Genomic DNA, 144,179 nt, shown 5'->3' on the forward strand with positions numbered 1-144,179 from the left:
GATTGCACTATTTTTTTTTGTTGAGATTTAGGTCTGTAAAACTGTTATATAACTGTAACAACTAAAGTCGCTGTCAAAGACCAATATCAATATTAAAAGCAATCTGAGATGAATCGAACAAAGTTTCCTCATTAAAGTTACAGGTATCATCTTGAGAAACGACATCAGATCGAACGACTTTGGTGAAACTTCTCGTGTTCTTTTGTAAGAAAATGTAGATATTTCTCTGCAGAGCCGATTTTCGATTAATTCTTGTTTTTAAATAGCCAACACGATTTTGTTTTCTCCATTGTCTCTCATCACTCCCCATGGACTTAGAAATAAATAATAAAAAATAAACAAATTAACATAAAAAATTACACTCGATAATTTGATGTTGACTGTACTCATAGGATTTTATTTTGTGGAAAGAATTGGTGTAAAGTACCACCAGATGTTATTGCAACTAGCAATATATACAATATATATTCATATCAAGAGTATAGTTATTTGTAATCATTTTTATTTTACTTTAAATTATTTCATGTTACCTATTTTAGTTTTATCATAATACAAAAATAACTTTGTCAATAGATTTAACAAAAATTTAAATTAAACATGTGATTTCTTTTTAACTACAGGCTATCCAAAACAAAGATGTAATTAGTTTACCAAAATAAAGAATTAATGTAATCCAAGTTGCGTATAGAATAAACACTATATATTTTACACAGGTAAATATTATGCAATATTTACTAATGTCTAAATAGGTATACTTTCTCTCAGTAATTAGATGATGCAGTTGACAGTATTAATGTAATTAAATCTGTAATGTAAACATATAGTTAAAGCAGCATTTGTTACGTATTACTTAATTTAGTTTACTATGGCGTAAAACGCACTTACGTTAAACGTATTAAAACATATCCCAATTGTAGAAAATCGGTTTAATGGAAAATTATGTAAAATATTAAATAACATATTCAACCCCCCTCTTATTAGATCATAAATAATGGGTCTATGTATTGATCACAAGCTAAAAATGATAAATACACGTGTTCACAAGGTATTTTATTATCTATTTTCGTTAAAATTATGTTTGAAAAAATAAAAGACCACGCCATTAAAATATGTATATGAAAAGAGAGTCCTGGGATCTAATACACTAGGTGTGCGAGTAATATTTTGTCGGTTCTTTTGTTAAGATGTAGGTCCGTTCCGTGACTAGTGGTTCAACGAGAAAACAATCCTGATACATAACAGTTTCGTGTTGCTGAAAAAACCCTTATTTGTATTATCATGTTGCCACTCGGTCTAATGTTAAGGAGCCCAAGGGCACTATAACATAAAATAATAGAAGCTAAATGTTTTCTCGAAACACGTTTCAACAAGTATCTTAATATTGACGCACTATGTGTTATTCTAGTTTAAATGTAACTGGTGATTGACTCCAAAGACTAAATAATTTATTATTTTAATCAAATACCTAACCTTCGTCCATAATAATCTAGCTTATAATTAACTATTATATCAATAACAAACTCGTTCAAATAGCTATTACCCTTATAAGTATTTCAAGTTTTTAATTCTTAGGCCTACCTATTGATATTTTTATTAAAGCTTAATTAAGAAAAAACTACATTTATTTGGAATAACATAGAGTATTTAGTCTAATATGAACTATTGAAAATACATATGTATGATGAATTTAATACTAAAGTAAAAAATCTAAATAGCTAGAGGTGTTAGACACAGTACATAAAAACAGGTGTAAAGATGTGAGCTCAGTCAACCGCGTATGTCCTCAACTCGCTCCTTTTTAGTCATGCTATGCCTAATTGTTTGTTTTTGTTTCGTTCTACTTGTTCAAAGACTACTTTTTAAAAGAGATCATTACTTAGAATGACTAAATCCGTTATAGGAAATGGAATATTATAATGATATTGAGTTTTAGCCTCCAGATCACATTTAAATACTAAATAATGGTGTAAATACCTGCATCTATGTGATCAACGTGTTGCTAAAATGCAACCAGTTTTGACTCACAAAGGAGTCATCGTCGGGCCAGTACAGATGTCTTCTTGCTTCATTTGAAGGTTGTCAATTCGTAATAAATAAATACATTTAACACGCACACGTGCACGAACATAGAAACGAACATTTAAGGTTACAAACGAAAGATAATACTATAGCGGTAATGGGACACGACGTGATCGGGCTGGGGTTATGTCTAGACTGCCCACCACTACATTTTATTTCCAAAACAGTGAAAAGTTGAATTGCGATTGATATATTTTATGGTTATGAATATGAGCATAACTACTATACAATTACGTGACAATTGTACTGTACATAGCAATGCATTTTCTTAGTCCTAACATTAAAACATTTTTATTGATATTATTAACTGATACTATTTATTTTTAATTAAAAGTAGCAAAGAAAGTAAACTTATGCAAATACAAATACCGTAAGGCCCCAACTTAAATGCCTTATACAAGTGAATATATTCTACAAGGTGTTTGGCATGTAACTATACTGTATATAAAAAAAATATATAAAAAGTGGGTTTTATTTTATAAATATCTTTTCATATAATGTATGCAAATACGTTTCATCACATCACCCTGTTATAAAGATAAGCCTATAAAAACAGTTTTAACACAACGAACACATGATGAGTAAACGAAATCTTGTCAAACATACAAATAATTAAATGGAAACCCTTTTCATTATCCGTTACTTTGAAATTGTATTCATCAAAACATTTCTCTCGCTACGATTTCCTAAAAAAATTAAAAATATCATCAAAGTTGTCAGTTAAATTAGTTTAGTAGGAAATCCGTAATGGAATTATATTTAATAAATTTACTAAGAAATTTGTTTTTAACGTTTGGTAAGTAGGATATCATTTATTAAACTTGAATCATAATCTTTATTTACCAATTTCCATTTTGTAAGCGTTGTCATTTCCAAATTTTGTTTATGCTATTAACTTATTCGTGCCCATAATTTTTTAATATAAATTAAAAGCACTAAACATAAGTAGGTAATTAAATACATCAAATAAATGTTTTTTTTTAAACTTTGAATTTCACTGATTCGAAATGATTCAATTATTAATTTTATATTAACACTCTTATAGTTATGAACAGTGCAGCTTTAACTTGCTCTTTTCGAGCTTTCAACGTAAAAATACTATACACAAAAGATGTTCAATTAGTATAATTTAAAATTAGTCAATGTAACCTAATATACATTTTTAAGAGTTTTATTGATTTATATCAATTTTTAAATAGGTAACTTCACAAATAATTTATTACACATAATAGGTATAGCCAACCTTTATTCACTTCTTTAATTTATTATCAAAAAATTTTATATGATAAATATGATTTATTGAGAATTATCAGCAGCACTTTCACAGCATTATTGTCTTAGCTTCGATATGAGTTATGAAGTCCGGTATGACTGTTATAAGGATTGCACTCACATTACCATTTGAATTAATATAAGATTTTGCTATATTTTAAAAGGACTCTGTTTAGGTAAGGTTATATTTTTTAGTTAAATCAAGCCTTAGTTTTTTATTAAAGATTCCTCTTTTATCTGAGAAATTCCACTCAGCACTGATTGAACTGTGCCTTGACCTTGAGAAAATTCTTTAATGAAACTACTGAAATGAAAATTAGGGTTTCCCACACATAGTGTTTTAACTCACAGATATAGTCACTCTTTAAAAACAATTTTTATGTACAAGTTCCATAACAATATATAGCCAACACTTAATGAGATGGATATATAGTTTCACTTCTTCTCTTTCAGGTACATGACTCCGAATCAAACAATTACAGTCTAATAATTGAGAAAAGTTGTTAACGAGATTCCACTTTTAAGGCAATATTACACGGTTTTTAAGAGGTAGGCGGGCCCCTTATAACCTTGCATTTGCCCGTCCACATAGACTACAGATCCGTGCGTGGAACGTATCCAGCAAACCAAGGAGTGAGCCGGTACAGTACAAAGGTGAACTGTACTGATAAAATGTTTGCGGCAGTGACCAGGTTCCAAACCCACGAGATCGCTGCCTTGGGCCCGAAGTCCGTGACGCTACCACTCACCTAAACGCGCGAATGGAGAATAATGAATCACCGAAGCTCCGTTCTCTTTTTATGAACCAATTCGCCCATCTTTGCATGGTTCTATTCAAAAAAGTTATTTTTAATACCCAGATCTCACTTATGAACAGGATATTAGTGAACGATTTGCCGAAATAGTTTTCATGAAATTATCCATGACCAGGAATGCAAATTTGATTTTAAAGAAAAGCTTCGAACTTAATGCAAAATATTTGACGGACATTTATAGACTTTTTAAGTCTATTTACAGTTTATTTTCTAAAATTTAATATAAAATCATATTTTTGGAACCAAGTAGGATCACGAGGTAACATTCCCTATTCATACACCTCGCAATAATGTTACGTGATAATTACTTCCGTTCAGTTCAATATTATAATAAATGTCGATATCACATACCCGAAGCCAATTACTTCTATTTGCTGAACCAAATCCATTTCCTATCGAATTGTTTGGGTTAAATTGTTTAAATATAATCTCATTTGGTTAATAAGTATTTCATGACTGAATATAATATTAAAATCTCCGTTTTAGGTATTATTTTTTTAATTATACACTATTGCTAGTCAGATAAAAATCTAAGAGTATAGATTATTATTTATATTCATCAATCCCACTTGTTATATTATCCACTCATTAATTATAGTTATACCTTGGTAAATAATAATCAGATTTTACAACAATAAAAATTACAAGAAAACAATGTTGAAAAAAAAACATTGCCAAAGACTATTTTAATCTCTTTTAGAAAATAAAAAAATGAAAAAGAGACATGACTGGTACAGTGATAAGGTTCCTAAACCTTTGTTTTAAAGGCATGGGTTTAGGTCTCGCCAATCATAGGTAGGTAGCTTTTAACTTGTAACCATGACGTTACTCGGTGGCTTAAGCCCTAACTCAAACTGTTCGTTGCTTTATCTTGAAATCAAAATATACATAAGAGACGAGCATGACCGAACAAGTATCGAGGTCACGGTTGTGTACCCTGAACTTGCATTTAGATATATACCCTGGACGTTGAATATGTACCCTTTTCATATGTACCTTATATCCTAAAGCCAATGCTATAGTCCTACCAATGTAGTGCAAACAATAGATAATGTAAAAATGTCTTTATAGTTTATGGAAGTGTTTGATGATTGAGTAATAGTCCCATAACAGTAAAATATGAGAGTATGTTCATTTAAATGGTTAATATTTTATACATTGTTCCATTCATGTTTGAAGGATTAATTATTCAGTTTGTATCAATTAAAATATTTTCTTTATTATAAAATAACCCATAAAATTTTTTGATTCTACTAAGAACAGGCCAAGGAAGTATACAAGACATACAAGGTGGCTGCAAAAGTGCTTCTACACAAGTTAATTCAATACGCTCCTTAATGTTACGCCAACTAACTTTAGCTATACCGCGCTTAAATCACTTTATAAACTGATTACCAAGTGATTATCTTACCTCACAAGGTACAATGTAAATCAACCATAAAACAGTGTTCACGTTGTGTAGCATAATATAACATGATGATTTAACTTTGAAACTTGTTCAAAGGTCGTCAAGTGTTGTTTGAAATTTAATTAATTAGCTTCATAAACAATTAGTTGGACAGTTGTATTATACACCTTGTTGGTAGCTGTAATAGCTTAGTATATTGAAATACGGTACTAAACTTTTTTTAGCACTTTCAATTTCACTACCATTTCACTTAACTATTTTGCTTTGACTTTGAAATTTTAATTGTACTTTGATCATTAACCATAAGCTTGATAATAACCATATTATGAATAGTCAGAAGATGCTCAATCAAACCTTTTTTTCATTGAAAATTTTTAGATATCACTTTATACGAATTTTATTGTTGATGGAACTGTTTGAAATAATTGTAGGTTAATGGGTCTTTTAAAAAAGCATTTTTGTTATCATATGAATCTTAGACACGTCTTAGACCTTTTCAACAATAAACATTTGAAAGTCGAAATAGTGTCTTAAACTGTGTTACTGGTAGTATTAATACAAAAAATATTTTTTTACCATATTCATAGTTTTTGTTGTTACATACATCAAAATATTTTTAACTTTGCTTATAAACAGTGGTAGATAAAAATACGTTTGCCAAAAAACTGCAATCCGTTAATATTAAAACAATAGTATGAAAGTAGTACAATAGCTAACAATACTCTATCGGAGTGAATTTACCTTTATCTTTGATTAACGACCCATCCAAGAGAAAGCAGTGAAAGCCTTCTCGATTGCTGATAAATAAACAACTCTTTTGTTACTGCAAGATAAATTGCTAAAGTTTCCTTTTTAAGTTAGAGAGCATTAATTCAATACACTAATGATTTGAACATTTCCACTTTAAGGGAAAATTGGTTTTAAAACTATTCTGATTACTTTTAATTTGTGAGAACAACTGGTTGAGTTTGAAAATTATAATTTATATTTTATATTACTATATCAGAAATTCATAGTTCTAAGATTTTTGTTTAGTACATTTAACTTATACTTATATTTTACCATATTAATACATCCGATAATAATATTGTATTGAAATTTCAGTTGTATGATAATTAATACTTATAAAAAAAATTATACATATTTATTGCAGATTTATTTGTTTTAGGTTTGACCAATTTATTTGTATAGTGTTTGCACTTTATTCTCATTGACTAATCATTGCCTCTAATCGGTTGCTTGGACTTGTTGAGCATAAATATAAAGAACATAGCTATTTTACCCAGATTCTTACACATGTTTTTAGTTCTAGTTTAACTGTGCACAAATATACCTTCAGGAAATGCAATTAGGCACAATGTGTTCAAGTTTATCGACTTAAGAACTTTCCACTTGAGACAAACCTCAACACCTTGGATAATGACATCCCTCATTTGAAGTTTGGATTCAGTTGGCGTTATACATCTAGTCTAATGTATGTCTACATCTATTGTTAGCTCGAGTAACACACTAGTATGGTTGTTTTACAGAATTATGTGTTGAACTTAAGATTTTTCCTTCAGTTTGAATTAAAAAACACAGTTAAACCGTGTTTATTTCCAAGTTTTAATCTCACTTAGTTGCAATTCTAAATACGATAATTTCTGAATACTATGATAAATAAATAATAATTGTGGATGATAATTGATACAACTCATGCATATCGTATTTTAACACATGTTATAATAAACTATAAAACGAAAAACCGTGCACTTTTCTAGACGATGATTTATCCTTGGCCCTAAATCATAAGCTTAATTCCATTCACGTTTTTATTAAGATAATGTATAGTATATCGGCTAGAAAATAAGGTTTGATTGAAGCAGACCTAATATCATGGAATCTAATTAATTGCCAATTTCGCGTTTTAAAAGATAAAATGTGTTATGACTTATCCAACTTCTAGTTAGTTACTGTGGTAGGTTTTATTTTGAACTTTAAGTTAAAATTGAATGTCTTTGTAAAAACAAATAAGCAATTTACAGTTTTTCATAAAATATGCCAAGTGAAGACTAATCCTTAGCTTGATATTAATTTTATTTATTATTATTTGGGAGTTTATGTGAATCAGTTGTGATATAAAATATATAAATGAATACTGAAGCAAAAAACCTATATTGAATGAAAAAAGAAATAACTGTTATAAGAGTATTGTGAAAGTATGATAAAAATGTATAATACAAATAATAAGTAGTTGAAACTATAAAATAATACATGAAATAAAAAGGCCCAACGTAAATTTTTAATTAGGAATTCCATGTTTTAACTACATTATTTTAACGAACTTTTTATAAGAACATGAGGATCAAAATAAGTTGGAAGCCAAAGAGATTACGTTTTGAGTGTCACCACAACGGCTTAGCGATTAAAATTGGACTCTCGTAGGAAATGGAGCTTTATGTGCCGCAAAATGGGCTTATAGGGCTGTTGAATAAAATATACCTTTAATAAAGTTGTTAGTTTGGATTATATCTCCTTCACTAGCATAGTTGTACGAGAATATCCTCCTCAATTTAAAACACACAAAACTAAATAGCTGATATCTCGCTAACGAAGTTTTTTATAGCTAATTTCCCTGTAGGGAAGCAGCTATTGCAGTAGGTGACACGGTAAGACCTAGGCCCGGAGCCGCATCACTTTTTCATTTTGATGTCCCCAGAGACCTAAAACGCTTTTCGTTCAAATTGTTATTTATGTATACTGTATATATGCCCCTAGAGGAGCTATTTAATCAACACTTGTGTCTAAGGAACATGTCGGCCTTAGTCACTAACAAAACTACAAAATCGCGCCACTAATCCTCCACTCATATTTGGGTTAAAGTACCCAAGTATATTGGCGTCCCCGTTTTATATAATTTATATTTGATAATTGATAATCAAATTATCATTAATATTTAAATTTATTTGTATACAAGTAATAAAAAATTATAGATTTGCAGTATAATTGAAGATAATATTTATAAAACAAACAAAACAAACTCAAAATATTTAAATTTCTGTTTTCAACCCTCATAATCAATATTGTCCAAATGGAAAGGTGATCAACCAGCACAAACAATAACGTTTATCTCTACATGTACATTCCGTAGTTCATTAGAGGAAATAATTGCTTCACTTGTTTCATTATACAGTTGTGTATAAATTGGTAAATATTGATATTCTATAACCAGGTGTTAGGCTATCAATAGAGTTTGCTTAAGGCAACTAACGTCCAAACTAGAAATGCCGGAGAAAAGTATTAACCGTAATATATATGGCATTTAAAACTTACTTACTGTATCATAAAAATATGATCGTTTGGTTAATTGCTAAAAATCTAGGATAATTTTATTGTTAAATCTCCGTAAACACAAGTAAAAAAACTGTTTTTAGAATTTCTTGTCTAAAAAATATCAGTTATATTACAATTCGATTGCTGCATTATGAAGTGATATGTTAAGCATAACTGCTTCATATAGAAGGAAGACAGCCGATGTGCTTGTTAAGGACCGCTCTATCGAACACCAATAGGATCGTGTCAGCGATTTAGAAGCATCAGTCGTGAGGGAGGTCCTTAGTTCGCAGAATGAACTTGGAACAAAGTAAACATTTCCTCATTAAAATTCTGTTTAAAACATAAGAAATAATGTTCTCTGGCAATCTAACGATTGTATTTATGCATACTGAATATGTCTATGAATAAAAAATCGTCGCTGAAGTTATGGATCAGAGTTCTTTGTGTAGTTTTGGTTTTGTAAACACGATAGTTTTATGCAAAAATTTAAAAATTATTTAACATAATAACGATTTTAATCGCTAAAGTTTCACACCAGGGCCCAGAGCCACAGGGAAACTGTATATGGAGAATAAAATATTAATTAATGAATTGAAATACTGAGAAAAGTAAACCTTTTATAGTCATTGTAATCAAGGATGATACAGTATTGTATTCATGGCGTATAAGTTAAACCATCCAGTGATTCCTTATTATCTGTCGTATCCATTAAAAGCTTCCATTGAATGGTATTTTATACAAAATTTATGTATGTATGTAGGATTGAGCTCAACAAATCAAGCCAGCCTACGAACTTTTTGTTTACAAATTTACGACTGATTAGACTCTCTGATACGCAAAGCTAATATTAGTTCTCTCGCCATATAACCAGTTTACAAACTGATTAACAAGTGATTATCTCGTTTAGATTGAGATTAGAGAGGTTGTAGTTTGATTTATATACGCAAGCTTTAGACATAATAGCATACTAGACTTTTTATTTTTGCATAATATTTATTATACTTGGTAAATATTACATGCTCTTCACAAACCATGTCTTATTACATTTAAAAAGGAGTGTGGCGCCATCTATTTTTAACATATTTCCATGCTCATCGCAAGTAAAAATCATTATATTTTGTCAATCATTGTCGTAAACCAATTAGTTTATCAAAAACGTGTTTTAAATTTCAATTATTAGTTATGTTATTAGTTTGTACAGTAGTGTAGAATATTCAATTTAATTATTATATAATAAAGTGGATTCTAAAATTTATTGCTATGAAATTAGTCCAAACATAAGGCATTGATTTATTTTTCAACGCAATGACAAGGTATGAAAATGGTAATTTTGCTACGTTTAAACTTGCAAAGTTTGAATATAAGCAGTGTCCATTGTATATATATTTGCAATTTAGAACAAATATCTAGCTAAAACCTGCAACAAATTCAGATTGTTAAGCTTAAACAAATAAATTAATGTGTTCTCAATTAGCTGTAATTACTTATTGTAAACGGGTTTTAAGTTATGTTTTTCGAGGAACAATGCTTTTTAGCAAATTTTATAAGTGTTTAGCCTATCCTGCCAAAAACCCCCCACATAGACTGTTAAGATTATTACGTACTAAATAGAGATTTCTTTTATCGTGTCTTTCTTGTTGAATGAAGTTTGAATGTTAATGTAAATTCTTAATTTTAATTTATATAGCTTTTTTCCTAGTTAAGTTCCTTACCAGTATGACTTACATAATACAGTACATAAAATACTTTCAAAACTGTATATGTATATCATTTGGGCTCAAAGTGACCTCACTTATCTTCCGGCTTCGGCTTTATCTTGATTATTAAACTTGCTCGTGTAAAAACTGAATTTTTCCTTTCCGATGCAATTGTTTCGCTACAATGCACGGTCTCCGATTGATGCGCGATACAAATTCTTGCAAAACATGTATTATTGTAAAATGGCCCTAACCCCAAAATATTCAAATCGGGTTTCCAGGTGATGATTGTAGCTTTGCATTTAGGTAACAAATAAAACCACGATATAATTGTCGGGTTTTAAATTGTGTAAAATGTGTTGTTGACTTTGCAACGGATTAAGACCAACTGTTGTGTTAGCCATCTATTTAATGTGTTATGATAAAACCCAAACTGTGTTCAGTTACGAATACACTGTACAGTTTTTTTTTTCTCAGGATAAAAATTTACTGAATTTTCTAAAATTGATCTACCAACAGATGACATGTCATAAGAATACAAACCAAATTAAATTATCTCTATTGTGCACAGAAAATTTGTATATAGCGTCACAAGGTTTATAAAACAGAAGAATACAAATAAAACTTAACTCTAATAAATACTAAAACTCAACAAAACAATATGCATTAATTTGTTGTCCAGCATCTATAAAACCGTTGATAGATTAAGGAGCTAGTTCTACTAGTAGGCGTTTCACCTATCTCCCAAATGTGTTGGCGTCTTCCTCCACATTAAGGGGTTCAGGCAGCACGTTAAAGAACAACTGCTACTATTGTAAAATGGATGAACTTTTGAGGGGAAATACTGAACTACTCAGATATTATGCTAACATTACAACATGATATAATAATAATGGTAATGCGTGTTGACAAACTACACAATCGCTTTTTGAGACCTACTTATATGTCGGGAAGTTATACTTGGTAAATTGTAAAACTAATTGTGAATGCCTTACTTGTAATTAAGTTTCAGTCTTTTACTTTTCAAACTGCCAACGACACGAATACTGAGTTGTGAAACGTCCTATCTAATTACAACTCCTGACTCATGAATGAGGCCACTTGTTCCAAGCGTTTCTAAGTTAAGGACTCAGTTAGCTTTCAGATAATAACTTTACTGGAAACGTTACTAAATATTTGATCTTTCTTATATATTTTTTTACAGTTTAACACGGTTTAAATAGGAGTTATTGAAGCGGGTGAATGATTTCACTAGAAAGTAGAAGCAATCTTAAATGATTTGAAAATTGGTTCAACTTTATTGTATGTATTTATTAAGTCCTTACTTTATGAATTAGTCTTGGTGTTTCAGTAAGATCTGTGGTAGTTGCATAATTGTATTAGTCTAGTCTGTATGAGTTAAAGCTAAAACAATTGCAGGTCAGTTTTCCTAAGTTTGTATGACGTAAAGGTAAATATGTTTCCCTCTGAGCTTGACCACTCCTGTTTGCATATTTAAATACACAGAAATATTTTAGTCAATGGTATACTTACAAATAATGACCTATATAAATATGTTATTTAAGGAAAGCTCATATACTGTAATTAATCAAACCTGTTGAAGTTCGTTGTTATGTTTTGCAATATTTTTGAAAACTTCTTTAGTAGGTAATTATTTCTATTAATACGTGTTTTTTTTTATACTCTTTTAGGCATCTAAACACAAATGGTACCACGGTTAAATTATATTTGTAACAATCAAAAAAATAACCCAAGCCTGTTTTGAATCAAGGTCATACGGAATAATTTACGTATCTAAATTATTATAAAAATCTTATTACCATAATTTATAAATGACAATATTACTGTACCATGAGTACTTTTATACATATTTGGTGGTATCTATAAACCTTTGTTTTTACCCGTGTTTTTTAATCAGATGAAAAATTAAAACCTAACTTTCTTATACCTAACTTATATTATATTATATATAACTTATATTATTATATTATATTAAACCTAACTTTTATTAATTAATCCGGTTATATTATTTGGTCAAAGGTGAAAAGTTAATTTACGTATTTTCAATTTCATATTTAACTCCCCAAATTCGTATTTACATATCAGTCGTTCGTAAACAAAACATTTGTTTAGTTCTTTATTTTCAGCTCCACCACATTACCAAGCTTAATCACAACAAATCCGTCGATTCAATTATTTAAGCCTAATAACTACTGAAGTATTAAGCTGTTTGATTGTTTATCCGTTTGATTGAGTTTGTTATCCAGTAAGCCTCAATTTCACAGGCTTTGTATCATGCGTGAAGCTAAAATACTCGACCAATTAATATTTTGACTACTGTATTATTTTTACATGAGGTATTTTATACAACTGTTAAGTTTAAGAAAACTAAAAATGTTACTTATAGTTCTTATTTAATGTGGATAAATTGTGTATTATTTCTAAAACATATTTAAATTCCGTTAAAAAAGATTGACTAAAGTTTACTACAAATTATACCGTAAAGGTTGTGAAATTGGGTTGGAAATAATATAGTCTATTCAAATTAAGCTGCCAATAGTGCAATGCTACTGCTTACAGCTTTCTTTATTTTATATCAAACAATATTTGATAAAAGTCTCTAACCATTCGTTAACGTGCAATATTAACATTTTACATTCGTCCTTCACTTATATTTGGGCTAAAATACGCACATAGGTGGCGTCACCATCTCAATTGTCAAAAATAATAACTATCATAATACGGTAATTGAACTTTTGGATGAAGTTAAATGAAAGCAAACCTTATTATTATCCTTTAACAAGATTAAGATTAAGATTATTATCCAATACAAAAACAAAACAATGCAAACCAATATCTTAAAAAACCTTTCAAAACTGTTTGTTCTAAGTTTTTTAAGTAATTTTACGCATGAATTTTCATGTTTTCTTTTACGTTTTATCAAATAAAATACCTATAGATATAGCCTATGATCAAGGGTTTAAGTACACCCACATGACTACGAAATTAAGTAATATATTAAAACAATAAACCAGACAAAGCCTAGTCTGAAGTTGACTTACATAGTTGTTCAAAGTTGGAGAACTCATCCAAGTTTATAAGTTAATATAACTGTTATACGGTGAACCTTATTGCATTCCAAAGCCAAGACACAATCACGGACGCCATTGTAACAGGATAACTGATTTATGTCATTTAGTAGAGTAATTAAGACATAATAACATTTGTTACAGAATATGGTTAAATCTTTTGAAAATTGTGGGACTTAAAATAATGAAACATAAATACTGGATATTATAAAATATATTTAAAATTAATTTTAATTTAAATTTCATCAAAAAAGTCAGACCGTTAATTACTGCGGAATGATTAAGAACGTTAGAATACTTAACACCACCGAATATTATTAATTGCACAGGTAATTAAAAAGAGATTACCGATTTCATGCAACTCTAATCCACGATTAAACCACACCTAATGAGGATTCATCAGTTAGTGTATTTATATTTATATTGCAAATAACTCTAAATTAAAGAAAAACAAACGAGTTTTTAAATGTTATCGAATTTGGGAGATTAAATATTAATTGAAATTTAATAAGAGACATTACAAATCCCTGAACTGCAGTTTTGACCTATATGCAAATGAGTATCATACATATAGACTTTTCCAAATGTAATATTTGGCGTTATTACATATTCACAAGAGTGTAATAATTATGAAATTCCCCAGTAGAAGTAGTCACTGAATGCGTTAGTGTACAGTCATTGATGTTTTTCGTAAACAAAAATGCACAAACTTTATGAATTAAAATTTTTAATTGTTTGCACTGACTTGATCCCAGTGAAATTTTGATCCTACTCATGGACGTGTCAATTTTATTTTTCACATATTGCACAATCGGATGAAAAAACTAAAAAAATTGTCTTGAATTACAGTTTAACTTGTTTGATAAATTATTTTTATACAACTTTAACACAATTTTCTGAAACTGCAGACATTTTTCGTCCTTCGCCAATGTTTAAAGTATTTTTGCTGGTCACGTTGTGAAAATGAGTAAATAAATTACATATTATTTTGGCGGCAAGTATCAAATTATTCTTTTACATAATATAAACGAAAACTACTAAACAGAATATAGGTTTCAACAAAGCTAATGGTGATTTAACTAACCTATATAATTTATATTTTAATCAATGACCGTGTTTGATAGTTGAAGATTAGAGAATGTTGGATTTGTGATGAAGGTTCAGTTTAGTAACAAGCTTGTTAGACAAAGGCTGATGTTGAACCACACCCGCTTAATGTTATACGTTTGTTACTTCAAACTGACTTTGAGAGAAACTGCTATAAACTAATTATGTAACTTTGTGGTTCAATAAATTTTATGTTTATATTATTATTATAGAGGATTGTATTTATGTAGGTCGGTAGGTTATTGATTCTAAAATGGAAACTTTTTTGTAAGTTAATGTTTTAACTATGGTGACTCCTATCCAAATGTATTGAATAAGAATAGGTCTACGTTATTAATATTTTATGATTATATTAGAACTAAACAACCGTAAAAAACTTAAAATTTGTAGGCAAAGTATTCCAAATAGTTAAATTCGTAAATTTGGTCTTTATCATAAAAATGAAATAACAGCTTGAGTATTGTGTAGTAAATCTAAATTTGGGAGACATAATACAGTGACATCTGAAATTACAATAAATTATGTATACTATTAATTATTGACTTTTTTAATGTCAATCAATAAGTGTACATAGATTTATAAATACTGTTGTCATTGATTTTATTCAACGATGCGTGTTGAGCTTTCTTGAAACACTCTCATAACAGCAAATCAATCTTACCATCAATAAGCAATATTATATCTTACCAATCAAAATTGTGGTGCAGCAGCTGGTCTTTTGGCTAGCTAGAGGGTTACACATTCTGTCCAAGGGTCTCAAGTTTCGATTCCCCTAATTTTGTGACCCACCTGTCCACACCGTATATCAAGCTACGAGTTTTGTTGTTTTTCATTTTCTTTTTAATCAAGTTTTACAGCCTACATTGCGATCTAGCCCGGAATAGTTGTTCACATCCTGATTAGTGCTATATTTTTAAGTTAGTTTTATCTAGAGCAAAGTCAGACAGCGGTACTTTTCCTAACCCTTTGCTTTTTTGTACAAACACGGTACACAAAAAGATTTTACTGGTGCAATAGTGATATGTTTACGTTTAAATAGCTTACGATGATGAACTCAGTATAAGAAAACTGTCTTGAGGGTTGTTTCGACATTTATTAACTTTGAAGGTGGAGCCCAAAACACGCAAAACACACAAAATAACACACAAAACACACAAAAGCAAAATGCGTTAAACTACTATTTCTATCTTCTCCAGACCAAGATTAAGGTGACATGACCATACACAAATTATCTAAACATAAACATAAATTATTTTCATATGAAATTTTCTAAATATTTATGGTTTCTTTAATAAGATACTAATGATTTTGATATGGTTGATATTAGTAAATACATTAAATACACGACTAAGTAGTTTGATATAAATCTTATAGTTTACCTACAAACTGCTGCGCTTGAATATAATGTTTTCAAACATATTGAAAGCAAAAGGAAAGTTTTGAGATTATATTTCTTTGGCGTCCTTGTGTTGATGTAAACTATAAGTTCAAAACACACAAAATAACACATAAAACACACAAAAGCAAAATGCGTTAAACTACTATTTCTATCTTCTCCAGACCAAGATTAAGGTGACATGACCATACACAAATTATCTAAACATAAACATAAATTATTTTCATATGAAATTTTCTAAATATTTATGGTTTCTTTAATAAGATACTAATGATTTTGATATGGTTGATATTAGTAAATACATTAAATACACGACTAAGTAGTTTGATATAAATCTTATAGTTTACCTACAAACTGCTGCGCTTGAATATAATGTTTTCAAACATATTGAAAGCAAAAGGAAAGTTTTGAGATTATATTTCTTTGGCGTCCTTGTGTTGATGTAAACAAAGTCTTTACCGGGGCTTTGCTGGAGGTGATATTTATGTTGCCTCCATTAATTTTATATGATTTTATAGTTAAAAAAACAAGTAAAAATAAAATGTTTAAACGTATATCCTGCAAATATTGTCATAAACGTTATTAAAATTATCGATAGATAATTCTTTATTAAAGCCTGATATTATATAACTATTAGCGTTTAAATTGCAATTGAACTCATTTTTCACATGTAAGAGTAGGAAACACAGGTTAAAATGGAGAATATTTTTGTGGTGTTGAGAATAAAAAGTGTTACTAGGTTTAAGAGAGCAGTTTTTTATCCCTTTTAATATCTGGGCACGGAAAGAAGCTTTGTCTTAGCACGTAAACCAGGTGAAAGATGTGTCTCTTACTGATATATAACAAATATATCTGATTCAAAATAAATATATGAAATATACAGCTGCAAATGCTTTATTTTAAAGATCGTATTACAACCTGTCTATTAAAATTACACCAATTATCTTGTGATAGATATAAGAAAAAAACATCCCAGCATCCAAAATGTAATATTATTTTTCACTACATGCAAACAAAATAATAATTAAACTTAACACATTTTTAGTAGGGTAACCGTTTAATGGTTGTCTGGCTACAATTCCTAAATTATTTTTACTTTTAAACGTTAATGGATGCGTTCGTTGAAATTCAATTTAAAACTTTAAAATATAATATTAACCAACTTAACTATTAATGGTGAATACTAAGGCCATTAGAGTCAGAGCAAGACTTACAAGTAACCTTGGCTAGATTTGATGAGCTGTGTGATATGGAAGGAAGCCTCTATATATGTATATATACTATAGACCTTAAGAATATAGTAGGCTAAGTATTGCAATACAAAACGACGATAATAATGGAATCAAAGTATGCATTCTGATTCTCAGAATTATCTATTGCACTACGATATAGAAAGGTTTTGTACAAGGTTGTCGTCATACTTAAATGCAATTCTTGTTATTTGATAATAGTTTTTTTACAAGGTAGTGGTGCAAGTTACCAACTAAATATGTATTGAAGCATTTAAGTTGAATTATTCAGGAATAATTCTTTAAAATACATTAAAAAACAAAATATGTTCTCAGAAACACTATTACTGTTATAACCTAAACACACATTTAATCTGTTAGAGCTATAATTATTTGGGTATTTAATATTTAAGAAAATCATCCTCATAATATTTTGTCCAAGTACTAGTCACAATGTCTTGTTTCGTCTGAATTTCATGTTAAAATTTGTATTGACTACTCGAACCCAAAAAATATTACCTTCAACCGTACTAAACAGTTTAAATATTTTTTTTAGTTAAATGCCAGGTACTAGTGTTCTGTGATTGAAGTGTATGAACCCGTATTTTCTGAGTGTAAATGTTTTAAACATTAGATTTCACCACTCAAAAGATAGATAGATGGACATAGCATGTCTTAAACTGTAATTTTAATAGAAACATCATTATCACATGCAAGTGCAAAAATGTATGAGAAAAGTTTGAATCCATAACAAATAATTTGAAATCTGCTAATATGATAGAAAAAGTACATTTTAGTATTGAAATTAACATTTAATAACAGAGTTGATGAACACTATGTTGCGTATCTAATTAAATATTAATAGCTTTGCCAGGACAACAGATAATACACATGGAAATATTTTATTGGAGTAATAATTCTGATTGAAATTGAATTATCGTTGAATGTTAATAAAAAGTAGTTTTTATTCTATTTGTTCACTTGATTAATAAACTTAGTACAGTTTAATTTGTTTTGTTAATATTTATATCATATTTAACTAAGCACTTTAATGCTTTGTTGAGACATTATTATATTCAAGCTTTGTAAATAGTTCTAAGGTCTAAAATGCAATATTAACAAAGAAGATTTCATCGAAATAAATCGCTCACAGTAATTTTTAATTTGTATTGTAAACGTAACATACGTTCATAACATTTATTAGATAGACATAAGCATACGATGTTTTATCACACACTTTAACTATTGCTAAGAAAGGAGTCTTATACTTTAACAACAATAAGAAAAAGTTTACCTTTAGTTTTGTATCGAATTCTTAGTAATCGTTCCAAGAAATACACCCTCGCTTCGTTATATTGGGTAGAGGAGAGGTCAACCGTATTATTGCCAATAGCTCAGGTCAGCAACATCAATTGTTGACCCTCAGGCTGCAAATTGCTATCAGTAGGTGGGTGTAGAGATATAGGTGACATAGGGTTGTGTAATTGCATGAGACTAACATAGTTTAATGGGCTATTGGACTTGATTATTGTATAGCATTACAATTTTTAGAGTAAAAATGTATATCTTTTTGCATTAAGTAGGTGAAAAGATAGACTTTTCGTTGATGTAAAAAAATTTGATTATTAGAATGCATTGTATCACCTCAAAAATTAAATATTGAATTGTATAATTTCACAATATGTCTGTGGTTGTATTGGTATATCGGTTGGTCATGGTGTTACATTGGTCGGTTGGTCATGGTGTTAAATTGGTCGGTTCATTGATCGGTTCATTGGTCGGTTCATGATCGGTATATTTCTTTTATCACCTCGGTCTAGGAAAAATAAAAATCCCTGATAGCACTATAGTTCAAAACGTATGATTTATTATTGATTGTGTGTCATGTTTAAGTTCAACCGTTTTATGGGTCCAATCATCAAATCTATTCAACTATTTAAACATAACTGAACTAACTAATTTTTATAAAATACAATTTACAATATTTAACACTATAAAAAATTTATCCATTTTTAATTAATAACAGATGCTGATTATGCTTTTTGGGAAAATATAATTAGTTAAGTAAAACTTTGACTTGTAGATATATTGCCAGAGAAGAAACGTGTGATTTTAGAATGGGGAAACCTTCAAGTTCAATTGCCCTTACTCCTACCAAAGGAATGTACATACATTTTCAATAACATAAATTACCTATAGAATAACTAGGATCATCGTTGACGTGAACGAATTAATTGATTCTTCAACCCGTAGTTTAAATATAATATTCTATATAGACTATTCGTTATATTAATGAGTTTTGGATTTTCAAAACTTCTATTCTACCTGAACAAGTAAGGTGTTTGTATAAAACCCAATACCAATATTAAAAGCGATCTGAAATGAATAGAACAAAGTTTCCTCATTAAAGTTACAGGATACATCTTGAGAAACGACATCAGATCGAAAGACTTTGGCAATACTTGTCTTGTTCTTTTGATGAGAAATTTCTGATATTAATCTGAAGACATATTATTTCCTACTGATGCTTGGTGTTATAAAGTACCTGATTAGGTTTGGAGCATTTTGTGTGGGCGAGTTTTGTTTCGGCGTAGTGAAATATCTTTCTTTCACCTGTAGCCAAATATAAACAATTTAAAAAGAGAAAAACAACCACGCTGCAGCATATCTGCAGACCAAGTAAATTTTTGTTTATTCCTTTGTTGCACTGGAATTCTTTTTCAATTTTGATGATTTTTGGCAATCTTAACCGTGTCAAAGCCCAAGAAAAAAATAAAAAATATAGATTATACATGTTTTTTTTAGATTACCACTTCTATATATGCCACTGTGCATCAGTGCGTAGTCTAATATGCATTTAAAATATATAAAAACCTTCCTTGAAACTAAAAACGTACCAAACCGTTAAAGATAGAGAAACTGTTGATGTATTGTAATAAACAGATTAGGCATCTCATCTATGGGAAAAATAGTGAATTGGCTCAAGATTAGCTTGAACCAGCTTGATTGGCGGTTCCTTCTTTGAATATTAAAAAATGGCAAGTAAATCTTGAACATATTGTGAGCTTACTGGGATGTTTACTGAACCTGATAAAGACAAAATTAAATAAATTTAGGAATTCTTAAAACACAACTAATCCCTTTGGATTTAAAGGTTTTTCTTGATATAGTATGTCTTGACGTTAGCAACAATTACGATACGACAAATTGACCAAAAATACAAGGAAAAAAGGTAAGTCATTATGAAATATATTCTTTATTCAACAAATTACGATTCAAATAATACAGTAGGATTTATCGTAACAAAATTTAATATTTTTAAGACAACTTATAATCTATAATCTAATAATTTACTTAAAAGATTTCCTTTGTAAATAGATCAATATAATGTTCTTTGGCATTAAAGAGGATGGTAAAACAACCAGTACAAGCTATGGTTAGGAATGTTTGTATTAATAGTATTGTTAGAAATATTTAAACAAATTACTACGTTGAACATCACAGATAGATGGAACAGTAAGCTGGGAGAATGTGATTGTTAACGACTCCAAGTGGCCGATATGGTTATACCACCAGATATTTACATGTATATGTAACAATGGGAACATATCAAGCATGGGAAATCTCAAAGAAAAAAATATATACATAAGATAGATTCTAAAACATTGATGTTTAAACTCTCCGAGTAGAATTCAGAGAGTCTTTAAGCGCATTAAGCGCATGCTTCATCCATGGATTAATAACTACTTTAATGTAAATTATATGATTTAAAAAAACTTACAAAAATTTAAATTATTTAATAATTTAATAGGTATAATAATTATAGGTATTATCATCAGCCACTTGGAAGCCTTGAGGATAATGTGAATATTCCTAGCTTTAATTAATTAGTACCTACATCGTTATACTATATTTACATAATTGTGGTGACATATACTACATATTTACAAAATATATATCTCCTCGTCTCACATATATCACACAAAACATAAAGCAACACTCACTTCCAACGTGTATATACTTTTCATCGTCAACTTATGTTTTAATTACGATTCACCACCGATTATACAAAAGCGTCAGTAGATATTTTACTTAACAAATAATAGCTACAATTATTTGATAATTGTGTACACTTTGATCTAAACGAAGGCAATATAGAGTCTTTATATTGTTTATATTTACATTTTAGAAACGATTTGATAATGCAGATAACCTACGTAACATTTTAATAATTGTATTTTATGATTTTAAATCAAACTTATAGTAGTTATAGTCATACATAATGGAAATATAAATTCTAGCTGATGGTGAGAATTGTTAAAAGTAGTTAACATTAACGTTCTAAATTTTAAGACACCCTGTAAACATCTTTAAACTATATCAACTTATTTTTTTTATCCAAACGTAGTATCCATATAATTTTATATTGAACAAACAATCATTAACGTCCTAGATAAAATATAAAATTTCCTTTAATAAATAAGTTTGAAACCTTCATTTTGATTAGAGACCGAAAAAAATCAAAAGTATATAATTTTTTAATTGTAGATATTTCTTTCATAATGTAGAATATCGACATTTTAGTATAGATATAAAAACTGTCAAACAATTTATAGGTCGGTTTACAAAAAATCTTTAAAAATTTTTGTTGATTAGTAGCTCATTAAACTCTCCATGGAAAATTTAATGTCCATAGTAACGAATAAATGCATAATTAAGTGTTACCAATTCCGTGGCGTTGTTGTCAGTACTAATGGACGGCTGACGCAATAATGATGGAGAATATGACGGCAATTGGTTGACAGATTACCCTCCAAGATGCACTGGGTTCCTGAAATAAAAATCACAGAATTAAGTATGTCATTATATAAAAATAACGTGTATAAACAAACTATCGTTAAGTATATCCCCAAACAAACACAATTCACAAATAACAAAACAATTAGTAACCCATCAAAATTATTCTTAATTAAGATTCACAATATTTTTTTCAAGGTAATAGCAAACATGTTTCAAATTTAAGCGGTTAAAAGTTCAAATATATACTTTAAACACTATAAGCTACAAAGTTGAAGGATTGGATTCAAGTTTACTTTTAGAATAATCTTATTCAAATCAAATCATCCGTGGTATTATTTGACCAATTTATTGAGGTAATATAACTTTTTAATATTCGTCAATAACAAAGTATACTTTTATTGAAATTCATTCATAATCATTATTCAATTGAACTGCATTATTGAACGTTGTAAAAAAGTGGTTAAATTAGCTTGCACTGTATTAGAAAGATGATTTACACATAAAAAGGCATAATAACTTTGTAAACTAAAATTAATAAATTGTCAAAAATTAATGTATTTTGTTTTAGAGCTCATCAATACGTGTTTTAAAAATAAGTCTCGTAACTATAAATTTGTTTATAAGTTTTTGATTTCAGTAGAACTTTACACATAAAAAAGTAACACAAAAAATTGATTTTTAAGACTTCTGGGAAGATTGGAATACCCAATATGTGACGTGGTTGTAGAATATTATGGTGAAATATAAGCCAAAATGCAATTCAATCATTAATTCATATTCAGCAATTTGTATATGTTTAACTAAACAAAAAATTAAAGAAACATTTTGTGAACCACCTTCACATTGCAAAATTTAAGGAACTACCTTACACCATTGACTACTGAATCAGGGCTTCTAGCCCTGCTACTGAATAGTCAAAGCTTATACTCACCCCATTCTTTAGTGTCCTGAAAGTTACAAAGTCATCAGTAAAGTCGCTGAGGCCCGCAACACTCCGGGTGGCGACTTTCGCTGCATAGGCCGTGTTTTCCAACAAATCCACAACAACGTAGTGCTTTTTCTCATCTGAAACAAAATGTAATTAATCATTACCCTAAACCAGTACTAATCCTCAAATTTTTTAAAAGGAGTTTTAGGTTTAACCAATGAAAGTGAAGTAAGATAGAAGAGTATAGTAGGTAGGTAGGGGTTTCCAAATGCAAAATGTAAAACCACCATCATGCTCAGGGTTCAGCTACTGGTGACGTTTAAAGATTATTAGTCTAATACTATAGAACATTTTAAATTACATATAACATTAAATTCATTCTATGAGGATTAAAGTGAAGGCGCTTTAAATTTTACATTTTCCAAGCCGCATCGGCTTCAAGGATCTAAAATAAACACTTAAAACACACACACACTTGCTTACTTTAGCTACTACATGGTACGGTTTTGACCACGATTTTCCAAAAGAAAAATATTAACGGGAGATCAGAGTAAATAGTTGAACTGTGTCCTTTATTTTCCAACTTAACTATATTAAATGGCTTTATTAATAGGACTGGTGATAAGTAGTTGAAATTTTAATCAATCACAAATGAGAAAGCCTACTCTGTTTTTGTTTGTTTCTATTTACAATGTTATGGAGAATGAATACCCAAAGAATTGTATAATGTGAATCTTATAACATAATATTTTTCTACTGACGTTTCGGGATATCCTGGAAGTCTGGTCGTTCCCAGGAGATTTCCACCCCTGGACGAGTGATGACAAACTGCACCCTGTACCCCACCAAGTCATCAGGGGGTGTATCGCTGGCAACCTTGAGAGTGGCGGTGTGGACAGTGGTCTCCACCAGACGTACTCCTGTGGGAACCCCTGGCTTCTCCCCGGGACTTAGGGTGAACACACGGCTGATCCTGCCAAGGTGGTTGACAGCTTCACACTTGTAGGTCCCGTAGGAGTCGTTGTGTACCTGCATCTGGAATATCAGAAAGTGAGGTGAGTTTCAGTGGTTTTCGGGGGAAGTCGATTTAAGTTTTTATGTAAATGTGAGAATGACTAAGGAAACCAATTAAATCACCTTTAGTTAGTGAGCGTTTCTTTGAATCTCAAGATTCTTAGAGCACATTTTGTGTACTAGAATTATGCTTACTCTAAATCATTTTCTCACTTTCTCTTTAAGGTTTTACTGAATGTGAGCAATGTTAAGCTTGCCCAAGCCAATAATTCCCGTGTTTCAATGGGTGGATTTAAAACCCATTATCAAATTAACTGGGAAGTTCATCCCACCTAAGATTGTGTCCTTACAAAATACAGTTATGGCATGAGTGTGAAAAGTACAGTTGTACTGTGTCGAAAAAAGTTTTAAACATTTTTCAATTCAAACATCAGATTTACCTTGAGTACACTGCGGCCGGGCTCGCGTATCTCAGTAGTGTTGCGAGGCAGATGTTTGTGTGAATGGTTCACTCTACTCCAAGTATAGTTGGCCTCAGGCTCTGCTACAGCCTCACACGTCAGGTTGGTCTCCCCAGTCAAGTAACCGAAGGCCTTGACTTCCCCTCCGGGCTCCTTCCATTCCGGCTTATCTGAATGTATAGAACATTTGTTTTAAAACCAATCCCGAACGGAATAGGGATGCATAAATAACAAACAATGTAACATTTAAACACGGCTTGAAAAAAATCACAACTACTGTATTTTGCAAAAATAACGAAGGACTTTATTGCTCATGTTAATAATTTCACAGCTTTTAATTTGTGTTTCATGCAAAGCTGCTTGTATGAACCACTGTTTGATTGCATACATTTTGGAATTAGGTAATACCAATTCATTATCGGTATTCCTTATAAAACGTATTAGAAGCAAACATAGTGTAGGAGTATGAAAATTTTAGACACACTAAAATCTCTGTTCACTAGGTTTTATTCATTTTTTTTGCTAGATGACAAAACAACTGATTTCATAATTTAAAATTTTATTTTATTTTTCTCAGTACCCAATAGGCTACGTCCTAATTAAAAAGGTAAAAATTATATTCCAAAATCTCCAATTTAATTTCATATGACGCTTGTCAACCAATGTAGCAGCTATAAATGCAACTCTTCTACGACAATACTTGTGGTTTCTTTAGTAAAATTAAGAATTTAATTTAAACCTAAAATACTCAAAACAGTTACAACTTACGTTCGACTTTGAGCGTGATGTCCCAGGTGTATATCGAGCTGGCGCCGCTGCTGATCTGTAGCGCCCTACAGGTGAACAGGCCAGCGTCTTTCTTGGTCGCGTTGATGATCTTCAGCCCTGACGAGTCCGGGACGTACTTCCTGTCTGGAATCTCTGTAAACGGATTATTATTAGCATACGAGTACGTACTATCATAACAGTTTAAGTATAATTAATAACAGTATAAGTCCGCGTAGTTTGTTTTATCAAATACAAATATAAATAGAGCAAAGGTTTAGAAATACTCGAATACGTAAAAAACACGATATAATCTTGTTATTTATAATCATGCATTTTAGTTTTAAAATTTATGGGATGAAAAAGAACTTCCATGCCTGTATTTTAACTTTGTTGAGAGAGATAGAAAAACATTCTTTTATGGTTCACAGATACTTGGAGCATAATTTGTCTAGAAAAATCAAAAGGGATACCTTTAACACCTCCTTCCACGAATTTGTAAGCAAATTCCTTTCATTGCATATAAAAATTAATAGAAATATGTTTCGTTTATTGGTAAAATATAATAGGCCATTAGAAATAATGATATAAAAAAGTAAAAATACTAAATCCAAGTTGTTACCCAAAAACGTAAAAAGAACTCAAAATAGGTTTTGGTAGAATTGGTAAAATATTTTGTGAAAAATGTTATATATTAGAGTAAAAAAAAATAATATGAGTAATATAGATAGACATTTAAACCATTCAAAAACCTAAATTCCTAAACTGTTAACAAAGAAAAATCGCGATATTCCATCAAAGTAATATACGAATTTGGTAAATGACACGTTTGGTTATGAGGATTAAAAGAATACAGAGGACCTTATTATTATTGACTAATCGAATTATAAAATTAAGCCAAAAATTAAATCTATGGAAAATATGTAATTAAAATACCCCCGCCGCAGCAAACCTGCCGACTAAGCGAATTTCCATTTGTCTGAATAGATTTTTAACCCTATTTAAATAACATTTTAGGTTTAATGAGTACCTAGGTTTGCTGCCAAAAGGAAACTAATAAAGTGTATTTTTTTGAAAATATTAATAACTTAGTATAAAATAAATAAATTTGCCAAGTTTGATCAAAATATATCCATAAACAAGCAAACTACAACATTTTACAATATTGTCCATAAGAATAGCATGGGAATTTTAAATTTACAATTTTTTTTAATTTTCTCTATTACCAATAACCGTACAAAAACACTTTAATATACTAAATTATTTGTTTTTTTGAGCCCTTTAAAAAGGTTTGGAGAGAAATTAGAAAATTTTGTGTTTTGAGGGTCAAAAATTAGAAAAACCATTTTTTACACCATAAAACCCCCCGTAAAACCCCGTTCCCATGGTCCGATCATGCTGGTTCGCGAACTCATTCAAGTTTATCCCGCCTTACACCTTTGAACCAAATTTCATCAAAATCGGATAAAAATTACTCAAGTTATCGCGTTCACGGACGTATATATATATATAAATATATATATATATATTTATATATACATATATAAAAATTTGAACGAATGGTGTTTTTGGCCTCTGGGGACATCAAAATGAAAAAGTAAATCGGTCCCGGGCCTAGGTCTTACCGTGCCACCTACGGTAATAGCTACTTCCCTATAGGGAAAATTCGCTAAAAATATCGGAATTCCCTTTCTCAAAGCAAACTAGTATGGTAGTTTAGTTGTTTTTTAATGATTTTTTGTAACTTCTTCACACAGTTTTTTTTTTCTTGTGTCTCTAACGTGGGTACCAAAAAGCTCACGTTAGCATATTTTTATACTCATGATTATAGTGTAATCAATGTATTTGCATTTTACAAATACTATTTCTTCCAATAATTATATTGCTGAACAAAAGTAGATTGTTAACATATGTTTAGTTTAGAGAGATAAATTTACCTTCAACAGATACACCATTCCTCTGCCAAGTGACTACAGGTTTTGGCTCCCCCTCTACTTCACACTTAATAATCTTAGTACCAAACTCCTTTACGTGCTGCACCAAGGGACTGTTCTTTAACCGAGGAACAGCTGTGAAATAAAATGTATACATCAATGCCTAGTTTATATGGAGAAAACATTATAGTCTCAGAAACTATAAATGTTATACAATTATTGTATGACATATGAGTGATGGCTTTAAATTGGTTATTTATAATTTGTCCATGTCTATTGTCGACAGACTTAAATAGTTCTGTGCAAGCAGAAACATTAGACTGGAAATATAAGTTGCTACTTTAAGTTGTTAGGGATTATGTCCTATGAAATAAATTGAGTTACCATCATTTACTCACCATTTATGCCGAAGTTTGTTTGTTTTTGTTTTTTTATGTGATTATAAATATTAAATTTTCTAAGGGGATTATGATAAAGGCTATACCTCTATATCATAACTGAATAGTTTCTATTTATTTTACCAACATATTAAATTAAATTCGTATCACGATCTCAAAGGAAATTACATTTTTATAGTGGCTTGCAGATGTGTATGTCCCATCATTAGTTATAAGAGAGAGGCTAACTTAAAAAAAAAATCTTTAAATTGCAAACATAATAATGTATATCGTTAAAAAGCTTAATTTATGTCATGACGTATATTTCTCTAACATTTACTGCCATCGATAAAAACAAAAATAAGCTAAGGGGTAAAACGAATCAATTCTGACAAAACTCAACACTTTAAAGGATATCCAAATGCCACTTTGTATACTTACTGATGACATTGAGAGTAAAGCTGACTTGATCTTTGTTGGCCTTGCACACGTATAGTCCTTTGTCCGATATTTCTATACGATCGAACATCAGAGAAAGCCCATAAGTTCCGCGGTCCTCTACGTGAATTCTGAAAAAAAAAACATTATGTGATAAAAAATTACACTACCATATAACAAAAGGTCTGTGACGATTTTTACACCGACAAATAATTGTACATTTTTATGTTGGTTAGAAGTGATGGTTTGTTGTATGGTTGTTGAAATGTTAATTTAGTTTATTAGGACATAATGTATTCCGGAACCTGTTGAAATATATTTTCAATATATTTTGAATTGAATTATTTTACTGTAAGTCCCCAATCTCATTAGTTTAATAATATATAACAGGGGTTTTGTCGCTAGAAGTTGCATAAGCTGTTCTTGAGAGTTATCTTTTTCCCTCAAGCATATAATATCCTAAACTGAGAAGTCGGTCCCATTTACAATTATTAAGAATAGTTTGATATATTTAAGAAATTGTGATACCTATGTCGTAAAAACACATTAGAGCGATCATATGGGCCAAAATTGTTTCACGATCCTCCAGAGTATTTACATTTCCCCACAGTAATGAGATGATGATTTTTATTCATGAAATAAAACCTAAAACGTCAAAAGTGTTGTAAAATCAGTAATCATAAGGTTTTATCCTTAATTACTTCATTTACAGTAGCGTAAAGCTCTTACGTTTGACGTTCATTAAATAAATGTCCACACTTACAAACAGGGTCCGTTAAATACAATGTAAAACGATAGTAAATATTTTTTTCAAATTAATTTAATAATCAATATTTGCCATGCAATAGAATGATACTAATGAGCTTTACTGATATTTTTTATATTTAGAACGTTGGGACTTATTTCACTAGGCGTGCCAGTAATATTTTGTTGGGATCTTAGTTAAGATGTAGCTCTGTTTCGTGACTAGTGGTTTAACGAGAAAACAACCCTGATATATAACAGTTTCATGTTGCTTAACACACCTTATATTTACTAACTTATTTGTGCTCTATCTTATGCTAAGAATCCCACAGAGAATATGACATAGCATTATTCCTATAATGCTATTTAATGACATGGTTTCTGCAAAACTTATCCCTCAACTACCTAATTTACGACACAATTTTGTTCTTATATATAAGTTAGAGAGCATTTTAGATTAGCTATTTTAAATTGCCTCATTCATTAAAATAATTTATGTCAATGATTAGTAAACAACTAAGCCTCTATGAGGTGCAAATACTTTACAATTTATTTTACTTTGTTAGATAAAAAATATATTCCTAATGACCGTAACAGAAACTCAGTATTTATATTAAATTGTTTAGGTAAATGTTGATTTTAAAAATATACTTGTTAACTATTAATTCTACATAATGAAGTATATATTCTAAGTACAAATACCGTGCATTTATAGGATTATAAAAAGCTTTTTGGAAAAAGAATTTAAATTTTAAATATTTTACAACCAAGGCTTTCAGTACTGTAATTGCTTTTAAAACTGAATGTGATATGTGAAGGGATTTTGAATGTAAACTGACAATTTTTATAAAGGAGACAAGACAGTTATTTAATGTTTTAATTTTGTGCTTACTATAATAAAATAAACAACATCACATAACCCATGAATACGGTTGAATAACCTGCATCATGCAATATTATTATGGTTGAATAACTCGCCCGAATAATATTCTGAATGCGTTTAAACTCCCCCCAAGGCATAAATAGGTCTGACGCGACACCAAGGCGCCGTTGTTATGAGGCTGTGTTTAGAATGTAATTTCAAACTCAAAATCAATAACGAAATTTTGAATTTTTAGATAGGTTACTTAGTAATAGAACGAATCAATACTTTATAAAATTTTAAATAAAGTGATAAACCATAAAATTAACAAATCAAGAGGGTCTGTTGCATTTTCATTTGTAGAAGTCATTCTTCTTATCTAAAGTAAAATTCGTAGGATATAATTGCAACATAAACTGTTATTGGTGGACAAACAAATCATACCTGTATATTTTTTTTACAAATTCGATCATTATTATAAAGAAAAGATTAATTTATGTTTTACCTTTTTATAATTGTAGATTTAAACCGTTTTGTTTATTTACCTAACATAACTATGAACTAAATATCTCAATTTTATTATTAGGCCATACGAAAAGATAACTATCACTTAAAAATATTTGTTTCGTAAGAGACAATATGAACAGTCGACTTTAAAAAAAATACAGAAGATAAATGATGCAGGATGTTTATAATCAGGGTGGGATATAGATATAAAATTGTGTGAAATATATCACTAAAGCTATGGTTCCACAGGATGCGGAATCTCCGCCATGCGGTGCGTAATTTTCCGCAGCGGAAAATTACGCAGCGAAAAATCAGAGGGGTGGTTCTACAGACTGCGAAAATAACGTTGCGGAGATTCAGTTCTGTCCAAACTAGCGACGAGTATGGATAGAAAGAGGAAAGCCCTTTTGGCTTTGATGTTATATGATGACATTGATGATGATGTTGTCGATCTTTTATCTTTGTTAGTGTCAAGTCGCAGTGACCGAAGTGACATATTTAAGAATCGGGACAGTGAAGGGGCGTATAACATTCTGGTTCGTGATCATTTAGTTGACAACGAAACTAAGTACTTCCGTGTGTCAAAAGACCAATTTTTCTTTTTGGTTGATCTCATCAAAGATGACTTACCCACCAACGCTACTAATCGAGACAAACAACCATTGAATGCCGAGATGAAACTAGCGGTAACACTAAGGTATGTACCAATATTTAAAATTTTTGCTATTTATTTAACGAAACTTAAGGGGTTTCAATCACGATCAGATCCCGTTCAACACTTGATACCCAAACATCTCAGGATAATTGTTCGTCAGGTCTACCATTTTCGACAGTTTATGTTAAATGTATTATAATAATTTATTTAAGCAGTCGGTTTGTTGAAATTCGGTGTTAGATTATAGGTATTACTTTATAATTGGCTCAAATGTTGTATATAGGTAAACGTGACCTAAACAAACTTCTATCTTTGAATGTATTCTGGTGTGATTGTGTGCATACGTCTTCGCTAATTTCTCAGAAATCCACTGACATGCGATTTCCACATCATGTTGAGACACCAACTCGACAAGTTCTTCCTCTTCGGTCGAAGAAAAACGTTCATCCATAACTCTTTTTACAGCACAAGACATAATGAAACTGCAATATTTGATGACTCTTCTCCGCTGGCGGAATCCGCACTGCTACTGCTCTCAGACCAGTATGATTTCTCCGCCATGCGGAACGGAAATTTCGGGATGCGGAATCGCAAGTCAGTGGAACCGCACACATGGGAACTCCATTAAACCAGTGTCGTTTTAATTCCGCAGCGGAAAAAATCGCACCGCACGGCGGAGATTCCGCATCCTGTGGAACCAGGCCTTAAAACCCTATAAACTGTTAGTTTTAAGTAGTGTCTGGGAAGTACAAGGTGAAAAATACGCACATGACATTAGTAAGGTCATTTAATTTGTGCATACCGGTACCCGATAGCTGTCAATATCCAGTGTTTACAATTATCCGTTTATGTTTATGCTGGACCCTGTGTATGGTACTAAGTATATATGCGTGAAAAAAATTATTGTAGTTCATCTGATGTAAGCTATGATATTCTGGCTCTTTTTCACGTGCAAAAATGTAAATTGATTTCCTTAAGTAACCAAAAGCTTAAAAATATCTACAATGTGTTGATTATATAAACTACCTTGTTAGAGACAACCTGAGAAGTAATTACAAAACATCTAAATCGGAACAGCATGATTTACAGTCAAATATTTGTTAGCTCCTTGGGACCTTTATAAACATGTATACCTGCCACTCCCCATTGGCAGCTTCCCTTTTGGCCCCGTCCATTCCCCCTTGTCCGTGGAATTCGTGATGCAAGTCACCACGTACGACTCGTTCTGTGACTTGGTGACAGGTTCAGTTTGCGCTGACATCGGCTTCAACTGGGGTTTCTGGGCGAAAACAGCTCCTGGAACAAGCATTCTGGTCAGATCTATGGTACCTTGGTCATAACTATGTAAGATTGGATCAGTTGAACTATTTGGTAATCACACGGGCACGGTTCGATCCAAAGAAAGATTATGAATTTTTAAAGGTTTGAAACTGGACGCAACTTTACTTGATAATTTAGCTTTAAAGGGTAAATGATAAGGATCCAAATCACAAGAGTCATTAACAAAGCTGATACCTCATGCGTCACATCCATGTGAATGTCATCTCATTTAATTCAACATGTAAGTCAAAATACGAACCCCTTTGTGTCAATGACGTATTTATTTCATCCAATTATAATTTATGTGTGGAAATTATGCCAAAATGAGTTAATGTTATAGATTTGTCTTCATGTACTACATCGTTAAATGCATTGTAAAGCTTCTTTTAAATACATTTATGGTGTGTACACTACATTCAAATTGTATACCTAGTTATCAATTTTAACTTTGTACATTTAATTTTGAACTAGTTACCTTATGCCTTTGTTCTTGCAGGTATGAAGTTATAATCCTCCATAACTCTAATAAATATTAAGTAAATATTCTAGTTCTTGCCACTGGGAAAATACATAAAACTTTGTACAGTAGGCTAATAAGCATTATCGTATTGATCTATCTATTAGATCTATCTGTTGAAAATCACGTGCGGTAAAACACAAGTATTGCTGTATGTTTTGGTTGTACTGAGTAAACTTTTTTTTGCAGAGCATTTGTTTTCCAAGTACCCTTAGAAAATGTATATATTTTGAAAGAGCTGAGTGAATTTTAGTATATTTTATTAATAAATCAATTTTACATAAAAATATTCTTTTAAAAACATATTACTCTAAGATCAGAAAAAATACCAATTTAAATTAATAAATAAGCGCACGGCGAATGAGCCGAAATATTAAAAAGCTAATCAGGTCTCTGCATTAGATAAACGGTTTTTACAGCGCTGTGGTAGGGACTCATCCGCGTGGAAGTCCATGTTAAATGGGGCGGCTAGCAAAGCATCATTAGTTCTGCACATTACCGCTCTGTCGACCGGCGCTAGTGTCACTGACCTTTGCAAATCCAACGGTATTTAGGAATATTTGACCCACATTTAGCTCTAACTTTAATAACTGTTTATAAGGGAGGGGCTGATTGAATTTCAGGATCATCGGTTTCTTCCTAAAATAATAAAATTAAATACAATTAACATGGACTGAAGTTTGCTTGAGAAGAAAATAATAAGACAAAATTGCAAAATGAATTGTTGGACGAAAAATTAAATGTTTATACATACGTGTGGTAAGTTTGGATACTGTTTGTATGATTAAGTATAAACTATACCGGTCTAACTGCTTCCTTAAAATAGCTTTCATATAAGTGAATGATTGAGGTTTTTTCTATTGTTATTTCTGGTAAAACTTCAAAATGTCGTTTTCATTATCAATTTGTTATTACGATATGGGGTTTTCCTATGGAGGTAGAATTTTATTCTTGTGTTTAGATTTTTACACGCCATGTACCTTAAGTCATGTTATCTTATGCCATATGTGTACATTTTAAGGGAACAGTCCAACATTTCGTTTTTATTAAAGAGGGTAGCAGTAAAATACCATTTTCATCATGCATATGGAATTGGAAAGTATTAAAAGTGTGGAAAGGTAAGGAAAAAGTTAAGTGTGAACAAATTCTACCCTAGGAATGTGCGGGTTTCATTAAGGTAAAAATTAAAACAATACTGTTCTAGTTTAAAAGTATTTTTAATATTTGTTAGCTGAAAGATACGTCGGCATAAAGACATCAATAATTATTTAATATGCAGGATATGATTTGCATTTGTGTTTTTGGACAAATGCTATTCAAACAGGAAAATAATACTCAAAATCTAAAGAGGGGTTCTACAAAGTAAATAAACATAAATGTAAAGATGTGTGCTTTGTCAACCGTGTATGTCCAGAGCTTGTTCTTCTCTAGCTATGCTTTGTCTGTTTGCTTGTTTCTGTTCCGTTCTACTTGTTTAAAGAGCACTTTTTAAAAAAATACCATGTCTTAGAAAGAATATATAAATTCTCGGTAAAGGGAATTGCATTATTTTCAATTATATCTGCATTATATAGTCTTCTTTCGGTGGTTAAAATAAAGGAAAATATGTCTAATGACTTATTAGTTTTTTTCAACAATGGACAAGTTAGTTTTATCATTCCTGATCCATTTTCCTGGCTAAAATTATGGTATTACTGTCATACAAACCATAAGGTATCCATAATATAATAAAACATATAATTATATGTGATACGAAAAAAATAAATGTATTATCAATGTGAAATTAAATGTTTCATTAAATAAAAAAAAAACTTAAAAAAACTACAAGAAAAGGTATTTTACTGTACTTGACAATCCATTCTAACTGAAAATTACAAGTTCTTCCATAACATATCACCAGTTTTATGAGTAGTAATTATGATTGAAAAATTCACAGAAAAGTTAACTAAGGAGACGAGATCTTAAAAAGAAATACAAAATCATTCTAAATAGTTTTAAAAGTAAGTCATATTCAAAAAGGTTTATATTATTTACTAGCTGTTGTACCCGTGCCTCGCAACGGAGAAGACACTGGAGTGAAAAAATTAGTATTGAATTATGTTGTATGAAATAGTTACACATTCCCCTTTTCCTCAATAAAGAAGAATTCACACGTAAATAATTTAAATATAGTGTTTTGGTTACAACTATATGTCAATTAATTATATCTGATAAAAGAAGAGTGTTTAACTGATATAAAACAATATACGTATGTTATAGAAACCTTTTAATCAACTACGGCATGAACAAGGAAACAGGCCTCAGTCAAACGTACAAATAATGAAGTAGGACCCTTTTTCATCATCTGTTACTTTGAAGAGAAAATGTAATTAATCGGAAATGTCTTTCTAAGCCATATATCAATCATGCAATATCAATACTGTTTTATTTTTACTTTCTCCCCCTATACCATAGTATATGGAGAAAGTATTGTTTTCGTCAAAATTTTCGAGTTTGAGTTTTGAGTGGATATATTCGTTTTGGGTCCCCCTGGACCCAAAAAAGTGGTTTTCGAAGTGATGTCTGTGTGTGTGTGTGTGTGTCTGTGTGTCTGTGTGTCTGTGTGTCTGTGTGTCTGGATGTGTACAGAGCTAGAGACTACACCTGTGGTCCGATTTCGATGAAATTTGGTATGTAGGTTTTAATCCATGGTATCTCCAGGTGTTTTTTTAATTTTTGAAATTTTGATTTTTAATGGGGATTTTCCCATAAAAACCCATAAAAAACCTGAAAAATCGGATTTTCTCAAAAATGGCCCGAACGATTTTGATAAAAATTTAGTATGTTGTAGCCCTTTAAATTCTGAACAAAATGGTACAAACCCCATTTCTGTAAAAATTACGGTTCAAAAGTTATGGTATATTATGTTATTTTCCCATAAAAACTCCATAAAATAACGAAAAATAGGATTTCAGACAAAAAAAATCCGTTTTTATTTAACATAGTATGTTATGATCCTTACAATTTTGATAGTTTTTCTCATTTCTTAGAAATTTGTATTTTTAATGGGTATTTTCCCATAAAACCCCATAAAATGACGGAAAAAAAGATTTTCCCAAAAATGGCCTGAACGATTTCGATAAAAATTTAGTATGTTATAGTCCTTTATATTCTGAACAAAATGGTACAAATCCCATCTCTGTAAAAATTACGGTTCAAAAGTTATTGTAAATTATGTTATTTCCCCATAAAAACCCCATAAAATAACGGAAAATCGGATTTTCCAAATATTGGCTCGAACGATTTTGATAAAAATTTAGTATGTTATAGTCCTTTAAATTCTGAAGAAAATCTTACAAATCCCATTTCCGTATATTTACTCTCACCGCTTACACAATGATAAAGGTTGTTGACAAACTTATGGGAGAAAGTATGTGTCAGAATGCTGATACCGTTTATTGTAAGTCTATTACTTTATCAGTTGAGAATCTGTTGCTGATCGTGTACTAATCATATTTTTTTATAAAAATAGTTTTACATGTTTTTTTTTAAATTCTTTTAATTTGCCGATTCACTGGCTTCAACTGTATTTCGTATTTTACAAATATTATTTTTTTGTTCATTCTTTTATGTCTGGATTGTTATTTTAAGCAAGTTCATTAGAAAAAAAATCTTCTTTTTTTAAAGTTGTAGCTAGAAATAGTGTCGTTTTCATCCTCCGAGCCACTGGAAAAGCATAAACATAATGATAAGTTCAAAATTGATAACAGAATGTAAAAAATACATTAAATTGTTGTTCGTAGAGTTTCTATCATTTTTTACTTTTGTTTTTTATTATTTATTTTTTTTTTTTTAGATTGGCGGCCTCTTTAATCTTTGCACTTTCCCGTCCACACAGACTACAGATCTGTGCGTGGAACGTGTCCAGCAAAGCAAGAGTTGACCCGGTACAGTACAAAGGTAATCTGTACTGAAAAACACTTTGCGGCAGTGACCAGAGTGACCCACGATATCGCTGCCTTGGGCATGAAATCCGTGACATCATCAACTGAGCCCCCGACTCACCACGTTTGTTTGTTTTCATGATTTTGATTCCCACACTGTTAACTTATTTAATATTATTGTGTTGCTTTTAATAGTGAAGACTCTACAAAGAATGATGTTCTTCTATACACTTCTAATAGATTTGTACCGTAAACCGGGGTGAAGATGAAAACTTTTTCTGGTTTTTCTTGAATAACTTTCTTGTTAAATAAGATATCAATATAATGTATTTGTTGTTTTATAAAGAGACTTATATAATAGGTAATAAACTTAGGTAATATAATAACTTAAGTTTAAAAAATTAAATACAAAAAATCTAACTTAAAAAATAAATTATACCTGTTCATATTCACCCCGGGTTTGGGGTCAAGATGAACACCCTATACATTTTGCATTACTCTCAATGTATTTTTGCTCTAGTGTCCATTTTCACCCCACATCTTAAAAGAGCACAAAAAACTGAACATAATAAAGTTATTTTAAGGTTAAATATTTTTTCATATATATTTTTGGTTTTTTTTAAGTTGTCTATACATGGATTTAGGGAGACATAATTTTCTTACAAAAAACACGGTCGCTTAAAATAACTTTTTTAACTCACCAATTGGGTTATGATTGTTTTAGTATGTGTTTTATGTGGGAAAAAGATGCTGATTCATAAAATAATTTATGTTTATTTCATTTTTTATGATTTCTTATAAAAAAATATAATAAACATTTTCCGAGTTTTGTTCATCTTCGCCCCGGTTTACGGTACTGTTGTTGTAAATAGGTGAACCTACAACTTAGGTAAAGAATAATCTAAATATAGTATTAAGTTATTAGACAACTAAAAGTCTTTGGGGATTTGCGAGATTTGAACCAAGGACTATCCGAGATTTCATCCACACCAGTTTAAACTTTGGTAAGCTCTAGACATTTGAATGCTTAGTTATTATTCGTATACTTTGTTATAAATAATGCAAGTTTAGTTCAACTTTTTATACTTCTTTATAAGTTAGATAAGGATGTTCTATGATTGTCACTTAACATTGTAAAAAAACCATAATATATACAATTAATTGTTAACTTTAGAAAACAATTGATTTGCAATAACACATAACTCGTATAATCAATATTTATCATTCATAAGTTACAATATTTAAACATTTCACATTCACAATAATCATGAGCAATTTATCAACATATAATTTTTTGTAATATTTCCTTAGCATGTTGGATAACAGTGATAGTAGGTTAACAAAAGCTTACTATACAAATGTAATAGCTGATTTTGAAATGTAGTTTTGGAAGTGAACGGGTCAGTAACATTTTCCAGACGATAAAGTTTTTGGAAGTAAATCAAGCCTTCGTTTTTAATTAAAGCTTCCCCTTTCAACTGAAAAATTCCACTCAGCACTGATTGGATTGTGCCTTGTCCTTGAGAAAAAGTCTTCAATGAAGCTACTTAAATGAAAATTACAGTTTTCGATGAATAATGATTAACAATAATTATTCTTCGAAATGAGTGTTATAAATATGCAATCCTTCTTGTAATATAGTCTAGTATAAACATGTTCCGGAAACGATATTCGCTGTAAAATGCTTAGTCGTAGCCTACGTAAAATTTTCATAAAGTTTTTATAAACAATCATCCATCCATAAAAACCTGAAAAACCCCACACATACGATTACTATCACCGAATCAAGTACATACGTTGTGATTAATTATTTCCACTATGAGAGAAGTACCAACACAAAATATTTCATTCTTACACTAAGATCATAATTATGTTTTAAACGTTACGTAGTTGATAAGGAAAGTCTCTAGGTTTTATGACATTACCTGTTTATACAACTCAAAATTAATTGCCTTGCGTAATCATTACTTTCGTTCATTCCAATTATAAGTAAGGTCGATATCACATATCCGTAGCCAATTATTTCCATTTGTTGAATAAAATTCATTTCATGGTTTTAAAGTTGAGTTGTTTATGTAATCACATTAGGATAAAAAGTAATACAGGACATAATACTTTAATAAAATCACTTTTGTGTGTGCACATTTAATATTCTTACACTGAAGCCATTTTAGTAATATTTTTGGTTTATAGAGAGTAGTTTATTCATTTGTATAAAAACTGGCTTTTTCCCAAAAATCCGACATTTTGTTATTTTATTGGGAGTTTATGGGAAATAACAAAAATTACAATAACTTTTAAACAGTTTTTTTACGAAATAAGAACCGTACCATTTTGATAAAAGTTCTAAGGACCATAACATACTAATTATAATCAAAACCGGTCTTTTTCTTAAAATCAATTTTTTTGTTTTTATGGTTTTTTTTTGGGGGGGGGGGGGGGAAATAACATAAGTTACAATAACTTTGGAACCTGTGATATTTTGTTCAGAATTTAAAGGACAATACCATACTATGTTTTCGTTCACGCAGTTTTTGAGAAAATATGATTTTCCGTTATTTTATAGGCTTTCATGGAAAAATCTCTATTACAAAAAATCAATAACAATTTAAAATTGCCTTGAGATATAGTGGTTAAGTACCTAAGCACCAAATTTCATCAAAACCGGACGACAGGTGTGGTCTGTAGCTCTGTACACATCCACACACACACACAGAACGCTCACTTCGAAAACCGCTTTTTTGGGTTCAGGTGGACCCAAAACAGATATTTCCACTCAAGACTTAAACTAAAAAATTTTGACGAAAACAATATTAACGCCATATACTTTGTATATGGGGGAAAAAGTGGGGGGGAGGTTTTAGTGGATACATCCACTAAAAACTCAATCTCAAAAAGTTTGGCGAAAACGATACCAATAATTAGTATAGGGGGAGAAAGTAAAAAAGCATGGCTGTATCAATGACAACTTTCCTTATGTATGAGTTGCTTATATAAAACCAATGCATCAATCAAATTTACGTAAACAAATTTCTGAAACATTGGTTTTATGATTAAGTGCATATTTGAGATAACGCTCATTTTAATATTTAAGTTTTTATACATAATTTCAAGTATGTTCAATGAATAAAATCTATAGTCTGTATAAATCAAAACATTTTAATGTATTTGCATAACATTTTTAAATATTTTAAATCAACTAGGGAATTTTCAAGAACGTATTGATATACAAGATAGCTGCAAACACTTCTACCTAAGTTAATTCAATACACTCAAAATGTTCCTCCAACTAACTTGAGCTACACCGCGCTTAAATCACTTTATAAACTGATTACCAAGTGATTATCTTATCTCACAAGCTACAATGTAAATCAACCGTAAAACAGGATCTCACATTGTGTAGCATAATATTTAACTTGATGATTTAACTTTGAAACTTGTTACATAATTCATAATTTCAACTACTTATTTTAATCGTTTTATAGATAAAATCTTAGGAGATAATACACAATAAATGTTGGTTGATATTAATTAGTTGTCTTAGGTAAAGATTATTGTTGAAGTCACATTTTAATCCTTTTAATTAAATGGTGTGGGTTCACGTTAGGTGCCACAGCTAAAAGTTAGACGGTTTAGATGATTATTTACTGTAACAGGTCACATATTGCTTTGATGCGTTCTAGCATTTAAGAGCTCTATGAGAATTGGTAAATTGAAGGTTTCACGAAACCAACCCACCATTCTCATTGTCTTTGTAAGAACAAAGCAAATGAGAAAATTTATCATTTGACTCATGTTTTAAACTAATAACATCTTAAAATAATCTTGTAAACTACTAAGTACTGGTACTCTTCCAAGTAGACTGTCATAATTGGTTAGGACCTAAGAACAAGATTAGACAAAAATCAGATCTAACACAATTTTGATACCACATTGTTAATTCTTCATCTTGATTATCCCCCCCCCCCAGTGGTGAGGACTTTACCTAGAGATATAAGAAACTTGACCTTGCCAGGATGTGGACTTTGTCATAAAAGAATTAAATACATGAAACTGTGCGGGCCTTTATGGCCTATTTTACATATTGACCATACGCGAATACATATACAATCCCATGTCTGTCTCCAACATATTAAAAAGGGCTTTTTTGAGTAGTGTCGTCAATTCAAGAATCTAAAACTACAAGTTGGTCACCTGTGTGCGTAAAAGCATTTTCCTTCCCATAAAACAATAAAAAAATTGGATGATCAATTCTAAAGGTAATGTTTTACAAACAATCTTTTTGTATAGCTTTCTTTAGGGGAAAAATCTCAAATTATTTCTATTTTCAAAAATTTTCAACCACACTACTCAAACTAATTTGCACATATACGTACGCAAAACAGTAAAATAAGATATTTCAAAGACAAGAGACAGACAGAGAGAGAAAGAGTTGAGACAAGTGGCTCAATGAGATAACCACTGCAATCACAGATGTTTGTGTCGCAAGCTAGATGTGGCCTCTGACAGGTCGCGGTGATTCAACCTATCTTTCTGAATTCCAGTTAAGAGTTGCTTTATACCTGTTCTAAAGTATATGTCATGCGTTTTCTAACTGATCCATAAAGTTATTTATATTATTTAGATCCCAGAATCATCGTAATGATTCCTCTGTTTTAAGAGATAAGAATATTATAATTTTTGTATAAAAAAATAATAAAAATGGTTCAATTTAAACTAATTTAATCATTTGTTCTTGTTTAAAACAGGAAATATTGTTGTCAAAGAGTCAATTAAAAACAGTTTCCCCCCTTAAAACAATGTTTTGTTTATTATTCTTTCAGTCAGTGTTATTTGATTTAGACTTGCCATTATTTATTATTTTGGTAGTTTGTTCGAATGAGTACTTCTCTAATTTGCCGACCAGCTAGAAGTCTGGATTTAAGTATACTCACTATTCAGGAACACTCCCTCTACAGTATACTATCTTCATTCCTTAAGTATACATTCCTTAAGTTTGCAATACTTTTGTTTGGATTGAGATATTTTGGGTTCAACTTGTTTTGTAAAAATATAATCTTCTTTTGCGCTTGGATACTTTGCTAATAATTAATTATATTTGCTACTTAGGGTTGTTTTGTTGGTTCTGTTTTTGATCCGGTGTAATTGACACCACACTTAAAATAGGTGTATTTTAATATGTGTAGCGCTTTATTTTTCTTTCTGACAAAAATGTGTAGTATATTTAATTAATTTCTTAGTAGTAAAAGTACTTCCCCTTTTTTTACGTCTCGAAAGCGGTTCGCGTTTTTCCATGATATCGGATATTTGATTCATGGAAGGTAGCTCAACGATTGTAGAAAGTGCGTCACTTGATTGTTTTTTTTTTACAATGTTTTGAGCAACTTTAGAAGACTGAGATTATGGACTCAAAGTGATACAGTATTTGTTTTACCACCAATATACTTAACATTACAAGATTGAGTAATAAGCAATTAAGCCTTCAACATAGGTCAACATGTGAATTGATCGTAGCGTCAGAATTTGTTTACTGTTTTTTGTATGGTCGCCATTTCAATGTAAAGCACTAAAGTATTAAAAGTGTCTATGGCCAATTTATACGTCATCAATGCAATTCCTTAAAATGGAAAGGTAGAAGAAAGTGGCTATGTTGCAGCAGCGGAAATGTCGCTTTGTTCCACAGGTGATGAATTTATTTTACTATTTACAAAAATACCTGAGCAAAGAGTGGCCAAACAGCTGGTCTTCTCTAATGTTCCAAATTTGAACACCACTTCAAAACTATTAGGTATTATTCCGAAAAAACAATAATGTATCAGCACCGTGATACTAGTAGATTTTGTATTCATGGTTCCATAATTCATTGATTCATGTGGAAATATTCATTTAAAAAATATGTCACCTCGTTACAGTCAAAAAATGAAAAATAAAAATACTATAATGTAAATATTTGCACAGGGTTTAGAATAATATAAGAGAAAACACAGATTTTCAGAATGAATTTACCATTATCTCTGATTTACGATCAGTTTAAGAGATAGTAATGAAAGACTTCTTGATTCCCAATACATAAACAACCCTTTTGTTACTGCAAGATAAATGGGTAAAGTTTCCTTTTCAAGAGAGAAGAAGAAATAATTCAAAGCACTAATAAATTATACCCTTTTTTAAGAGCCCCATTGTGTCTAAAGGTATTGAAGATACTTTAATGGATATAAAAAAAAACTACCACAGTTCAGGTTTGAAACTAACGATAGTTGCCTTATATAGATATTATATAACATTCAAGGTTATTAGGATTTATATTTAGTGCATGTAACCTATATTTTATCCTGACAATAATGGAAAAGTATCATTTCATAGTTCTTCAAAACAGGTTTTTACATAACCTTTTTTTTACTAATATATTTAACAATGGTTCCATCTTTTAGTAAAAAGGTTATTAGATAAAACAGATTCCATAAAGATAAACACAACGAGCGCTGAATATCATATGCCTACATATGATTTTAAAGTTTACTTTGAAATAATACAAATAAAAAAGAATGTAAACAAATTCTTACTGAAGATCCGATCAATACCTTTGAAGACTTCAATGAAAACTGCATCAAAATCTAAAAAAATAAATGATAAACTGTTTAAATTATTACTAAACCTAAGTTTAAAATTAATTTATTGTGCTGTCGATTCAATTTATGTTGTCAAGACAATAAAATATTTATTTATTATCGGTTACATATATTAAGGAAAAGAATAAAACCACTATGAGTACTCTCACACATTATTGGGTTCCACTATGGGTACTCTTACACGTTATTGAGTACAGAAAAGAACAACCATCTAACAAAACTTAAAGTTATACAACATTTAACATATTTATGCTCTTTCTCACGTATTTCTATTTAAAACGTTCCAGTTTAACAATGTTGTGTTTACGGTTTTACGAAGGTTATAGAACGTTGTGGAAGCTATAAGTAAAGGCAATACAATTGTCTCTTTGTCACCAAACTTTCCGATTCTATTTTATAAAGCCCACTTCTATCCTCTCACAAATTCCCCGTGCAATGTTAATTACGACAGTGCCATGGTCAGCCATTCGTCCAAAATGTCACCACATTTTCGGTTTTGCAATACAATAAATTCCAAGCTTTAATTAAAGTGGTGGGTTTGGTTTTTGTGCTGAAACTCGATTTTCGTTAATCGCCCAAAATGATCGTTTTAATTATTCAACGATATAAAGCTTTTAAAGTAATTGATACTCGGCGATTGGTTTAATTAAACATATTCTGTCAATCCACATTGAAAAGTAACGTTGTATTTTACTTACAAATTAAATGCCGACAAGTGTTTTACATTCAATATTTTAAATAACTCAAGATATTGGAAAATTGGGACTTAACAAATAATTCAAATCAAACTTTTTTTATTTAACTAGCAAACTTTCAATTCAATGCATATATATAAATTGGCTATTAGCAACTCTCTGTTTTAACAATGCCAACTGGTTGTAAGTATGATTCTTGATGGAGATATTTGATGGCACCAATGTCGACTTAATGTGGTTATTGACATAACAGATAATGTTGATCCATGTAAATAGGAAGATATTAAAACAAGGAAGGTATTCACAGTTTCGATTGAGTTACGAATATATTTTTTTAGAATTTTCTTGGGAAACGACTATTTTCAGCCTCTCCCAATCTAAGACCTTTTGGCTGTCCCTTCCGTGGATGACCCGATCCCGTTTTGGTTGAATATAAAGGGTTCTACTTATTGTTTGATGTAAAGGGATGTACCTTAAGGAATGGAATTAGGAACAATGTGTTTAAGTTTATTGACTTAGTAACTTTCCACACGAGACAAACCCCAACTCCTTGGATAACAATGTTACTGATCTGAAGTTTGGATACAGTTGGAATTCTACAGTTCGTCTAGTTTATGTCTACTGTCTCTTGATAAAACCTTGAAATTACAAGTGTTAAACAATCCATTTCCCTCACGTTAAAAAGAAATATTTCAGCCGGACGAATAGCTGCTTGTATTTTGAACTATTTTACAATGTACTCCATTAGGCCATTTTACAACCCCACTGTTCCTGAATAAATTAACATTGAATTCCGTAATTTAAGTAGAATTTTGAAGTCAAAAACAGAAACGATAAAAGAAAATTTTATGTATTTCTCTGAAACCCCAAATACTAGGTTAATAATTTATATCTTGATAGTTTTTATATTATTGTTTTATTTCTAGCTGTGCTATATTTTATTTAGATTTTTACATTACTTAAATTAATGTATTTTATTTATTTTTTTACTAAACGAAGCCCAATCGTAATCTTTACTTGCATTTTACCATGCAGTTGGAGGTTTATTGTTCTTTCATTTTAAACAACAAAAGCATATTTGGTTTTATAATACAAAAACATTGGTGACAACGCAGAAAAATAAACTAAAAATATTAATAGAAATTATTATGTAACAATTCCTACTAAATGTAACAACTACAGTACAAAAGTTAGTATGGCAATAAAACAAACATCTATAAAGGACTTGTGGAAATTATTTAAAAATAGTAACTGAATAGTTTTCATGTTTCTTTTCTAAAAAGATCACAAACATATTATTTTTAGCCTTATTTTTCATTTTTTTAGAATGCGAGCAATTAGTTGAAAGCCAGAGGGATTAAGTGTTGAGTGTTTTGAGAACAGCTTAACGATTGAAATTGGACTCTCACAGGAAATGGAGGCTTATCCTCCACGACAAGGGCTTATAAGGTTGTATTTGCTGTAGAACAAATATCTCCTCAATAGAGTTATTATTTCTGTTCATATATCATGCTTAGCTTGATTGTCAATTGAGGATTATATAATGACTTTATTATATTTGTATCGCTTTAGCTATGTATACGATTGTACAAGATTATACAGCAATAAATACAAGAAAAATTTCACTTGTTATTTAACTTTTACGTTATTGAATGGGATTATTTATAAATATACACACTTAAAATTTACAAGTGTAAGTATGGAATTCAAAATTAGTTTATTTGCATATCAGATGGTTTCCATATAAGAAAATAGCTATTACCATTGTCAAGAATAACTGTAAGATTGTTTGAATTCTTGTTTAAATAAGCCGAAATCATTGTCCGACAAAGTTTCGTTCATTAAGTTCTCACTCAACTTCTTCTTGACAACTTCTCACTTGTTCTTCATTAAGTGTCGATGTGCGTTTATATTTTAGAATGATACAACAGTAGCAAAAACTGTTCAATAGGTCTACAGTTTAGTATTAATCAACCTAATTTAACCTTTTACCTAGTTTTGCGAATATTAGCACAAATACAAATCTCTAAATTGAATTGCACAACACCTCTGTCACATGATTTAAAAAATATACTGATTTAAATAATGATAAACGAAAATTTATGTTTACTTTTACTATACCATAAATATAAATTTAATATTTATCTTTTAATGTATGACATAGTAAAATCTTAAGGGTTGACAGCGTTCTGTGAACAGCCAAGTAAGCGTTATTGGAAATCTATGGAGTCTACCTAAGGTGGTTTCCCAGACGTATGTGCTGTGAAGCGTAATTTGCTGGTTTTAAATATCGTAGATTTAAAATAACTTTGGAACTTATTGCTTATACTTCGTTGCAATAGTCTGTAAACTAAGTATTAGTTTTACCAAATCTGTCTTTGATAAACAATGAAAATACCATTTTTAAAACGTACTGTACAACCTTAACATGTATCAATAACTCTATGCTGTTGAAATTCTTTCACAACTTACTGATAATGTTATAAAACAACCATTTCAGATTTTCAGTCAGTTAGTTTCAAGTAAAATATTAATACTAACAGTAAGTCTTGACATTGGTAAGGAATAAATTATTTGGAATGTCTACTACACTATAGGAATAATACAAATGTTTTGCTCCTAGTTCGTACAGTATGAAACAATACGGGTTTAATATTTGTCTACTATTGAGCTATAATAATTAATGTATAAATGTACACTTTCTCATATCTAAATTGTGTAGTTACAAAAAAACCATTAGGCCTACCAAACTGTTGAGGTGAAAACTGCACTTAAAACTGAGTTTAAAATTGTTCAAATTGTTTAAATTCCTTTTAATATGGAATAATATTGATACTAAACAGTATTTTGAAATCAACCGGTATTGTTAGATTTAGCGACGACGCACGATCCTCATTGGCTCCTTCGAAGTCACGTGGGCAATAGCAATGAATATATACCCTATAGGGTATATATTCAATGGCAATAGGCTCCTTCCTAAAATGCAGACTCTCATGGCCCGTACTGTAAGCTACCCATTTTCCTTCAGGGAAGCTATGATTTACTCTTAAAAAACAAAACCACTAAAAATTTACATTTACGTTTTTCATTTAAACTCAATACTGTCCAAATCAAAAATAAGATCAACCAAACAAACAGTATCGTTAGTCTATATAGTATGTAATTTTTTAAGTTTTATTGAGGGAAATAATTGCTCCCACTAGTTCCAATACTGCACTGAATAAATTGGCAAACGTTTATTTTCTGTAACCCTACGTTATCATTAAAGTTTGCTTAACACAATACAAGTTCCATCACACTGTGACAGAAAATACCAATTAAAATGTTATACTATATACTGTACTTTAAATTTTAAAAGTAAAAATAATCTCGTTGTAAATGTGTTTACCAATACTTTTTCTAAAATTAGAAAGTAAAAATATAAAGCTGTTTTTGTAGATAACGTTACTTAACACAACACACACTTCTTTCTAGTTTAATGCGTTAATTGGAAATTAATTATTATCTGAAGATCTGAAGATTATAAGAAATATGCGACAGTGTTAAATAAATGTGCTGTAAAAGAAGTAATTCACTTATGGTATTTGAGATACAAATCTTAATACATCAATATAATCGGTGAGTGATATAAAAAAAGTTTTATCTTCTCTAGGATGTACCTTAGTCACAAACAATTACACCAAAAGCTATTGTGTATATCAATTGGCCTTACCTATTATACTTTAAGAATAAATGTGGAACCTCAAATTGTATGTAATATAAGTTCGTCAAACATGAAAAATAATAGCATTATAGTGTTTCTTTGGTTTTGTATTATTAAGCAGAGGTATTTAATAATCAAACTACCTACAATCGTTTTATCTCCTAATATAGTAAGCAAAATCTATCTATTTTACAAGATACCGGACTACAAATAATATTTTTTTTATCTAAATATCATTAATTTTATAAGTTTTATTTGTGGTACGCATCACACAGAGTGGTATCGTTGGGGTATTTTATCACCGTAAAGGTGTCAGCACTGCGGTGGAATACATTACACTGAGAGGAAATTTGCATATTAGGATAAAGTGTGGAGTTTTTATAGTTCTGATGCATGTGCAGTCCACAGATAAAACACTAGTGGGAAATATTGAAATTACTGAAACAAAATATGTTCCTGATTTTGGGAGGATTATACATAAAAGCATGTGATAGAAGTTATAACTGAACTTTTATGTGATATAAATAAAATTGTTATGGAACTCGTAATTTAGTAAGTTGTTAAAAAACAAATAAGCCTACATAATATTTCTACCATCTTTAAAAATCTTGTTAAACACATTTTTCTCCGCATAAGATATAAATAAGCTTTTGACCATTTTTATGTAGCCGTTTCAGTTCAGTCCTTAGAATTGAAAAGCTTCACAAAACTACGTAAACAATCGTACATAACAGCATAGTTTTACTTAACAACTGCATAGTTACGAAAACGGCTTTATTTGCGGGTTTCTAACTCAGGCTTTAAGGACAGAGGGTTTTCATTATTTCTGCAAGATCCGTATAACCTTCTTGAAATATTGTGTAAGTAACTAACACCAAGCCACACGTAATTGTGGTTATATCCACATCAACAAAAGTTTAAATTTTAGTTTTTATAGCCATTTATGATTCGCCCAGGAACAGCTATATCAATGTTCTTCTTTGCATCTTTTTATGTTTTTTTTTACCATTATATTTTTTCATAAGAAATCTACCTTGGAAAATCTCCATTCTTTATGATTTCGGGGTAATACGTATAACATTATAACCTGCAAATAATTGATATTATTATTATTAAATAAATAATCTCCCAGGTCAGTTCAGATTCAGGTCAGTTTATTATGGATTTGTGTCCACTATAAATATCTCTTTAGTTTTTTTTTTCAATAAAACATCATCACCGTATTGTCAAGGTAACTTTAATAACACACAAATATAGTTGCTTTTGATGGTGATTACTCAAGAGCCATTGGGATTATACACACACACACTCTCTATCACACGCAAAAATACACCGTTGACACTGGTTTATATCAGACACAGTGGGAATAACATTTTGTCTTTCTTGACAAGGACTTATGTGGTGGGATTTAGCGACAAATAACACTGTTCGATATCCTTCATGACAGGTCGATAAGAGCTCTGATTGTCTGTGATGATGTCCAATAGAGTTTGATATCAAAAATGTATCATCTTGTAACATATATCCTGCATTTAGTAAAGTAAGCTTATATACCTGAACTGCATTAGGTGTGTTACATATGTCTAAATAAAAATACATTTAGGTATTTTGCCGCAAGATTTATACTTTTAGTAACTTGTATTTATTTAAAATAAAAACTCAACTTTCTATTTATTTATTTTCAACGAAACATCTAGTTCATTCCTTAGTTTAATATCATAGCTGTTTAGTTAAATTCTGTATGGTAAATTATCTTTTTTTAAACGTAACCTTTTAATAACATAAATTAATGTAATTTTAGTTAAACAAGCCAATTAAAAGTATAAAATTTTTGTTTAATAATTGAAGTAAGTTTGTGTTTTTTTTATTGACTCAATTATTTTTGTATGAACCCTATAATGAAAATACGTATAGTCGGAGAAGATTTTCCAAAGAATTTTACACATTCACATAACTGTTTAAATAAAGTTACTATTTTTTTTACATTTAAGAAACATACGTTTTCATACAGCGTCTAGTTTCATATAGTTTTTAAACACCGAGAATATTTCCCATACTGGTCATGGCAATGTAATCTATAGTCAATATCCAATAATAAAATAATTTAAAGATATAAAATAAATTAATGTTGGACGATGAACGTAAAAACAAACAAAAACCTATTATAGCAAAATATGTCCACTATTTGAACTAATTGAAAAAAAAACTCATACTTTTACTGCCTTATAAAGCCAAGTTAGCCCTATTGGAAATAAAGTATGACCAGCTGAGGTGGTTAGCCACATATATTGTGTGAAACAAGATTTAACAGTATAATCTACCGTTGTTTGTGAGTTTATGAAATAGTGCTCGATTTATCCTTTTAGAATTAAAGTGCCAAAACACAGAACTGTTACTAAATTGACTTTTATAGTATGTAAATAGTTAATAAGTGGATCGTCATGCCTTTCTTAATGATTGGTTTAATATTACTAGTACATTTGATTTTAGGATTCAAAGCAACACATTTACTGACCTCTGCTTCTCACTTGCTGTTAAATTAAAGTGCCAAAACATGTTTACACCAACTCATGCTATAGGCCTATATTTCGTCATATCCTTATTTAATTTGATTAACTTAAGTTACAATTTATGCGAAAAAATACAATTGTAAAATAGTAAAATAAATGGCTTTCTTTTACTTGATGTTAAGAGATGTTACCAATTTAGAGGACTTAAGTAGTACTTTGTCTAGATAATATAATCATCTTTTTAATACAACTCATTGAATATTTATCACAAATTGAAAACACATAAATCCCCCAAAGAAATGCAAACTAATTCAGTATCAGCAGCGAAGAAGTAACAAAAGTAACTATTTCTTAAGTTAGTGCACTCGAATAAGATTGTTAACAAAATTTTAAGAACATCTCATAAGAAATCTATTTGGTACAACAAAATTATTTGTGGTACAGGATTTTATTTTCAATGCAATATAAATATTAAATTTAGATGTTTTATCCCAGAGTTAGAAAGACCTACCGAAAATTCAACGAAATGTGGTAGAAGTAGACAAAGGTAATAAGAAATTCCTAAAAATCCACTAACAATGCCAGCTTAACTCGCTTGACTTCTTTTAAGAAGGTCCATTGTATTCCACTAAGTCAAGTATTATAATTGCAAGAATTGAAAACCAGGCATACTCTCAAAACTTTACAATGACCTGTTTTTATGTAGTAAGTTCATCATAACATGAAATATCCCTAAAATGTACAACTAACACTCAATTATAAAATTAAGGACAAATATATTTTTTTATGGGCTCAAAACTCGTACTTTTTTACATTTTGCATCATTGCAATTATTATTTTACTGTGGCAGCATCACAATGTATCATAGTTTATGCTAAAAGATTACGACGGATTAACAATTCTGAAACTGTTTATGACTAGCAGTTTCTTCAGTAGCCAGGTTTTACAAGTACGATTGTCAAGGACAACTTAACGCGGTTCTAAACATATATATTTTTTGTGATATTAGGGATAGAGACATCAACCAAATGATCTTAAAACTAGTCAGATTATACTGTCATAAGTTTAGGGAATGTAAACAAATTATACAACATCTAGTCGAGCCCTTCTATCCCAAAGTTTTTTAATCCATATAGTTAAATTATAAAACAAAATATAAATGCCTTACTTGTAATTAAGTTTTAGTATTTTAGTTTTGAAACTGCCAACGACACGAATTCAGAGTTGTGAAACATCCTACCTAATTACAACTCCTGACTTATGAATAAGGCCTCTTGTTCCAAGTGTTTCTAAGTTAAGGACTCAGTTAGCTTTCAGATAATAACTTTCACATTAACTGTCACTGAATATTTGCAGTTAGTATACAACATTGTTGGTAAAAATCTGCAAAATAAATGGTAAAATAGTGGTTTCTGACACTGAGAATACGATGTAAGATCTTTTCACGTTTCAGTATAAATAGGGCATTTTAATCATTCAACTTTGTATTAGTTTTGGCATTTCAATAAGAACTATAATGTTGTTTTCTCCGTTTTTCTGATAAAGAGGTGATTGGGTTTCATAGTTACCTACCAAGCTTCAAAACTACTGTTTGTATGTTTTAACACGCAAACAAAATTTTTGACGAAGTTATACCTACTTACAAGTAGCTGCTTGAATGAATATATTCTTTTAAGAAAACACATATTATGACTCAACCCATTGTAATTTATATTGGATTACCAAACTTTTTTTGAGTTTCAATATAAGTTCTTGCATTATTGATACTGTTTTAAATTAGGTTATGTGTTTGAAATAAACGATCACGCAACAAAAGGCAAACTATGAATAATATAAATTGGGTACGTTAGGCCTACTATCGGTATTGAAACCTGGATTTCTGGAATCGAAGTTTAAGACAATTCACGTATCCGACTCATTCCTAAGTGAACAGTATTACCTTTCTTCATAAATTGTAATATTATAGTAGTCCTAACCATAAATATTATAAAAATCTTTGTTTGTATTTATACAGGGTGTTGAAAATGTCTGGAACCAACATTATATCTGGTGAGTGGTTAAAGAAAAACAACTGATATTTTGTGTACGGATATACTATGGTTTTACCTATCTTTTGGTGCCTTATGAAATGTTTTACCACTTATAGGGAACGTCCTGTGGAGGATGCAGTAAAAAGTTTTAATGGAAGCCTATGGTAAATGATACATCATATTAAGGCCATTTTTATCTGAGTAAGGAGCCACAAGTTTCATCTCAAAAGGACCACCCTAGCGAAAATTGCAAATGTTTGAAGTTTTTGAAAATAATTGAAAGCTTAATTGGTATTTCTGTTAAAAATAAGTTCCCTATAAGTGGGTTTTTAAATTTCAAACAGTCGCCATTCTCGCTAGAGTGGTCCTTTTGAGATGAAACTTGTGGCTTCTTACTCAGAAAAAGATGAATTTTAAAATGATGTATCATTTACCATAGGCTTCCATTAAAACTTTTTACTGCATCCTCCACAGGACGTTCCCTATAAGTGGTAAAAAATTTCATAAGGCACCAAAAGATAGATAAAACCATGTACACAAAATATCAGTTGTTTTTCTTTAACCACTCACCAGATATAATTTCGGTTCCATACATTTTTAACACCCTGTATACCTTCGTTTATCTGCTCGTTTTCTTTTCACAAACTGATGAAAACGAATCTCAAACATTTGATTATGAATCCGATTTTAATTATTTGACTGACGGTAAAAAGTAATTTCGTTATTTACAATTTAATATACGATTGAAGGAAGTCCATTCCTGTTTGTATAGCGATAGTTGATTACAATCGCAATGATCACAATCTCTCTTTTAAAAGCAGCGTTTTCAGTTCCACCACATTAACAGTTGTAATCACAATAAAACCGCTGATTTAATTATTTCGATTGAATATTTACTGGAATAATAAGCTGTTTAAAAGTTTATTTATTTCAATGAGTTTGTTATCCACTGAAAACAACTTAAACATCCTAAATCTATTTATTTATTTATATTTAAAGATATTTACATGAGGTAATAGTATATTTATAAGCCGATTCAACATCAAATGTAAAATATTGCTACAAATGTAGCATACTTTATTATTATGTTTTTATTTCAATCTGAACATGTACAGCTCAGACACTTTCCATAGGGATGCTTTCTATACTGTTCATGAAAGGTGTTAAGAGGTACATGTATCTTATTTTTTTTAGGAAATCAAGAAATTTATTTATGGATATACATTTATAGCAGTTTTTACTGTACACCCATATAACTCGTAAATTAAGAAATGAATTAAAGCAATAAACCAAACAAGGCCTACTCCGAAGTTGACTAACATAGTTGTTCAAAGTTGGGGAACTGAAACAAGTTTATAAGTCAATATAACTGTTATACGGTGAACCTTATTGCATTCCAAAGCCAAGACACAATCTTGGAGACCATTGTAACAGGATAACTGATTTATGTCATTTAGTGGAGCAATTATTGTGGTTTTGTTTGTTACTTTTATGTTTAAAGCAATGCAAGCAAGAAAAGGTTATTTCAGAAATTTAATTTATTATATTTGAATTGTTATTCTTTTCGTTGTGTTTCTTTTCAAAATGTAAATGTATGGACCATTTTTATTTTTTTTTAAGTAGAACAACTCAACGATTACTTTTGTTAAGTCCCATTGTTTATATTGATTGACTTTAAACTAATGAAGTATTATTTGCAAAGAAGTAATAATGTATACAAACAAATAAAAAGGTTCATAGCTTTTATATTGAAATTTGAAAGTGTCCTAATTCTAGTTATAGCCTACTTTGGTGAACCATGCCAATATCGATTGGTATGGCTCACAAAAGTAGGGTATAACTAGAATTAAAACACTGTAGAATTATTGTACAAGGATTTTTGTATTTATCATATTTTAGATTTCCAAAAAGGTTTCCGTCCTCTTTGAATTTTTCATGTCTAAGTGGGCTTTATGTTTAGCACGTACATCAAGCAAAGAATGGTGAGCACTGGTTCCATGAACCAGAAGAATGAAAAAAATCTAAGTGTTACTCATAGTTTCTGTCTTAATTGGATGCTGTGGCAACGTAATTCGGAGTTTTTATTTCATTTGTATTTTATAAAAAAAAAAACTTGGATATTAAATAGTACTCAAAAACTTTCAAATTTCATTACATAAGGCCTTTTGTATATCTCAACAAATATGCAATGATTTTCCATTGGTTTTAAAACTATTACTAGTTATATTATTAATACAAATTTGTAATTATTAAAAGCCTATTATTTGGTAAAACTATTTCGTCTCAGAACGTAAGATATATGCTTTTCGGGAACCTTTTGACAGCTATTTAAAGCCAGCAGTGTTACAGTCAGTGTTACTTTTGAAAGCAGTGAGTGCGCTTAGCGACATATGGCGAAATGAGAGTTTATTTGTGTTGACGTCAGACAGTGTCACTTTGTTCACAGACATATTACACTTTTGACAATATGTAGCAGGGTTTATTGAGTAATAATACACTTTTCTTACCTGTGCGATACCTTAAAAATAGTTCAAGAGTATTTTTCTTTAATGCGTATTTTGATTCCGAAAAATATATATTTTTGTGGTATTAAGAGGAGCAATGACTGTTTGTGATCTTATTACAAACAAGATTTAACCTATCACCATAATAACCTTACCATAACATTCAAATTTAAATTATGTTTGATATTTAAGTTGTGTTATTTGCTTATTACACGTTAGTTTTTTTTTATAGAAACTCCAACAGTGAAATCAGTTGATTTATCGAGTGCGAATAGTCATTTTCGCTCGCAAACGCAAGCTGGAATAAACAAAGTGGAAATGATCTATTTTGAAATGTATAACTAAATTTTAAAGTTCTAAAAGACCAATGTATAATAAATTGTTTTATTACATTTTTAACTTTTTTTTATTTTTGAAATTTTAAATTTAGTTATACATTACAATATTCATTGCCAATATCTCCGATATAAGTTAAAATGATCTATTTTGTCTACAGTTTGCAGGAGGGGAAATGTGATATTTTCCATGCAGTAGAAGGATAAAAGTTATATATTGAATGTAAAAACTGTCAGATCAGCTAACTGTAATGGCAAAGGTTCATAATCAATTCAAAGTTGTTTTCTTTGGTTGATTTTAATAACCACAAAAATTTTCTGTGATGGTGAATGTTTATAACAACCATAATAGTACGGAAAGTAACTCATTTTAGTTAAAGAAACGCTGTAAATGGTGATAATTCAGAAAGCTTTTTTATTTGTGATTGATGAATCGATCTTACAGTATTTGTATCATCAGTTGAGCTAGATTTTGGTTTTAATAATTATCTGTTATGACCATCGCTGGTTAAGTCATTTACAACGAATAATGTTTTTTTTAATAAGGGGAGGGGGGGATGATGTAGTAAAGAACTTGCACAAAATAGAATAAATGGAACATAAATAATGTATACTATTAATTTAAATGCAATAACAAATTATATTAATATTATTTACTAATAGGGATTCTTGATACGTCGGATGTTTAACATAATCTGACAGTATACAACAGAATTGTTTATCAATACAACCAAGGTTTCGTGTGGTGTTATGACAACAGGAATGAACAGCTTCATTCTAAGTTAATGGATCTCAGCCCAGCTCTATTATGTCGAAGAAATTGTCAAATATTGCCAAGTAAGTCTGAAAACATAGATTTTCTTTCTTGCAACTTATTTTTAGTATTTATTACAATTCAGACTTAATTATATGTATTTTATTTCGAAAATGTTATCCATTTAATCTTTGTTACACTAGAACATAAGAATTTATTTATTATTCAACGTGTGCTTGTTATTTAAGTTGATATTACTGTACAAATTTTGCAGAAACATCCATTGATAATTCTGTATAGCAATCAAGTGTTGTTGTCTCATAGAAATTTGATCTATTGTATTATTTATTGTCTTAAGTATTGTTTGTAGAGTGTGGAACGACCACAATGCCTAAACGATAACATTATACATACAGCTTTGCGGACAATACAATGTTTTGTTTAGTGTTTTTGGCTTTTCTTTTTTGTATTTTGTAAATAATATATGTAGGGAATGTCAGCAAAATATAAACAGTTGAAAGAGACAATTACAGAAGAAAACAGGTTAAAAATAGGGAAAACAGGAAGTAAAACATAACTACTAACCAGGCAAACTTAAAAGACCTTACAGTTATAAGGTAAAAATAAAAATAAAAACATTATTGAAACCTTATCAGAATTACTCAAAATACAATTATAATACAAAAAAGTGTATAAACGTAACATAATTAGTCAGAATGAATTCGTTTATACAGTATAAATCATAAATAATTTTAATAAAATTTTATTTGAGTTTTACGACATAATGCTTTTACGCAGCGTTGAATTGGATTACAAGTACGAGGAGACTCTGTAGGTAGTTACAGATGTTAAGACGTTAGCTACCGTTGTGTTCAATTACGCTATGTTCTTAGAACCGCAACAAGAGGCTTTTGTCTTTAGTGTTTAGGGCTACGTACGGTGAATAAGAAGCTAGATAACAGCAAGGTCGTGTATTTTTTATAACAGATCTTTCAAAGACATTCAAAGCAAGTTGCAAAATAATTTAATAAAAGTAAAACTATATAATTTTACTTTGTTGCTCACGAGAAGGAAATAGAGCGTCAATTAAAACGATTGAAAGACGAACTATTTACACAACTTTTACTTATTTATAACTATTATTTATTTTTATTTCCGTGTCTCTTGATTTTCAATTAGTATTATACGTGCAAGGTAAAACTATTTGTTTACAACTTTTATTGTGCTGAATAGAGTAATAGATCTTTTAACACTTTAATATGTATGTATATTTATTTATTGATTCCTTTATATAATATATGTATTTTGAAATTTCTAACATCATAGATTTTTGGTACATATTTGTTCTAAACCAAATAAAGCTATCATCATTTAACAAGATTCCTGTTTCTAGTCCTGAACTAGCCTAGTGCGTTCTAGAAACTTGAACAAAATGAATATTCGCAGGTTGTTTCAGACAAAATGCATAATTTATTTAGGATGACATCTCATATTAAATCTAACAATTTTCACGCAGAAACATTTTTATTGCTAGTTCGCCATACGGATAAAAAAAAAACCATTAGAGCCACCAGGACCCTTGATGGTTTTGCCAAATATCAAACAAGCCAAATTCTTAGTTAGGCGAAACAACTTTTGCATCTTTTATTTTATTTCACATTGTTTTTTCTATACAATTGGGTATTTTTATAATAAAACGGAATATACAAGGCTCAGCTGTTTACGAGGTCTTAAAACTAAAACTAAATTACTGGTTGAAAAAGGCTTAGCTCTAATTATAGAATTTACATATGGAAGTGCGGTGAATATAAGTAGATCAGTATGTTCAAATTTTTCAAACATTATTAAATTAAGATAAAACTCATCGTAGGCCAATACTAGTTCTAGCCTGAGAAAACTCTTGACAGGTCAGTGACAAGTTGAATGGCGTTGACCTTGTTAGATTACCATTTGACCTTCACTAATAGTCTTTTGATTCGCCGACAGACGACTGGCGCCTAGGGCAGGACCGTGGGTAAGGATAGGTTAGTGGGTTAGTTTACCTTTGAGATAAACTGTTTTAAGTTGTTAATAATGATATGAATTGAACAGAAGCAGTAAGTTTAAGGAAAGAAAATTCTTTTGGAAGGAGAACGTGATGGTTCAGTACCAACTTTAGGGTAAATCCCACTACTACTAGGTATCCAAATTATCGTAGTTCTATCTATTACGTATAAAAGGTTTAAATGTCTTAAAGCTAATAGTCTATATCAGCCAGTCACCTATAGCATATATGTCTAATTATGTAATTGGTATTAATGTAATCTTTATTTTAAAACAAATATAATTATAACTGATCTCTTATCCTTTTTACAGAGGATAAACTCACAATGTATTTTGATAATATGTAAATATAATATAACCTCCAAAAAATCTTATATTCGTATTTCATCTGCGTTCGGTAATTCCAAAACACATTATTTACTTTTTTTGGATACATACATTTAGTTTTACATTTTTAAACTTATTTTATATCTGTTTACAAATTGGTTGTATGGTATCTTACGTTATTAATATACAAAAAAATGTTCATGACATTGCCTTAATATAGTTTCTAACAAACTATTAACATAACTCTTTAATTTGCTATTGTAATTTTACAAATATATAGGATAATTAGTTAAAAATTAAAACACTCATAAAAGAATGGTACATTTATGTTTTACAAAATTTGTTTGTTACAAATAAAACTCAATTACTTGTTAAAAGACTTATGCTACTTGGTTTTAAAAAATATGTGTTAAAACTATCGTTAATTAATTGCAGATATATTGCTCTCTTTATATGGTCAGGTCGTGTTGGTTGCAAGTGATGCGGGTGGGCTCAGCGAGCGCAGTAGCGTCAATACATACAGAGCTTCACTTGTTTGTCGTCACTTGTGTAGAAGCCGACTATCTGTCAAACTAAACGTTCCGGGAACTTGCTATAGCTGATACGCACCATTCTCTAACATATATAACCATCGAATGTTTCATAGTAAAGATTATTGTCCTATTGATTTAATGCAAAAAGTGTGTTTAAGGTGTAGTTTTTCTTATCTGAGATACCAACAGTTTTTTTTTTATGGGTGGATTTAAAAATTAAATTAGATTTCAAAGCACCAGATCATGTAGGAAGGTTTCAACCTTTTCAACACGTAGCTCCATTAGGTGAACTACTTCCGACTTAATGATTTGAAATTTAGAGACAGATGTAAACACTTATTAGAGCTTTACATTTTTATTTTCTATTTGCAAACCCAAACTGGTTTCTAAAATTGAAAAAAAATATTTGTAATTTGTGAGTTTTGAATATGAGCTTCCAACTCACAGCTTCCAAGACCAGTGTCTATTAGAGGAGCCGTGATATTGAAAGTAATCACAAAGCAGCTGGCTTTGTGATACTTTGAACAACGTGTAGTGTAATCCAATAATATTAAAATAATTTTAAAAGTTGTATTTAGTGGACTAAGGAAAAGGAATTCAAGATTCAAATAATTAAGTTAATAACAGCATTCACCTTTTAGCTATAATGAGGTTTTCAAATACTTTGCCGTAGTTTACTTGCAACTATGAACTAAAAAAAAATTATATTGTAAAATGTGATAAAATTAAAACTTATAAGGTATTTATTGATCTGATATGTCAAACCTAATGAAAATTTTGTCCATCCAAGCGTTCTGTATGGTTTGATTATTTTTTGCGAATCTTCATAGAGGGCAAAGTTTTGCTAAAAGCTACATGCAGCTTTGCGTAACATGTACCAATAAGTGATTGGTGAAATTAGAATTGAAGTCCCAATTAGTTTAATAATAATTATATACGATAAAAAACTCTACCTACATGTATTGTAACGTAATATTTCGTGAATGATAATTTATTAAAAACAGTTAACGTGTCTTCCTATTTATTGACTGTCATCCAGTTCCAAATCTTAAGATGAAAACCTGCAGATCCTAAATCGGAATTGTATCACAGGTAATTTGAACCCATAATAGCCAAAGTAGCAATTCTGGGGATATAAATATTCGTCAATTAATAGTTTTTATTTGTTTACATCGTAAGCAAAGCTTCATTATTATTAGAGCTTGTAAAGAGAGGATAAATAGCTAATTATCCTCAATTAACCACCTACTAAGGGAGTTTGGCGCCGTGGCGCGGCGGGCTCAATTATGTTAGGGGCTAATTTAGTTACACAAGACTGGTGAATGAACCTAATGAGAAACGATCAGACAATAACTTGTGTACCAGGATGTATCCTTTTTTTTATGTAGATGATTTAGTATAGTGACATTAGTTTATAAATATTTAATTAAATTACGTGAATTCTGCTTAAAGTCTTATTACAGAATGTACAGTTTTCGTATTTGTTTTTAAATTGCCAATTAAAGAATGACAGTATCAGTTAATTTGATTTCTATGAAACATTGATATAATATAAGGTTAAGATTCTTTCAGTAACTTATATTTTGACCAATCATGGTTCAAGCTGTTCATTTCATTTTTGATTACTATGCCAGTAAAATTAGTTAGTAAAATTTGCCGTGCCTGGAAATCATTTTAATCATTTTGTTTTATATAGAAGTAAAAGGGTTTGAAGTTTGTCCAATTTTACCAGATGAGCTTCTGACCTGGGACCACAAACACCTTGAAATTTAGGAATATTCTTTTGTTTTTGCTAAAACGTAAAAAAAAAAACAGTCTAGCCTACAGAAAAACACAAGATTAAGGAATTGAAGAGCATAAAATTCCGCATCCATTGAGTATCTGGTGATGAAAATCGAACCAATAATAAGTTATTTATAGTAATTAATTTAAATAATGTTATTTTATAAAGAAATTATTGAACATTACATATGTTGTGAGATTGCGTTTATTTCCTTCATTTGTAATAAAGTGTTCTTATGGCAAGGTAAGGGACATTGTTTAATTAACTTTACACTGGCTGCAATGCATTTATTCCTTCGATGGAATATTCGAAGAAAGCAATGAAAACCCAATTCAACCACGCGGAAGATGAGGCGTACTAAATTAAACCTAGAAGTCACCTAAAAATGGGACAATTCCAAATCCAACAAATGTTGAAGCTGCACCACCAGATCTTCTTTTCACAATCTTATTTACGTGTGTACAAGGGTGTAAAGGTGGTTGCACTTTTAGGAAGAACGGAGTCAAATGTACAAGATTGTAACGGTGTTTCTTGCACCAATCCACCAGAGGAAGACAAACCACATAAGCTATGACACGTGTACAGATGAGGAGGAAGTTAGACCTGCAATTCTGGATTTACCACAAAAGATACAAAAAAATCTGATCAGTTGTTAGTAATTCGTATTAATTACTTTGAAAATAATAATGTACTTGAAATCCGCTTCCTAGAATTAATATAAACTTTAAATATGCAATGCTCAATAATTTCTCAATGAAATAACTTTATTTAAATTACTATAAATCACTTATTATAGGTTCGATTTTAATCACCAGATACTCGATGGATGCAGAATTTTATGCTCTACAATTCCTTCTTGATGTGTTTTCTGTAGGCTGAACGGTTTTTGACGTTTTAGCAAAACCAAAAAATAACCCTAAATTTCAAGGTGTGTGTGGTCCCAGGTCAGAAGCTCTTGGTAAAATGGGACAAACTTCAAATCCTTTTACTTCTATATAAAAAAAAGATAAAAACGGTTTCCAGCTTTCCGTGAATTATTTCCGGGCAAAAACTTATTTTTACTGGCCTATACGTTGTACTGCAGAAATAACTCGGCACAGAAGTAAACTAAATGCAAATTCTATTACAGATTCAAGTAAACTACATTTTTTATTTATCAAGCTATGCAGTGTGCGTTGTTTTGTATGAACTGATACTTTGTTTAGTTCTCCTTCTTTGTGTTTTTATTCAGTTTAGTGGTTGTATGATGTTTTAATTGAAATAATAAAATAAAGGTTTTATTCCACCATAATTACATAACACATACAAATACAATAAAAACTCGGAATTTCGTTACCACTGCATCCAGTTATTTTGACAACGTTCGGTAAAATAAAAAAATAAAATAAATTCTATACATTTTCAGTCCAGTCCACTCAAGAAAAGTGGCTTGTCATTCTCCGTGGCGTTTTGATGACATTTCTTAAATTTAGCAAAATTAACAACATTATAACAATAATTGATGTTCATAATAAAAAAAATTTATCTTATAAAAGCAGTTTATAATTCAATGTTTGAATTCTATGAGTTAAGAACCCTTGAGAATAAATTCATTACATTATTTAGAACCCACATTTTCCCCAGACGATACACATATAGATTATGAAAATATTGTAACTTACTATAATAAAGTTCGAAATATTGTAAAATTTTGGAATAAAATTATGAATATTCGTTACTGAGCGCGTGGGATTTATGTAGGAGTAAAACGCATTATAACCTCAAGGCTTGTGGTAGGAAGGGCGGAACGTTGCCGTGCTTCAGTTTTGAGTGATCATTCATTATTTTACTCCTTCTCTGAGGTTATGGTGGTAATAACACTCTACAACAATTAATTTATCATAAATTCGTTTGAATTAACAAACCAAGTTCAATATTTGGTTACAGTACAATTGTTCTCGCGTAAGGTTACGTTTGTAGGTCAAATACATTTTAGCACTTGAATTATTTAATTAAAATCCATTGAATTGAATTTTTCTTCAAAATTTTATAAAAACCCAATACTAGTTTTATTTTTACAACAATAAAATGCATGGATGTAATGGTTATTTTATTTGGGGAATTTAAGTATAGTGTAACATAGGTAAGCCAGTTATGTTTACCGTATATTCTCAATTGTCCTTAAAATATTAAAACCTCGTTAATATACCCATCCAATAGTTAAAACAAAATCACCAGGGATGTACATTTAACCAAAACAATAGGGGTGGATCAAACTCCATTACCTTTCAATGTAGCTTTTGTAAACTTGTATTCCCAAAAGGGATCAATCTCTACCCAACGTTTCGAAAGTTTAGTGAAAACGTTTGTTTTCTAGTATAGTATCACTTATTGTAAAATTCAAGTTCAGTTAAATGATGTACTCATATTGCTATTTTATGTTACAGTAATTTAATAATGGATTTTATATGTAAAAAAACTTTTGCTAATAAGTTGATTGGTTATTTTTTGGCATTTAGTGTGTGTTTCTGGGAAACTCTTTTTAAACATGTTGTAACGTGTGTTTTTTATGTGTTTTGTATTTTAATCATACTAAGCTGGAATACAGATTTTTTTATGTTTTAATTATATGCATAAGTGAAAGAAAAAGTAATCTTGCAACAAAATATTTGTATTACTTTTTTATTTATTACCTTAAAAAGTGTCTTGTACAAATTTTAGAGCTGTAACTGTTACTACCATGAATCAAATTTTTAAGAAATTAATTACATACTAGTTATAAATAACATTGGATCAGCATCCTTAAGACAAATAAGATCGAGTCAGCTTCCTTAACATAGGCAATCACTTTATGAACTATGTTAATCATTTAACAAAGGCCTACATGCTTTAGAGTATTTACTATCGTTTAGTAAAACTTCACCCTTTTGGGTACTTTCCTGTTAAAGGGAACATTCATTATTATCGATGATTTTTTCTCGATATATCGATTTTAACAAATTGAAACATATCAGCTGACAACTACGATAAATTTGTTCAGTATCAACAAACAACAATGAAATGAAAATGTTATAAAAAAATAACCTAACATAACTAACCAAACTTGCTGTGTAACATTAAAAAATTCCGTGTTTAACTTGCCTATTCTGTTATCAAACGGAATTTTTAATTGGTACAGCAAGTTTGGTTGTTATGTTAGGTAAGCTTAGAACAGTTTCATTTCTTAATCCATATAATAGACTATTTTAGCCTAAACAAGATCAGTTGTCAACTTGTGACAATCGGAAAACAAAAATATCGATATATCGAGAAAAAACATCGATAATAATGAATGTTCCCCTTAACAGGAAAGTACCCACTTTTGTGTTGATAGGAAGTTCTTTCCCAGAATGGTTTAACCCGTCACTATGGTGCTGTAAGTAAGCTTCTTATTATACTGTAAAATCCAGTGCCGAATCAAAATATGTAGGTTGGAATCAGATATAATTTTATTTATTGATCCATAAAGAATTCCATAAAGAAGTCTATGTGGACGGGCAAATGCAAGGTTAAAAGAGGCCGCCAACCTCTTAAAAAAAAAATGTAAATCTAACATTAGAGCAAGTAAGTAGAATCAGTGAGCGACTGCTCATTCAGTTGACAATAAGTGCTGTCACTGAATTAATGAAGAGAGGGGAGTTGACAAAAGATGAACGAGCTGGCAACGTCACAATGGCACATTTTTGATTGTGATGGAATGAAAAGGGCAAAGTATTGTTACAGGCTGTATCTGCTTCATAATCTAGGCATCGTTTTGTGTATTGAGAGTGGATCTTGTGATGTAATGAAGACCACCCTGTACAAAATAAATAGGTCTACAATCTAATTAATCTGCTCTCAATCTTTTCCTCCTAAAGGGTGTCAAAAATGTGATTATTATAACGTTTTTACAAAATGGTCAAAGCTATAATTAACTGTGATTGAGGATATATAATTTTTCAGATAAACTCCACAATATGTTTCATTTAACGATGAGGGCTATAAGATTTTCATGTTTAAATTTTAAATTAAAATATTCTCCTTTGTGAGCAAACCAGTAGACATTTTTAATCCACATAACTTATTCAAGGAATAGGCTGGAAAAAGGGTAGGTATAATTTTTATTACACTTCTAAACTAAGGAATATGATATTTCTCATCAAGAAATGCGTGATTAAAAATCCCAAAACTTTGAGCGTTTTGCTTTAAGCAATAAATATTGTAAATATTTTGCCCAATGCCAAAGTAGTTTTTAGCTTTAAAACTCCTGTTGGTTATTTCAATTGCAGGGTTATAACACAAATAACACAAATCAATGAATAGTAAAATTACATATACAATATCTTGGATCAAGTGGCCTTTAAGACGCTTAAAAGGTTATTATTAAAAGAGAAGAAACCCAAGATATGATATTAGTTTTCTGATTTTGAAAGGTATTGTGCCTTGGTGAAATCTTTGTATGAGCGTATCCTTTAAAGATACCAGCAAGATATTTAGCAAAGATTTATATATATAATTTAATATTAAAATCAGTGCAAATACGTGTTTCATAATTAATTATATATTGAAATTCAATGAAAACAGCAACCAATGGCCTACTAAGGTTCTTCAGTCATAATTACAGATCTAGTAAGTTGCATATTAACCACTCATGGTTGTCGTGAGTAATTTTATTTGTTTTTTCCAAAATATTAAGGCCTATGTTTCAAACTATTAAAAACTTTTAAGTTTAGTTGCTATGAATCATAGTTATAAATGATAAATAAACAATATATTCTAACATACTATTCTGGTGTACATAAAAGTATTTCACATTCCAAGAAAACACCCTCTCTTGACTGACTAACTGATTTGCAAAGCGTTTTATTGGTTGATTAGTACTACGTACCTTCTTTGGGCTAAAATTATAAAACTGCGCAATTTATTAACAATAACTGTGTAAAATGTTGATGTTTTTTTATCAATTAGGAGTCCCATTTTAAATTCGATTCCTTACTTCCAGCTTGAATCTGGCATTAAGAAATGGATCTGTACCAGAAAAATACTCAAATTCCATTACGAGAGTATTTCGAAAAATATTTAAAAAGTTACACAAAAAACATACAGTGGATTCATGTAAATTTTACTATATTCCATTTTTTACTGCGAATGGTTTTGATGTATTACTTTATACAGCCAACTTAAAAATACTATGATAAAATCAAAATCCATAAATTGTTGTTAAAACTAACAAACGAACAAAATTTTGCAAATGGTGGAGATCATAGACAATTTAAAATCTTCCATAATGCACATTAATATATGGAGTTCATTCAGCATTGTTTATATCAATCACGATTTATAAAAAGAAACCCTTAAAAATAACAAACATATACAATTGAACAGTTTTGCTCTGTTAGCTTCTAGGGTTGGAGAACCAATTATTTTGATTTACTGAGCTTTCGAGTAGCCTTTTTTATATTTCCACTGACCTACTGTTTTATCTTAACTACCAGACTATTTGAAAAGGCATCCATAAACTGAGTAAATCGTAGCAGTTAAGCAGAAAATACTATGATTTCAGTATGTAGGTTGGTATAAAACATTCAAGTTTGATCGCCCAACTTATATTTTTCCATATTTAAGTCATAGAGTTTGGGGATAGCCTTTGTAAAGTTACAACTAAAAATTTTTTGAATGATAGGTTTATATTTATTAATAAAAATTAATCACAGTAAAAACTAGTTTTAATATAATTTAGCGTACAGTTTGGTCGTTGAGTTTTACCTATTATGACGATATTTATCTAGTTTTATTTTTCATAAAATAAAATTTAACTTTAAAGTCGGTGTGTATTTTTATTTTAACCCTTATTAAGCAGTTAACACAAGAATTCCCCTGTCTTAAGTCATGGTCCCCACATTTAAAACCATATCATCCAAAAGCTCCTTTTAAATTATATACAGCTAAAACAGATTGTAAGAAACAACTTGTCCACCATGCAGGAAGTAAACCGATAAAGAAAGCTCAATCATATTAGTTATTTAGGGGTTAGCAGATTAAACTATTTTTTGTTATTTAAATTTGTGTATATAAATTTAATACTACAAAGTTTATTTATTGAGATGTATAGTTTGTTTTTAATTTATTATGTTACCTGTGTATCAAGTGAAACCATTTAAATTGTGTGTTAGTTGAAACAATGTAATGAAGTTTGAAGAAGTTTTTAAGTGGTAGATTAAAAAAGGAGAGGCTAGGTACACAGACAGTCTTTCTTTGATTGCGAAAAGTTTCTTGGTTAGATTACATTACTTTGTGGGTGAAATGGTTCGGCTTAACAAAGCTTCGGGGAGTGCAATAATCTGGTTTTATCTTGTTTTATAAAACTTTTAGAAAAATTTAATATTTTTGTATCACACTTTTTACCAAACACAACATATTTCAATCCCAATAAAAAAATTAGCACCTTGAACATTTTAAGTGATAACGGTAAGTACAATAATTAACACTTAATTACCTTAGTTAATTTTTTTTGTGGATGGTGTCACAAAGCACACACATATTTTTAGGTTAAATGCCACTGACAACAAGTACTTTTAGCATAAGGATAAGAACTTTCATCATCAAAGAAAAATTTTTTTTTAATTAAGATGTTTTTTTCATTTAGCTCATCCAGTTGTATCGTTCGACAGGGTACATTTAGAGTCACAATTTTAACTCAAATGTATAACACATGCCTTGTAGCTGGCGTTGTCTACTTATCTACGTCATAAATTAACTAATAACCCATCCAAACTAAGAATGATAAGTTTGGTTACTATCATATTCTAGAAGATAATTCTGTGTAACTTAAATACTGTATTAATGTTTTTGATCATTAAAATTAATAATTTATAAAGCTGTGAGTTTTATGGAAGAAAGTATTGTCTGGATTCAGATTCTTTTCATTTTACAATAAAAACAATAAAATATTTCCAAGCCCTCTTTGTGCTGAGCTGAAGCCGCGTTTTGGAACATCACCAGCTAACAATATCCTTTGTTTACCCAGACCACTAAGGATAAAAATATAGAACATTACGGTTTATAATGACGTAGAAGTAAAATCCTTGGATCATTAGACCAGGTTATTTCTTAATCTTGGAATAAAACACTCTAATATTAGGCCTGATCGTGGTAAAGCTAGAGTATTTATTGATTTAACAAATAAAAAAGTGTTGATATAAAATATTACGTTATACCACCTTCAGGAGAATATTTATACTACATTAACCATTGAATATAAATTTTTAATTAAGATATCCTTGACATTATTGGGTTTGTTATTACTAATTTGGAATATTAATCAAGCATTTTACTGACATGTTTTGAACTAGAATCACATAATGAAATCAACAACATTATTAATGCCTAATTGAAAAGTTATTAATGAATTTCTAAATAAGTAGGTCTAATACGAATACATTATTTGTATTTATTCATAGCAAACTCTATGTGTGCCCTAACTATTAATATTCATAGTTTATATGATTACTATTAACACTTTTACATTACCTGGTATATAATAAGGTAGTTGGCCCTAATCCCTTAATATTGCACGTGTAATGTAGTAGAATTCAATAAATTTACTTACAATATCAAACTAATGCCACAACCTTACCAGTGACTGTTAAACATATTTAGTTTTTTTTTATGGTGTGTTCTAAAAATATCAGAATGTTCACATTTAAAATTGCGTCATTCGTGATAAAAAATTTAGATTAAGGTATATTGTTTTCTTCATTTAAGTTTCATAACTATTTAAATATTATACATTAAGAATAAAAACTTCACCAATATTTTAAGAATTTTTATTTAATTTTAATTTTTATTACTTTTTTATTTAATTATTAATATTATTTCAATATTCCTAAAAAGTATGAGTATATCTGAATTATGAGGCAAGAACCATAACCACTCGGCTACTTAGATAATTATTTTTAAAAAATAAGCTGAGTTTATACGTGATATTTCCTAGATTAAGTAATCATTATCCTGGTTAGGTCATTAGGATAATACGATAGGGTCGTCGATTCAAATCGTCACAACTTCTTTTATGAGATGGATTTACTTTTTTTTGAATTCGACTTTACAAGTTGAAACGAGTTTGTTTTAGAGACTAATTATAAAGAAAACCAATTACTTTGAATTGAAATCTGATTGTTTCTTAGAAAATCCGAAACACGGCTTTGTTCAAAAGTTATTAATGCAATTCAACGTAAAGATTTAAAAGGGATGAGTTATTTTCTTAGTGTTTAATTAATGTATGTACGATGTGTTATGTATATAAAGTTAAGAGGGAACTTATAGAACGAGTGTCGACTTTCTTTATTAAATGTGCTATAAATTTTTTAATCATTTTTACATTGTAGATAATTAACATTTTGCATTTCGTAGCCTAAACAAATATTGGTATAATAATTTTGATTTTAGCGAATTTCACTATAGGGAAGTAGCTATTACCGTAGATGGCACGGTAACACCTAGACCCGGAACTGCTATACTTTTTATTTTGATATCCCTAGAGGCCAAAAACACTATTCGTTCAAATTTGTGTATGTGTATAAATAGATTTATATATATATACATATGTCCGTGAACGCGATAACTTGAGTAATTTTTGTCCGATTTTGATGAAGTTTGGCTTGAAGATATAAGGCGGGATAAACTTCAATTAGTTCAAGAACCAGCATGATCAGACCATGGGAAGGGGTTTTAAGGGGACTTGGTTGGGATGAAAATATATTTTTTTCTAATTTTTGACTGCTAAAACATAAAATTTTCTAACTTCCCTTTAAACCATTTTAAAACAATTAAAATAACAAATAATTTTATATATTTAAGTGTTTTTTTTACGGTTATTGGTTATGGATAAGATTAGAAAAATCTTAAATTTAAAATGCTCATTTTATTCTTATGTAGAATAATCAAACTGATGTACTTTGCTTGCTTATTGATATATTTTAAACAAACATGGTAATTTTTTTTTTATTTTATAGTAAGTTATTAATACTTTACTAAAAAAATAAGTTGATTACCCTCCCTGTGGCAGCAAACCTAGGTACTGTTTGAACCTAATGTGAATTAAATATATAAAAAAATTAAATCCAATCAGGCAAGTAAAAACTGGCTTAGTCTGCAGGTTTGCTGCGGTGTAGATATTTAATTACCATTGATATAGAACATTACTGTTATTACTATTAATATTATAATTATCATTTATAATTTTTATTGTTATTATGAGCATAATTACTATTTTTACTAATTCATTAGACTATATTCAATAAAAAGTAAACTATGAATATCAATTTGCTATAGTTAATGTTTACTGATACAATTTTGAGATTGTTAATTTTACGTAATACTTGTAGTGTTCCTTACATTAGCAATATTATTTTTTCTGGACTAACACTAACCGTGATGTAATTTATTTACTCGCCGTTGAGAGCCAATCCATATTTGAATTTTCTCCGGATATTGGTACAGAAGATGCTTCAGCTACTACAACGTCCGAAATAAAGGAATGAAACACAATAATGACAATTTCGCAGGCTAACGCATTTTAACCATAAACAATAGAAGATATCGCAAAAAGACGAGACAAAAATCAAGAGCCAGAAAATGTTACACAGTAGGACAATGTTGGAAGAAATAAAAGTGCCAACCCCCAGATATGCTACATTTAGCTACACAGGGCCCAGGACACAAAGTATTGCTATCAAACTTAAGAAATATGGAGTATCGAGGCTTCAGGACTCAGGACAACTTGAGTAAAATATTGCATCCACAAATAGAATAATGTAACAAACTCGACGCTTCGGAGATGTACAAAATAAATGGAAATTATTGTGATAGCTTTTACACAGCACAAAGTGTACCCTTTGTTAAACGTTTTAAAAACCATGTCTCTACATGGAGAAACCGCAAACCGGAAAGATCAAATCTTGCACAACACAAGCCTAAATATATCAATGAAACATTGTAAGCCAATCTTTAGAGGGCTTAAAGTGCATACTGTTGTTGGGCAGTGTATATTCTCCCTGTTGTACATATCAGGTCGAAAATTTTGAGCTACTAAAGGCCGGGGGGATTTTCATAGCTATAATACATGCAGCAGAATGACATTACTAGATTCCACCTGAATTGAACACAGTGCCGTTTCCCTGCCTTTTCTTGGACGTTTTACAACACGCTTCCCCCAGAGATCAGCAAGTTTTCGGGGAAAACATTTGCCAGGGTTGTACTGTACAAGATAGGCTTCTTCAAAGAGCTTACTACTCCGTGAAAGAGTATTTTGAGTTTTTATTTTAAATTTTTTTTCAATTTTATTCCTTAAAAGATACAAGTCACAGTTTTTCGTTGTAAATATAATTTTCTATTTTAAAATTGACGCAGTTTATCCAGCAATGCTGGTGAACAGCAGCTTTGGTAATGATAGTAAGGCAATGTATTAGTGAAGGACTATAAAACTTATAAGGTACAAGATGTTCTTGATTCTATAAAACATTAAATAATGTAATAAAAAGAAGAAAATTATAACTCGCCTAGTTCGCCTAGTTTTAAAACATTATCATTCAATGAATTTTCTGACAATCAAATTATCCAATGCGTTTGATGAAAATTTCAAACTTGTGGTTGCACATGTTGCCAAACTGAAACTGTTTTACCGGGAGCCTTGTTCTGAAGTAATAATATATGGTAATACATTTTCCCCGTGTCAAAGTTGGAGTTTTGAACATGTATAGAAATTTGTTATTTCACTGAAAGTTTGAAGCCACCCCAGTTGAATCTGTTGTACATTGGGTTCCTTTGTGTTTCACTCTATTGAAAAGTTTATTTCAAAATTGCTTTTTTCCAATTTAGTTACATTTTTGAGTACGATAATTATTATAATAAAAACTAAAATCGTAATACATATGAACGATAACTGTAATGATTTAAACAAAATACAAAACCCCGGAAAAATAATCCTTGACCAATAAAATATTTATTTGAATATTTTCATAAATCTTTTGCATAATACTACGTAGTAAGTTCTGTAGTAGAAGTTTATTATTCAGCTAAACATAATTAAGTATCATTTAAGTAATCGTTGTAAACACTTTTTAGTAATTTGTCGGATTTATTTGTAAATGAGAAACGCTATGTCAACCTTCTAAATCACAATTTTCCCAAAATATAATTTTTACTAAAATAAACGTTTAATGTATAAGTAAACAGCTCAGATTCTAGGAATATTATACCATTACCGTATGCGTGCACAATAAAGCAAGTTTAAGAAAGAAAATGGCTAATACAATACGTTTTATAGTATTTCGTTTGATTGAGGTTATCCTGAAGTCACATTGCCTAATGGGAGAAACTTTCCCCAATCAGAGAAAATCTTATCCAAACCAGAGTTTTTTTCTTAAAAAACTAAGTTGTATTTTAAGTTGTACCTATTCGTGATTGTTTCGTTATCAGCGTAGAACCATTAAACAGTCAATTATAAAATCGATCATAACAACGTTGTGCTAGCGTTTACAGTGAATACACAAGTTTCTATTTTTTGGGAAATGTATATTTTTTTTTATTTAAGGTTCTATACCGTATCATTTATTACCAAATTGTAAGTGAACTTATACTTTTTTGTACATTTTAAGAAAAGGGCTTTAGTCAGCCACTTTTTCAATGGAAAAATTACGCTCCTCATTTTCTCACGATTAATAGTTTACATGTTTCTAGTTCAACACTTAAAAAAAATCGCAAAAACTTTAGAGATTTAAAAGTGTTTGGTATGAGAAAAGGGGAAATACGTTTCCAATCCGATACTAAAACAAATTGAGTCTCTTTCAGTTAGTATTAGGCTCAACCAATTCTTAATTAATCAATTTCCAAACTTTAATAATAGTCATTATTGTTTCATATTTAATTGAAACCAAGCCAAGATGAATGTAAGGATGTGACGTGATCAAGAGTAGACCAACTTTGTCATAAAATGTGTTCAATAAATATACCTATTTCATTATTGTTAAACTAAATCAAATTCATCTAAACCGCAATTTAAACAGTGATACTCATAAGTAATACCTAATCTACATTTTTGCTATATTTTTTCCGAGAGTTTCGCAAACTTGCCAAAGCTATAGGTAGTAATGTTAAATGATTTTTAAAAAGCAATACGGTAATGATGTATAGAGTAATGTCTAAATGTTTGTATTCATACACTACAGGTTTGATTTCTAACTAAATGCTCTACAACTCTACAGCCAATTGTTTACAAAAGCAGACTGTATCAAAGGCTGTATTCAGTTCAGTGGTTCCACAAGGCAAGTTTATGTGGTTGGACAATACAACTCGGGTATACATTTGAATGTGACAATAGACATCAGAGCATGTACCACCAGGGACGTTTGTAATATGTGTCTCTAACTGCTGCGATTGATTCATTAAGGTCTAACAGTATTGGAGTAAACCACATTATTGGTCTTATATAAAACGTCACCGTTTTCCGAAAATCCTATTAAGTTTAATTGACATTTTAGATATTTGATGTACTTTAAAATGTTTTTTTTTCTACACCTGCTATTTTCTTTTTGTTTTTATTATTTTATTGTTTACAGGATGATAGTTTTTTTTCCACCTCTTAATTCTGTGAACAATTTGTAATGGATATATTTGAATTCTCAAAATGTTTGAATGGATAGAAAAACTCATTGGGAGTTCAAATTATTACAGTTTACTAAGGAACAAGTTATAAGTAGATTTAGGATGTGAGCTATTTATACACACGATGAGGTCCAGATCATATGCCTACAATGTATGACTTACTATACATATACATCTAAGATAATAAACATACAAATTATTAATTTGCAGTCTTTAAAAAGATAATTTCAATCAGACATAAAACGAGGTCTATGGGCAAATACAGTTTATTATGGAATATTACTGTTTTGCTTACATTATGTACTTATATAAACCGGTAAGGCTAGTGGGGTTGTTTTAATTGGATAACAGTTTATATATAATTCGATGCTAGTCGTCTGTAAAGGAGATTCTGAAAAGAGATTCTGAGGACGTGATCCGCACCACAAATGGTTCTATCGGAACCAATTCAATTAAAGGGTTGCAAACGCTCATGACAAATATGCAATGTTTTTGTTACTTCATTATAGACTACCACGCTGAAAGTTAAAGAAAAGCATTAGTATTATTTTATAACTTAGTAAGACTTATTTTACCTAGATAGTTTTTTTAAACTAGCTATTTAAGTTCAGTTCTTATAATTGAAAAGATTCACTTAACAGCATTGATTACTTACATAATTTTTTTTTTACTTAACAACACGAGTAGTAGAACAATGAGGTTCAAGGATCGAGAGAAAAAAGTAAAATTGTAATTCTTTAAACTTCAACTAATAAGATGTTCAGGACAATTTAATTGTTGCTGCTGTATAGATTAATTGCATCACTGTCAGTGACAATGAGAGGTTATAAACGAAAACATTACCTATGTTAGAAAATATTAGTAGTATTGTAGGTAATTAAAAAACTGTCGTAGGTAAAGTAGTGTATGCAACTCACGTAAAAAGTCTTTACGTGATCGTTATGAAATTACTATATTGAAATACTTAAAACGAATTACCTAATTCATTATGATAAACAAAACGTACGAATGAAGCTTTGTTTGGTGTTATATAAATGGTATATTTATTAAGGAAGGATAGGGATATTTTAGAAAGCATAGAGAATTCATATTGTTCTTAAATTTTGTAATATTGAATTCATTAGTGTTAAACCTTGACATGTAATTATAATTTTTGATTTAACGTATTCATTTCAAACAAATTGCAATTATTTGTATAGTTCGTATAAAACTTATCGATTTTTAATCTTTGCTTATTAACAATCATACTAAACAAAATTGCATATAAATACGAGCATGGATATGGTTTATAATAAACTTACAAAACTAACATTGAAAACTAAGTTGGTAAATTAAAGCTTAAGTCCTAAGTATGCTAGGCATTCAGTAAGATATTCAAATGAACAAACTTTATTTACTGCCCAAGCTTTACCACTAGAAGGGACATATTACCATAATTACAACTTCAAACCCTACAACAAGTCTCCTGCACAGATCGTTTCAAACTTTGCCAATCTACTCCTTATTGTGAACGAACTGGGAGTTTGGGGTTGGGACAAAGAATAACTAAACATAATTAAGCATGCAAAATGCAATGTCTTACCCTAGAAATAACTACAAATTATGAACATTAAGATCTAATAAAATGGCAAGTTGTAATAACAATATGCTACAATGTTGAAACAATGCTTATTGGGACTGACTAACAAACTAGTTTAACTGATATTCAAACCAAATAAACCTGGTTTGTTGATAAGTCTAAAGGCTCACGATATAATTCGTATTGCTAGATATCTGGATTATAGAACGATATCATCTTACATTTTAACAGCCAGGCAAATCTTGAGCTTGATGGTATGCTGAAGTAAACCAATCTATTGCAGCGATGTCGTAGATTCACATACTAGTGTCGTCACTAATATTTATCAGTACAGTTTATCAGTACATAGGCCCAAACTTAATATATGGGCAATAGATTCTGCAAAAAGTTGTTTAAGTAAGTAAAAAATATTATTAAACTTAAAATATTAGGCCTGCGAAGCTTGAAGTTTTTAAAACGCGTCGATTAAAAGTCCATTACACATAGAGTTAATATATATTTAAATTACAAAAACAATTATATTTACAATGGGTTTGGATTAACAATGTTTGATATATTTAATAGTTAATTATACAGGGGTTAGTTGATTGTTACATACAAATTAGTATTAATTCGTTAGACATACAATGGAGAGTGAGCTGGAAAGAATAACGCTTCCCTAATTGATGGATCCTGGCCCAAATCGGCCATTCTATACTCCCTGGAGAGCCATGTGTTTTGTACTGACTAAGTCACTACTCAAACTGTCTGTGTATTTGCTGAAATGTCTCTACACTTGTGAGCTATAGTAGTAATAATATTTGGAACGCTTAGCTTAGCTTAAAGCTAAGCTTAAATGTCTTTGTAAAATAATATAACTTATATTGCTTTAACAACAAAAAAAAAAAAGAAAAAGAATTTAGTTCCATTAATTATTTGAGTTTTTTAAATATTTAGCATCAAGAGTAATAATATTCATTTAAAATGTTCATCCAGGATAACTTCAACATAATAAGATTTTGTTCAAGAGAAAGTGCATTTACACATACTTACACAGGCCGTTAGGAGGCTGTACCGAGATTAAGGTAATAAAATAGAATCTTTATTCATACATTTTTGGCCACCATACGTTTAAGAACCAATAACGTTTGCTTTCAATAAAAATTTATCAGTTTTTATCAAAAAAGTTAAATAAAAAAAACTGTAAAATCAGGATACAATAAAAATACATAAAAAACTTGTATTTTGATATTTATACAGATCCTAACAAGTTTTCATCACATGTTCAGTTAATATAAAAAATCGGTTTCTTATTATTCCACACAGAGATTTCATTTTTACATTTTTAACTGGATCGTCTCATTTTGGAGATGTGGTCAGTCTTTAATATTAAGGGAATCATTATATATTCTTGAATGTGAGTGTAAATGTGCAAAAAAAAATTTCATTGTGGAATAATTAGAATATTTTTATAATGTCCTATTGCAGGCTAAAAAGAATAAATAATAAGTAATCGATGCCTTATAAAATGCAGATTTCAAAATATTTCATCAAAGCTTAACACTTTCCGAAACTTCTTAATGGTTTTATGATTTTTGAGTTAGTAAAAAAATAAACTAGCCGCTGTTTTGTATTGTTGTTTCATCCTTCTGTATTCTTCTTTGTTACTAATAGACCTCTCTCAACTAACGTAATCACATCCGTCACTTAACTAGATTGAGTCTAATGTTAGCATGGCGCCACTCTCCCTTTGTATTGGGGTAGGAGCATTTACATCCCTGTTAGTTCTGTCTGAAAAGAAGACACTGATGTGGGACAAAACACAGGGACGGTGGCGTCGTCCTGTAATCCGGTTACTAGGTGGCCATGAATTGTGGATATTTATAGGCATGCAGTGTGGATGCGATGCTCCCCAGTAAGGTTTAACGTCCGCACTAGTGATTACTACGACTATCCGCAGTACTATCCTGATAATTAAACCAATTCGTTAATTACAAGGAGAAAATACTGTACGTTATTTAATGTGGTCCCTTAGTTTCCATTGACTGGATAAGCTATTATTTAATAGCTGTATCCAAGGAATAAGCCTTGGTCACTATCACGACTACAAGATCGTGCCACTCATCCTACACTAATCATTCACTCATATTTGGGTTAATACGTACAGTGGTGTTTCAATCTTAAAAGATTGATATAATTTATACATTGATATACAGTATATGGGGTACAAACATTAATGAATATAAGTGGCTTAGTAGCATATTTTATTCCCAATCACGAATTGAATTGGTTTGGACTCATACGTAGTAGAGGACCCGACAAAAACTATCATAGAATGCGAAAAAATTGAAGAGTATTGAAAAAGGAAAAGAAAGGAATATCGCATACAACTAGCACCTGATTTGTTAGAGTTTAAAATCGAGAGCTTATCAAATGTTTTTGCTAGAGGATAGAACTTGTTCAGCTCACTAAGACTGCGGGCGTACGGCTCATAAGTTAATATCTTTAAGAGTTATAAATGAAGACAACTTAATTTTACAACTTGGGCTTCTAAAAACACACATAAGCCTAAATGAGGCAGATTTGCTGATTAAATGCAACAAATAACATTGATTGTGTGTATAATTATGATATATATGTGTTTACGAACATATTTACGGATGCAATATAAACTCGTAATTGATATTCATTAATGCCATGGTCTGTTGAGGATCTTTTGAGGTAAGCAAGACATTTAAGATGTATCTCAAAAATATAATGTTTAATCTAGTTGTTTATGCATTATTTTAAGGCATATTGAGTACTAGATGGGTTAAATACCCGACAAAAAATAGTTTTCCAAACTACGTAAGAACAAACTTTTTTACAGCAAATGTTATAGCATACATGTGATATACAGTAATACAAAAAACTGTACTTCGTTAAGATGAGTTTACTTCACATCAATCAATTTAACCACAACACTATAATTGATACATTAAACTTTTATACGTTTATTTATGAGTTAATCTCTAAATTTATTTACTATCTCTTACAGTTACATTTACAAACATTTCAATCAATTCATTCTAAATAAACTGTTTTAATGTAATATATGTAAAAACCATCGTAAATATCACGCGGCCCTTTACTGTTAAACGCCTACCATTATATTATAGGTATGTAAGAATTAACAATGCAGTATTGAGGTTTTGGGTTATATCTCGGACATAATTTAACTCAGCCTTATAGCAATCTAACTATTAACAAATTATGAGCATACAGTATTGATTTTACGGAGCAAGTAGCTAATAAACCAAAGTATTACTTCAAACAATTATCTTTGGTCCTATTTATTGGTTTACTTCGTAAGCCTTTGTTGTTAGAGCTTGTAAAGAGAGGATAAATAGCTAATTATCCTCAATTAACCACCTACTAAGGGAGTTTGGCGCCGTGGCGCGGCGGGCTCAATTATGTTAGGGGCTAATTTAGTTACACAAGACTGTTGAATGAACCTAATGAGAAACGATCAGACAATAGCTTGTGTAAGACTACTACCGGGGTTTCTTCTTTTCGGTGCAAGGTGCAAAACTGCATTATTGTATTACAATATAAGTTGTATTATTATTTTTTTTAATACCTATTTCAGCATATTTCTTTACCATGTAAAGTACGCTGAATTTAGTCGTATTATTGCATGCTATGTCTTATATTTATTCCTTCAAAAGAAAAGAAATATAGTAATTAAATAACTAATAAAATTACTAATTAAATTAGTAAATTAGTAATTAAATAACTCCAATAAAAAACTAGGTTACATGGCCTGGATATACAAAACTTTCAGATTTATAATTTAACATTCAGGCCGGATAATACAATTTCAGAATAATCAAATTTGGTGGATTAAAATTCGAGAACGTTATAATAAATTATATTTTACCTACAAAATACTTTAGTAATTTGACCATTTACGTAATGATTTAGTGTTATCAATGGATTTATTTTAAATTTCTAGAGTGTTAAGCCCAGCCTAATGCTCAGAGAAGAAGTAAAATAATGAATGATCACTCAAAACTGAAGCACGGTAACGTTCCGCCCTTCCCACCACAAGACTTGAGATTATAATACATTTTACTCCTACGTAAATCCCACGCAGTTAAGGTACAACGAACAATCGTATTTTCTCTACTAATAGGTTACACTGAATTTCTATAAGGGTCACTACTATTACGTTTTATAGAGTACATTAGAAATTTTGTATACTTATCTATCTGTTATATTTGACTGGACAGATTTTAAATATTGTAATACATTTACTTTAAAGCGTTTACAACTGTTAAATTAAACATGTAAAAAAAATTAAAATTGGACACTCAAACCTGAAGAAATATTGGTAAAATGATTAACATCGTATATAACAGTTATATAAATTTATCTTTGTTTATTAATATTATTAGAAATGATTTTCCGTTTTGGCCCGTGTGTCTTTTAATAAAACTCATCTTTCACTCTTACGTGATATAATAGCATTCTCTATTTTCAGCATTTCGAACCTGTTATTTTCAATAAACAGAGCATTTCTCAAATATCTTTTAAGTCCATATAAAAGTTTATCATTCTATTTAGTATATATTGTGTTATACCTGTTTTGTTCTGGTCATTGTCACATTGTAATATTGTAAGATTTTTGGAGGAGATTTGCCTCTGACAAATTACATTTGTTTTTAGTTTATATAAATTATTTTTTTTACTTTTAACCTAATTTTTACCTATTTTAATGTTTCATTTTTGTGTATGTTTTATAGTGTGATAAACATATTAAGGATGAACTTTTGGAATGTGAATAACAATTTACATTACAATTGGTTAAAAGTAATTTTAAAATAGAAGAATAATTAAAATAATATAAAACTATAAATTAAAATTGTTAATAAATGGAATGTAAAACTTATCCACACGTCCGTTGGGTTTTATAAATAAATTCCATTGTTTTAAAATAAATTTAAGATATGCCTAATATTGTTAAAGCCATTATCCTTTACTGAAAATGCATTTAATGTTACAACACTGCAATGTTTAAACGTATTCGTTTAACCGAAACAATAGAGGTGAATCAAACTCCATTATCTTTCAATGAAGCTTTTCTGAACTTGGATTCCCAAAAGGGATCAATCTGTTCCAAACATTCCAAAAGTTGAATAAAACAATTGTATCTAGTACATACTCGCTTATTCATTTTTATGAGTAGTACTTTTTATAGTTTTAAGATAATAATTTTAAGATATGTTTTTCTCCAACATTGTTAAAATTTATTTTTGTTCATTAATCATGTCTTTATATTTCATAGCTTTGAACTATAAACACTTAATAAAACGTTTAATTTATTAACTTTTGGTTGGTCTTGCGTTGATGATTGCAACGAACAAGTAAAGCTAGTATTGAATATTATTTTAGTAGGAAATAAACATTTGAGTGAAATCTGCGTACTTAAGCGTAGCCATGGACAAAACACCCATTAAACCAAGCACAATACAGTAAGAAGTTTAATTGCAGAATAAAAAATGTAGGTTTATCTTTCTAGATTATCTTGTAAATACACAAAAGAACTACATCTTCATATTGGTAAATGACAATAAATAAACCAAACATTAAATACTTGTCTATCTGGCCAAGTGGCTACAGTTTCCCCTTCAAATCTAAAAGTGACTGATATGATCCCAGGTGAGATTCTGGATTTAAATGGAACTATTATGTTTTATAACTAGAGGTAGAAGCAAGATAAGACATTTAACTAGTAACACTAGTAACACAGTCTTTAGACCGTTTCCTTTTTTAAAATAAAACCATAATTTCTGAAATGAAGAAAACTAATCTCCTCTGAAATCACCTTTCAAGTAGCCTAAAAATAGTTTTGCATTCATTTAAAAAGTTGAAAGATCTTACTTTCAAAGCTGTGCTGTAAACTATTCAAAACTCTAAAAACTCCATTGGATATTTAGCACATGCGAGTATTTGTTAACATATCTGTATTTACAAGAGTTAGAGGTTCATATCAATCGAGAAGATAAAAAAGGTAAATAATTGCAATGAAGCACGGATTTACAAAAAAATTTTTGGAGTAAGTCTCTATGTAGAATCAGTGAGCGACTGCTCATTCAGTCGACAATAACTGATGTCACTGAATTAATGAATGAGAAGAGAGTTGACAAAAGACGAACGAGCACGCAACGTAACAATGGCACATTTTTGATTGTGATGGAATGAAAAGGGCAAAGTATTGTTACAAGGCTGTATCTTCTTCAGAATCTAGGCATCATATTGTATTGAACGTGGAAACGTCTCTGTTTTGGTTTGTTCTTTTACAAAAATAAATATTTCATAAATTCAACCCCTGTTCAATTCTCCTAGCTTAACAACAAAACAATAAAAAAATTTGTCTCTGCTTTAAAACAAATTGGTTGTAGCTAGTACATAAGATAAATTAGATTATTTTATTAATTCAAAACTGAGTCCTGTTTTTACTTTTATCATAAACAGGAATACTTTTGCCATCTACACCTATTATTGGTTAAGATATTTCACTAAAAAACGTATCGTATGCATGTATTATATTTACAGCTATCACACATCATAATTAATGAAGTATAATATTTAACAATTAATTGTGCAATCTATATGAACAATGAGATGTGTCCTGTAGTTGTATAAGTAATTATTATTTCAGTTACACAAAATAAAAATAAAACATTAGATCTCTATTTTAACGTGATACAAAAAAACACCAAATCTGTTCGGTGAACAGCGATTTATTGTAAGAAATATTGAAGGGACTCTTAAAATATGCCAATGTAGTTTTTATCTTGAAATGTATTGTGATTTTAATTTCAATATTATTAATTCTTTCATATTTAGGACAAACGTAAAAAATACAAATTATCTTGGATCTAGGAGCATTTAAAATTGTAGTCGTTTGAAAGGTTTTATGCATAAGAGAGAAGAAAAACTGAAGATTTTGTGGTTTTTCTTATTGTAAAAAAGTGTTGTTTCTTATAAAATATTTATACGAATCGTATCCTTAAAATAAATCTGCTGCCTAATATATTAAAAAAAAAATTATTTAACTTTTTCCCAAATGAGCACAAATACATATTCCGGGAGAATTTATCTGAAGTCAAAATTAGAAAGCAACCAATTATCATACAAAACTCATTAGTGTTAACTTAAATTTATTGTATATTAACTACACACTTAACTCTCGATAATGATTTGATCTTTCGTATCTTTAATTAATATTACTAGATAAAGGACAGACTTTACAAAAATCAGATGCCTTTTGTTTTTTTACAGAAAAAAAACTAAATACTCTACCATTTCATATGTAAAATTATTACATATTAAACATTCTAAGTAAATACCTTCTGATGATAAAATTGGTTCCAAAGCTTGTTAGTAGCTTTTTGTACTAACTTTGAAGTCGTGTATTGCTAAACTTGGCCATTTCTTCACGTTACCTGTAAGAAAATTTAAATAGATGAGTATTCCAAACATATATAAGCAGCAAGAAAGTACGTTTTCCTAAAAAGGTTATTGCAAATACACTAAAAATTAGAAAATATAAACAACAAATTACACTAAATCTCAGTAGGAATTAATGTCCTTTTTATTAAATGCTTCTGACTTGAGAATGAATTAAATAATTAATTACTTTGTACACATTTTCACTGTTAAATTAAAGAAAAAAAGCTCTATAATGGTTGTATATACAGGTTAAGATGAGAAAATATATATAATAATTGTATTTAAAACTAGTACAAAATAAGTTAGAATGTTTATCTTATAACATTGCGCAAACATAGATATTAAGACCGATCATTATTTAAGGGCAGTAAAAGGCAAAAACGAACAAATAGTGGCACAGGAGAACAGTTTAGCTCTGTTGGCTTCTGGGGTTGGAGAACCAATTAATGTGATATACTGAACCATTTTCGACTAGCCTTTGTGATATTTCCACTGACCCACAGTTTTATCTAAGCTGCAAGGCACACTGGAATGTTATTTTACTGTAAAAACAAATCAAACTTAGCAGTAACTATCAGGACGTACTAATATTAGCCTGTAGTAGGGTAATTGAATGTATACCCGATCTCGTTTTCCCATTATTCAAGCAATATTATCTAAGATAATTTCCTTTAAGCGAACTAGAAATTGTTTAATTGCATATACCTATTACTATGTGAAACTAAACGTTGAGTTGTAGCTAAAAATATGTATTTAGTTATTTGTAATTTCAAATATGGTAATAAATTTTTCAATTGTATCTTCACTATTACGCGGTTGGTGTTCAAAATAATGCCTGTTAACTTGACGCTCTACACAATCATAATTATGAATTGCTTAAAACAGAAAACATTTCTTATAATATTTAATTAGTTTATCGTATATAGTAGTGTTTTGCCATTATATTTGTACCAAAAATCCAGTTAATAGGCATCCGGGTTATATCTTACATTTATTTAACTAATTAAAAACATTTTATATAACGTAAAGTAATAAATAATGATTTATGTTTTAAAATTCTTTAGCATAACAATCTATATAATTCGTTAAGCCGATTCCTTAGAATTATACGTCTAGGAAATGAGTGTAAAACTATTTCTCTTCCGCACAGGAAGTAAATCGGACGAGCTCTTAAACTATTATAGATATTTAAGATTTGGTAGTGTAAAGTGAATTGCTATGTAAACAGTTCACAACAAAAATGTGTATAAAACAATATAATATTGAGTGATAACTTACCTCCTAAAACAGAGTTAGTTAGTTACATTCAGTTGGACAGTAAACACGTAAATAATGATTTGTAAAAACTTTGTAAATACGTGTAAAGACGTATCTTTCTAAATTATGATAACTTAGTGCCTAAAACAATATTTTCAATAGTTATTTTAAACTATATGATCACGAAAACTGTTTTGGCGGTAGATTTTTAGATAAGTGCTAGGTACAGAGACCTATTTTCTTTGAATTAATTCAATTTCTTGGTTGAATTACATTAGTTCGTGAAAGAAATATTTTGGCTTAACTAATTATCAGAAAGTGTAAGTATCACTACAGTGGAATTAAGTATATTTAAATGTGCGATTGTTTTGTCTTAAGATTTAATTAATTAATAAAACTAGAGCAAAAAAATCGTATTGCAAACAAAATATTGTCTAAATTCCGATTCTTACCATAAACAATAAAAACAATAAACAATATTCTGAGCCCTCTTTGTCCTGAGCTGAAGCCATGTTTTGGAGCATCGCCAGCCTAACCAGTATTCTTTTGTTTCCACGGACCACTAAGTATAAAAATACAGAGAATTATGGTTTATAATGACGCAGGAGTAAAATCCTTGAATCTTTAGACCTCATTCAGGTTTGTTCGTAATTATGGTATCTTGAAAATATTTAATTACATGTAAATCCTGTTCATTTTATTATATTAAATCATAAGTGTTTAAGTAGAATCTATGTTAATCTTGATGTGTATAGATTTATACACAATTTACAAAAACTGTGTAGGTATATTTCGAGTTTGCGTCTAAACCCATGTCAGCCTCTGTTAACAACATATAAATTTATTTATATGATGAGTAGCCAACAAATCAAGATTAACATAAATAATACCATTAAGAAAAAAACATACCGGAATGAATTAAGTAGAATTTATAAAAAAAATATAATGGAGGACATATTTATACTATAATCACTGAATTTACATAATTAATTCTTGACAATTTTTTAGTTTGAATACCATTCCATTAAAATACTATTAACAACGCCAAACAAAATAATATTAACTAATGTGATATGAACCAGAATCACATTATGAAATCAATCACATTATAATATAATTAAAATGTTATTAACGTGTTTGAAATTGGACCGATTTCTACGGGAAATGAAAATATGATAATTCCTTGTATTAAAGTGGTTACACGTGGAGTGCTTGTTGTTCCAACTGAAATAAATATGCTTCTTTTATTGTTATAGGATCTAAATTCAATACCTGTTTCAATATTTTAAAGGTTTGATAATATACTATCGTGGCTACTATAACTTAAATTCTTAATCGTCTAGATTCTTTTTTTATGTCGTTTATAGTTTTCTTAAAAAATGTACATGTTTTGAGTAGCCTAATTAACTTTTAGTCCACGAACAAAATATTCATAATGACACAGGGATGTTAATAAATTGTACATACAGTACTATGTGTAGTTATTGATCTGGTATTTATTATGGCCTCTAATAATTAATTAACTTCAATATTGTAAGTGTTATTTATATTGTTTGGCTTTTTTAGTATATTAAAAACCAAATATCTAATTCATAGTTATACGTAATGTAACACATTAGGCAAACTAAAGATTTTTGTTGCAGTATTTCCAATGGCTGTACATTTTCGTATTTTTTATATTTACAGCATGCTTCGGGATAATATTTATCAGAATAATTGTGTTAAAAAAATAATATTCATCAATAGTTAACAAGAGTTTCTTTATTATTTCAATAATAGAAGGGTAAATTACAACATACAGGAAAACTATACGCAAATGTATGGTAGTAAGACCTATTCTTATTTTTACTTTTGGTCTATTAGTTATTTATAAACCTTTTAAGCTGAGTTTATTAGGGATATTGTCTATATTATGTTATCAATATATTACATTTTAACATAAGTATACTACTTTATTATTATCTATTGAAATCATCACAACTCACATTATAGGATGGATTTAAATTTGACTTTGAATTAACAAAACAGGTTGACAAGAGTTTGTTCTAGAGACGAATTATAAAGAAAACCAATTACTTTGGAATTGGACTCAGATTGTTTCTTAGAAAAACCAAAACGAGTTTTGATTAACAAGTTATAGTAGGCCTAGTTGTCATTTAGTAGAATAATTTTAATCGATGTCGCCTTTTTCTTAATGTTTCATACAAGTTGAAAATAATGCATAAACAAAATAATTTTCTATCATAACCATTCCTGAGTTTATTGATCCATTCTACATTTCAATGGTTTCTTAATGAATAATTTTCTAAAGACGAAACATACGTGTTGCCTTTAAAAATTTAATGTTGTGTTGTTATTGTAGTAGGGACAATAAAATCGCTACTTTATGAAATACCAAGAGAGATATTCTCACCTGAGAAAACAGTTTTTAATACCTAATTCGTATACCTTTAGCTTAAGGTGGGTTCTCAACCAGCTGTCTCAAGATTACGATATTAAATACTGTATTGCCTTTGGTGATTATAACCAGAGTTACCAGGATAAAAGTATTGATTTCCAAAAATGATTAAAACGCCTAATGGAATGTAATCACTTTACATTATTATAATCAAAACTCAATTTTAAAACATACAGAGACCGAGCATTGATATTCAGCTAATAAAAAAAAGTTAAATAAAATATTATACGAACATTTAAAAATTCAAACAAAAAATTGTTTTACTATGGTTTTAAATAAATTTAAAAATAAATGTAAATTAAATGTTCTTCGTCTATCTTGATGTGTTTACTGTTTACGAAAGCAGACAGTACCAAAGGCCGTATGCAGTTCAGTCATTCTACAACGATTCATGATTCTAGACCAATATCGTCGTAAAAAACTTTTAGAGTATCACTTCGTTAAGTGAAAGACATTTCCAAAACCTTGCAAAACTGAAGGTAGGAATTTTAAGACGGTTTAAATCATAATACAAATGTGATATAATCATACCATGCAGGTTTGATTTCAAACTCTACAACTCTACAGCCAATTGTTTACAAAAGCAGACTGTATCAAAGGCTGTATTCAGTTCAGTGGTTCCACAAGGCAAGTTTATGTGGTTGGACAATACAACTCGGGTATACATTTGAATGTGACAATAGACACAGAGCATGTACCACCAGGAACGTTTGTAATATGTGTCTCTCACTGCTGCGATTGATTCATTAAGGTTTAAACGTATTTGCAATGAGCCGCATGAAAGTGGTCCAATTACAAAAGTACAGCTCTCCGGAAACCCTATTGGTTTTAATATACATTTGGAAGTTCTATTTACTTTGATATGTTTTTTTATCTATGCCTCCTTCGTTACTTAGCTTCTGAGCTTTGAAAATTTTTTGTTGTGTTTCCCTAACGTTATATTGTGAGCTCTGTAAATGCACTTTATGTGAACTGAAATATTCTTTAATATATAGGGGAAATCTCAGTTGTGAGTTAGTTGTGAATAAGTAAATATGTGAATAAGTTATGTTAATAGTACAATTTAGGGGATTAAGCTGTCCTAGTGGTAGAGAGTGGATCTGATGTCCCTGTGGTCCCGGGTTCAAATCCTGCCAAATGACTAATAGATTTTATCTAAGTGATAATGTCGCATACCCTAGGTCTAACCTGAAGTAATGTGAAAAACAATTCCGGGTTCGTGCCTAGCGTCGTAGGACAAAAAATATTAAATTTTCAGATGAAATTATAATGTTTGTGCAATTCCAATATTAGGTAGCAATGGAAAGATTTCTTTGTCGTACTGTAAATATTTAACGACAAAATATTTATATACTTTAGTATGATTTTAAAATAATTGTTTTTGTACAAAAACTGTCTTGTCCGAGCACCGAATACCTCTTAAAAACAACAAATATTAGAAACCATTTATATACTACATATTATTAATATTATGTATATTATTAAACACTGTTTTCTAACAAATACATACACAAATTGAAGTTAATTTGGGAGAATATATTTTATTTCGAAACATAACTAGTATTTAATTGTTCAGTTGTTGTTTGTTTGTTACACGCTGATATACCCAAAGCCGGGCAATTTCAAAGATTTGTTTTCATTCGATGTTCTATGTGTTTCGTTGCTAGTCGTCTGAAAAGGAGATCCCGAGAAGAGATTCTGAGGACGTGATCCGCACCACAAGTTTCTTCTATCCGAACCAATTCAATAAAATAGATGGAAAACGCTCATGTCAAATATGTATTGCCTTTGCGCCTTCATAATACCCCGTTGTAAGTTAAAGGAGAGTGTAAGTATTTTTTCTTTACTTTCTACAGCGTTTACCTATTACTTAGGGTAAATTCTCATATTTTAACAAGGTTATGTGTTTTTTTATTATCCAAGGTACGTTGTTTATTCGTAACGATTGCCTATTCTGGACGCTAAGTACAATCATAGATTAAAGTAAAATAGTACAGCTACATATCATTCTTTTTATAGTTATTTGTAGGTATAAAGGTCAGTTAATACTATGTCACTTTGTTGCTTAATTACTAAACCTCCTAATACATTTATTTTAAATAGTGAAAGTGATACGGTTTTTAAATGATTTATTATTAATTAAACCACAATTGAAAACGTAGGGTAGTAAAAGCTTTGTAAGCTTTTAGAAATACTTGTATTCAAATCAACCAACTTTATTTACTGTCCAAGCTTTGCCACTGGAAGGGACATATTACCATAATTACAACTTCAAACTCTACAACAATTCTCTTGCGCAGATCGTTTCAAACTTTGGTAATCTACTTCCTCGGTATGACCGAGCTCGGAGTTTTGGTTTTGCATAAAGAATTGCAGAAGACAACGAATAATTTAAAAATTATATATTTTGCCCCAGCGTTATTATGAACTACACTGCAACCATAAAAAAAAAACAAAAAAAAACCAGCGTTGTTACAAAACTATAAATTAACAACCTTAATAGATATTTTTTAGCTTACTCTTTTTTGTAAGGGCACCAGATTACAATAAAGAGTAAGTTTGAAAGGAAAAACGCTTTTGTAATTGATGGATCCTCGCCAAAATGGACCATTCTAAACTCCCTGGAGAGCCATGTGTTTTGTACTGACTACGTAACGATTCCAACTGTCTGTGTATTTGCTGAAATGACTCTACCCTTTTTTTTTTTTTTTTTTTTTTTTTTAGGGAGAGGAGGGAAAATGCTTTTACGCACACAGGTAGCCAGCCTGTAGTGTGAGACTCCTGAATCTATCGCAGACTACTCACTAAAAAACCCCCTCTACTCTGTTGGACACAGACCTGGAATTGTTTGTCACATTACTTCAAGTCAGGCCAACATGTTACCTAAGCCCTCAGGGCTCTCACCGTTTATGGCATTTGGATACTTTAAGACCTACACCGCATCCCGGTCAAGGTCGAGCTTCTTGGCGCGGAGAATACCCTGGATGTAATGTGACACACAGGTCCAATTGTCCTCACCCTCCGTCATCATCGGTATGACCGTGTTTACCGACAGCAGTCCTACTAACTGTTGAGCCTCCAGGCGGGGCCTTTCCCAACGCTGGCAGTGGAAAAATGTATGTTCCACGTCATCGGGAATGCCTGGGCAGTATATGCAATCGGGTGACACGGCTTTGCCCATCCTGAACAGGTACGACCGGAAAAAGCCGTGACCCGTCAGAAATTGGGTGAGGTAGAAGTCCACCTCTCCGCACCGCCGATTAACCCAAGGTTGGACTTGCTTTATCAGTCGCCTGGTCCAGCGTCCCCGAGTCTCCTGTTCCCAGCTCTCTTGCCACAGCTGGTAGGTGCGGGTGCGTTCCTCTGTTCGTGCCTGGTCCTCCCCACGGCGCTGATAAATTGCTTTTCTCTCCGCCGCCAAAAGTTTGACGGGGATGACTCCAGCAACCACCAGGACGGCGGGTTCGGACACTGTTCGGTAGGCGGATGCAACTCTTAGTGCTGCCTGACGCTGCACTCGGGCAAGCCGCATCCTATATACCTCCTTATTTAGAGCGTCTGCCCACACCTCAGCACCGTACAAGAGTACGGACTGGACAGAAGACATTAACAGCCTTCTACGGCTGGACCGAGGCCCTCCGACATTGGCCATCAACCGGCTAAGAGAGGAGACCACCCTAGCGGCCTTGTCCGCCGTACGGAAAATCTGATCCCGCCAGCTAAGCTTGCTGTCCACCATAATCCCAAGGTACTTGGCAGAACGAACGGTCTGGACTTCAACGGCCCCTACCCTCAACGGCACGATGGTGTCAATCCGTTTTTTTGTTAATATCACGATCTCAGTTTTGCTCAAAGCAAGCGAGAGACCGTGGTCTGTCATCCATGCGTTTATAGTACGCATAACTCGGTTCAGCTTTAGCTGAGCCAGCTCAACGCTACGTGCAGCTATCAAAACTGCAACGTCGTCCGCGTACCCAACCAAAACAGTTTCCTCAGGCATTTCAGACCTCAGGAGGCTGTCATACGCGACATTCCAGAGGTCCGGGCCGAGTATGGAACCTTGGGCAGCACCGGAGGTGACACTCATCGTCCGTGGGCCCTCTGTAGTGTCATACAAGAGGAGGCGGAACCGGAGATAATCCTCTATGATACGCATGAGGTATGCCGGGACGTGAAAGGTGTTCTCCAGAGCATCCAGCATATCGCACCACCTCGCCGAATTAAATGCGTTTCGCACATCGAGAGTGACGAGCAGCACAACCCTTCGAGAGTAGTGGTTAAAATCCTCAGCTCTCATCACGGCTTGCTTCACCTCTTCAACAGCGTCAACCGTAGATCGCCCCATCCTAAATCCATACTGCCGAGGGTACAGGTCCCCCGCAGCGACTACGGCTGAATTCAGTCGGGAACGTATCAACTTCTCGAGGACTTTTCCAGCCGTATCCAACATACACAGAGGTCTGTAAGAGGATGGCAGGTCTGGATCTCCCTTCCCCTTCCCAACAAGCACAAGCCTAGCTGTTTTCCAGCACGAAGGGAAAACTCCTTCGACTAGGCAGGCATTGTACATGCGTAAAAGGATCAAGGGGTTAATAGTCAAAACCTTTTTGAGAACTTCGCCGGGTACCCCTTCGGGTCCAGGAGCCTTATTGTTCTTCAGGGATAGGACGGCCGCCTCCACCTCTCCAAGACTGAAAAGTGGTACGTCATCCACCCTTCCGAAATCCCGCAGTGGGCGCAACGTGTGAGCCGGGAAAAGGGACTCGACTATCCTCTCCATAGTGGCCCCATCCATGACGGAAGGTGGAGAGCGGGTGCCAAGTTTCTTGGTTACCAGTTTGTAACCCAAGCCCCACGGATTGGAATCGATATCGTCCCTTAATGTCTCCCAGCAACTACGTTTACTCCGGTTGATGGCTCGACGAAGAGACCTCCTAGCCACTCTGTAAGCATCCGACTTACGACGTCTGTCTACAGGTTCTCTGGCCCTGGTAGCAAGTCTTCTGGCTCTCAAAGCTGACCGACGCAATTCCGCAATCTCGGCAGTCCACCAGTACACAGGTCGCTTATTGCACCGGGATCTTCCGCGAGGCATAGACTCATCGCAAGCGGAGACGATTAGTCCCATCATGGATGTAACTAACACCTCTGCATGAGCCACACTAGTTGCGGGGGGAACCACCGGTGTTCCTCGTAAGATGGCTTCATTGAATTTTGCCACGTCCAATTTTTTAATATTCCATCGAACGGGCACTTGACGAAACGCGGCTACTTGTCTCTGATGACCATCCAGGACATCAAAAATAATGTACTGGTGGTCACTGCCCGTGTAATCCTCCAGAACTCTCCAGGCTCTGATCCTTGGCAAAAGGGACTCAGATGCAAGGGTTATGTCTGGGATCGTTCCCCGCATCCCAGGGCGCCGGAAAGTTGGCGTGTTTCCCTCGTTGACGACAACGAGTCCGGCTCTGGCAGCAAAGTCCAGAATGTACTTGCCCCGGGAATTGGTGAGGGTCATTCCCCACTCGACAGCCCTAGCATTAAAATCCCCACCCACGACGACGTGTCCTGTGGTATTGCGCACGCTCTCTTCCAGGCGGTCTATCTTCTCACGAAATTCACGGATGGCCTCGTTGGGAGTGAGGTAGACACTAAAGTAAGTGACATCCCGGCACCGAACCCAAACGAAACCTCGGCCCTTCGCGTGACCCCGTACTTGTACTTTCGCTGCATTACGCGCCCAGAATGCAGCAGTACCAAGACTATCAGGGAACCAAAAAGATGGGTCCCTATCACGGTACTGGTACTGTTCGCTGACTAAGAGCGCGTCGACATCGTGTTCTAGGGCAAGCTGACATAGAAGTGCGTCAGCCGACCTGGATCGCTCAAGATTGCACTGAAGGATTCTTATCTTCGTGAAAGGACTTTCGCTTGCTGTAGTGCAGATTTGAATACACTACACTGTCCAGACCCAGCTATATGCTTCAAGTGTTTGTCAGCGAGCCCATTTTCTTTGCAAAGGAAACAGGACTCGACTTGGCAGTCCTTACGGACGTGACCGACCTCCCCGCACCGAAGGCAGTTCTTGCTTCGGTCGGGTCCCTTGCAGTTTCGGGAGGAATGGCCGAAACAGAGGCATTTAAAACACCTCTTCACTTCCACTCTCCGTCTGAGCCTGCAGTTGACCCAGCCGACTCTCAGATGCTGGAGTCCCAGCACTTTCGTGGCATGTGCGTCTGCCATTTCGGCGACCGCCATCCGCTGCTGACTCCTGTTCGGTTTTGTGAGCCACACCTTAAATAAAGCCGTTTGCCCGCCAAGCTCGGGGACAGCTTTCTTCAGGGCCTCAACAACATCAACCTCCGTCGACACACAATCAATGTCTCGAACCTCGACTGATGTCTTTGGTTCAAGAGCACGGACGGTGCCCTGGCCTTCAACAGCTGCCTTCAGTTCGGCAGTAAAGGCTGCTTTGTCTTTCGACTTACCCAGTTCAAGGAGAACGTCCCCGTCCCGGGTTCGTCTAATCGACCGTACAACCGTATCGGTCTGCTCTGGCTTAGCCTTGAAATGACTCTACCCTTATAAAATATGGTTGTAACAATATTCAAAACCATTCATCAATCATTTTATTTGTGACGTTGTGTAACTGTTATTTCTTGAACTAAAACTAAGATTATCATAAAACGGCTGATAACTGCAATAGTGTTTTGTAATCTACAAATTCTTTGGGAAATAAATATAATTTATCTTTATGTGTGAATAAAATACAAAGCAGCTTCTAAAACATTTCTTTTTATTTACACCTATACTGTATGTAACTAAAAGAGAGCAAACATACATAAAGAAGTTAGATTGGACTAAGACGAAGAGAATCAAAATAGCATCCTTCCTCAAATACCTTTCACCACCAGAAGTTCAAGAAACGAACGTTAATAGGTTTCAGAAGAAGTAATTTTTTTTATTTATTTATTTGACCAAATATATCAAAGCACTATTTATTTTGTTTTAGTAAGACGTTAAAGCAGAATAGATTTTAACCTAAATCAGAATATAAAGTGATTTGGAATTTTTTTTATATAGAAATATTTTGTATCTTACCGTATATAATTCAAAACATGTATTTATTACATCTAAATTCCCAAAAATCTTCAAGATCTAATTTTTTTCGTTTATTAGTAAAAGTTGCCTAAACACATAAGCTTATTCTGCTTCATACTCACTTTTCTGGATGTTGCCAAACTAATCATAAATTTTAAAATTTCGCCATTCTACTCTTAAGTGTTTGAGTCTTTGGGGCAACAGATACTCCTGTATATATAAAAACTTTGACAAATTCCTGTTTCAAATTTAAATAACGTAACAAATTACACCGAAAAAAATTATTTAAAAAGTTATAAATGAGGGCAGTACTTTTTTTATTTGTATTTTATATCCTTCGAGTATTCCATATTACTACTATACCTCTCGCATCCTACTGAATCCGACTAACATACTATAATCACATCCGTCACTTAACTAGATTGAGTCTAATGTTAGCATGGCGCCACTCTCCCTTTGAACTAGGGTAGGCCTACACGGACCAATTACATCCCTGTTAGTTCTGTCTAATTGAAGACATTAAGCAGTCTTTCGATAAGCAAAAGCTAAAAGTTGGGCAGGAAGGTATTTAGTAGCTCTGCTGAAATAGAAGGGTATTTTGATCTGGTTTCATTCAAACTTAAATGGAGAGTATTAAATCAAGGATATTTTCTTGTTAACTCTTATATTACTATAACGACACGTTTGATCTTAATTAGTCCGATTTGTCACTCGATTGCACGTTTATGTTTAACTATAACGGAACTGTTTACAAACATATTCAAAGATCAAATACCAAAATGCTGTTTAAGTTACTCATGAAAGTTAACGTTACTCCACAACGAAGAACGTAACATTCGTGCCTTACCGGTACTAGTGCTTTTAAATACAGTTTTAAGTAGGGAAAGCATGTAATAAGTTACAAAATGTGTGCTACCCTTAGTAAACACCATTTTTTATCTTTGTCATTGACTTTTAAAATATGACTTTACACTCATAAAGAAGTAGTAAGATTAATAAGCCTAACGGATTAATTCATTCGTCGTAAAATAATTAACAAGATTTTGTGATTTTTTATTTTATATCTAGTATTTTATATATAGTTTCATCATTGTCAATTCAGAAGACATAACTTGACTCTTATTTTACAAGAATGGTCCTAGGACTGTTGTAAAGTTAGTTGAAGTTCCATTGACCACTTCGCGTTTGTTCGCCTGGAAATTATTTATATATATCAACTCATATAATAGTACAATTGTCTTTTAAAGCATGAAATATCTGTAGAACGGTATGGCTTACAGTTCATCTAATAGCATTTATGTATTTAGAATAATAATTTTACTTTTCTAATGATAATAGTGCATAAAAAATGTCATTGAGTGGTTTTATACCCACATAACTGATTCGCATGAGTTTACAAGATTGGCTCCAAAAGGGGAAATTTGGTCTACAAGTCACGTAGAAACAGCTCTTCTTGGGATTTCTCATCGACGACTTACGGCAAATTTCATATTGGAGATGTTATCTGATACAAAGGATCAACTGTACTTTGTTCTGAAGGTTTACGTTGAAATGATGATTGCAACAACATGACTGACTTCCCCCCTGGCCCTTAAGACGTCTTTTATAAAATAACTGAATCCGAGTATTCCAAATAAATTTTTATTTGCGGTATCAATATTTACTTTAAATACTGTCGTGAAATATTTATCTGGGTGTATATGCCTTTTATAAAATATTCTAAAAGAGTATGTACCTTTTTGATGGTTCTAAGCTGGACCCAGCTGTCTTTATTCTTTGTGCTTTTAATAATAGTCCCATATAATTAAAAAGCTGTTCTTAGTCAGCAACAAACCTAAACAATGCATCATACTTCATTCTACACCCACCCTTCACTCATATTTCATTTAAAGTATGCACCTAGACGGCATCCCAAACTCAAATATTAATAATTGTGATACAAATTATATTAATGATAATAATTGCATTGAACCATTTCCAAACATGGTGGCAACCCTAATGAAAGAAGAAGGTTTTCAAGTCTTCCGTTATACGAATGCGACTATATTATCGTTACGAAAAGAGTTTATGGTTAATGACTTGGGTAATGCCTCAGGCCTAACCTAACCTAACCCCACTCAACCCAACCTAACTTAACATTATTCTAAACAGGTAGTGTGGGTGGTTATTATAACATTTCAGTATTAAAAACAATGCGTATGGCGTATAATAAAATATAAATAATCCTACAAAAACATGGATAAACAATAAAAGTATTATATCTTTTTCCAGTGTGGTTGCTTTACCTAAAAATATCATAATAATGAGTGTTTTCCTGGTACAAACCCAAATAGCCATACATAAAACATTTAATCCAAAGATAATCCATTAATCCAAATATATATTAATTCCAATTTTTAAATCTGATCACTACACTTTAATATTCCATGCTTATGTATGAGGTCATGAAGAAAATAAGTTTTATCTATCCATAAACTGAAATGCACACACCAATCTGCGGCGTATTATATACATTTAAACGTAAAACATTTCTTTTGAAACTTTGATGGTAGCCTACCTGATAAAAACAATAAAAGTCCAGTTTACAATATTTTCTACAATATTAAAGATGGTTTGAAACGGAATGCAGAAAACAGTTCATTATTTCACGGCGGAAAATATCTTGAAAGTTGTTGAGTGTACAAGCGGAAGAAGGCTTAGCAAAGCACACAGCTGTGATTGCGCTAACTTTCCTGGTTGGATTATACAGCTTTGTTGGAGAAATCATACCTTCACCTCATCATTGGAAAATATACGTGTAGAATCTTAGCATATTTTACGTGAACTGGATTGTAATATACACACAATATAATTAATTAAGTAGGCATATTCAAATTGCAAATTATTTGATTACTTGTCTATTTGTTGATGTAGTGCTACTGTTATTTCATTGCAATGTATATATTTGACGTATTCTAACAAACAAATAACTAAGATGATTACTATTTTTACTTCTTTCCGGTTTAAAAGATTCAAAATATAAAAAGGTTTTTGGGAGTAGTTAGAATAATAGTTATTAACCTTCAATGCAAACATTGTCCACTTTTCAATCGTCGCTGAACTAGGGTGGGTAGTACCAAGAATATTGTTGTATCAATAGTTGAAGATAGTAAACTGTAACTACTGTAGCTAGAAAGGACAGACGACGCTAGTAAGTAGGTGTGGTAGTCTTTGATGACCATTGGACAGACTAGTATTTATAGTGTGTTTGGAGCTGAACGACACTGACTTAGCCTATTAAAATTCAGTATGTAAATGAGAGTTTAGAATAAGGCTTACTTATAATTTTAATTCGCTTGTTGATTTTACTGCAGTTTTTTTTTTCAAAAAGATTTCTGTCAACTGGTTGAATAACCTTGCGATACATATGTTTATCGAACTCCGTCAAACTTTATCATAACACTATTTGATACTTTTGATCCATCTCAATAATCAGTTTACAGACGACTCCAATATATAATAGATAGATTATGTGTTTTTGTACGCTGAATAAAGTCATCGACCATTTTTTGCGTTGCTACACCTGAAATCTGTTTAGAAATAATATTAAAATCAATTGATCCAATTAAATATTTTATTATTTAAACTCTGCATGTTGCCAATTAGACCACTAAGGCCAGAAGCACTGTTCAGATGTATTATTATGGTAATGCATTTCTGCTTAGTCAAAGTTTTAATCATACACTGAAAATTGTTATCAAGTTGGAACTTCGAAGCCAACTCAGTTTAATTCAACGTATCATTTAATACACACGGCTAGTTCTCTCAAAGTTTTCCTGTACATAAAACCAATCCTATTTTAATCAGTTGATCACGATTGGATAATGTTTATGAAATTAATAAAACTACTAGTCTAATACCTACTAACATAAGTAATAAACATAAAAAATACTCATTTGAAGTGAAGTTGAATAGGCACTGGTGTACTGAATAGAAACAAGTAGCAAATAAAAATATACAACTCAATGTAATGAGATCTAAGTTTTACTAATATAATAAATAATTATAAATAAAAGTGACTAAAAAAACATTTACCGTAAAGTAAGTACATATATTATGGCGTGTGCTTATTAATTTCCTAGCATTTTTTTTATATTTAGTATAATAGTATATAGGTATTGATACTAAAGCTGATTACATACAGAAAAGGTAATATACAAAACAAATTTATCCGTTAAAAATTTATTACGAAAAGGTTTATTCAGATATACATTTCTGCGTTCTACATGTTGAAAAATATAGGCAACAGTAAGATTTGTAGGCTACCACACGCTTTTGGCCTTTAAACATACAAAAGTTGTGCATTTGCAATCACCCTGCAAATCTAGTAATTTCAGGTTTATTAAGAGAAAAAATTGTTGATAAAAATATACAAGAATATAATCCAATTAATTTTTATTTCATCTCACGATGATATTGACGACGGCATAACCATGAATACTATAGTCTGTAACTATAGTTTTTAGTCCGTATAAGGAAAGGATATGAAAAAAATTATATTAAAAGTGAATGTAAATTAGGACTCATAATGTAGTACTTTTGCAGGGATCACAACCTTACGAAACCCTTAAAAATATGTTAATTAATTTACTGACGAATACAAAATGATCTGGTACACCATTAACTTGCAGCTGTAAGCAAAAATTTTACGCATCAAATGTCCGTACGAAATAAGTTGATTCGTTGAAAACTGATTACTAAAAGGTTACAAATTTTCGTCGCGTTAGAAAAATAAAACCATCCTTGAATTGGTTTAGAATTTATCAAGCTCTTTAATAAAAAAGACACACTTTGGAAACATGAAACCACATCCTGACGTATCACATTACCACTTGTACCCACAACAAAGGTCACGCGCGGCTAAGGATGTGATGACGTCATCCGCAGAGGGATGATTATAGGGGCTCTCGAGAGTGAAGAGTGGCAGCTTGTCGCCGTACATTCTCTGCGGTTTTACATTTTACACCACAGAATGTGTTACTTTAGAGTTCTACTTTTAAATATCTGATAAATTTTGATAATATTTATAGATAGACACTTATTACCATCCAAAATTTTTTAATATTTATAACAGACAGCACGTAATATAAGTACTTATTTTTCTTCAACGGATGTTATTTTGTTAAAGTATTCCCTAGGTGATTTTTTTGGTAGGTTTTTATTTAGAAATTCATTGGGTAAGATTTCAAATATTATTTTGAATTGTGTAATTTATTTCGGAAGATTGTGTATAAAATAATATAAGAAAGATTATGAAAAAAACTAGACTTGTAGTAAAAAAACATTTAAATTACAACCATTACGCTAGTTCACGTTAAATATCCTTTATTACTAACAAAACCAAATTATATGAACTAAAACTCTCCGATGTTTTACATTAACTACATGGAATGCTTCCATGTTTGTATTTAACCAGTATCCTGTTTAATTGTGCTCTTTTATTTAACAAGTAAAAAAATCAATTACATTTTTCGGGTGATTTTCGTACAGAAACAATTCGAGTTTTTAAAAGAAGATTTATAATATAATATAATTCTTAAAGCAAATTTAAACTACTGTATAACTAGCTTGTATCCCTAAATATTTTTAAGCAATGGTTCTATAAAAGTGTGTTTCGTAGAAGATGTTGAAAACAACTCGTTTACGAAGAAGTGGAATTTGAGGAAGTTGTTATAGAACAAACGCAGGTTGGGATAAGACTTTCCTGATTGCAGTGAGTTTACCGCTTCAGATTACAAGGGTTTGTGGTGGAATGTCTGAGTCAAACAAAACTCAGGTGTATTCCTCGGTTTGTTCAGTGAGTTTCAAGCTACATACAGCAAATAATTCTATTGTATATTGAATTGACATACATCGTCTCTTTAATCCTTGCTTAAGTGAAAAATCTCAGTTTCTAGTTCGGTTTATAGTACTGGTAGGAATGCGGCTGAGCATATTGGAAAAACCTGATGGCTATATAAAAATTTTTGAATCATATACTTGTCTTAGATCAATGGTGTTACGGTACTCCATGTAGTACACATAAAATCAAGATCTTTAAGATTCACCATTTTGACTTTCGTTATATCAAGGTGTTTGTTGGTACACCCATTGTATTTTATAGTATTTGCCGAATCTTTATTTTAATTGCTAACATCATAAGCATGATGTGAAAGTAATTTGACTTTACAAAACACGATTTTTTTTAATATTACATTTTGTTTAATTTTTAAGTAATATTTTGTTCAACTAATTTCAAACTCTTGTGAAAAAGTGTATTCAGTAAAACTGTTCAACATAACCATTGATAATATACAATGATATACAAGTAAGAAATGTGCTAATAAAGCATGTCCATAATGTGTAAGGTCATTACATCACTATACAAAAGGGATTCGTTGCTAGTATTAAAAAACAAAAATTTTATTAATCCAAATAGGTTGTGCCTGTTAATAGTAAATATTGATGATACAGTATACATTTAACATCTACATTTCCTCTTTACTAAAGGATATCGAGAGCATTAATTATAATTAAATATGAACTGTTAAATGTAGACAACTAGTTAGGTGTATATTATCCGAACATTCCTTAGTACAAAACAGTCAAACATAATTTATAAATTATGGTTGATTGTTTTGTACTATAGTTAAGAGTTTATTGCCGTAACAACTGTGAATATTACACAGTTGTATCAAACGAGTTCCACATTGCCCTTCCGGGACTGAAAATAAAAGTTCCAATTAGGCGTAGCGATACATTTATTGGTACAACAAACGGTTTCACTACAGAAGGTTCGCAAAAATTATCAAGTACGAGGTTTCAAATTGTATTGTAGTAATCCTAAAGTAATTGGTTGTATTACTGACCCAAACACATGTGTCATTTAAATACGTTATTTATTCTCCATAACTCATAATATTTTTAATACCTCTTGTGCAAAATCCTGATCCCTTCTTTACCATAACAATACAAAATAAACAGCCTATCTATGCGTAATATGATTTCAATAACCTTACTGCTAGATTATCGTAAAAAAACACAAATTAATTATTGATTTGGAAGAAAATGATTTCGGAAAATCCATTGAATTATGGCAGTTTCTACCATTACGTTACAGGTAATCTTAAACGGTTAAATTCATATTCCAGTCCTTTAGTCCCCAAATTTCATGTTTATGTTTCTTACCTTTTGTGAATTTCCTAAAACGTATGCCCTTTATCTAAAAAACAAAGCAGATAGAAATTCAAAAACTCTGTAGCATTTAAGAATACAATTGCTAAAAAAAACTTAAATAGAACTTTGAGTTGAGAAATGGCGTTATAGCTGAGAGTGGCTTAATTATTAAATTACTTCAATTACTTAGTAGTTAGGGGAGCCAGGCGCCACTGTAGACTTAATCTAGTCAAGTAGAGAGTATTACTACGTGAATACTACAACTATCCGCAGTACTATCCTGAAAATTAGACCAATAGCCTACGTATAGACCAGGGAAAAAATGTGGTTCGGATTCGACTATAAACTGTAGGTCCCTTAGTTTCCATTAGCTGTATGGGCTATTTATTAACAGCTGTGTCTAAGGAATAAGTCGGCCTTAGTCACTAACAAGACTTCTATATCGCGCCACTCATCCTACACTCATCTCCATTCATAGTTTGCTTAAAATACCGACTTCATATGGTCGCTATTTCATTGACAAGTATAAATTATAAAGTATAAAGTATTATGTTTGTCTAAATTAGGAGACAGTGTCATAAGGGCATCATTTTGTATAAAAGAGTAATAATAAAAAATATATTGATAAAACAGTTTGGTATTTCTATAAGCTAAATAATTAGTACTATAGGTTGTCTTGGTGTTTCATTGTCAAAAGTAAAAATACCGTACTATCCCAAACCCAGTTGTTTAAATTTGGTTAAACATACCTTCCAGATGTAATGTTTGCAATACAACCTTTTTTACCAATTTTACAGTAGTTGATTAAAATTATGATGTTTAATGATTTAAAACTATTGCGTTAAAACAGCTTATCTATGGTAAAGATATTTTACATCTACATAATATACACAAAGATAAAAAAAACACAATTCTAATGCAATTATCATATCATCTTAATTTTTAACACATTTATTCAGCCCCCGCTTCAAGCACAAATTCCAGACCTGTATTATCCAGGTGGGTAGATTTCCAAAGTTAGGATATGGTCTGAGCAGGGGACCTGTTGTGGAAACTGAAGTTGTAATTATGTAAATATATTCTATCCAACTGCAAATCTTAAGCCTTAAAAATGGTTTGCTGTGCTAAATTAATTTGATTACTAACTTGAATTATCAACATTACATTACCTTATTCATTGTGTATATTATTTTGTTACATGATAAGATAAGAAAAACGAATATTTGTACAAACCTATTAATATTGACTTTCAAATAAAATATATTTTATTATACTTTTTTTCAAACGTAGAACTTTTTACAATTTAGAAATTTCAAATGTCACTCAAACTATAATTGTATTTCCATAAAAATATTTATAAATAGTCAAAGTGCTGTACAAACAAAAAAACACTTTGGGGCCAGGGTCGTATTAGGCAACAGTAAACCTTTCGTCTCAGTACGATTCAGAATTATTTAGGTGTTTTTGATTGTATGTAATACTGTGAGTTCGGATTAGTCACAATAGGACGTAGTTTACTTCTTCCTTAGAAGAGCAATCTGTTAGTTTATGAGCAATATCAGCCGGATTTTGAATGCAACTATCCAAAATTTTTTTTCCAAGAGCCTGGTATTTTTATTGTATTACGTTAAAGCAATCTGTTATGTAATTTTGTAAAATTAATGTGCAGTTTGTTTCAATATTTATAAATATCTGCACTCATGTACTTAAATTGCACAGAAGATGATTGTACTACTGTAAAATCAGTTTTTTTAGGGCTAACAACATTTCCTGAATTACTCATTAGCATCCCCCATGAACACAGAATTTATATTTTAAGCTACTCGTAAGGAAAAGGCCAACTTAAGTCAATCTGCAAAATAAACTTTAAGGAGGAAAGTCAATAACAGTAATGAATACTAAAGACGGCTATCACCATTGTCTTACAAGTCGCAGTTTGGTTTTACGTTGTTCGACTTCTCCCAATTACTTCAAACAACTCTTTATTTGGGACGATACTTTACAGTTATTGGATACGAGTGCAGCCTTTCAGAAGGTATAATAGTAAAACTTAGATCCATCAGTAAAATTAGACTAATGAAATCCATTCCACTGTTTGAAGACATAAACCATGAGTAAGGGATAAAATTTTAAATGGACGAAAAACTAGATAATATATTACTTTGTTTATGATAATATATAATTGGAGTATAGTTTGTTCAGCGAGTAAAATGTCTAAAAACTGTACATAAGTCGCTATACTTTCAATTCAGATCCAAACAATTGGTTCAGAAAAGCTGTGAATTTAATTTCACTCATTATATAAATACTCGTACTAATACTGTACTTTAAATAATATATTTATCATTGGAAACTGAATTAAGTATTAATAATACTAGTTTTATATCAACAACATTTCTGAAGATCTCATAATTGATTGAGCGGTGACTATGAGTTATCTGAAGTCCTGAAGCATATATACTTTAGAAACAAGAGTTACATTGAAAAAAATCAAGTATAAACAAATGCAATAGGTTCAGCATGACCTTAGTTAACTCAACAGTCACTAACTGGTGTCGGCTCACAAATATTTGTTAAACATATTGTTAAAACAAATGTATTCTACCTCAGATTCAATTGTAAACCAGTAAAGCTATCAAACCATTTACCGATACCTACTAAAACTGTTTTGTTTGTTACAATTTTCCACAAATAAGATATTTAACAGTGAATATTCAGGTAAAATTGCACATCACTTCATATGTATTTTAAATCGAGTCACTACTTTGATATAAATCGAATATTATGTTAGCATAATTTCCCTAATTAACGATTAAAACTTAGTATAAAATAAACAATTGAATTTATTAAAACAGCCACATAATAAATTTAAATGTCAAATTTCAAATTAACCTTTTTTGTAATAGTTTTTTTACATTTTCTGTAGAGTTTAATTCTATGGTTATTTTGTTAAATATTTACTGAACTTGTATTCTATAAGTGTGACCAGTTAATTTTTTTTTTATTTCCTTTCAGAAACTTCAATAAACTAAGATCTCGTTGGAGTATCTTTTTTTTATAATCACAACATTGTCATTTCATGTTTTAGTGGCAATATTATGTACTAAAATCTATAGCCTAGATGTAGATAATAGTTTAAAATAGATCGAATTATTACTGAATTAATGTTGTTGTGCTGCAGAACGATTAGTGGAAGTTGATACTGTAGAATGGAAGGTAATTTCCTAATGGTACTCAGGGGTAAGAGTTGTATTACAACGATTATACATAGAGCTCTTCTCTTTACAACATATCCAGTAAACCTGTAGATATTTATTCTATCAGATATATTAATATTCTGTTGATCAAAAAATAACACCAACAAGTCTGGATAGTATTTTTAATATAAGATATAGGGTACGTAAGTATGTAGCGGTAATTTAAATTATACCAAATTAATTTGTTTCCTAACATAGGTTTCTTCTACATTAACATGCATACCAACTTATAGATGATTGGTTAGAACAGTTGGCTGAAAGATATTTTGGTAAAGAATAAAAAAAATTTAATATTCATATATTACATTACTAAGCCTTAAGGAGACCGATTTATATTGAAGATTCGGTTTTATATTTTACTATATTCTCTGTTTGCAGAAGAACATTATTTATCCAAACATGTGCTAGATTTAAGCTACCTTATAGGGTGATTACGGCCGTACGAATGCTCTTAATGGCTTGTTAATAGCCACTTAACCCAATTAATGAGGTCAGAACAGTTTTAGTAGTCTAGATGGATTATTAGGATCAATCTGAATAAGTTGAATGTTTTAAAATAATGTTTGTTTTTGGTTGTAAAATTTACATTTGTAATGTTGTGGCATTTATATATCGGCAAGCTGCATTGAAAAATATGCTACTGAGAACAATGTTACGATTAACAAAAACACGAAAAAAAATGTACTTCTGTGTGAAGTTGATTAACTAATACAATAAATCTTTGCATTAGTATCATGTAGCACACATCCATCATTTTGTCTCATTCTCTAAATTAATGCTTGTTTGTTTTATGTTAATTTGGTAAATCAAAATCTCATTCAAAATCATATTTTTACAGTGGTTATATAACCTGTTCAAAAATCTGTTTTCGATAAGCTCTAGGTTTGATAATTATAACCAGTTACAGTAAGTTATGAGCATTTATAACTTAGTTATTGTAACGAACTGAGAGTAATATATGTAAATTACCCTCTAAACCAAGATTTTTCACGTTGTTAATCTTAAAGTTGCATTTTAAATACAATAGGCATATATATAAAAGAAACTTCAACTCATATCTTTAAGAGTTCGTACATACCTAATGCGTATAGAGGGAATTAAAGAAACAGCTTGCATGAATAATCGACTACTATAGGAATAGGAAGTGAAATGAAGCATTGCAGAGTAGGCCTAGCTATCCCAGTTGTGTCTAAAGGCTATTGTCAGTCTCAGATGCAATACATGCAATCCATGATGTACCTATGTATCTATGTAGTCGCTCAAGCATTCTCTTCTGAGCGATTGGACTGTGCTTTTGCGTTGTGTATTAATCCGGTAACAAAGACTCTTTGTTTGTCTTAACCTGTTCAGTCCAATCACCACCCTTGTAGAAAATCTGTGTCAATCTAAAATATATGTACAACGAGACCGTTTAAGATTAGATTTTATTCTGTTTAAAATTTTAATATTATGTTCAGTTTTTTGTCAACATTTTAATTATGTTTAGCTCAATTGTTTCTCAATGTATACTTTAGTTAATCTATGAATGACAATATATCATAAAATTATTTAAAACTGAAAAAACCTATAAGAATATTTCTTGTATTTCTGTTTTTTTGTCTGTAATTTTTTATTGGATTTAGACGCAAATGGTTCAAACAATGGGATTATAGGTCATGAATATATACAGGGTGTTTCAGAATTAGTGTCGGATATTTTAGGGTATTATTCCTGGGTAAGAAACATATCCAAATATCATATTTAAACAGTCCGGAAGTCTTTATTTACTCAAACAGCCGCCATTTTGTTTTTTTCCTTTAATATTTTTTTAAAAGAGAATGGTAAAATATACGGAATTGAAACTTTGCACAAACATTTCTGACTACTAGGCAAAGCTACAAAAAAATATGATCATTTTCCAAATACATAAAACAAAATGGCGGCCATTTAAAATTTTGTTTCTTAAATAACTCAAAAACAGTTGATTTTATGAATATTTTACAAGAATAATTTCTTTTTAGGTAATTTTATTACAAATCGATTGACGTCTTAATCTTTACAATTGGACGTATATTAACTGAGATATTGCAGTTTTAGTGATACGTGACCACTGGAGGTTAGTTGTAGTGCATGCGGAGCCTTGCATTGTTGTGGCAGACTTTAGCCGCATGCACTACAACTAACCTCCAGTGGTCACGTATCATTAAAACTGCCATATCTCAGTTAATATACGTCCAATTGTAAACATTAAGACGTCAATCGATTTGTAATAAAATTACCTAAAAAGAAATTATTCTTGTAAAATATTCATAAAATCAACTGTTTTTGAGTTATTTAAGAAACAAAATTTTAAATGGCCGCCATTTTGTTTTATGTATTTGGAAAATGATCATATTTTTTTGTAGCTTTGCCTAGTAGTCAGAAATGTTTATGCAAAGTTTCAATTCCGTATATTTTACCATTCTCTTTTAAAAAAATATCAAAGGAAAAAAACAAAATGGCGGCTGTTTGAGTAAATAAAGACTTCCGGACTGTTTAAATATGATATTTGGATATGTTTCTTACCAGGAATAATACCCTAAAATATCAGACACTAATTCTGAAACACCCTGTATAATAAAAATGTATTCATACTTAGATACTTCATATGAATCATTTTAGCAGAATTAAAAACTTCTTGTATTCATTACTCTATTAAGGTATGGATAAGACCTGGATTTATGATTGTTTATTATATTTACCCGAAATTGTATACAATACGTTGGTTTTTTTACATTGAGCTATTATGCATAATTAGCAATCTGGTAGCTAAGTGAATACCAAGTTTGATTAAAATGTACATAGTTGTTTGAGCACACTGTGTGTACTAGTGCTCAAAGTTTTATTTTCCATCTAGCCTTTTGCTACTGAGATAGTTGATGTGACATGGCATATAATTTAACTTATGAAAATTTATCATGTGAGTTTGACTCGACTAAAATGTTAGCATTTAGGACATACATTATTAATTGACATTAGTGCAATTCGTTTATGGCTCAATTCAAATACGCATATTTCCATTAAAAACTAGAGACAATTTGAGAATGGAGAGACTTGATCTAACGAATGTAGAAAACATAATAATATCATGGAACAATTTACAGTAAGTAAGAGTATAAGTGATTTTTTAAACAGTTAATAAAAACATTTTGTTAAATATATATATAGGACTTACTTAGAAATTATTGTTAAATGCCGGCCTTATTAATATACACAGAGGTAATTCTTTACTTAGATACCAATTATTTTGAAAGGTAAAATTTTCTCAAACATTTCTATAAAGTTTATATTTATGAAGTATTTTTCAATTTCTTCAAACTTTTGAACAAAATAATAGGTACTAAACTTATTGTTTGTTACACGTCAGAACTTCCAGTAGTTACATGTGGTAAACGTATTATGGTTTGCGAAACACTACCTCGATGCATGCTGAGGACTTATTTAACCGTATAAACCCAGTCTACCTTGAATAACTGATTACAAACTAATATCATGTTACCAATAATTGTATTATTGTGTTGCGCGAAACTTCCAGCGAATATATGATATCTGATATTTAATTATCACACATTTATGATGTTATAAGTTGAACAATAACATTGTTATTATTAGTACAGTAAACATTAAGATTTTGTATTTAGTTAAGCATCTACTCAAATTATTTTCTTCTTCTAAATATGATATGCATTAAACTTAAACTAATATAATTCATTGTCTAACTCCTTGCGGCTTTTAAATAAGTAATGCTTTATAACAATCACTGAGCTGAACAAGAAACAGTTTGGAGTTGATCTTACCTATCATGTAACAAACATACTGTTTCTGTATAACTTACAAATATAATTTCTAAACCAAACAACTAAAATATTTAATGATGCCAAATGAGTAACAAAGCGCATGATAATTCGTTCGTAGTAAGTAGAGGAAAATTGAGAAATAATATACAATAACCTAGACAGTAATCAATACGTTATTGTTTAAGACAATTTTATAACAGTTGTATATAACTACTTGTTTATAACTAGCATCGAAAGTGAAAATGTTATTGTGCATTTATTTCCAATATTTCATATTTGAACTGTTCTCTAGAAACTGTCTTTATTCAAAATAAATGTGTCAACAAATGTGTAATAATGAAAGAACTTAATTACAAATCTATATAAATCTATTTTTAGATCACGAAAGAGCCTTTTGAAGTACAGAATCAAACTCCTAACAAGGCATTTAAGACAGGATTCAGAAAACGTTAAAAATATAAAATTGTGGTTTAGAGGTTAAGAGCAAACTCAATACAAACGATTCCTGGTATGGTGGTTCCAGTTACAAACGTGTTGAACCTGTAATATGTTATTTACTTGGAACGTGTACGCTTGTAGATATAACGAGAAGCTTGTTTTGCCTCAATGCCCTGTGTCATTACAAATTATTACTGCATTTTATATGGGTTTCAATGCTTTCGTAGTTCTTTTTTCGTTTCATAACAAAAATATTACAAAAACTAAACTTCCCATGCCTGCATGGAACGAAGGGGTATCTTAGATTTTTTATTTATTTAATCGATCTTGTCGAAATTGCATTTAATTAATTAATCAATAAAAAGATTATGTGACCTAAAATGAACTAACTCCTGTAGAAATATATCATGTATCAAGTATCCATCGATTTGACTATTAAAATTGTTTTCAAATATCTGAAACAACATAATGGGCATCTAATATCTTCCCATTAGTTTATTACATTCGACATTACCTATTTTGAAGATGACCTATTTGCCAAATTAGATCAATGATAAATGTGTTACTTTTATTCAGTTAGGTTTAATGCACTGGTATGATATAAAGAAGGTCCACTGCATTTTACAATAGATAATGGGTCAATGACCGCATCTGATTCTTGCAGCAACAACAACTGTTGATTTTACAAAAAGCCTAATTCATTTTATTAAAAGATAATATTTTTAATAAAATAAAAATTGCGTTATAAGCCTCCAACGGATTCAATTCATTGTCACATATCGACTTGGGAAGCCCTTTTCAACAACTCAAACAGGTATTCCATTGTTTTAGGCTAAACAAATTTTAATAAGTTTTAATACTAAGTAGGCCTACGGCATTTTTTACGATCTATTAATAATTAAGATTCTTTAAAATAATAACTTACCCATAAAAAATAGACTATCATTGCATTTATTTAAGTCTGTTCAACAGAACTATCAGGTTTCACATGTAAGATTTTTTACTTTACAAGGATAATTATTTCGTAGCTTACAACTGACAACTGGTTGGATTTCAAGATTTTATTGATTATAATGCATTTGCTATGTTGATAACCGTCCGAATCTAGTATATTGAATACGTTTTGTGGACATGAAAAATGTTTACTTGTATAAAGAACAAAACAATATTTTAGTTACAATAGTAATACTTCTATAACTACTATTAAAATGCACATTCAAAACGCCCATAGTGTATAACATACGATTAAAATGCTTCCTTTCGACGGGATACTGCAAGAAGAGGCAGAGATGTTAAATGTAAATGTTACAACAGGAGAAAACGATACAGTTGTTCAACTGTCAGCCTTCGTTTAAATTAAAGATCAGGTTAAGACGGTTCCCTCAGTTTCCTCTCATTTAACGACTACAAGGCTGTTTTCTCTTGAGTTTCAATGAATCTAAAGACAACGCCTTTTCTATCGCTTTACCGAATATATCAACTGTGTATTCATGATTCTTTAATCAGTCTAATAAATTTATATTACTTATATTTTCGATTGAAAAAATAAATTACATGATGAATTAACAGTTTATCAAGGTATGCCATGACAGACGTACACCATTATGACGAAAATGTTAATTTTTGTACAAATCCCTTTGGAAAAAAAATTTCAACATACTTATAGTATCACTCCTATAAAAAAATATCATAAAGTAAACACAAGGTTTATTGTAAAACAATTAAGCAGAACTAAATCATGCTCTACTCAATAATAATGCACAGGCCATAATTCTTTATTCGTTTAAGCTAAAGAAACTGTTCTCTTATGATAAATGAAGCTATGTTCTGTTTACGGCAACTGTCTTACTGGAAAGTGAAGGACACAGCTGTTCCCTATTGGCCATCTGACCACTGACCAGTTGCCCGTGTTGACATCTTGTACTCGGACTATGACAAGACCACTGCCCAGACGCGGAAGTAAGTTGTGGGGATGCGTCACTTTACAGGCTTCTGTTAGCCAATGTTGCACTTATTGCCCAATCGACCAAACTTGTCTTTAGACCGGTTATTAAAGTTTCCGCTTAAAGCACAGTTTTAATTAAACCAGAGTTTGTATTTGAATGAAACATGCATACATAAATGATCCTATTCACGTTATAGAGAGCTTTGTACAAGCTTGATGTACAGCTTACCAAAAGATTTTTTAAACTTGGTATTAAAAACTGTTTCACCCCCTAAATTTAAATACAACTTATGGATTGTTTTAGAAATGTACTTGGGAAACGTGTTTGATATTCGATTGCACATTTTCAAATGACAACTTATGAAAAATGTTCTACTTTTTTCAACCTGGGTTTTGTTAGTTGTTTTAGTGTATGGCATAATATTGTTAATACCCCCGCCGCAGCAAACCTGCAGACTAAGCGAATTTCAACTTGTCTGATTACATTTTTACTAAAATATTTACATAAATAAGACATATTTTACTCCCAATTTAAATAACATTAGATTTAATGAGTACTTAGGTTTGCTGCTACAGGGAAGGTAAAGAGTGTTTTTGACCATACGTTAATAGTATAGGATGAAATAAATAAATTTGCCAAATGTTATCAATATATATCCGTAAACAAGTAAACTACAGTACCTACAACAGTTTTCATTTTCCATATTCTAAATCAAAAGCGTTAGATTATTTTTATTGAAGTTCAAACGTATTTTTCAACATATTTATTCAGAATAGTTACACTACCTGACCGAATATAAACAAGAATTCAAACCGATTTACAATATCTGCAGTACGTTAGCCATGCATTGTGCAAAATAACCAGGATGCATGATAGTTGATTGTTGAAAAATCACATAGTAAATTGTTAGCTACTGAAATCTTACGAATGTTTTAAGCTTAAAAGAAAACCTACCAGTCTTCCACTATCGAGCTTGTGCAGATTAGAACGCGTTCGTCAAAACCTTCTAAAAACTCTAAACACAACCACAAACTCTGACGTGAATAATTCAATTCTCTTTAAAACAACAAGGAAGATCTTCGCTTTGGCTCTTAGTAACAGTGCATACTTCATCTGTCAGACGAATATTTTATGTTGAAACGTGAAAGAGGGCTTGCAAAAGTGTTTTGTTTGTGTGAATCAAAGTGACACTTCACGTTGTGTACCAAAAATTCAGGGGTATTCAGAGGTGTAGACGTTAAAAATGTTGTTTCAGTTATATATTGTTGTGTTTTTTTTTTTAGCATTTACCTGTAAATAATTCACCTAATTGTGGAAGTAAAAGCACAATTTTCTCCGGAACTGAACGCATTTCACACTATCTTATATAGCCTACGTGAATGTATTCAAATAAGATTACAAAAAATATATAAAACACTTGTTTGATATTATTTTCATCTCAGGCGAAATATTTTCCGATACATTTTATTAGTAAAACCGCATACACGAGCAGAAATTGTATACAACGACTGAATATCATATGAGGTTTGGTAGTTAACCTACTGGATCTTATATGTATGCATGATACACACACAGTATACAGCGATGAACACGTAATCGCTTGTTGTTTTATGGAGTTGCATAAGTTGGCATAAATATGGTAGGTACGCAAAATATATTTTATTTTCCAGATTATTCTTAAACACTTTTTTCAATGATAGAAAATGATTTTTGACTATTTACTAAGCTTTTTTCTATCGGATTTTCCCTTCTTATCTTATAAAAATATGTAATGTATTTCATAGTTTGGTTTGAATAAGCATGTTTATTGTTATTATGATTCACGCATCCTTCGACCTTATCCTATTTAGTTAAATATTGGATTTTTGCTATAAAGGCAAGTCTTTGTTTGTATAACTTTTAATTTTAATTTAATTTTAATTAACCTTTAATTGACTGAAATGTATTTAACTTTTACAATCGACTTACCTCTGTAACAATATAGCCTACAACTATTTCTGTGTTATGATAAATATTAATCAGATTTTTTAAGAAACAAATCTGCTGCTCAAAGTGGGGCCTTAAGTGCCACTATAGTTTAACTATAGTGGCACTTAAGGCACTTATATTTACTTTAAGTAAAGAGAATTTTTAATTGAAACGGGATTCAAACATATTTTTACAGAACATAATTCACTTAATTGCATTAACAGGACAAAAACAAACTTCATATAATGTTAAAGCTGATCATGAATGCAGAGTGAATGTATAATGAACTGGATAATTAGTGTAGATTCGACACTAAGAGTAGAACTATTAAAACTGAATCAATACACTTGTTCAGAGCGAAATTCGAGCACAGCTTCGTTCAGTTAAAAACCAACAAAAAAACTCCCATAGACAAAATACACCATATTGGACCAGCTAAAGACAATTAATTGAAACAATTCAAATCTTAGTTCACTTAACATTACGTGTAGGTATATTCTGTCTTTAAGCATTTATTTTTTCATTAATGTTATTTACAGGGTGATCAACCCAAGGAGGCCACCGTTGGGACATCGAAAACTGCTGGAATTGGAGAAAACATTAAACGAAAGACATTCCTTTATTTTTGTGCCAGTTAAAAATATGAATATAGGTTTTCGAAATTCAGCCCCCATTTTCTAAAATGGAGGCCAACTTTGAAATTCCTTATAGAACGGTCTATATTTTATCATGTTTTCAGATAAAAATGCAATTTAAAAACTTTTTAATTTTCAAAATGTTTTCTATAAACCTACTCGTTTAGGAGCTACAGCCTTTGCAAAAATGACTTACGGTGTAAATTTATCATGTAGCTCCTAAACAAGATAAGAGTTTAGAGCAAAAAATGCGAAAAATAAATAAGTCTTAAAATTGCATCTTAATTCCAAATAGACTATAAAATACAGTTTACGCCACACTACATTATTTTGACGAACTTCCCACGCAAGGATTTAGTCCAGAAAACAGCTGTTTGCCGCCAGCTTATTCAAATGAGGTTTCATTGCGTAATACTGTTCTGCAATGAGTTTTGCCGGACACCAATCAGCTGATTATACTGTATTTGCGTGGCAATTAGTGGTTATAAACAAAAACATAACCTCTCTCAGAGGTTATGACTAGTGATTTTTAGTCCTTTAGTTGGTGGAAATATATAAGGATTTGTACGGATTAAGTAGTATGGCGTAAACTATCGTACATAACTCGTCCAAAATGTGTGTACCGGATTCGTATGGTAATCCCGTACTCGACTTCGTCTCGCACGGGAACGACCACACTCGTCCGGTAAACACTTATTTTCAGGACTAGTAACGTAATATACTATTTTAAGTTTACTGCCATTTTGGCAGTAGCTATAACAGTATAGTATGACGTAATAGTATATTACGTTACTAGTCCTGAAAATAAGTGTTTACCGGACGAGTGTGGTCGTTCCCGTGCGAGACGAAGTCGAGTACGGGATTACCATACGAGTCCGGTACACACATTTTGGACGAGTTACGTACGATAGTTTACGCCATACTACTAAATCCGTACAAATCCTTATATATTTCCACCAACTAAAGGACTAAAAATCACTAGTCATAACCTCTAAGAGAGGTTATGTTTTTGTTTATAACCACTCACTGCCACCTAAATACAGTATAATCAGCTGATTGGTGTCCGGCAAAACTCATTGCAGCACAGTAGTACGCAATGAAACCCCATTTGAATAAGCTGGCGGCAAACAGCTGTTTTCTGGACTAAATCCTTGCGTGGGAAGTTCGTCAAAATAATGTAGTGTGGCGTAAAAGGTTTTACAATAGGGTTAGAATTTTCCTTTTTTACAATATACAAATTGAAAGAAGTTACTTGTTCTATACGAACACTATAACAGGCAAAATATATCTCTTCTTATGGGGTTCATTGAATACGTTAAACATAATTACAAAGAACCGAACATTTGATACCCCCCCCCCCCCACCGTTTCTCCATTGACACAGAACATGGTCCCGCGGCGTACAGGAGCATCACCAGCGTGTGGTGTGATGTGATATCATCTATTACAGTAATTGGTCCTTCCCACGTTGACTACGGGCCCGACTCTTGTGTCTTCTAAATATAACACAGGACAGGGAACAGTTTTAATTCCACTACATCTAAGCAACCAAATGTTTGACCAAGAATATCTACATGACTGTAAATAGGGTAGAAAGTCAATTTTTTTTTCGCTGTGAAATTAATAATTACTATATTTCCCATATGGGTGTCGGTGCGTTCTATGGTGTATTTTTTGCCTAGAAGACTAGAGTTGGAATCAGGTTAAATACAATTAGCGTAAATGTGACATAAATGTGAACTAGATGTTCGGAGCCAACTTGAATAACAAGCGATTTATTGTTAGTGGTCAATTTGTTTTTGTTTCATCCCTGTTGAACTCCAACTCTAGTTAAATCTGTGAAGTAAAAAAAACCTAATAGTAAACATACAACCACTTACAACTGTCTACAAAATTGTTAATTTAACTTTTGTGTTTGTAAAATAAAATAAAAAGATTAATAAATTTGTAAAACTTAAATCACAGCGCGCTCATAAACTATGAAGTAAGAAGGTAAATATTGTTTAGACTTTAGTAGGCATATGCTACCATTTATCCAACTATTTGCGAATCTGTACACAATAAACGTTATTCGGAATTTTCAAAAGAAAATAAATACGTACCCTAACTACTAATGTAACGTGATCTGCGAAGTGATTCCACAGTTTAACCGCACGTAAACCGGTTAATCTCCGGTGGATGTAGCTATTGAACGCTGTGTTGCGGTAAAAACCACTCAGTCAGCCTCGCTAGGGAAGATTTAGGTGTACCGCAGCGTTGATAGTTTTGCTCGCTACGAGTTGCTTGTTTAACGAGGCTATAAATAATCTATTACACGGTTAAAGCTTGTACTTAAGCGTAACCTACAAAGCTTAGCTTTAATTCAGATATCAGTTGAAGGATTAAAGTTTAGTATTCTCCACAACTAGATTTAAATGAAATAGAGTTTTTGTTTTACGTTATAAGAAGAAAACTGCAAAAACCTTTGCGTAGTTTATTACAGATAAGATGAATTTGAACCTATGTTACTAATTTCTGGAGTTTATGATTACAAGTTATCGCACAATAAAAAATAAAAATAAACAATAAAAAATGAAACCGAGTCAACAGGTATAAGTAGTGTGGTTTTGACATTTTCCACTTTTACTGTTTTGTCAAAATTTACGTTTCTCCCTCTTATGTCACACAGTTTCATTTATTAAGTGTTTTGCATGGTGTGCATTATCAAGCTTTGAGTCTGGATAAAACCAGACATCCTCTCTCCTTTTTTAATTTGGAAAAGCTTTAACCATAGTAAAATTACATACATAATTAGTTCTAGGCAATTTTATCAAAATAAACATGTCTTCTCCATGCACCAACAAACCTGAAGTACTAGCTACACTAATTTCATTTGTAATAGAAATGGTATCACGTAAATCATTCTTTTCCCATGACTTAGTTATAGAAAATGAGAAAACTTCTGAAATAATTTCGCAGTTTTGTCGTGACTTGGGCGATTCAATTCATACACTAGAATGATAGGTATAATGTCAAACTAACACTGTTGCCTTTCTAACTATAACATTGTAATTATTAACTTTTTTAGAGAACAAACACATTTTAATGATTGCAATATAGTTTCGGCACATACTTACCAGTATTTTAGAGCACACTAAACCTAAATTTATAAGTACAATGTGGAGTTAACCAAACGAAAATACAAATACCTTGACGAAATTAAAACTAATTATGCATGAGTATTGTTATATAACTTAAACTACTTTTTTGTAATAGTTATTGGGACAGTTAGTGGGATTAAAACGTAATATTCATCATTTATACTATTTTGACATTGAATTAATAAGGTGATTTTATAAAATGTATAAAACTTATTATAATCTAAGAAAAATTGTAAAAGATTACTAGTCGGACATTTTGTAATAGCAGGCTTTTTGTTAATGTTTGCAGCACAGCATATCATACAATAGAAAAGAACAGTATATACGGTACCTTATTTCTTTACTGAAGGGACTTAAGCCACAGTTATAAGGTGTGTGAGTGCGCACGCGTATGTGTAGCCACGATAACTTTTGTTAGGTCCTTAAATCTTAAGGATATTTGACGTTTAAAACACCTTTTTTGGTTAGCAATACCTGCATAATTTGACAAGAAGTATACGTGGAAAAGTGTCATAAACGAATATCAAATTTAACTTTTTAAACTTGTATAAAAAAGAAAAGAAATGTGTTGAAAATAAAATAGCCTCAGTGGTAATACGGTGAAGAAATTATATTTTTGGTCTTCAGGTAGTATATTACCTTTGACTATAAATAAAAAAACTTCTCTATCCAATAGTCAATGATATTAGTAGGAAAATGTAATAAAATTTGAGAAATCTATGAAATACATTCTGTTGCAGTTTGCTTTTTTTCAGCTTACAGTATTTTAGGCTATTCCAGTTTGCTTCATTACATTTTCCCCCTTATCCGTTGTTTCATATTAGACATTTGAAGCTTATTTAAGGAAATATGTGCATTATGTTCTTCATAGAACAAAAATAAGTTCTATTTAAGCCATTCTATACGGATCGTGGATAAAACCTTATTAAATTCAATATTATTTAAAACATAAATAAACACCATTATTTATTCAAATGACAAAAATGTTGCTTTTGGCTGCAGGTTTCCTGTAAGGGACCTATTTTGCTATTCTGACCAACTGATATCTAAAAAAAAAAATATTCTTAACTTATCAAACTGATCTATAAACTTAACTTTTATGATAATAAATTAAAGATTTAATGGTATTAAAATAAATGATTTGGTGGTTACACCTGCATCAGTTAAAAATAAACTGAATCCATGACAATTTTATTAATGTTTACAATATACTACATACCTTTAAATTTACTAAGTTTAAAAGCTTAGAGCAAAAACTGTACACTACCTATAAAGCACAGAAGAATAACCGGTCTCCAATCCATGTTTGTAGAACTTTAAAACTCGTCACAGAACAATCACCACACACAGACACGATGTTCACTCACGGTCGCGTCGCTACTAACTAACTAGTGTCGTCTGCTACCGTGCAGAGCGCTAGTGTCGCATCGATTTATATCACTTTAACAATTGGGTCAACTCTGCCACTCACAACCACATTGTTATTGGTTTTTGGACAAATTTGTAATTAAAATAAATCACACAAGGGTGTTAATCATGGCAGAATGTGGTGTAAAGAAAGTTCGCAGCCAAATTGAGATAATTTAATTATGGTGTAAATCACTAGTTTTCTCACCTTAGGTTGTTTTTCAATTTGCAGAAAGATATTTGTTATCAAATTCCCTTAATGTTATGAGTGAAGTTTTTTTTTTTTGTATGTTGAAAATGTTTGTATTTTTACTTGTTATATTATTTTGATTTTAATCTGCATTAGTTTTTTTTTTGTATAATCCGTTTTTTTGGTAATATTTTTGACAGAGCCCAGCATTGTTTTAGAAGCGGGCGATCTATCACCACATCCTTTCTTAGCTTTTACTTTACTTACTTGTTACTTGTTGTGCAGCACAGCATTTTGTAGCTCACGCTGTCCTTCCGCCCCAGCTCCCACAACGTTGGTGCAGTCACCGACTTGAAGTCCCCTGGTCGCTATGGCCGCCTGTATCCCCATATCCTAACTGCGTCGGGGTCGTCCTCCCTTTTTCTTCCAGGGAGGAACCCATTCCAGAGCTTGTCCTGGGATTCGGCCATCCTCCATACGATTGACATGGCCAAACCAAACTAACGGTCTCTTTTCCACTTCCTCTAATATGTCTCTGAGAACTCTTCTTATATTTTCGCTCCTCACTCTAAAATCTTGTATTCCTACAACTCCTCCTAAACACATACATTTTTGTAGCCAATGAGCTATCCCACGTCCCTTTAACTCAAATACCAAACTTCTTACCAACACAGCACACAATCAGGGGTTTACTATAACAACGCTGGGTTTAAATGCTTTCAAGTTACCCTCTCAGTTTTTATTCTCAGCATGCATTCTTTCTTCAGAACAACAATAACATAATACAATTGTTCACACGTACGTACAATTATTAGAACATGTAAGCATACTTAAATATACAGATTAAGCTATGATTTTGTTTACTAATACACACTAATAATAATAATAACTATCACCAGATAAAAATAATTATTTATATTATAATTGCAATAAGCACAATTAATTCTCAGTTAAGTTCTGATAAAATTCATGGTATGAATCATACTTCATTAGTTAACCTATTTTCTGTTTGCAAAAAATATATCTGACGATTTCAATTACTGAATCGAAGAGTTTAATTAAAGTCTGAATAAACTTTGTGCAACTTAAACGGAATGATTGAGAATAAGAGTTCTTGTCTTTGAAAAGGTTTCCCGTTCAATTACTTTGCTTTGTATAAATCAAAGATTGTATAAATAAAGTTTGGTATTACGTCTATGGTATTACTGGGGTTCTAAAATAAAAAATTAAGTTTTATGATTGGAGTGGGTTTGCGGATTCCGTTTAGTAACACGGATTAGTATAGTAATATTCATTGTGTTCTTACGTACTATAAATGTTTGTACTTGAAAGTTTTGTAGTGCAGCATCCACAAACGTTAGGGAAATCTTGCGGGTAAAAGGTATAACTTTACAACTGGGGAAAGTTTTTTTTTTCATTGTTTTGGTCAGTTATGTCTAAATTAGTTTTACATGTTACCCATATATAAAATGACTACCATATTAATCGGTGTAACTCTATTCAAACTATGAATTTTCCAAATATTTAAAGCCTTGTATGAGTCTTTAAAAACCACCCTCCCCTTTAATGAAAGAACACATGTTACCAATTGCCAAATACGATCGGTATTCTTAGATGATTTTAACACATTATAATGGTTTCCAAGAATTACATTGGATATGAACGTATAGTTAAATAATTACACGTGAGAACAACGCAAACCTCATTAAACCACTTAAGAAAATTCAGGAATTGCTTAAATGTTAATGTAAATTGTAAACTCGTTATTCACACCTTCAGATACATGTCACCAGACGACCCTGAAAATCTAATATTTTTTTAAAAGGTACATACCGACTACAGATACGTATGCTACCCCAAAGCAGTGCCATATATCAACAGTCTAGGGTGGACAAAATGTTCATATAACTAATTGAGACCACAATAATTGTAATGTTAAATGGTTTTTACATTCCCCCGTTTTAAATTAAATATTTAGTTTGTTTTCCAAGAACTTAAATACAAGCATTTATTACTATTATCAAAGTTTATACATCTATTTGTAATTATTTTTGAATGAAAATTGAATACGATACAGGCGTTCCAGTTACATGAAATGAAAAAGTCCCAGGGGAAATCAATATGATTAAACACTCTCATTCAGCGCACTACGATTGAGAGTAGTTAATAATTATTCAAGTGTAGTATATCAACAACCTACATTTAAACGATCTCTAGTTTTTTTTTTTATTGTGTCCAGGCTTTCACGGATAGCCTAACCACTGTTGCATAGGTTTGGTCCAAAGCATTTCACTTCTGGCATCTTCACTTCTGGGCCAAGACTGCTTACAAAATAACCACTTTGGTTTACTCACAACTGGCCAGTATCTATCTTATGCACTTTTATGGCAGTAAATAGGTCTGTTTGATCGATATCTTAAAAGAAGATTTTTCACCATTAGATCTTGTATGTGCGCTGGTTTCTTTGTTTGAGAAAGACCTACCGTGTGCAACTACTTGAGTGGGTTGAGTGTTTTTTTCGTTTTCCCCCAAGCATGGGCTGTAAGAAATTGGCTCCTCTCCCACCGTTATTTTTAGGTCTTCTTTGATGTTTTAGTAATTGATTAACTTAAGCTTTCGTTTCTTTTGTTAGTACTTTTTCATTCGAAGTTTCTTCTTTGTTAGTTTTGCGACTATTTTCTTCCAACTTGTCCAAGGCCGAGCCAGCGCCATTGACGCAAGCTTGAGGCTAATCTTCCGACGCGTCATTTATGATTCTGTTACGGAATTTTTTTTTTTTATTGAGCCGGCGATTTTCCCCAATTGTTACCAAGCTCTCACACTTAAATGTTTTCTTTTATTTCACATAAGCAGTCAAAACCCACTCCGACAATTTTGTTCTCAACAAACTCGTCAATCTCCTTATCGCCGTCATTGCAAAACTATTTGACATGGTCGGCTGCATCGACTATTTTTTAATCTCTTCACTTAAATCTAGATCTTATCTTAGATACTATGATACCAACTTGCGCATTTTCCATCAAAGCCAAGATAATTTAGTTTGTTATCCACAATTTTGAGACTGCACTTGGGACATTTGATTTCCCTTTCTTTCGCTTTGTGTTTCGTCATTTTTACATTCGTAACTCATGTAAAATATACCGATTATTTTATGCAAAATAACATTTAAATTTGTCTTGGGATTAGGATTACATTTATAACATGGATAAACAATTGTATTACACACATTTAACAACTTATAAACATAAATATCTCGATTTCAACTATTAAATTACCTTTTCAACGGACTAAAATAACACTGACTAGTACGCGTCAGCCATCTTGGCTTCTCCACCTGGTAACGCAGCTCTTTGTTGTGCAACACCCACCTAAATTTAATTTTAGTAACATTTTTATCTGGATTCACTCATAAATAATTAAAACCGTGTTTAAAGCTGTTTTTATCATCCTGAAAGTAATTAAAAACCATTTATTGTATTCACTGTATTGTATTCATATCTTTATAAATAATTATATCTATATAAAACTGCACTGCCTTAAAAAAAATTATGAAATATCTAACGTGATAATAACTTTATTTGCTGAAATCAATGTGTTATGTGGATTATTAAGGATTGCTTATTTATATTTCTAGGAAATATGGGATTGACAATAGGATTTTTAGATAAATCTTCCGTGTTACGACACTCTCAAGCTTACTTCTTAACTTAATACATAACTTAACTAGCAAAGATTCCAACAAATAGTTTACAGTTTTGAGTTCCACAACAGGCTTTGCAAAACAATATTAAAACGCAGATTTTAATGTATTCACTGGGAACTTTCTAAAAATCTACTTTTGGAAGTAATAGATTTTAGAGTCAGTAGCTCATTAAAGAACCTCTAAGCCTAACCAAACATTATCATAAGTACTTCGTCAGAGAAAACTTTGTTTGCTTACTTTTGCCTTATCCATCACAGGTTTATTACGTCTTAAGGCTCCTTGAGTAGTGTTATATTAAACGATGAGCTTGCTGTTCAGTGATTGTTAATATCCTGGTACAGATAAGTGGTAAATGAAGTAGTTACGATTGAAATCATGCATTATGGTCATTATATAATATATTTTGGGGTCTCAGATGTTTTTATATTTATTTAAGTTGGAATCAACCTGCCCCTTTAAATGCCCAAAATATCAAAAATATTACATAACAAAGTGTTAAATTAAAGGACTAAATTATTTAAACTAAATTTCTTTAGTACTAGAAAACCATAACAATGACCTGACTACAAACTTCTTAAAATACTCTAGCTTTAAAACTCCTAAACAAATTAGAAGATTATATAACAACAGTGGTAATATAATCATACCAGGGAAAGGTGATTTTTTATATCATTCATACCCAACTAGAGTAGATAAAACACACTAAAAATCCCCCTACTGTTAGTTCCAGACAACTGTAGTTGGCTGGATAAATCATTAATTTATTAAAGAATTAACTATTAATTCAGAATAAAACGAGTAAATATGTACATGGAATTAAAACTACTATGGACTTAACATCTTATTTCCTAAAAAATCCCAAAAACCAACACGACTAGCCTTAGTAAACAAATATTTACCTTGGAATATTTTATGAAAGCATTGCTCTTTATGTTTTTTTTTTTTTATGTTGCCAAGTTATTTTAAGGTACATTTTTTTGAAGTAACTCGTATGTGCTTTCGGTTTAATGAATTCATAACATACTGCTAATTAGTGTGACATTTTGAAAACACCAGAGATTCATTAGAACCCCCATCCTTTCCACATGTTTACGTGGCCAGATTCTATTTAATTTGTTTTTATACCCTATTCATAAACTTGAAAATTGAAAGCATGACTGTATTACATTATAATTTACAAGATACGCTCTTTTATGACAATAATCGTAAAAAAGCTAAAGGAAAAGTGTTTGGGTTATTGGAAAAGAATATTTATTACATGTTTTTGTTCGCAAGAAAGTCTCCGTGTCTTATATTTTTACAGAGTCAGTATGCCTAAAAATTGATTTTACATTACTGCTTTTGATTTAAAACGAATTCATTTTTACAAAATAAACTTGGGAATATTATCATTTAAATTGAAATTCCACTAGGCCATTCAAAATAATCCATGACATTTATTTTTGTAGTTAATATAAATTATATTGATCTGAAAATATTGCCATGAAACCTCAATAAAGTCAATCTTACTCATATTGTTCCATAACATTTCATCAGACTTACATATCAGGCAATATTTTAATTTTAAAGCTATAGACTTACTATTTGCTGCCTTAAACTTACTGCTTACTGTGATTTTTTTTTTTCAAATAAAAATTTAAATTTAATATGGGGTGAATTTTACAAACATTCTACATGATACAGATAATTATTCTAAAAGTTTCGTTTACCGTCTAAATATTAAATAAAACAATAAATTAATTTCCAAGTACATTTGATTTATGCTAGATATTACAAATTATCTAGCCAATCATCCATGTTAGAAAAAAATATTGGGATCTCATACCAGTTGATTACATCAAAATAAAATAAATCATATATCCTTATTTTGATTTTAAAAAGTGACCATATGGTCACATTAAATGAGCAGCACTGCTTTAGGTTAATGTTTGGGTAGCACTATTATGTTATAGCAACAAGCATTCTGTTCATTGTAGCGTGTTAAAAAGGTTTAATAATTAAAGGTATTTAAACAAAGCCCTAATACACCTCCCACATATACAGAGATATAGTAGGATATGGAAAGTTTTTTATATATTCTGTATTGACAAAATGGACATCAAACCTTTGTTTTAAAATATTCATATAAAAGGTGTGGCATAAAGAATTGCATAATTACTTTTAGTATGATCTATTATCTAATAATGAAACCAATAATATAATATCAGACTAAACTAATATAAAATAAAAATGATTTCTATCAAAACATTACCACATGGGTGAATACAAAAAATTAAAAATTAAGCACATCCTTACCAATAATAATATAAAATAAGTACAAGTAATAAAAGTAGCTAATGAAACTAATTTAAAATTTGGATGACTTTAGTCCAAAAACATCGCAAAATAAGAAAATTAAACATATTATACATATACATATTTCCCTAAAAATGTTTGTCAGAAATCTGCGGTATAGGTTTTCAAACATCATAAATCGTTGCATATTTCAGACGAGAATGACAAAAGGTATGGAAACCACACGTGTTTCGTTTAGGAGGTTATTTAAATTCTCAACTGTCACAACTCACCTGCCCCAATATTGTAGTTAGCGTGTGAAATATACAATATCTTTTAAAAACTATTATAAATTAGTTGAAGAATATATAAAACACAGGGGCTTATCAACTGTATTGAACAAAAACCATTACGAAACATTAACAGTTTTGTATAGACATTTTATCTGTAAATAACTGTGGAGGTGAATCCTCCTTAATATAACTCTATTGCCCTTCGTTGTAACGACCCCATAATTATCACTGGTTATTATTGATTGGCAGTTAACCTAAAAAATCTTAAAACTTAACAATGTGATATTTTACAATTAAAAACTTCAAAAAAGAGAAACCGATATGTTTTCAATTTATTTTATTTATTTAAAAAATAATTAAGATTTCCTAATAAGGGTAAGGCGAATTGTTCTATCATCAATAAAATATAACTTTTCAAGTCTCTAATATGTAAGGTGACTCTATAGACTATTTATATTAACCAAACTGATTAATACCAACTAAAACCTCCCAAGAAAAGTTGGAATAAATAAATATAGGCATATACTTTTACAGAAGGGTGAAGTTTTAGGTAGTGTATCGACGTGTCTTTGTTTCGAAATACAATATATGTTCATCAAATTGGATCGATCTGCTAGATAGAAGGATCAATACAGTTTACACTGTACAAAACGAGATCACTATTCACCAGGTTTGCCAACACAAAGCAAACAAACTTCTCTTTTGTACTGAATATGAATAGAATGTATCGGATTATGTTCTTTAACGGATCGTTTATTCGAGTTTAAAAATTCTTTACAGAAGCGTTTTCTTTCTCAAACTTGTTATTTTACTACACTTAAAAGGATTTCACACACCAACGAGAATGAAACTTGTACTAAATTAATAAAATGTACAACTCTAACACACCCGACCTAAACCAAAGTCGTGCGTACAGTTAGTATTTAAGATTTTGAATACAAGTAAACTTACAATAAAAGGGCGATTAGGAAATAATAGAGTTATATTAAAATAATAGTCGAAAGGATTTTTACTAACCTAATTGCACTATAATGTCACTGTACACATAATAGCATTAGTTCATAAAAATGTATTCTTAAAATCCTTGAACTCTACATTTTAAATAGGTTAACTGTAAACATGTAATTTATTAATATGAAAAAGTACATTTATGGTTCATGAGAATATAAAACAAACCCCAATTTCAAACACAATTACTAATTAATTATATAACGAAATATAGATTAGTTTTTTAAACCAATTCAAAACATAATAAAAAGTTCGCTAAGTGTGTCGAGTACTATTAAAATACAGTAATGTTCCACCTTATTCCGTACTACAATACCAAATTGGAAAATAACAAGGTTTTATTTACTCCCAATAGGAGTAAAGGTGATGGTTTACAATTGATTCAAATTTAGACCAAGCGAATTGATTCTGTTTCACAAGATTCTTACAATTGTAGTATACTGTATTTACAAAAATCTATAAAATAATAACTATTTTCCTGCTTTTACATATAGCATAGAATAATGTTTAAATGCAAAATTAAAATTACTTTAGTATGGGTATGTTTGGAATATGTTATATTGTGCTTTAATTATACTTTGTTAATGGATTTTTTAGAGGAGTTTATCCTCTTTAACTTTAAAATGGATACTTATAGATATTCACTTGTATTTCTTCAAAATGTATAGTTTTGTTGGTAATGTTCATATCATATTCATATGATATTAATAATTGTTCTTTATTTGTATTTTTATTGTTGTTTATTTATTTTTTGATTCAGTTTGTCTTGAGTTGTGATGAAGATAGTTTTATGATATTTCAATATTAAATTTTATTTATATAAAATTTTTGTTACTTTATATAAGTAGAGCTACTAACAGTTAAATGATTCTTTATACTATAAGTATTTAATTAAAACATAAAATGTAAAATGTGTGTGTGGTAATTTAAATGTAACTTTATCCAGATTTGATATCTTTTTACAGTTAATTTTGAATCAGTCTATTTAACAGCGTGGTTTTTAAAGTAATCCAAATTTAATATGAGTACTGCAGTGGCATTGCAGTGGGAAAGTTATTACAGAATCTGCCGGCTCAGTGTGTCACCGTGGCGCCCTAGTGTATTTATCTATATAATCTTTATGTATAAGCTGCTATGTGGAACAAATATGAGTTATACCTTAAAAAAGTCTAAAACAGAAACCGAAGTCTGTAAGTCCGTGAAATATGGATAAGACATCATTATAGCAGACGATATACAAATTTAGCTTTATGGCATAAGTTACGTAATAGCTCAAACAATGAAACCTATAATGGGTGAAATTGAAAAGAAATCCATGAAATATCGAAAGTAAATGCACTGCTTGATAAAACAATTGCATTTTTTATGTATTTTCCAACTTAATATCATTGATAAAAACATAACACCATACAATAATGTGTGATCATCATACTGCCACACAAATAAAATATACACATAATTTCTATTAATGGATTTGCTGATAATTTCAGCACATTGTTTCAACTAAGTCTAAATAGTATGTGTAAAATCGCTGTCTGTGTCTCTCAATGAAAAAAAAATGTTTTTTTTTACCTGCATAGGGATCTTACCCTACCATGAAGGAAAGCAATATAAAAAACAGAGTTGATTACATCAAATTTACAAAACATTTTAACTAATTAAATACATTTGCTAAAAAACTCTTGGTAAGCCTGTATCGTTGATTATATGCAATGTTCAATATTTTGTAAAATAATTAACGAAGGATAACTAAATACTACTAATTTCTAAGTTGCAACTTCAATCAATAATATAAATACTAGATGAGGCAATCTAAATTATAATAAAGAATGTTTCCATTTCCTTTGTCTGAATATAAATTGGAAGACTAAGTTGTTTTCATATTACCATCATATACTAAGAATCGCAGTTTGTCTGTATCCTGGTGTTTTGAATTTGTGCAGTTTTTCTCAATTTTTTTTATTTTCACGAATGTATTTGAATAATCCTCTCGTATTTTATATCTTATATACTACTGTCATTGATTCAGTATTTTATTTCTTGTAAATAACAAATTAATAAAGTTATTAAAATTTGTAAAATTTTATTGTAAAATTTAAAACAAACGCTTGGTTTTAGGTAAGCTTTATTTAAAAGAATTATACATTTTCTATCGTAAATTAAATTTTAACTATATTATGAATTTAAAAGATAATTTGTAATCGAAAACGATATCCACCTTCGTAAAAACTACACATAAATAATATCAATGAATGTATTCAATGTAATTTTGAAAAACTAGTAACTACGTGCTAAAGCATAGAATTCAGTAACTTACATATTGCTTTTATCGTTCACGGTTTAAATGTGAAAATACTTATTTCCTAGGGTTAAATAAAAGCCAGCCAGACCATTATGTGGTAGATGTTATCTCGTTGCCCAGATTTACAGGCCAAGTTAAAGAAGCTTATTGCTTTGTAACTCTTAGTAATCAGAATACAACCAAATATCCTTAGGTTTAACGAAGAACATAAATCTATAAAAACCATATATTACATAATGATTGTATGTATAAATTTAGAGTGTAAAATTACTGCTTTCTAGTATCATAAAGGTTAATTCATGAAAAAAAAATCTTTTTGGGCATTTCGTTGGATGCATCAGATCAAATAGTATAATGAAAAATACAATACAAACACTGAAACAAATACTGAAAAATTTATTGTATACTAGATAGCAATATATTTATTAAAACCACTTCAGGCCATAGAAAAATAGCTTTAACAAAATATTTAGAAAATTAAAAAAATTAGAAAAATATTTAGAAAATCCAGAAAACCCAATTCGATTATAAGTATCCTCTGTAGTGTTGTATATTTTAATTGTAACTTGATAATAATGATATAAAACTTAAACCTTTAACTTTTACTATTATACTTGTCATAATTCATATTACAAGCTTTTATGTAAATAAACTAATTTTGTGAGACAAATTTTGTGAAATCGAATGTAGTTAGTTTTGATTAGGAAAGCTTTCCATACATTTTAGTGTAACTACATTTTAAGAAACAATCCATGACTTCCTTTATTTCTAATCTAATTAGACCCGAATGGAAGATTTCATATTTATGCAGTCTTCAGTCGACAAATTTACATAAACACAACGGCCTCGTGAACTTTTGCCATTTGAATTTAGATGCGCTCAATATAATTTATCATAACTAATTTTTTAACTTTAATACGAGTTATGTTTGATTAAATTGAGATTAAAATATATGTTCCAATCTCAACCATTATATGGTTCCTTAGTATATACTCAAAAAACTGAATTCTATCCTTAATTTGTGTATTCTCCACCTTTCTTTATGATGAAATACCACTTAACAATTTATGTTACATCTTTTTTACATCTAGAATACAATTAGTTATTATAATAATTAAATTGTAATACATAAAGTGGTGGAATGTTAAATAGGTTGTGAAAATCATCCAAGTCAGTAAGATTTATGGAGAATCCATACTGTAAAAGTTGAATTATATAAACATGCAGTTAGTCATGACTCACTTTCAATGTTAATGTACCAAATAGGCCTTATACATTTATGTATATGAGCTATGAACGGTTGTTATAAAATTTATGTTTGGATGAGCGTTATTGTGTTGTGGCATAGCCGTCTTATGTATTTATACCTACTAGAGATGGCTATGGTTATAGTCATAGGCTCCTGTTGATTAAAACGCAAAAGACAGCATTAGGCAACAGTCTTTTTATGAATGATACTTAGTGACACAAAATAACGTATGTTATATTTTATGTTTAAAGGATGCATTTCACCTGATTTTAATTGATTTTGATAATTGTAAAACGTTTATGGGATTTAGCAAATCCCTATAGTTATCACATAAATGCTCTTAATATAAGTAGCTAATCAAACTGATGCAACATTTAGACATGTGTCCTAAACTCTTGCAAAGTAAGTAAATTCAAAGACTTATAAATAATAATCTTCATAAAAAATCTTAGCCGAAATCTGTGATAGAGGTTTTAAAACCTCATGAATTGTTACATATTTCAGACGAGAATGACAAAAGGTATGGAAACCACACGTGTTTCGTTTAAAGGGTTATTTATACCCTCTGCTGTTACAATTCATCCATCACAATACTGTTGTCGGGGTGTGAGATAGACAATATTTTTTTCATGCTATCGAATTTAATAAATAAAACAACGTTACAAAGAACACCTTTTTAACACAATATTTGTAATATTTAGCGGTAGTCATAAAGTATATTAAGCTCTGTATAGAAATAAATTAAAGTTGGGACGTCGAGATTTGAACTGTGAAAAACAAATCATTATGATTATGGTATGTTATTATATATATTATATATGGTACGAATTATAATGGTATGTCTTATATCCTGTATATCCTATTTTGTTAATCGTGGTTTTATATGTTAGTGGTTTTAATTAGTAGTTCTAAAACTTCAGTTTTGCACATAAGAAGGTGCAAGTTAATTGTTTGCCACCCTCATGGTTATTTGAATTTGAAACGTTTTAGGGTGTAATTTTGTTATTAGTGAGCCGATTTTGGTTTTCTTAATGTCAAAGTCTATGTTTCGTCAAGACCTGTAAAATGATACCAAACTTCACTATACTTGTCATTTGAAGATTTTGAGCTACCCCCTATCCCCGCTACCCCTTAGGGCAAGATTTTCAAAGTTGGCCATAATTATTGTAGCCCCTCATATCTAAGTGATAGTGATAAGAAGCCATTTGTTGATCACTAGCGTCTAGATACTCAAAGCAACGAGTCGGCTCACCGGAGCCAAAGTCGTGGTGGGGAGCGGGGAGGAACGATGACGTAATAACTTAGTTCAAACCTTCACCACGGGTAGCACTCTTAGTGGTTAGCTGTCAAGCTGTCTGCTAGCCCTGAAGCGAGTCCGTCCGAATGTGGTAAACCAAATTAAAATGGCAAATAGATTTGTAGCGGTTGGTTGGAATAAACGTTGAACAGAAAATATTAAAGTTGTTCGAAGAATGATTGTTGATGTCATCTTACAATAAGGAATCGTAATTATAGAAATAACAACATATTATATGTTGTTGTATATCTATCTATCTATCTATAGCTGTAAAATAAGTTATTTGCAGGCTATTTTTGAATAATTACTAGTGTCTAAATTCTCAGATTTATCTTACGATTAACATATTTTTAGTAATTGAAGTTATTAGGTTGAAGAACTCATGATAAACCATTCACAGGTTTATATATAGGATACTTCGATGGGTTTATGCTCAAGCTGTTGATTCAAAATATAAAAAAATGATTTAAAATGATTTAAGATTAGATAATCAAAATAGATTCATGAAATCTGGAACTGCTCAAATTGTGTATTATATAAGTCCAAGATAAATGTTGAAATTAATTCTACGATGTAGGCTACTTTACCAACCGAGAGCCAAAATTTAGTGTCACATCACATTTTATAACATACAGATTAAAGCTATCCTATATTGACCATGATGAGCTCAGACCTCATATTAATTATTAATTAAATCATAGAAGATACCAATTAATTCTTTTAGACTGATAGAGAAATCAGTAAAAAGTAAAGCTGGAAGTAAGTGATGACGTCATCGTTCCAGCTAAGAGCGCTACCCACGGTGAAGGTTTGGATTAAGTAATGACGTCATCGTTCCTCCCAGCTCCCCACCACGACTGTTGCTCCGGTGAGCCGACTCGTTGCTCTGAGTGAGTATTTAGACGCTAGTTTTGTTGATCTGGCCCAGAAGGTGCCGCTACAGAAGATAGTCAAGCGGCTTAGAAGACGGTGAATACTCTTATTAATAGCTCCTTGCTACTTGTCCTTGTACAAATCTTTCATGAATGCTTAAACTTAAATGAGTGCTTAAATGCTTGACTTGAATGCTTAAAGCAAAATGTCTAATCTAAAATCTATGGTATAGGGGGAGAAAGTAAAAATTAGAGCGAGTACCAACAACTCTTATTTACAAGTCTTGTATACTTCATTGAAAAAAAGTATAACTTTGAGATGCTTTATGGTAGAAATTAAAACATACTTTAGCTTTTTTATGATTTCAAACAATAGAATGTCAGGTATTATTGTTTGACCCTTATAAATGGGTTTGCACCTTAAACACTAGATAATCGTTAAAACCAATTTAAATTCTAAGAACATTTATTTTAATAATAATACACTTATTTTATTAAAGGTAATTAATAAATGCTGCGTATTTTACCAGTGAAACAAAGAAAAATATATTAAAATTTTATAAGCTACTTAAAATATCTCGTGTATGATTAATTAGTTACTAATAATTGTTAAATTCAAGATGAGATTAAAATGAATAAATTATAGGTATTTTAATTTTGTTTTGTTAAAAACTAAATAAATTAACAAAACAGAAACTCGTAGGAATGTTTCTGAACACGAATAAAATCATAAATTAAGTTTAATTGCAATATGTAAACAAACTTAATGTTTGTGAAATAAACCCTTTATTTTCAATATTTTTGACTTTAAAAGAATCATTTTCTTACAATTCCCAAAAATTCAGAAATCACTCTATATTACTCTGAAAAAGATCAAATATAACCTCATTGAGTCCGTGATAAATTTATTATATACATTTCTTTACTAATTCGTACAGATTATATAAAAAAGAACAAATAGAAGTAATTGAACCATTGTGTTTTATTCTGAGTTATAATATTGTTCTTTCAAATATAACAATCAACAAAGAATGGTAATATGTAGGTTTGATCGGTAAAAACGAAATTTTTATTCAACAGAGTAGCTAACAGAAAGCAAACAAACTTTTCTGTTGTACAACACACAAGTTGAATGTAACGGATTATGCTTTTTCGACAAATTGTTTGCGCGAGTTTAAATCGATCCTTTAAGTGAATCATTTAATGTATCGTTTACTCGGCCATGCTGTTTTATGGCATTGGAATGGATTTTAAAATGTTCAATGAAGAAATAGAATTATACTTGGACTCTTTTAAATGAATCCAAGATAAACCACACAAAAACCCCTATTTAAAACCTTAATCATCGGTCTTTTTCAAGTTCCCTGCCTATGCTTATGGGTAAAAAACACTTTTTCTTTTTTTCCAATAAATTGAGAGAACGGCTGGGAATAAAAACTTGGTTGGGGTGTCTAAAAAAATGTTTTGATGTGTAGATAAGTGATCAAAAGAAAACGAGGTCAATTCTCCCTCCACTGTTATTCTTTTGGGGAAAAGAAACTGTTATTTTTTGTTTCAGCCCAAACTCTTAATTCCAAAACTACCTCTTTGTGGAAGGATACATAAACTTCTCATATGACTAAATTTATTGGTGTTAATTTAACTGCAAAGAAGTAACTATTACCTAAACAACAGTTATTTATAAAATTATATAATTTATGTCAATAAGTATAAAGGGTTTGTAATACTAACAATGTTCTACGTCTGAAGTGTATACGGTAAGTCTATAAATCAATTAAACAGTAAAATTATATATTTGGAAGACTATAAAACGGTGCCAGGTCTTTACAAAAAAATCGAAATATTTGACATTGGTATATGGTTAAAATTAGACAAGAAATGTTTCTCTATGAATAATTATAGAGTTAATCTTAAATTAATCTTCATCTCTATACAAATAAAAAAGTCCAATGAATATTTTCTATGCTAGCGTTAGGTAATTTATTAGTTCACAATAAAATACATTGCAGGCTACAATACTATATCATAATATAATATTATAATACAGAATAACCTCCTTCAGAGCTAGGGCAAACGATCATGTAGCATTATTGCTGACTGTGACCTTTAATGCCGAGAATCACTTTATGCTTTTTGAACTTATGAGCATCGGTTTTACCCGCTCTTACGCTCTTAAAGGAAATACAATCTTAGAAACAACAGAAATTATAAATATAATTTTTCAAAATGTCTTAAGTAAATAAGTATAGATAACTGAAAATCTAAGATAGTCTTTAATTTTAATTGCAAAAGAAATTTATTATTTTACTGAAATAAATTATGTATATTAATTAAACATCTCTAACAGAATATCTTATTGGCTATGTAAATACTATATGAGGCAATCTAAATTCTGATGAAGAAAGTTCATTTCCTTTGTCTGAAAACATGCAAGATGAAGTTCTTGTCCTAAACAATCTGCGTGCAATGCCCTCTTGTTTACCTGGGTAAAAGAATTTTAAATTGCTTATGCGATTTGGAAAACTTTTTAGTTTTTCTTTAACTATAATTTTCATAAAGAAATTAAAATTTTCCTATACTTCTTTTTTTATGCTGTTGTTTTCAACTTTATAGTGTATCCTGCGATCCTGAGTAATTCCGTTAGTCAAATAATATAAAGAACATTTATCTTTGAGTAAATCAAAAAAACATAATTATAACATACAATGATAAAGTCGTTTTGTATTGGGATAAGGTATGGTCTGTTACTAGCTCATTTAAAAAACGTAATGAATTGGGACGATTTACTTCTTGTATGAATGCACAAGAAAATCTATGAATGAGACAAATGCATAATTACAACGAAAATTAAGCTTAGAAACTATTCAAGAACTCTAAACGAAGCCATTAATACCAAATACGAAATTAGATAGCAGAGGTACGTAAGGAAAAGAAAGTTATTAAATGAAAAGATTATTAAGAGGCTAACCAGGAAGAAGGCATTTACTGGATGACTAAATAAATATGAAGTAATAAAAAAACGTGAGTGGTTGAAGAAAATTATTAGCATAACTGAGAATATGGCACAACACAATCCTCAATAATTATAGAGCATACAGGGCTAAGCTTAGTAAGTAGGAATAATAATGGATATTATACTTACTTTTCGTGGTTAAAACATGGGAGGATGTACAAGTATAATGCTTAACATGATAAGAATGATTTAGTCATACAAAAAATTCACAGTAAATCTATATTTGCATAATTGACACAGAGACTATTTTGGTCACTATTGTGCGATCAAACATAACTGAATAGCCAACTGTTCAATGAATAAAAAGTACATTTTAAAATTAAATAGCACTCTTATAGCAAAAAGACCAAAATATTATTAATATAAGACAGTTTTATAAACATAGTTAGCATGTTATGATTCTAAAGAATGCTGCTTTAAGCATACTTTGACGATTGTGGTTTATTTTTATAACCTCATATAAATTAGTTTTACTAAAATCATTGACATGTAGTTTTTTAACCGGCCAACGACCCTCGATGTAGAGGATCTCATTCTCGTTTTACAGTGGGGTGGTGTTTTTATGGGTCCTAAAGATGGTTTCAAGAAGCAAGTAAAATTAAATCGTTTTGTTTTTGTCAAGTCAAGATTTTTTCTTCAAAAAGTAATTTTCTGCTTTACATAATAATGTAGTTTGAAAAAAAGACAAACAGTAATAACTAGTGCTCACATATTGTTCTAACTAATGTTCAGGTTTTCTTAATATATTGATCTAGAGATTAAAATTATGCCTATTGTGCCAAAGCTTTTGGTGTTATTCTTTCATGTTACAAAAGGTGTTTATTTAAAGAGTGAACTGTTTCTGCTCAAGACTTATGTACGTAATTCTTCAATCAAATGTAGATTATTCAAAAACCAATTTGCATTGGAAGTAGGATAAGAAGTTTATTTCGCTATAGATCGTCTTTTCTGCAAACGCACTTAAAATAATATAGAAGCGACCCCGTCACAGAAAACCTGCAGACAAAGTAAATTTCCGTTTGCCTGGTTAAATTTCTACCAGATTCCTTAAAATGTTTCAATACAATTTTTATTTAAATAACGTTAAAAGTGAAGATAACTTAGGTATGATGCTACACGGCAGCATAAAACACTTGGTTTTTATTGAAACATCAGAAGCGTTTATTAAAATTAAATTAATTGATTTTCCAAATTTGATCAAAATACATTCATAAACAAGCGAACTAACAATTTGATTTCATACAAAAAGAATTAAACATAATTTTATTTTTTTTTTATTTTCCCTGTAAATATAGGATGTTTTATCGCACCTGTATTATAAAAAATAGCAGATTTCAAACTCACCAACTTTTAAGTGAGAAACTCTTAGGTTTTTTGAGGATCAGAACGGGAAAACCCAAATTTTGTCCCCTAAACACCCATAAAACCCTATATCCAAACATACTTGTTCGCAAACTCATTCCAATAAATGTAAGTGTATACAACCGTTCAGAATTGAGATATTTTCATATATCGCTACTCTAACAACTTGGTTGGTTTTATTGAATGTGTATAATTTATTAATATTATAATACTCATATCAAAAAAAGCCATATATATAAATAAGTTATAAGTTGAATATCTTCTTTACATCGTATTAACAAAATATATTTCCAAAGATAGAAAAGAAAGATGGCAACATCAGAGTCATTTTGACAACATCAAGTCGAATTTAGAGATATGACCTCTCCTGGGAAATATTCTCGACACATTGTCTCTTTTGAAATATATTTTTGAAAAGCAAATTTTACTACCTTACAATTAAAATACAAAACTTGATTTTATGTGTAAATAACGCATACTCCATATTATCAATCAATGATATTCAACCAATAGTTTTATTATTTTTTTTTACATTGACAGTTTACAATACAATAGATGGTTATATTGACATTAATAAAATATATGCGCCTTTATATCGGACAAAATAAATAAAATAAACAAAATAAATAAATTTGATTGGACGATTTATATTTAACAAATATTATATTACAAAACCTAAACTATTTATATTGTTATTAATATATACGTACGATAAAATTTGTCTAACCATATACATATTTTTGTAATAATAACATATAAAATTGTTCCAATAGACTCTTTTCCTTATTAATCTCAATTTGTGAATTACAGGAAATTAAAATTTAACGAAAACATTTCGTTCCTTAAATGTTTACTGTATGTACTGTATCTAAACCACAGATAACTGCAACTGTGTGAAAATCATTAGGCACCAGAAATAAGACTACTTCTGTAAAAAATTTACATAGAAATAAATATAGGCTTAATACTAATGTTTAAAAACGGAAATGGAATTTATAAATAATCATAGTATATAAAATTTTTAAGCCAAGTAACTAGCGTTCAGTAGTAGTATTGCAGTTTTTTTCCGGAATTAATGCAAAAGTCAGGTTTTCCAGAGGGTTAAAAAGAAAAACATTAAAGATTAAAACTCAATATTATCTATTTATTTTTATATGATATATCATATTATACACAGACCAAGTTAGAGAAGCTTATTTATTTGTAACTCTTAAAACCAAAAGGAAAGTTTTTAATAACATTCTGACTTACAAATCATACACAAACAAAACTACAAATGCAAAATTAGTTTCTTAAGTTAGAGTAATACATATTTTCCTCATTTTTCAGACAAGTCATTCCCTGAACTGGAATGAGGAATACAGATTTCGATGTAAAATTTACATAGAAATAAATATAGGCTTAATACTTAGTCGCTTTACTTTAACGTTTATCAACTAAATGATCCTTTTATAATTGGTTTTAAAATCAAGGTTGTAGCCCAAATTTGAACTTAACACGTTAAAGCAGATAAGTAAAAAATAAACTTATTAGTCCAACATAATGCACAGAATTGTTACTTAGGATACCTATTTAATCCGAGCTTTTCAATAGCATTTTTATAATGGGTTTGCTACATAAGCTGCAGCATAGCACTGGCGTGACGCTAAGCCACACAAGAATGAGAAAAGACTGATTCTAAAAATTGGAAAATCTGTTTGGTTACATGTCTTTGGATGTATCATAGTAGATAGTTATTTTCGTTTCCTAAGTAAGAAAAGTTTTTTTTATGATTGACAATCAGCCATACACAGAAACATGATTGAAAATTGGAGCTTGGGAAACAATTATATCCTTTAGTATGAAATAACAGCTACTTTCTCTACGGAGTGGTGAAAAACCTATACTGTATTTATTTTTACGTAATACAATATTTTTCAATACGAAGTTTTTTTAGCAAAATATTCATTAATATTGAAGTAGTTTTTTATACAAATTTAAAATCCACAAAACGTTTTCAATAGTGGTTTTAATTTATTCACAAGAAACTTGCTAATAAAAAAATAAAAAAAATTACATCCCAAGAATACTAAGTCAGTAGCTCATTAAGGCACATCAAAGCCAAACTTAACATTATCATAATTACTTAGGCAGTGAAATATTTCTTTGCTTGCTCTTTAATCCATCTGAGTTTTAAAATCGTACTTCTAAATGGCTTTGGTAAAGTAAAACGTAATTTTTTTAAAATGTGTGAGTTATTGTTAATTGCATAGTTAAGATATACGACATTGTGGTTAATCAGTAAACATTAATTTTGTTATTTCTAAACGACTAATTTTTCATTAAGGTTTGATTTATTTTTAAAGATTCTAATCAAAAATATACGTATTTGTTTTTTTGTTTTTTTTTTGAGGTAGCAAATAATGGAGATAATAATAAATATGATTAAAGAGATGTATTCAGATACAGTTTAGAGTTGATTTATCTATTTATGGGTTTGTAGGTATTTAAAACAATTGTCAAGCTAACTTAAAAGCTGTAAAGTAAAAAAAAAGAGGTCAGTGGAACAATGAGGGCGTCAATTACATTTATGCATAAAAACAAGTAAATAAAAATTGACCTTCTACAAACGATTTGCAAGTTTCATTTGAAACTGCGATAACATTTAAAACTGACGACCCAAGTACGGGCATAAGGTAGCAAGTTATCAAAAAAAACTAACGTTAACATATTTCTTTTGATTAGTAGAAATCCCCATACATACTACAGTAACATTTAAATTTGACATAAACAATATAGTTCCTTAGCCATCTATCTCATGTTATTTTCCTGTCCCTTAACAATTTGTTTTTTTTTTACTATTTTAAGATTCGATTTCTTTATGGGCTGGCGGCCTCTATTATCCTTGCGTTTGCCCGTCCACATAGACTAAAATCAACGTAAGCATAATTACCAAGAATCGAGACAATGAAAATTGAACTAAATGTAAATATTGTGTGTACGATACGTACACTGTTTATCAAATGTTTATATTTCCCTTTGTTGATGTACTAAATAGACCCTAAAGCAACATATAAACTATTAACGACGTTATAAAGTTGATGCTTGGACGACGGGGTTGTGATTTAGCCACAGGTTTCTGTTTTTTGCAGAGTAAATGACAAATTTAGATGTGATTATATTACACCACTGAATCTTCAGGTTACATTATGCAAATTATATTCTGATTGTCATTCGCGTATATATTTTTGTTTTAAAATGTTCCGTCTGGGTTCTTATATACCTAGTTTAAGGTGTAAACAATGAAAATAAATCTCTAATTTAATCACATTGAGAAATCATTTTACTGACAATCCATCATTGAACAGTTTACAATTTACACTGTTTACATATCAACAGGCTGTATTGTACACTACCTGAAAAAGCATTATCGTATTTGTCTTTGGTACTTTATTATTATACCCTTTATTTATTATACACTATTAAGTTTCTTTAACACCAATTTCGGTTAATTTCAGGGACTATGCAAGTGTTACTTCCAGTGCCCGAATCACTGCACGATAATGAATATGCGATATAATTATACAATTTCATGGCATTAATGAATTTTCGAAAATGAAATGGGTTTTGGCACATTGTTTGGGTTAGTGTATAATATGTTTACTTCATTCTTACAAACGAGGAATAATGGCTCAACTCAATTTAATGTAGAATTACTGAATTTAATGTGTTAGTCTGTCGGTAACGCGTTAGTGTCATTATTTTTCTGTGTTTCGCGAACAAGAACATAATTGTTTTAAAATTGTCAACCAGTACATAGTAGCCTATGCGATGGTCAATTCGTTATCAACTACTTTTAACAAGTGAATATGTCTCAATTTCACCTTAGGAATATCAAAGATGTATTAAGCTGCTATTTTATTCTAAAATAATCGGATGTAAATAAATATAAACCAATACAAAATGAGATATGAATAGAAATTTATTTGCAAGGCATTTGGTTTGCTTTTTAAACTGTCAATGCATTTTTGATGGTTGTGTGTTTAATATTTTTGTCTGCACACCTGGAAAAAAACAACATTGATATAAAATCAAACTGCTTTTCGGAGTATAAGATTTTAACTGACTGAAAAAAAACCCCGACTATACAGTAGAACATGCACTTTGCTAGTCGTTCATAAAATTATTGACTCAAGTGCATTATGACAACTGTTAAAACAACAAATTAAAGACCATAGTCAATAAATTGGTCCGATGCTTACTTCATCGATATGCAGGGTTTGTGAGGAATAGTTGAACAGTAGTAGACCTTGTGGGAACAGTTAATTTTACACAATTGTCATCCAATGTAACACATCCCTCGAGGCGCTCTTAAATAACCACTTAATTTCCCTTGAGCGTTTACGGCACCGATAGCGGAATGTGAATAAAATAATGTTTACTATTTTATTTTAACCCACTTTAGAGACTTATGCCTTTTTTATACACCTTTCCAACAATATTTGGAAGAAAACCCCTTTTATTTTAAATAGAATTTTTAGGATATATTATGCATCATGTGAATAACTTATAACCATCTTCACAAAACAATCGTCTTTAGTTATTAAATAAATATTTAAAATACAATGGAGGGATTTAAATCTTATAAAAGAGTTGTGAAACTTAAAGTAAGTTTTTTTTTAATGATAATTATTACGTTTACAGGATTTTTACAAATTGTTTTACTATGCACTTAAACGAATTATTATGAAAAGTTCTTAAGATCTCAAAGTGTTTCATCTTCCATAATTGTTAAGTTAACGCTAAAATTATTTTGGCGATAAGATATCTTATCTTATTATTATAAGAGCTTAGAAGTCTTGATTGTTGTCTCCATACTTTAAATACAAACAAATATTATTTGGAGTAGTGATAAATTATGTACAGCAAGCAAATACTTCCAATTTAATCATTAAACGTATATCGACAATATAAATAGTAGATGAGGCAATCTAAATTCTAATAAAGACAGATCATTTCCGTTGTCTGGATACATGTAGGACAAAGTTCTTGTCATAAGACAATCTGCATACAATGCAATCTTGTTCAAAGGAAAGAATTTAAGTTTTTGTAGCTCCAGGGGCTTAAGCATTTCTTCTCTCCCCATATTTTACTTTTACAAACTAATTTTGACTTTTTCAATGTGTTTTATCTTATTCGATTCTAGCAAAGGAAAAATATTTAAGTGCTTCCAAATAAATAGTCTAAATATTATCTCTGTATGACAATTAAAACTTACAAAACCATGAAAAAATCTTTAGTTTTTATTTTGAGTTAGGTACGGTCACTAACTAAACATGCTTGGAAACAGTAAACTTAAATAGCTTTTGACTTTTGGTCAGTATATATTCTACAAGGAAATATTTGAAGGAGGAGTGTGTGAAATGCCAAAACGCAGTCTAATAAATTTACATTTATAGAAGATTGAATTGAACTAGTTAAATAATACTAAATGGTTGAATTGGATTTTTTTTGTTTTGGATTCAATGGATATATCTTCAGAAAATCACAAAACATATTCACAAACTAGTTTGATTAAATTTCTGATTACAAGCGCAGAAAGTCTAGCAGTATCAGTTATCACAGGTAGTTATATTTCAAGACCTAACCTAGCTCTTTTTATTTGTGAATTATGATGACGTTGCCGTAATCGCTCGAGTTGATCATGACAATGCCGCCAAAGTTAAACAGGTAACAGCACGAGAGATAAAACGGGTGATACCGTGTGGAAGATGATCAAACAAAGAATATTCAGGTGCTTTATGAAAACAATGAACTTTAAGAATGTGGGCATTTAGATAGCAGTTTATACAATGCTATCCAGTCTGAAGTATATAAAGGCTCTGTTTTGTGTTTTCCAGCATGTCGGACATCGACCCTCAGTGTTGAGTATCTCAACTCACTTTACAGCTGGGGGTTGGTTTATAGGTCTTAAACGTGGTTTGGAGGGGCGAGAAATATAACACCATCCACATTTTGTGGTGTCTCGAATTCCCTTTACTTAAGAAAAATACTTTTCTGACCAACAAAAAAATGATGACACAATGACGATAAAATAACAAACGCTCACGTTATGATATAATCAATGTTCAGACAGTATTATGATATTTATTTCGAGCTTGAAATATTATTTACCCTCCGTAACCCTTTGATGTGTTTTTGTTTTGGTATTGTGAAGCTGACTATTATGTTTTAAACAAATTACAGTCCCTAATAAATCTGTTGAGTTTAATTTAATAGACAATTGTCCCCATTAGAAAAATTAGGTTTATCTTAGGAATTTTTAGTAACCTATCCACTATTCATATTTATAACTTTACAAACACACTGAGGACATATGTGAATGTGTACAGAATGACATGTTACTTTTGGAGTTTTCTTTTTTAAGTTATATTTTTAATAACGATTCTACCATTGTACTCCTAAAATTATTGAAAAATCATACACCAAAACGTGAGTTTAAATCTCTCTGCATGTACAATTTGTTTTGTAATGGGACATTCACCTCCATGAAAAACCGAAGGGATATAAATACATTATTATATTAAAATCAGATTGTTAAAACAAGTAACTATGCTCTATAACATAGCGTTCAATAACTAACTAAGATATTTTATTTGTTTGTAAAAAGTAATTATCCCATAAGGTTTATTTCGTAATAAAACAGCCAGACCATTAAGTGGTAGATATCATTTCGTTATCTAGATAAACAGGACAGGTTAGAGAAGCTTAATGCTTCGTAAGTTTACTATTAGAAGAAAACCTTATAACCTAAAGTGTTAAATGAAACACAGATTCCAGCTAAATTTCGTTATGAACGTATGTGACCTCTTCTCAATTATTTTAAGTTCAAACAAACAAAAATATCGCATGGAAATACATAGCTGCAATAAACGGGTAGTTTGTTATAGAATCTAACGCTGTACCTAACGCATTTTACTTTTTTTTATGGATCCGTCACCTAAATAATCTCGAGAATTGGTGTTGATATCGAGGGTTCAGCAAATAATCCAAATGAATGATTTGAATAGAATGTCTTCAATGTAACGTTTAGTTTTCGGTACAACCACTAATCCAAATGTAAACTTAGCATCCTTATCGAGATTTCTATTTCTAATAACATTATGTCTGATTGGGTCAGGACCAAAGCTGTTGCCTAGGCGCTAAGCCAAATAGGAATTTTAAAGAACTGCTTCCTGAGATCGTAATAGTTGATTCTTAAGATAGGAAAAGCTTTTTGGCAACGTTTCCTTCGGACGCATCAGGATAAGTGCTAGTAGTATATTGGTTTTTATATACTGAACAATTTATTCTTTAATGGATATTAGTTTTTATAATGATCAAGAAACAAATAGTATACGATGTGAAAATACTTTTCAGTAAAACTGAGCTATGATCAAAATAAAAATAAAAATTGCACATGCATGTTATTTAATCGTTGTGTTTTTTTCATGAATTGGAATGACGGTATAAATTGACTGATTGGTTTGATAAGGTGTGTAATTAGGGTGTCTATTATTTTTGCGAAACTGAAAAATTCCTGAAAAGGTTTACTATTTAATTACTTAGTTTTCTATGGATACAAAGTACAATTGGAAATGCGAGACTGAGTGCTATGATTGGAGTAGGTACAAAGAAAGACTAAACATGTTTCACGAGTTGCAAAAAGTAGAATGATGAAGGTTAGAAATAAATTATTGTATTAAATGTAGTCTTAGGTTTGCGAGAAAGTCATCCGTAGAAACAATATAGAAAGATTGTTACCGAGATTATATAGCACAACAATGATAGATAGTTGTTTACAATTATACTTTATATTTTAAATTTCTCCTCATTTGATTTAGTAAAAAGAGTCAGTCATTTAGGAAATTGCGATAAAATATTGGAAATATATTATTCTTGTATTAATAATTATTCAATAAGTTTTAGAAAATGCTGAACGCTACTGTAACAATTTTGGAACAATATTGGATTCTCGACCTTGGAGACAAAACATGTTTTATGAATTCCCTAGAGACCATTGTGATTCATAGTCAAATAATTGTATGTAATAACCGACGATGCATAATACTCCCTCGATGGTATTAATACATATTTTTAAGTTTCCAAATGAAAATCTAATAATTTATCGATAACCAAATTGATTTATTACTACATCGAGACAGCCCTAAAAGCTTTAAGGAACAGGAACAGGTAACGTAAAATGTAACTAATATGTTTTAATTTGATATCTAATAATATTATTAAATATGAAACTAAATCAACCATTTACGCTATAGATTGATCAAGATACATTCAAGTGTTTTATAACCGTTTAATTTTGACAATAATTGGAAATTATCGATAACTGGCCCTTGGAATTGGAAGGCCCCTGTGGAAATCAATATGATATTTAAACTCCCCCTTTTTGTCCAATTCACTTGTTTCGAATGTTTATTCAATTGTATCATTGGTACGTAATTATATTTTTGGCGTAAGAAAACAAAGTGCCAAGCTACATTTACAGTCAGGAATATTATAACTCTGGGACTCGAATAATTTACTAGTAAAAGAATTTAACTGATACCTTAAATTATTACCAACCAACAACGTAATAGTTTTTTATTCATACTTTAAAATAATATTTATTGTGCTAAAACACAGATATAAATCTTAAACACATTCAATAGGACACATATAAAGGGGGTAAGGTACTTGCCTAGTTATTATTATTTCAGACTTCGGTGAGAGAGCGATGGATACGATCCCTGACGTATCCAAACAAGTCTTCAGACCTCATTTCATTAAAAGAGTTCAAAATTTTTAATTTGATAATGCCACTTGCATTAAAAATAAGAAACCCTATATTAAAACAATATTATAAAAGGTCAATACATTTCCATAATGCATAGAATTTTTTCCAGCACGAATCAGTGTTGATTCCAGTATTAATATTGTTGTACTTTAATTTGTATTGGGACAGTATACAATTTATTTTAATCTATTTAAACAATACTCTTCGAAATAACCGGATGGAAAATCATTTTCAAACGTTATATACAATACTAGCTTTTGTACCCGTGCTTTGCAACGGGAAGAGGACACAAAATAGAAACATTTTAATTTTTACATCTGTTACATATAATAGTTACACATCCGCAAACGCTTTTATAAACAAAACTCAACTTTTATGGCCTTAATAGAAACGTTTAAGCGATGACTTTTGAATCTGGTAAGTAGTGGATACCACCATTTTAGTTTTGATTAATTTTGAATCTTTTGTAGGCTGATATGAGAAAAACTGACCAAATCTTTGAATAAAACTTTGACATACATGATTTACCTTAATCTCCCTTAGTTACATATCTTTTATTTATTATTGACATTTTAAATTTTAATTTTGAAGTTCCAAAAATACTAGTTAGTAACTTTGAAATGACCATTTTTTAAATTTCACGTTTCTTCATATTAAATCACAAATCCTTCCATCTTCAGTTTCTTTACTCAATAAATCAATTAGCAAAACTAAGTCAGCTGCTATAAACTTTAGAAATATTGGTGTGCCTTATCAATAAATAGTCTTTTGAAATATTAAAGAAACTATATCTATACTATAAAAAATTGTAAACAAATAAATTAGCATTAAAGACAGCAGACAAAACTAATATTATTATCAAAGCATCAAGGACAAAAAATGTAATAGCAAATATAGTATATGTTTCATTGCATCTCTGATTCTAGCGTATTCAACAAAAATATTAACAAACAACTTAATATATAAACCAGTTATT

The 144,179-nt window shown here is 30.6% G+C and overlaps 1 protein-coding gene across 1 annotated transcript; it reads right to left on the minus strand.

Annotated features, from left to right (window-relative positions):
- Nucleotides 1–20,667: 20,667 nt before the first annotated feature.
- Nucleotides 20,668–116,800, minus strand: LOC128987333 (limbic system-associated membrane protein-like). The gene is made up of 9 exons (XM_054408122.1): nt 116,689–116,800; nt 32,026–32,188; nt 28,128–28,255; nt 27,313–27,444; nt 25,379–25,531; nt 24,590–24,780; nt 23,897–24,170; nt 23,139–23,272; nt 20,668–22,238 (listed from the first exon to the last, which is right to left on the minus strand). Exons 1-9 carry the CDS (start codon nt 116,723–116,725, stop codon nt 22,158–22,160), a joined length of 1,293 nt encoding a protein of 430 aa, XP_054264097.1. The 5' UTR covers nt 116,726–116,800; the 3' UTR covers nt 20,668–22,157.
- Nucleotides 116,801–144,179: the final 27,379 nt, after the last annotated feature.

Source organism: Macrosteles quadrilineatus, unplaced genomic scaffold (assembly GCF_028750875.1).
Source record: "Macrosteles quadrilineatus isolate MER2022 unplaced genomic scaffold, UCM_ALF_1.0 Scaffold_2__2_contigs__length_208266976, whole genome shotgun sequence".
Taxonomy (NCBI): Eukaryota; Metazoa; Arthropoda; class Insecta; order Hemiptera; family Cicadellidae; genus Macrosteles; species Macrosteles quadrilineatus.

What these genes read in the sequence shown, in the direction of transcription:
- LOC128987333 (XM_054408122.1), bottom strand. Translation starts at nt 116,725, where the DNA reads ATGGATTGGAGACCGGTTATTCTTCTGTGCTTTATAG. An exon ending in TATTCTTCTGTGCTTTATAG is followed by an intron (nt 32,189 to 116,688) that starts GTAGTGTACAGT and finishes TGCTTGTTCCAG; the next exon opens with GAGCTGTTTTCGCCCAGAAA. An exon ending in CTGCCAATGGGGAGTGGCAG is followed by an intron (nt 28,256 to 32,025) that starts GTATACATGTTT and finishes TTTTTTTTTCAG; the next exon opens with AATTCACGTAGAGGACCGCG.